Genomic DNA, 143,281 nt, shown 5'->3' with positions numbered 1-143,281 from the left:
TCACTATGGAAAGTTACATGAAAATGACCTGATTCCAGTTACAGCTTGTGAAACTCAGTTTTGCAGTTGAATTAATCCAATTAATCTTACTGTCTATATGCTTCATGTTTTTAGTGATTTTAGTGAGTTTTACGTAGCGTTTCTCCATTTCATAGCAGGCATATATATGTTGATAAACATATGACCAATTGTTACCAAACCACAACAAACCTTGAATTCTTTCTTGAATTCATTTTATATTTTGTTAGTGTTGACTTAGAGAGACCTAGTGAAAATCCATGTAGAATCAAGTAACAATATTTCTCTTCAGCCTCATCCAATGTGTAAGTACTCTGGACAAGTGACTCCTCATAATAGACAACCAAAAACGATGTGTTACCTGTTGCTCTTTGTAAGAAAGCAAACTAGTTTGTGCAAGTGGAATGGTAATGATGAGATCTTTCATGTCTCCATTGATCCCTCCCTGTTCTAGTCTCAGGCCAAGGTGATATCTGAGAGGCCGACAGCTTTGATGCTCAGGTTTGGCACTCTATCCTGCCCTCTCATTAATGGATAATGGCCGTCAGCCTTGCGTCTCAAACGGGTTCCTGCAGGACCGGCAGGACAAGGAAGGACCTGGCCTGTCTCTGCTCTTAATGCATTAGGTGCCTATGGCTGAAACAGCTGCGTTTGTTTGCCCAAATTTTTCATTAAAGCCGTGCCCTCCCAGACAGTGTGGACATGGACACTCTGGGCTAGCCTTTAGGGAGCCACATATATTTTTGGGTCCAAGTGTTGTTGAAGGATGAGTTTAGACACATTTGGAGAGTGAAATCAATAAATGCAGCTCTCGAGGTTCACATGCCTTCAGGGGTGTTTGCACCAATCACTACCTTCCACAGTTGGCCCTCCAGGGACCTCGCTAAGTGCCACCACGGTAGGCCCCACTTCAGGGCATCTTCCTCCGCCTCTACCGCACCTGGCTGGAGCGGACGCGCTCTGGTTGTGAGCTGGAGGAAGGTTTCTGGAGCAGGCGGCTTCCGGCAGCCCGTGGGACCCGTCGCACGCATCCAAATCGCCGCTGGACTCTTATTGTGCTTGGCAGCAGCAACCGCACTTCCTGCCACTCACGGTCAAGCTGCTCATCGGTCACTGAAAGAGCAGAGGGTGGTGATTCATTACATGGCAGCAGTGGAGAGTCACACAGTCAATTTGGGATATTTTGGAGGAAATTTTGATTCACTTTGGCAGTGGTAGTGGATTGTGAAGCATATATCTTGGGTTTTATTCTAAATTTTAGTTTACAACAAAATTTGAACCCTGCCATTGGAAAATGATCAAACTACTGCACTTTAATACTCTATGTATGTGTCATATCATATATTTGGACAGTTTATGTATGAATTACACATTGCACAAAACAGTGAGGAAACAGAAGGATATGCAGAGTGAGCCTTTTGCTAGCGAGCATATTTTACATAATTGTATGATTTTACAGACGCAGTGGTATTGCTAATTTGCACCAGCAGGGGGTGCTAGAGACACAGCATTCTCCTTACACCCATTCTACCGGCCTCACACGCTCCCTCCCCCTGTGGCTCCCTGAAACGGTGTTGTGCACCATCTTCCTTCTGTTTGTGCCAAGAGCAGCAACTCAGAGTTACTGGGAATATCTCGCTCACACTGCAAAGCTCAGGAGCGACGTGATTTACGGCTTTTGTCCAACACTGCTCCCAGGGCCCCCTATGACACTTACCCCACTCTCTTATATAAAGCCCTTTAATGTTAGAAGCTGTGTGGAGGACCATAAAACATTCAAGCCTTCCACATTTGATAGTGAGTCATATTATATTGTGCAAATAAATAAATAAATAAATGGCCATAGTCACGCTGCAGGTTGCTTGTTGGAAGTGTGGAAGAGAGAATCTTTGTGCGTCACAGAATCTATTTTGGTGTGCATAACAATGATTGAATTAATTTGCATTTTTTTGTATCTCCCATAACCCAGACACAACAAATTCAGGGGAAAAAAAGCACACGCCCCCGTATTTTTGTAGGACTGTAGAAGTTCCCTACCTTCATCTCCCCTCCACGACAGACACGGGAGAGCGACCATGCAGGAAGCAAAGGCTGGTGTTAAAGTGAACACCAGCACCACATGGTCCTGCTGATGCCTACACGTGCCACGCTGCTCCGCTGCACGCCAGCCCAGCGGCTTCGCCGTTTCAGGCTATAGTGGCTCATTGTTAACAAACAAACTGTCTGTCCAATTACAGTCCAGCTGGAGGCCATCGTGCCGGCCAGAGCTCTGGACTCAGTGCCAAGGTTAAACCACCAGAGTGATTATGGGTAGTACGTCTCTTCTACATTCATATGACTTTAGTCCCAGTCTTACAATGAAGCCATTGCTGGATGTCAAAGGTCAGTTAGATCACCAGGGGGTAAGACGACACTGTTTTATCAGTTATCAATTACTACTGCCTGCATATCAAAAGGCCTAAGATTATTAGGACCAATCAAACGATGTCACTCAACACTCCGCAGTTTTACGCCATGGCTGCTCTAGTTCCAGGTTTCAAACTCGCGATCCTCCTCAAGCCTCATGTGCAGTACTCAGGTTCACACACACACACACACACACACACCACACACATGCACACACACACACACACACACACACACACACACACACACACACACACACACACACACACACACACACACACACACACACACACACACACACACACACACACACACACACACAAGCAGCAAGCCTAATTGGTATGTAGGAGCGTACCCTTCAAACTCAAAGAACATGCATGAGACCGATGTGCCATGAAATGCACCGGCTGAAAGGCATTTCACTGTAATTACGTTATTTATAATGTCATCAGCACCTGAGGGTTGAAAGTACTTGGCGTGAGGGCTGAACTTCATGGGCCCCATCATTAGTTGCATTAGCATCAGTGGGTGTTGTTCCTTCCTGGTGGGGTTACGTCTACTGTATTAGCGGGTCTTGTTCCTCCGAGGTGGGGTCACGTCTACTGTATTAGTGGATGTTGCTTCTTCACGGTAGGGTTACAGCTACACCTACCCTTCATACCTGCCACTTTGTTAGTCGATAGCACCTGCCTGAGTCACCATGGAGTCCAGATATCTAAGCACAGTATTCCTGTAGTCAAGCTAATGCACCATGATGGGGGGGGGGGGGAGTTTGAGGTTTGCTATTTTTCTTTAACTTAACTTGTGCCATTTTTGGTCTGCAGCTGACTATAATTTGTATCTATTTAAATATTATTTTGTGGATTTTATATTGAATAACCTTCATCGTCGTTTTTGGATTTCAAAAGAAGTCGACTGAACTTGATAATGCCACATCTGTTAGCTCCTCCGTGCCATGCAGGGGCCAGATTCTGCCCGCTGTGCTCTTCCCCTGCACATGCCAAAGCGGATCACGGCATGAACGTCCCTAGACCTAACATAAATATGTTTTTCTCCTGTATTACTGATTTAAAATGTTCTGGTTACTGGGACGTCTGTTTTAGAAGGCCTGAGGCAACCTTTTTTCATTTAAAAATTATATTAAAGTGTTCACAAAACAGTTCAGTCAGTGTAGTCAGATTTAATTAAAGGGGGTTGATGAAAGTCTTTCAGAGCTCTCGTACTGCAATCAGACTCATTTTTATACATAAGCACAGTACATTCTTCATTCATTAGACTAGACTTTTATAAGAATTCTATTGCAGTTTAAGTTTATTCACATTTATTTGTATTACTTTACCTAATTTCTCTTTTAAGGCAGTATCAGCACTGCAGTCAACATTTACCATCAGGGTCAGCTAAACAATTCTCACCTTGATGATGCAGCTGACATTATAACTTTTATATTAGCCTATTTTTTAAAACCTTTTACTTAATTCCCATAATATTACAGGAATAGATTTCAGTTTTACTGTATTAACACCGCTGGTTAATGCTGCATATTGTTTTTCTTTTTGAAGATAGTCCACAGATGCTGTATTTCTAGCAGATGCGAGCTGCACCTAATTCTCCCCAATGACCGTCTGTACTGTCCCAATGACCGTCTGTACTGTCCCAATGACCGTCTGTACTGCCCCTATGGTCGTCTGTACTGCCCCTATGGTCGTCTGTACTGCCCCTATGGCCGTCTGTACTGCCCCTATGGTCGTCTGTACTGCCCCTATGGTCGTCTGTACTGCCCCTATGGTCGTCTGTACTGCCCCTATGGTCGTCTGTACTGCCCCTATGGTCATCGGTACTGCCCCTATGGTCGTCCGTACTGCCCCTATGGCCGTCTGTACTGCCCCTATGGTCATCTGTACTGCCCCTATGGCCGTCTGTACTGCCCCTATGGTCATCTGTACTGCCCCTATGGTCGTCTGTACTGCCCCTATGGTCGTCTGTACTGCCCCTATGGTCGTCTGTACTGCCCCTATGGTCATGACATGGAGAATTCCTGATGTGCTCAAGGCAACTGGTACAAATTGCAACAATGGTTAGAGTGAAAACACACAACACAATCAGCATCACATTAATCCAAAGGGGTGTGACAGGGAGATGAGTGGTTCTGTTAAACTGGGGGGGTTAGCATCTCCTCATGTTCTGGTGTTCAAAACATGACTGAAGATGTGCCCACCCATTATTCTATTAGTACAGAGGTAATTCCCTCCAGTGATCCACTTGCTTATCAATGGAATACTGAATGAAATGTTCCTCTCTACAGCAGCCTGAGACTTTAAGATTGAGTTAGAATAGAAGGTCATTTTTGAAAAGCACCAGTAACTCAGAAGTTAGCGCTGCGTGTTGCTAAGAGAAGCTGTAAATCCCAGTCTGACCTACAGCACGATGATGTTGCTTGTTCTAGCCAGGTGTCCTCAGCTCTGCTGAATGATCTCAGTTAATCCTGTTGCATCACACGCTTCAGCCAATGCGGGTTGCTTTCGCCCAGCTGACATGCTAATTATGTTGGCGTGAACTGGCCTGATAACGAGATTCTGTCAGAATGGCCACACAAAGAGCAGCCCGGGATATCTTTACATAGCCGCTGGCTAGGAGGACAAATTTAGCCTTTTGTGCCACTTTCTGATGCCATAACAAAACCTTGTAGAAACGATTTTCTTAAATTATGTTTCCCTCTTCCTGCAGGACATCAGCTCTGTCTCTGCGGCTGCTCATGGTAAATACTGCGGGACGTTCCCCAACCCGCTCTGAACCTCCGGCCTGGTCAACAACACAGCCCGGTGACTAGCCTCACTCCTAAGCAGAGCATGAAATTGTTGCCAGCTCCTATTAACCGACATGCCCTGTCAGCCGTCCAAATATACCAGCATGGAAGGTATAACTGTGGCCCTGGGCCCATTTGTGGCATCCTTCCAACATGACTTGACATGCAGTTGTGGGCAGCCCCAGAGATGTGGGGGGGTGTCAGGGTCAGCTGCAGAAGCCTGGGGTGGATTTGCCTTCCCTGACCTGTGCCGTATTAACCCACAGTATGAATGAATGTGCATTTTATGTAACCATCATATTTTTGGTTGATAATGTGGCATCTCTCATTCCTGTCTTTGGTGGCTCATTTGCTGCTTTTTTGACACTGTCGACACAGAGACACCTACGCTACACAAATGTGTTTCAGAGAATGCTACTAGCAACATTCTGATTGGCCACAAAACATGACAGTCAGGCAGTTGTGTTCCCGCCCTCTCGGGTCCTCCCAGACGAAAGACTCGCCGGGGGGCTTCATTCACACCAGCAAAGGCGTGTACAGGCCACTGCACTCTAGTGCAATGAATCGCCATGAGCAACACTTATTACAAGAGTATAGGATTTGGCTCAGAATAAATCTGGAACAGAACGGACAAAAATAAATTGGGGGAAAAAATCAAAGCATACAAGACCAGTTGATGTACAAGACAAGGGTCAGTGACAAGCCAGCCTTTATTGTACACATGCCAGAGGCAGTTTACACTGCAGAAACAAGATTATGCCGCTGTTAATTTTGTACATTGGCAAAATGCAATCAGCAATAAGGTTGAGTCATTGCACTGCACCAAAACTGCTGATGCTGGAATCTCTGGAGTCTGCAAGTGTTGCTCTCGTAGCCTATTTTTGAGACACCCATCAAGAACCACCTGACGTTTGGTCTCAACAAACCCAGCTCTTCCTCCGATGACTCATTAGGTTTGGAATAGTATTCATCCAGATTTTTTAACGACATGCTTCAGTAGCCTTTCTTGTGAGGAGAGCCAAGATCTCATTTCAGTGGAGGCCCACTTATGAAACCGATCTCTGATCTAGAATAAAAATATACATCAGCATTTTGAGTATGGCACTATATTCTTTTTCAGACTATTTCTTCTTTTTCCAAAGCCTCACTGCATTCAACACATTTGTCTCATGAACTTTTGTCACCATTCAGGAAAACAACCTGAAAAGAAACTCTAGTTTATGTGGGATTTGTTGCTGTATTATTTTGTTCACAGTGGGCATGGGTGACCTGTAATCCGCACACTTCTTCCTGGTAATGAATGCCGATTGTTGGCACAGGACACATGTTCACGTTGCACGCAGGGTCCCAAATTGCATCTTAAACACATCTGTTCTTGGTGCTCAAAGACATCAAGTATTTGTGCAAAGGAAATGTGTTTATACTCATTTAACAAAGTCACTGCATTCTATTGGTGCGTATCACATTAAAATGAAGTTAAATTAAGGGTTTCTGTAGTTGAAGAAACATTGTTTACCAACACCTTTAAAGGCACTTGAGTGGTATATGTAAATCTTGCGTTAAAGTGTTAGGGTCATGGCACCTTTAATGTCTCTCTAATGCTCTGTGTTAATAATCCAAGCTGATGAAGGCATGCTCAAAAGAGGAGCTGTCAAGATATTGGTGGTATATTTAACAACATTGAAATTAATGAGCCAGTCTGAGGCCAAACTGGAGAGGCTTGCTGTTTTAGATGGGACACGGGAATAAAAGGCCTTTCGGTCCACTGATGATAAATTAGACCTAACTAGACATTCTGGTTGAATCATTTTGTTTTGCCAAGCTCTCTGCAAAGTTTAGTTCTTGTTTTCTGAGCTGATTCCTCTCTTTTGTCAACAGAGTTGTTATGTCATGGGTAGTTTAGCAGGTAAGAGGCTGTTTTGTCAGATGTTACTCCTTTTAAACGTAAAACTTGCGACTAGCATTAGACTGTAGAATACACATGGAATAGAATATGCAAATACTTCAGTTTATAAATGTCAGTGTAATATTATGAAAATCAGTCTGATGTCAAAGAATGGGGGTTGGTGTGCATGAGACCATTTACAAAGGTCAATTAGAAAGGTGTTCATGCTAAGTAAACAATTGCAACACAGGTAAAATGCATTTGTGACATTCCCCATGTCCAGAGTGTTCTTTGGGTGCTTTGTTAAAACATCACAATCACACACTACCTCATTGTGTCACCCCGCCCCTCTCCCGCCTACGCAGATTTATTAGCTTGTTCTAGAAGAAAATCACGTACTGTAGGATTTCCCCTTCGCTCTGTTTTATTCTTTATTTCCGTGACCCGCAGTATCTGGGACAAGCAGTAAGCAGAAGCCAAAGTAGAGATGCTGGCCTAATAGTCTAGCACTGAGAGGGCTGGCTCACGTACACACACACACACACACACACACACACATACACACACACACGAGGACGCGGGCTGTAATCACGGGGCACCCTGAGTGCAGGCTGTCCACACAGTGCCATAAGAGGGAGGCGAGCACTTCCGATCATTCGGCAGCAGACGATCAGTGAGAGGACATTTTTGTGAATGTCGGGAAAGGACGGGGGTGTGTTGTGAGAAGGGGCAACGCGAGACGTTCGCTCAACAACAGCACGGTGATTGGCGCAAGCGCGAGGATATCTTTCGTGCAGCGGCGCGTGGCTGATGATGTAAGAGCCAGTACACGCCATTAGCCCAACCGTAATTACACTGCAGCCGGAGACAATAGGGACAGAGGATGCCTTTTTGACAAAGATAATTACATGCATTTGAAATGGATTCAGTTTGAAATTACTGACAAAATCACACCGCTGCCGTTCAGTGTGTAATAGACACACATTTACCACATAGGAAATGTATAAAAACTTACGAGTTCTGGAGAGGAGTTGATCTAGAGGCACAGGGTTTGTTTGATTAGATTTGACCAGATGGTGGTGGTTTAGCAATTTGTGGAACCGCATGGTAGGTTCAACTAACGCTTTTATTCCCAAAGCAAGACAACGACGGGGAAGGAACCGTTAACCTTATACTGCAGATTCGCACACCCGGTGGCCATTTTTAACATTTTTGACATAGTTCACATTAAAACTAGATATCTCAAGTTGTACATATAGGAAAATTATCATTCATGGCTCAAACTGAAGTAGGCAGTTGGGGGAACATATTAATACACTTCAGTATCATATTCACATAATTTGGTTTATTTTAGAGCCTCTATTGCAGATGCTAATATGCCAGGAATGTCACAAATGCTGACTTGAACTTGAACATGACTGGAATGTATATTCACATAGTTATTCAAATTAGGTATCAGAAATTACAATAAATTTCGCTAGGGTCTTTTCTAACAACACAGAAAAAATGGAGCAAATCCATGCAAGCATTGAAAAGTTATTCAGCTTTATCCAAGGTATGTCAAGTGCACCACACCCATGTCTAAATATGCCACACCCAACACACACCATTAGCCAACTAAGCTAACATGCCAACAAATTCCTTACACGAAACCGAGGAGCTACGACAAACAACAATGCTGCACATATTACAGCAAGACCAGGAAATTCCAATGACTAAATTTCATGTCCAAATATGAACGTTATGATATCATATTTATGTCCAATATAGTCCGACAGCATAAGCTAGGTTACCGTAGCCAACTCCGGTAGCATCCGACACGATACAGAGTGCTGCAGCACTCAAACGCTCTAAAACTGTTTATAATCTAACGCTTAGTTAATGTTTAGTATTAGAATATATATTTTGTACAATATCGCTTATGAAAAATTATCCATTGTTACTCACAGTACGTAGAATCGCGTCGTAGCCGGTGTACCGTCTTACTTCCGGGTTGGCGAAAATTCCGAAAATTGCTCATATATTCCACACAAAGTAATCCGTTTATGTTCAAAAGTATCCACAATCCGCATAAAAACGAACAAAATAATCCATGGCTGCTTCAGTTTCGCCGAACAGTGTGTTCTGGGGAGCTTAGCTTAGGTTAGCAAAGGGTTAGCTTATGTTGCTATGCTAGCGGCCGAAATTGGAAATGAAGCGCCAGTTTCCGAGGGCTCAATTTAAAAATATACTTGACCAATCATGTCATATGAGGGCTGGCTAGCTTCGGAAGGATGTACACTATTGGTTAGAACAGCTTTCAATCACTTCTGAGGCGCCAGCTTGTCTCTGTGGGCTTATTGGTTCACCCTCCCCCCTCCCCTTCGCACCTCGCCGTGGGAGAGGTTGTAAAACCTGTCACTCAAAGTCACTACCCCACTTTAGACCAATAAAAACCACTCAAATCAAAGCAGAACCGCTGCAGCTTTGTAATGAGGGGTCAAATCAGCGTTAAGAATGCTTCTGTGACGCTTAGGGGGCAGATTTGTCGGAGTGTCTCATTCAGGAAGCGGATTTTGGAAAATTTTGCAGTGAGGTGAGCAAGCTTTTTAAGGTACTTAACCACAACGGATCTACGCTGTTAAGGTCTTAAATTAAAGCCTTATTAGTAAACGATTTTTAGGTGACAAAACATTAAGACATTTCACAACATAAATATGTTTTGTAAACGGATATGTCGGGAGACCCCCTCGCGGGGTGCACTTTTGTGGTCAACTTCAAAGCCGGATATCTCGCGATCGGCTGCACGTAGACGGCTGAAACTCGGTAGGCATGTAGATGGGATAGGAAATTTTGATTTAAGCGCTTTTGTTCGGAGATTCATTAATGTTTAATATGTTTTATATCGCCGTAAAGGAGCTGGGCCCGCCGGCGGGCCCACTAGGGGGCGCTTCTGCAGAGGCTTGTTAACTTGTATGACTTTCAGTGGGGTGCAAGGGCACGTCCATTATCTCCAGCCCGGAGTATGTGTGCATGCTTCAAGCACATTACTGCTCGAGTCTCCGTCTTGGTGTGACTCCGAGGACGTGGAGAGGCATCGTGTTTGAGAGGGACAGAAACTGACTGTCACTATGGTCCATAGTCCTCAGTCCGTCCATGAAAGTTGAACAAAAATAAAATTGAAACGCAATATTTAACAAAAAATATCTTAAATAAATAACAATTATTTCAATGAAACATTAATAGTGAATTCGTTTTTTTTTATCTACATACTAGCTATTTTTTATGTTATATTTTATTGTGCCAATGAATAATTCATTTGATTAATTGAAGGCCTTCTACCCAAACTGTGAAGCTTTCGTTTGCTTTAATCGGATTCTGTATTTTTCACTTTTTTGCAACCATGCAGACTGCGCAAGCGTGTTCTGCGCGTCCTCTCAATAGTGTTGTACATGGAAGATTTGTGCATAGACATTTATTCTCAGATCAGCCTCAGGGGAAGCTCGCCCCCTAACTTCTGTTACGCTATCTCCTTACGCTTTCGACGTATCTGTAATCAGCGACGATGGCCTACACCTGTTCTCTCCGTATTTAAGGAGAACAGATGCAGCATATCACCGCTGAGTTGTTCGAGGTTTTCTCTGCCTCGTTATCGCGCTAAGTTCAGCGTTTTCTTCGTCGCTGTATCTTTTCCTATCCATTTGTTGTGTTGGGAAAGTATTTTTGTTCTAGTTTCTCGCCTCTGCCAGTTATATCTCCAGATATATTTAGTTCTCTTTTGTGGTTCTTACGCATTCTTTTCATTCCGCGTATTTTTGTTTCTCGTTTGATTGACGCGTTGAGTTATTTCCGCGTGTTTTTTGTTTTTTGTTCGAATGACGCGTTGAGTTATTTCCGCGTATTTTCTGTTTCTCATTTTCTCGTGTTTTTTTTTTTTTTGCTTCGTTTCTCACGTGCCAAGGTTTCTTTTGTAATCAAAATTTGTAGATCAAAACCATCAGGATTATACATTTGTACAGCCCTCAATGTTTCGTAGCTGGTACCAGGAGAACAGATTCACACGGGTGTCAGGAAAGAGTTCCAAAGTATAATAATACATGTAGTTAAATACAAAGAACAGACACATAAAGATGTGTCAACACAATTGGGTTAGAATAATAAAACTGTAGGCTATGTATGATTGGTGTTCTCCTTATCAGGAGAGGAGGTACAGTAGACTGGATCTAGGGGTAGTGGGAAAAATACAGGGAGAGAAAGACAGACAGAGATAAGGGAGTGAACTGAATGTCATAGTGTTCTGACTGAGGGTCACAGACAGTAAATCACAAATTCCCTTACAGTCCCCCCTTTGATCATATTGATGACATGGAAATATGATAATAATCACTAAGCTTGTGAAAGAGCCCACAGATCTCCCCACAATGTGGAGAATGTTCTCGGAGCTGGTACAAAGCAGTTTTACATATGTCCAAGTACAAATCCCAGTCCCCAGTGAGCAAGCCATAGACGACAGTGGCAAGGTAAAACTCCCTAGAACATGAGGAAGAAACCTTGAGAGGAACCAAAACTCCAAGGGGAGACCCATCCTCTTCTGGTCGACAACAGACATGACAAAAGCAACGATATAACTGTTATTCAGCAAACAGTAAAAAAAGAATGTGCATTCTAGTTTTCTAGAAATCAGTCATGGTTTGCTGGGTGAATGTATATCTGAAACACATTGGCACAGGAGTTTACCTCAGCAAAAGTAGAGACAAGATTATCGTTATTAGACATGTCAGTACAGAGAAGTATAAATTAATGGACTTGTGATGGAGTGAATACTGTCACTAGCAGAGGTAATACACCTGTTGTGGATTATGTAATGTTGCCTCCCCCTTTGTCTGTACAGAATGGACCAGCCCAGGTGATTGGGGGGGAGTAGTTGGCTGAGTTATAAGTCAGGAGAGGTCTTTGGTGAGGGGGATGGAGAACACCGGTGGTTGTTGACTGGAGGGAGGCTAGCAAATGGACTTCGGGTTTCCCTAAATTACGGGAGTGATGCCATATGCAAAAGAGACGTGATGCCCGGACAGTATGGAAGAGTCTTAAACTCGGGATCCTTAAGAAATTGACTGTTTTAATCTGTGAGAGCATGTTTGCACTTTTAGGCTATGAGTCGTGGAAACTTCAGATAATAAAATATAAAATACCAGCTGGCAACTTTGTCCCGCGTCTGTTTGGCAAGGCCTCTACACTCGACCCGACCACACTATGCATACACCACAACGGGACTATAGTGGGCTACAGCACATTTAGCTATTGCAGCACAGCCAGAAGGGTGGAGCTAGAACATAGCACAGGCATGAAGGATCCCTGAGACATCAGGAATATGTTTATCTGCAGGCAGAGACAAAGAACAAGACATGTTAATATGATAACCATTATGTTTATATGAAGAGAGATGTGTATTCGCCGACTTACACGTCCAGGTCAGCTGAAAAAGAAACACCAGGAGTGACCTTAACTTGAAAGATGAAACACCAGGAGAGCTCTCAACCTATGGGGTGTAAATACTTGCCCAAAACATGCTCAGGTATGAGTTTGTTTGTTTGTTTGTTTGTTTACCAGTTTCTAAAAAGAAATTTAATCACCAATCATATTAACGACCCCCATGGTAGACAAGACTTGGGAAGTGCTACCTACCGTCTGAGGATTGGATCAGACTCAAGTCATCTGGAGTGCATGACTCAGGTGATCAGTGTGACCAATCAGGTGTGGATGTTAACAACCTGATGCAGTGTGTGTGGCATTAGTGGATGAGATAGAACCAGTTTCTCAGCTTCATTCACCAGTAGAGCAGAGGCAGCAATGGGCCTCAAGCAGGCAGGCATGCCCTGTAAAACACAATCAATAGATTTTAAAAGATATGTAACAGACCTATATTTACCACTATGCTCTTGGGCCAGGACCCACACAGCAGTGACCCCTTTATCAGAAACATACAGATGAAATGGCAGTTCATAGTTTGGTGTAGGGCCAGAGGTGAGGTAAAGGCCCCTTTGAGGGATCTGAAAGCATGCATCAGTGTAGGAGATCTGCTCAGGATGATCTTTAGAGCAGCATTGTCTCACACTTTTGTCATAATCTGAACAAAGAAGGGTAAAAAAAGGGTAAAAGAAGGTACAGGGAGACAGAGAGTGAAGCCCCTCCTACAGCTCCTCCACTTCCTGCTTCATTCCAGTCTGCGCTGGAGGGTTAGAGGAGTTGGCATGGCAATTTACTGTATCTGCATCATACAACAGGAAGAAGAGTCTTTGACGCAGAGTACCCTTTGCAGCTACTGCTGTATGGTAAAAAAATTTCAAAAGCGAAACTTTTGCTTCATTCAAAACACTGAATGATATGCACATATAATAAACAAGCTCTATTGTCTATTGACGTTCCGGGCAAGAAATTTGAATAAGAATTTCTAATCAGGGATTAGTACTGACAGTGCACAAAAAAATCACTCACTCGATCAGAGGAGTACATTCACTCTCAATTACAATGAAAATCATTTACATGCCATTTTTGAGGGTCAATCACCCACTTGCCACTACAAGAAAATTTACTCACTTGCAGTTTTTGAGGAGACGAAATCAGCCTGTTCAGAAGGTCAAAAATGCTAAACGATCCTTCATAGAAAAACTAAAAGCTTACCTAGAAAGATCCTGGGCGAGCCCCCAAATTGTTGTGTTTTTTTTTAGTAATCGTCATTAGATGAAGATTGAAACCATCAGGGTTCATAATCAATGCTGTTTTGATTTTGATGGAGGTTTCAGTTTGTTGGTTTACTTTAGAGGGTTTTCCATCCATCGAGTTTTTGCGCATTTTGAAAATGCACATGAAAAAAGCTGGATGGAAAAAGTCCAAAATTCGAAAAAAGCCCCAAATATCGCAAAAAGATTTTTACGCTAGGAGGAGGTGGAAAAGTTAGACTATCGCATCGCCAAAATTCGGAAAAACTGGATGGAAAAGGGTTTTTCGCATAAACGATGACGTATCATGCCTCAAGTCATGTGGTTCTGTATATGATCGCAATGTAAAGATGGCAAATGCATACAAAAACAGTTCTGGAGAGAGCAAAAATTTAATTTAACTTCTCCATGTATAGAAAAGAAAAAGAAAAAAATGTTTCAAAACCTCAACGTGCAAAAATGCGTAACTGCCAGATGGACATAAAACCACTATTGTTTGGCATCCTCTCACGTGATCTAAAGTTTATTCGCATAACTGTAATGAATGGAAACAAGGCTTAATTTGCATTTTTTTCTGCCGAAACTTGGAAATTGCTCATTATTTTTTCGAAAGGTTTGAATGGAAACCCGGCTTGTGTTGCTTTTGCGCTTGGGTCCGTTCTTATCTCAAAACCTTGCGATTCGTCCCTTTATTGGGCGGATCCCGTTACATGTTGTGCAAGTTTATGCATAGGCATCTGGTCTCAGTTCAGCCTCGGGGAGTTTGTCCATATGTCAGAAGTGTTGTGCATGGAAGATTTATGCATAGGGATCTGGTCTCAGACCAGCCTAGGGGATTTAGTCCATATCTCAGAAGTGTTGTGCATGGAAAATTTGTGCATAGGGATCTGTTCTCAGATCAGCCTCAGGGAGTTTGTCCGAGACTGTTTGTCATCTAGAAATTCACACCGGCTGCAGTGAGATGGGCTCTGGTATTTTTGGAGCACATATCATCAGCTCTGGCTTCTCACCTCTAGTTGGCAAAGTATTTCCTCTGTGATATAAGTTTCATTAATCATATGAGTCATATGTTTGCTGGATTTTGTGTATTACAAAAAAAAAACATCAGAGTTTAGTATCATTATAAGAATGATTATAAAGGATAAATGTACAAAGTTATAACCAGTTGGTGGGAAGCTACATCTTAGCTATTGCTAACCTTTGCTTTCATCTGGATCTGTTTAATAGCATGTGATGAATGACAAGAATTACATTAAACAGAATTCCATTACATTAGACAATGAGCAACAATAATGCGTGAATTCAAAGGATATCTTTAAGCTAAAACTTCACAGGAAAAATTTTTACCTCATTACCAGTGCTGTGAATAACACCGTAAAAAATAATGGTGTTAGGTAACGGCGTCATTTTGTCAGTAACGGGATAATATAAGTAATTACTTTTCCTGTCGTTACAACGCCGTTGACGTTACTGGTCATTAAAAGCGGTGCGTTACTATATATTGAAATACTAACAGTAATCCGAGCGGACTCCTGCCCAGGCTAGTGAGGAGTAACAGATCTCGATAGGTCACAGTTCTCAGTGTAACACCTGTTTAACTTAACAAGTCCGTAAGCGATTGGCTAAGGCAGCGTTATGGTAGCCAATCAGAGTCAGTGTTTTTACACATGTGCCGAAGCACACCAGTGACACACAACACAAACGGAGAAGAGGCAGAAATGGCGAGTCAGGAGCAAACCGAAGAAAAAAATTGCATTTTCAAGGTGGCAATATAAATATTATTTAAGAAAATACTTGAAGTTCCTGAATGTCTACCAGACTGGGTATTTGATTTATTTAATTAAGGATAAATAGAGGTTTTATTGTTAAGTTTACTTCTGTTGTGAACAAACCAGTTGTCTCAGGTTGAGAGAATTTAATTAAATTTGATTATATGTAAATGCACTTTATATAGTGTAACTGTTTACTTGTGCTTTTTTTTTTTTTTTTACAAAGATTTGGGATTTTAAAGGATTTTATCCTGCACTGGTCTGTTGATGTGCAATAAATATCAAAAACACCTTTCTGATCTACTCATTTCAACTGACTGTGAAATTTGTTTTTTCAAAAAATCCTTATTCATTGGCATATAACATTTTTTAACTGTAATGCAAATAGTTACTTTTATTATAGAGTAATTCAGTTACTAACTCAGTTACTTTTTTGAACAAGTAGTGAGTAACTATAACTAATTACTTTTTTAAAGTAACGTTCCCAACACTGCTCATTACAAAGAAAGTGGTTTTTCAGAATCAAATGTTAATTTTTAACATCTCTCATGTTTTATGCTGGCTGTCAAGCAGGGCTGGAGTGGGACACTTTTTCAGCCCGGGAGTTTCATGCCCAAATCCGGCCCAAAATTGTTTTACCCTCCCAATCTGCCCAAACTAGAGACTGACATGAGCCGGCCCATTGGGAATCCTCCCGAATCTCCCGATTAGCCACTCCGGCTCTGCTGTCAAGGTGTCTTTAGTGTAATTTCTCCCCGTTGACCACAAACGTTGGTTTTACTTGAGCGTCAAGCGTCTTTGTCTGTCATATAATCAACAGGAGCTGATGGCTCCAGTGGTCAGTCACAGTGGAGATATGGCCATCTGTCTCCTGCAAGGGATAATCTACGCCAGGGATGCACAACTTGAAGGAGGAGCTGGGCCACAAATAAAGGTAAAGCTTCTTGAAGGGCCACCATGGCAAGCATGACAGTGCTTAATTAAGTTAATTAATTAAGTATTATATCGCGATCGATTCTTAGTGTTGACTTGTAACTCCTGCGGTAGCCCAACTAAAAAGTAGCCCAAAAAACAACACTGTTGGTTCGTCGTTCAAATTCAGGCACGAAGCCAGAAGGCGGGCCGAATTATTTATCAACCAGCATCAGACAAGGCGGGCCGCAACAGAGGCGCCTGCGGGCCGCTTGCGGGCCATATGTTGTGCACCCCTGATCTACGGTATTGGTAGGCATAATGATGTCACCTGCATTGCCAGTATGGAAATATAATGACTGCAATACTGGTGATAATTTTGGTCATGGACTATGGCCTAATGAACATGTGGGCCCAGTAGGATATTTCATCATCTCACCACCCCTTTTTCTCCCCACCATTGCCATGAATGATGTCTTCTGGGACTTTGACTCAGCCGAGCTTCTCACTGCCACATAACACATATCTGTCACTCTGTGATTTCACAAATGTCAAACTCGGTGAAGAACACAGCATGCAAGACCATTCTCTCTAGAGAGGAACGTCAGATCCTGATTAATTACAGTGTGTTCTTTAAAAAAATGTGAATAACATCAGAATATATATATTACATTTATTTATATATATATATATATATATATATATATATATATATATATATATATATATATATATATATATATATATATATATATATGGTATCCTCACATGGCTTTTATTTCATTATCCTGCAAAGCTTTAGATACCCACAGGTTCTGGCCCATTAAAAACCACATCGCAAACAGGCATTAGTTTGATGGCAAATATTGATTATACAATGCTACCTCAATTATAATATAAAGCACCTTTACTTTACTGTGGCCCTAGCATAAAGGGTCTCTTCATTAAGGCTGCAGAGACAATATTTTGTGCTATGATGCATTAGTGTGTCCCATATTTCGTGACTCAGTCTAAACTCATTTTTCTGCTAAAGAAGCCCTGGTTGTTAGTGTCATCACACTAAACTTGGTATGAAAGGTTTATACATCATAACCTCAGACCCTTTTTGGATATACCAACCATAGGAATATTCAGAAAAGAGTGTGTTGATCAAAGCTCCCCACTGTGTTTAATAGGCTGATGAGGACTTGGTGGGAGGAAACAGATGGATTGGCCACTGGGCTAACTGAAGACTGATGGTCAGTCTGAAAGGCAGCAGTGTCTGTGTGTGTGTGTGTGTGTTTGTGTGTGTGTGTGTGTGTGTGTGTGTATGTGTGTGTGTCCGTAAGTGTGTGAGCAAGAGAGAGAATGATGACATTATGTTGTGTTCTGGCATGGATCTGGTGATGGACTTTCAATTAGCTACTAGAAGCCTTGGATAGAGTACTGACAGCAAATGACTGCCACAGGAGACACACACACACACTCACACACACACACACAAGCTCTCAGCCTTCTTCTCCTCAGTCTCTATGTCTGCAATTGATGAGAGAATAATCCAATCATGTAGTAATGGTGTCTTGCTCTGCTCCCCATATGAGGATAATTTTTCTGGTTCTGCTAAACCAAAGAAAAACAAAAGTGTATTGGCCAACAAAGCCCAAACGTCTGATTTACTAGGATATCACCTTTGTAAGCTGGAGATTTCCGCAAATATTCAGCTGTTGATCTGTTGCCTGTGTGCTTCATTTTTTTTTACAAATTTCCTTAAGAGCTGAAAAGGTATGTACAAGTGGTTTGAAATTTTTGAAATGTTTACAGCATTTGTCTGAACAATCAGGTTCTTGCTTTCATCTGGACAACACATTCACATGCTGCTGTTAGAAGTGTTGGCTGTTGGTCAGAAACTGTGTGTGCAGTCTGGTTTCAATGGTGATTGGTGGTTCTCATGGCCACACTGCGAACCGAGTTCAATCTCAGTCCAAACGCAACACACCAGACATGCGAGGCATGTGCTGCCCACTTTCTGCTCTGTCCCATTTAGTTCCCTCACGCTGTCGTGGGAAAAACTCCCCAGATCTCTCCAGAGCAGAAAAATAACAACAGTGTTCCCCCCCCCCTCATGTACAACCGGGACGAAGATGAATATCAGCAGGCAGGAGGCGCCCCTGAGCTCCCCCACAAAACATGGTGTGCTGGGTGGAGATGGGCAGATATATATAAACGCTAGAGGGGCTGGTTGGGTTACAATGGCGGCTTCTGCCCTAGCAAGGGCAACAGCTGCCCCTCACAAATATTTTATTGCCTGACACAATGACCTTTCACATGAGATAAGGGCCCCAGGGACAACGGCTCTGGCACTGTGTATTATATATGAAAAGGGCATCATCACAGATGCAGTAAAACTGAAAACCATTAAGGTGAAATGTGTGAAAGTTTTTGCGAACTGGACCACCATATGGAGGAAATGAGTTCTTGTGAAATGTTTTCTGCAGTCTGTAATGTGTAGTGTGGGCCAATGCCTTCCCCCAAAACAAACAAAAAAACAACAAGCTCAAGGGAGAGAGGGAGAAACACAGAGAGAGAGAGAAAACAAACAAGGAATGAACTACTGATTCATGCGATCATGATGGCTGCCAAATAAGGTTCCTCATCATCATGCATGAATGAGGAACAGCGTGCAGCTGGGAACGATATCGATTCTCCGATACAGCTCCGTCTCCAGGTATGACCCAGACCGGACCGGCTTGTCTATGGTTTCCCCCATACGTCGCCCTTTCTCAGGGAACAGATGCTGCCATGCTGGATGGCTACCTGTACTTCCTGGGCGACGTGAACGCCCGAGCCCACACGACCCAGCACCGACACACACAGACAGACAGTTAACCGACACTCAGCCAAGCACCATTTTCAGGGAGTTGTTGTTTAGCTACGCTTGGGTACTTGATTTGTAGATGTGTTGAGTGATGGTTTTACATTGTTTGTGTATATTGAAATAAACTATCATGTATCAGTCAGTAAAGGGTTGAGGAAGTTCAACATACTCTACATGCACTATTAGTTCATAATGTGACACAACATCTTAAGCTCTTCCAAAAAAAGCTGCAAAAATGATTCCGCTGCCTCTCGTGCTCTGTGAGAAGGTCATCTAGTGGAACGTCCCATGACCCCTCGCCCATGTTTGCAGGGTTCAGGCAAGGTTTCTGATAAAAGCGCTAATGCACAGTAAACACAGCATGGCAGAGATTCACAGATCTCCAGCAAAACATCCTGCCCTGCTGCTGCTGTGGGTGATTGAGCACTTTGACCTGCAGGAGGATGCATGACACCTGTGTGCACCTGTGTGCACCTGTGTGTACCTGTGTGCACCTGTGCACGGCCCCAGAGAGAAGCCTGTGTATGTGCACCTGCTGGAGTGCCCTAACCCACATCCACCCAGGTGAACCACGCTCTTAACTAGAATAGACTCTTGGGGTTAGAATAGAGTTTTAGAGTGACAAAATTCACTCTAGCAAGAACAGTATTTTACTTTCCGAGCTTTGCCCATTAAAGCACTCTAACATTGTACTCATGTGGTTATGGCGGTTTCTAATTGTTAGAACACACTCATGTCGTTTGAAAATACTTTAAATCACCAAAGAGGTTGGACAGTTTGAAAACGCAAGCGTATCACAGCGTGTGAATGCCAGGATGAAGAGACGTGGGCTGTCAACTCGAACACAGACGTTAGCTGAAGGTGGAGGCCGCGTCTCACGCAGTGTTTTGTCTCGCACCCTGTCATTCTGACAATGGTTGGGTGTCAGCGATGCCGTTCGGTGGGAGGCTGCTGGCCGCGAGAGGCCCGAGATGCCGTAGCCGATCTGCACACCATCGAGTCCTTTAGTCCTGATACGGACGCTTGGAAGTGAGAGGGGAAGATGTCACCTTTACCTGCATCCAGCCAATAAATCTCTCATTCATCCCAGAGCTGTGCATTTATCCAAACAGGCCTCTACGTGCCTGGATATTGATGGTGAGAGGGAATAAGGGAATTATGTGGAACTTGAAATTTGGTCCCGTACAAATTAGAAATGGGACACTTTTAAGAAAAGATTGAAATAAGATTGTAAATGGTGGTTGAACATACCACAGTGTGCCTTGAGAGAGCCGGAGAGAACAAGAGGTAGACGGACAGAAAGACAGACAGAGACGTCGAGAAAGACCGAGAGGTCTTAGGTGCCCACGTATGAAAATGAGTCATCAGAAACAGTCCTTTATAAAAGAAAAAGCAAAACACTTTCTGAAACACAATGGGAAAAAAAACAATTTCTCCGAGCCGAGTTTGTGGGGGATGGGAAGCAGGTGGCTTTTGAAAAAGTTAACTGGCATGGGAAAAGACACTGCTGGGTTCCCACAGCTCCCTCAAGGTCATGCTGAAAATGGAAAGCTGTGTTGAGCTCAACTTGGAGGATTTTGCGCTGTTTTTGCGCGAGCGAGATTATTATTTTTTGTTCACTACACGCTGGTATAACGCCCTGACCGCTTTTTCCCGCAGTCGTTCTGACTGACTGGCGCTACCCAGCCCACAGACCACGCGCAGGTTTGTTTCCCCGCAGTCATGTCTCGTCAGTGCACGAACCCTAGCTTTGATTTACCGCTCGTGACCATCGTTTTTTTCTCAGGAAAATAAATGTTTGATGCATATTGACATGGTGTGACACTGTTCTGTCTGTCTTATCTGAATGGGTGTATCTGAGAGGTGGACGCTACAAACATGGATGATTTCCAAGACTGAGCCATCTGCCATCGTTTCATGTATTTGCCAGTCATGCAGCTAACAAGAATATTAAAAGGCATATTACAGAGTGGAGTTTGAGAGTGAACAGGCCCCTGAACTGTTTGAGAGTCAGCCCCTGTGTACAAGGAGAGAGGATTATGTTAGTTTCGAATGGTACTAATGCCTCTTGAATGACTCAAAGAGGAAATGAAAATAATGTTCCCTGTGCGTCACGGAGGTGAAATTGAAATGAAATCTTTTTTTTAATGTTCAAGATGAATGCACCTTTGGAAATTATTGAAAATAATATATCAGAGTAATGGTAGACAACGAGTTATGGCTGAATAAAAAAATGGTCTAACCTTTTAGTATTACTGACTGACAGGATTCCTGGTGCATCATCGATACTGGACTTTCTGTAAGGTCACGTAGGTACCGAGCGTCTTCAGGTGGTCCAGGAGATGGCGCTCTAGGGTTTGAGTGTGAGCTCTAGGTTTGGAGGACGAGGACTCGGCTCTACCTCACTCATACAGAGGTGACAGCGTCTTTTACCGCGCAGAGAGGACGCCAAAAGACCATCTTGGGTTGCGCTGTAACAATCATTTTACGTTACGTTGCATTTTACGAGGTTTTTCTTTTTTCTAACGAGTGACAGGTCTTCGACAGCATCTGAGGTATTAGATGCTTGCGCAAATTTCAGAATGCGAACTTCTTCAAGATTTTATAAAAGGAAGAAAAACATAGCTTTAAAATCGTTTATATACATCGCCGTATAATCGTAATCTGAATGCACAGCCCACTCGTTGCTTGAAGAAGAAAACAGGAGAAGATGCTGAAGACATTATGCCAAGCGGTTGGCTTCCCTAGGGTCTCCAATCTGGACCACGCAGCCCTTTAATGCAACTGTCTATGGAATACGGAGCTACGGAGAGGACCTCACCATCAAAGTCCTCGGACAGCTTGCCGCGAGCTTTCGTGGAAAATGAGCGCTTGGTTCGCCAGCAGGACGCACTTTTACAATGATGGGACCGCGCGCTCAGTCACAACCAGGTAAAACATTAAATACTTACACATCAGTAGGGCAGTAGGATCAGCTACAGTAATTCTTTCCGTGTAAGCAGGACAAAGTGTGTCTTCAAAAACAATGTTATAAATATTAAACAGTGAAGTGAACAGTGTGAAATAACCCTCGTTTTTTGTCAAGTATATCTTCTTAATGTTCTTTCACTAGACTGTAAAACGGTAAAAAAAAATCTTCTTAGAATTGTCTAAAGTCTAAACTATGAGATTTTCGTTCTCTTGCCGAATCTAACCACAGATGTAGATTTATATTGCGAAACCGTCCATGAATGGCCAATCAACTCATTGTGAATATTGGATCACATTTGTTTAACAACGGGGGGATTAGGGACTTCCAGAAAGCGATTACGAGATCAGAATTAAATTTTGTTTATATGATTTTGGGCACTCCCTTTTTATTTCGTTCTAACGACGTCCCAGTCGGGTTCCTAATTCTTTTTTATTTACTTAGTGTCTTTGCAAAATAATTTCTGGTTTAAAGTTCAGAAACATGTTTGTTTTGTTGACACACCGACGTCATGCTGTAATATATGTGATATTGCAGACTTTCTACGTTCATGGCACATGTTCAAAATTTCATCATCATGTAGGTGTTGTTCAAACATTTCATATATGCATGGATTTTACTTTCATTCTTTCATTTTCATTTTTCATTCTTGCTATTTTCCATGTCTAGCTTCAGAGCAAATACACAGTGTTTTTCAATACACCTTTTTTACTCCTTTGCCATTAAAGTTACCCTACACAACCCCTCCCTGATTTACAGAGTAATAGCTCTGTGCAGTTCATGCACGGTCACACACACCTGAGGGGATGTATGGGAAAACATGAAGAGAACATTCTAGATGATCCAGCTGCTGCGTCACAGTGTCACAGTTGTGGCAACATAACACTATAAATTGGCTGATAGATTTAAACCTTTAGGCTTGGGGTGTGGTTTAGGTCAATTACTTGTAAACGGCTTATTAAAGATGCTCTAAAAAAAGACATTTGCTTATCAGAGAGACAGGTGGTCCTTAAAAGTCTCTCTAAAGAAACATTGAGAAAGAACCAGACATCCTGCGTGGATGCACTTACAGGAGATACCCACCCCTCTTCTTGAATAAACAGTTATGGAAATTAGGGCACGTCACTCGCTGCTCTATCAACACAGTTCCACTTGAGGGAGGAAAATGGATTTGCAACTCTGCGACCTGACACCTCAACCGGCTGCGTGAGAAGCCAGGAACTCGACGAGTCTCTGCTCCAATCTCACACCATAACCCCATATTATTCCTTCTCCAATGTAGCAGTTAGTCGGCACGACCTGTGTTTTCATGGACAGGCACTGTGTTGCTAATTCTAACCGTTGTGTTTTCCTCCTCCTGCCGTGGCACAGAGGCGAGTATGATTACAACACGTCTCTCCCCCAGCCCTGCTGACAGGTACTTTCATCAGGCTCTTAATGGGCCTCACGTCGACGTCTGTGTTGTGGTTAATGCATGATTGAGTGTACGCTTCTCCAACACCTTCCTTGATGAGGCCGTCACGCAACACAATGGCAGTGATCATGGATCAGTAGTAAGGTTGGTGTGAATGCCACGCCCAGTATGTCACTGTCAACCATTACCCATTGTTGAGCTGGAACACACACACACACACACCCCACATGCTGTTTTCGTGCACAATCTCTGATCGGTTTCTCCCGGCCCGTGAATGCCTCCCGAACACTGCGGCTCCAGAATCGTACTGTGCGCTCATGTGTAATCGTCCCACTGTCGTCCCCCCACGGTTTGACCCCCAGGCTATCTGCGGAGACGGCACAGAAGAACAGCGCGGGCAGCAGCGGGGTTATACTGGACAGCTCAGCACTGAGGATGACCGAAGTGGACTCCGAGGTGCCACCCTTACCCCCACGGTACCGCTTCCGAGACCTGCTGCTGGGAGATCAGTCCTTCCAGAACGACGACAGGTAAAGGGCGTGAAGCGTTCTGGTTCTGCTCGGGGGAGGTTTTGTTAAAGTTAGTGCTTCATGGGTCAAGGGTGCTTAGAAAGCTTAATGCTGGGTGGGAGTTATGCACCTAGCTGCTTTTACGCATATCCTGCTGTTATGCTTTAGGTGGATTCCACGTGTGACATACATTGTAAGCTTTTGTAGCATTTTTGTTAACATGTCAACAAAACGTGTGCGTGCAAAGAATCGCAACATTTACAAATCTCTTCATAGGACAAAAAGGTAATCAAAATTGATGGCGTGCATAAGCCACTGTGTTGAACCACAGCCGAGCTCTCGGAAGACCTGGACTGTGTTGTCTTGTGGATCTGGTTACTAATGAAATAAAGGAACATCTCCGAACAGGAAGTAGTTTGTGAAAATGGTAGCGTCCTTACATAAGGATATTGGTTTTGTTACCAGTATCCAGTGCCCTCGTAAAAGAGCTGGGGGTCTTGTGCAGTTAAATTGACTGTCTTTTAATGCAGTTTTAGTGTGTGCATTCTTAATAGCTACAGTACAATGGTGCTCAAAATGTTCAATATGACCATTGTGCAAGGAGTGCAGACTGAGGGAGCTGTCTACCGCCCTGGTGCTGAAATGTGTGTTTCTGTTAGAGAGGAAGGGAGCAGGAAAGAGGTTGAAAGGCGGTAAAGCTGAATAGAACAGCATTCGTATGTACCTAGAGTGACTTTGGTAAATGACTCAATCCTTTGTGAAGGATTCAAGGCCATAGAATTGAAAAGAGGCACTGAAGCATTTCTGTCTTATTTAAATGGCTCAAAGCTGTTGCATATGATTATGGTTTAAAAACAATGAGAAAAGTTTGAATTCAAACCAGCATTTGGGATTTGCGATGTTTTGCTGTGTCATCTCCCAACTTTCATTTGGATTGGTCTTCTTTGATGTATGTTTAGGTGGTTGATGTCACATAGCTTTGAAACGTAAGCTGTGAAAAGTTTGTCCGTTATACATAAAGATTCTCAGTATCACTGTTATGGCTGAGCAGTGGTCTGCTATAAATCCTTACAATACAAAATTCATTTTTTTATAACATATAAATCATCAACATCAAAATCTGAATATTCCTGAACCATCCAGACCCAGTTCCACTCACTTTATTAGCTAGGTATTTGCCTGGACTACGTTAACTACCTGAACTGAAAAAAAAATTACTTAAGTACTCGAGATTTCATGTTGATAAGGACAAAACTGTCCAACACAAACTTATGTCTGTGCCCCCATAAACAGCCGCTGACACAGTTATATTACTTCAATACATGGCTTACACAGAACATGTGCTGTTTATGATATTTATGAGCTCTTTCTCTGACCACCAATCAGTGTGGTTGACGGTAGGTACTAATAGGGTGAAACATCCACTGCTGTGTGTCTCACATGGCCGCAGTCACATGTACGATGCTGCTGTCAGTGGAGTTTAGAAGAAGCCCACAGATATCACTGCTCTGCTGCATAAATAACACGCTTTGTCTTACTTAGTCTTGCCGACGTGACCTAGAAAGGGAACTCCAGGAGACAGAGGGGTTAGGTATTCTCTCCAGAGAAATGGGCCATTTTAAATCTGTGCACAGGCAGGACGGTGTCTGAGAGAGGTGAAGGGAGACCTGGAATGATGTGTGATACTTCCGTGCTTTAGATTAGTGCAGCGTGACGTGCACGGACACATTTAGAGCGATCCCCTTGATGAATGTGAAGTCGAGTGAATGACAATATGTTTGTATAATGATGTGTCGGCTATGTGTGTGCGTGCTTGTTTGTGTTTGTGTTTGTGTGTGTGTGAGCGTGTGTGTGTGTGTGTGTGTGTATGTGTGTGTGTGTGTGTGTGTGTGTGTGTGTGTGTGTGTGTGTGTGTGTGTGTGTGTGTGTGTGTGTGTGTGTGTGTGTGTCTTTTGCATTGCAATGGAAGCAAGAAGAAGCTGGACGTAAGGATGAAAGGACATTTATAAGAATCAGGGTCAAAACAAATAGGTTAGACAAACACAAAGTTGTTTTATGCAAATATATATACCAAAACAGAAAGTTAGCTAGCAAGGTCTCATAAGGAAAATCCGGAACACTGAATGGAGGAAATGAAGGAACCATGTATTTCTAATAAAGCACAAGCAAGAGAGGGAAAGACATAAACCATATACAGGTTGTCAAGACGTAGTTAACAACACACAGGTGTGGGTGATATTGAGGGGGAGGTTCTGCATCAGAGCCCAAGCAGGGGATGACCAGTCGGGAGGGTGGGGGTTGGGTTTATGCAGTTATCAATAGTTCAGCAGTAGTGTGACTCCGATTGGTTATTGTGACTATTTTATCAGTTTATGAAAAGATATTGGAAGAGTAATATTTAACAGATTTTTTCTTACAATATTGAACCATTTTTTGCAGTATTTAACAACTTTTCACTGAAGTAAGTTTCATGTGTGTACAGTTTAGATGCTTCATCCTTCACTGGGTGGAGTTGGAATCTCCAAATGCTACTGCCATGATGCCAAGGGGCGTGTGTGTGTTTGTGTGTGTGAGAGAGAGAGAGAGAGAGAGAGAGAGAGAGAGTTAAAGAGGTGGGGGATGCCTGACTTGGAGTGTGTATTTATATGGCAGGGAGGGTGTGAGTGCAGTTTGTGCACTGTGATTATCTCCAAGGCCATGTTCCAAGGACATGAAGTTCGAGGTCTTTCCATCTCTCTTGCGATCTTTTGCTCTCTCTTGTTCTCACTCCATTTATATAAGGTCTGTGTACCATTGTGATGCGTGTGAATGTGTGTGTAGGTGTGTGTGCGAGAGTATGTGCGTGGACGTGTATGTGCATGTATGTGTGTGTGTGTGTGTGTGTGTGTGTGTGTGTGTGTGTGTGTGTGTGTGTGTGTGTGTGTGTGTGTGTGTCAGTGTTTATATGCATGGTAGTTGGAGAGCCACACAGCTGATAAGCAGAAAGAGAAAATTGCTCATGAAACATGGTCCATTATATGAGCAGCTTTGAGATGTTTATACATTATTAAAAATGTCAGTGTGACATTATTCCATCAAATTGTAGAAATCTCTATTTACATAAAAGTGTCCATATTTATCTTGTGCACAATATTTGAAACACACCAAATGCATAACAGAAACTCCATAGGAAAGATCTAACATGAAAGGTTTTTTTTTGTTCAGGGCATTCTATGCTCTTATTAAGGTTGAAGTTAACAGCTAAGAGTTACAGTTCACATTAAGATTACAGTTAACAGATGTATAGGAAATTGTAAAAAAATGTGCATGCAACTTTCAGAATAAAATAGCGCAAATGCCATATATTCAAATGTTATATTGTGGAGAAACTGAAAAGTTTCTCCAAAAAAACAAACATCTAGAAAGTAAATCTATAAGATGCAAAACTTTGTGAACTGGGAGGAGTTTTCGCAATGGCTGATGTTGGATGCTGTGAATGTATGGAGATGTTAGACTGCTGCGTCCAGCAGCCGTGCCCATCAGAAGGAGCATGAACCTACAGGATGTGTTCTGGGTGTTTGAACCATCACAAAGCCTCAGAGCAGCAGACAAATCAACTGGATAATCATGTTGCTGTTTTTAAGATCTGCTGTTGTGTTTATTTTCATTATCCATATGATTGTATTTATCAGGAGTTGCTTATCCCTGAAAATCAGTGAACCTTGTTCTTATGACTGGTTAAAATCACAGTCACATAAAGGTCACATGACTGTATGGATTTGGCAGTATTTGTCATGTGACCTAAAACATCAGCATTGCTCTGTTGGTGTTTGTTCACTCTTGTTATACTAATGTATGCGTGTGTGTTTGTTTTTGCCCATCTTCCTTGAGTCTGGAGGTGTTTGGTTATGTTTAGCTAGGTGGAGATGAGAGGTGTCTGGTCCTTGAGCTCAAGCTGTATTTGTTGAGAGGTTTTCAGATCTCAGGTCCTGTCTGTGTGAGCTGGGAGGTGTTTTGATCTTATCTGCTGCATGCATGAGTCAGGAGGTGTTTCAATGTAATCTCCACAACAGTAAGTTGTGTTCTAGATCTCATCTCCTGCATGTGTGAGTTGAGATGTATTTTAGATCTAATCTCCTGCCTCAGTGAGTTGAGACGTGTTCTCAATCTCATCTCCTGCATGTGTGAGTTGAGAGGTGTTCTTGATCTTATCTCCTGCATGTGTGAGTTGAGAGGTGTTCTAGATCTCATCTCCTGCATGTGTGAGTTGAGAGGTGTTCTAGATCTCATCTCCTGCATGTGTGACTTGAGAGGTGTTCTCGATCTTATCTCCTGCATGTGTGAGTTGAGAGGTGTTCTAGATCTCATCTCCTGCATGTGTGACTTGAGAGGTGTTCTCGATCTTATCTCCTGCATGTGTGAGTTGAGAGGTATTCTAGATCTCATCTCCTGCATGTGTGAGTTGAGAGGTGTTCTAGATCTCATCTTCTGCATGTGTGACTTGAGAGGTGTTCTCGATCTTATCTCCTGCATGTGTGAGTTGAGAGGTGTTCTAGATCTCATCTCCTGCATGTGTGAGTTGAGAGGTGTTCTAGATCTCATCTCCTGCATGTGTTAGTTGAAAGGTGTTCTAGATCTGTGTGAACCAGGAGGTGTTTACATGTCCTCTCCTGCCTGTGTGAGCCGGGAGGTGTTTAATGCGCCTGCCTGAAAGCGTGTGATTGCTGACGGGGGCTGAGTGGTCTGTTAGCCGCGCTGGGCCACTTTCGGGTGCTCGTCATCCACTGCAGTCTAGACTAAAGGCCAGATTAGTCACTGATGTACTGTACAGTGAGTGGGTGAGTGGAGATGCCTGCTGTCAGGAAAAAAAGAGAAAATGAAAGAAAATCCATCTGCTGCAGAGCCACTGGCTGTGGCAAGATTGTGTAACATGGATTTAAATGAATCTATCGATGCTTAGCATCACGCTGCTAGTCCCATCTCTTCAAAAACAGATCCGTCTTACGCTGCCTTCCTGCAAATCGGTCTTAATTGTCTTTGGGCACTATTGGAAGATTGAAAAACTGACTATGTCTTGGATATGCCTGCCATTATCACCATAGGTGGCTGATAACTATCGTTTTAACTCACTGTAACTCAATGACGGTATGTAAGAACTATAATCTCACCTCGTTTAAAGCCTTCAGGAGCAGGTTTAGGATTTTTGTACCACTGGGGCAACTTTGAATGGTGCCTTTTAATGTTGTGCTCTTTGTTACTCGTATGACTTGACGACTCTCTCCACATGAAATTTCTTTGCAAATCAGCCTTCAAGCATTTCAAATCAAGCCCTGCCTTGACAATTAAATTAGCTGACATTGTTGAAGTCTCGGCTGCCGAGTGTAATAAGCTGCTTAATGAAGGCAGAGAGAAAGATATTGTGTGTGTGTGTGTGTGTGTGTGTGTGTGTGTGTGTGTGTGTGTGTGTGTGTGTGTGTGTGTGCGCGTCACAGAGCTCGGCACAGTGTGAAGAAATGGTGTCCTGGGGTTAGATGGGAGAGAGCAGAATAGTGCAGGTGGAGATTCAGCCCTCTAATTAGACTGAACAGTATCAAAGCAAGTCTCCATGGAAATCTTATGAATACTATCCCCCTTTGCCCTTAAATGGTATTTGTAATACTGTAAGTGTTTGTGGCTGAATACACCAGGGTCTATTAGAAGTAATTGGCTGATGTTTTTGGTCCAAAGGCATTTACATATAATTTACATTTGCTTAGATTCCTTGTGGAACCGCATTTCAATGATTTTCTGCCGAACACCCCCATTTAAGACCATATTGGTCTGGATATAAGCAGTTTATTTCAGCTCTAATTCTTAAAGGGCTACATGTTAATCAGAAGGTGCAAAACGTATTAGCACCCCCGAAGTTAAGAACTAGAATGAGAGCGTGTGTGCTGTATGTCGTGATGGGAAGGATAAAAACAGAGAATTATCATTCCTTCTTACATGATCAAATTTCAAATCCATTTATACTCAAGGGGTAGACGGGTATTCAGCATGCATGCCCAGTCTCTCGCGCTCATAAACGTGGAAAACGGCGGCATCTTGGCGGAGACATCACGCGGGTATTTTAGGGTCGCGTGATCATTTCTCTAATTGCTAAGCAATTCCACGCAAAATACTTAGTTGCAATCACGCGCGTGTTCGTTCTCCTCTTCGCCATGTGCACCAGAGCTTCTTTAAAAAAACGGTTTCTTGGATTTGGGGTTCTGATCAAATCTTTGCTGTGAGTTATTGAGTAAATTTAGCGTTGATCCGCACTCAATGTTGAAATAAATATTCATTTTGGCCTGTCTTCTTGCTGTGTGGACACAGTGCATAATACCCTAACGGTTTTTTTGTAACCGTTCACTTTAATCAAGTTTCCAGTGTCTGCAATGACTCTTACCACGCGTGGGTAGTTGGGCCATAGACCCACAGTGACAGTACTGTCCCCTGCTGTTTGATGTTTTGCAAGGACTTTGGTGGTGCTAGGTACGCTGGAAAGAGTGACATTTATTTAGGCTTTACATATAAAGCTTGAAAGGTTCTGACAAGGATTCTGACATCGGTATGTTCAATATGTAAATCACTTTTGAGAGTCAAGTTCTGCGTGTATTACATGGCTTTCCGTGTAGTCCCAATAAAAGAATACACGGCTTCCTTGACTTCTCATTTGCATATTAATCATGCATAATAACGCGTGATGATTATGTTGCCATTTTAAGGTTTGATCTCAAGGGTGAGTTTAAATTATTATGGGCGCCAGTTTTAACGGCTGCTTAGACACTCCTAGATTAGTAAGTCATATCAGTAAAGATTAGCGATGGGTTTTCCAGAAGCTTGGACAAAGATAACCTTTAAGAGCAAGTAATATACCCTTTATTTAAAATAAAGTAATATACAATTTATCTTAACACTACGATGATTTTGGTAAACGAACCCAGATCTGTTTGGCCACATAACCAGCGACGCTCCTATATTGAAGGTTAGAGCGCAGCCTAGACGGCCACGACAGAATGGCGCACCCTTGACAGAGGAACCGCCGTGTCTGCCCGGAGCCTCTGCCGACGTCCTTACCCGCGCGTCTAAAGCCGGTGTCTGCCGGCGACGCGGCTGGCTGCGCTCGGTGCCGTGAGACTGCTAAGCTAAGCCGAAGTTATAATACGGAGCGACAGCAGAGTCCCACCGCGACTCTCCACTTCCATCTGCCGTTTCCAGCGGAGAAGTGAAGCGTGACCGCGCTTTCCTCGTGACCGCCCACAGCTGATGTGAGATGCGGAGTTTTGGGTGTTTCGGCTGTTTGGTGTGGTGCTGATGTGGATTTCATTAGCATATGCAGGGAGTGGTTAGCGTTAAGTTTATTCAATTCATGTAGCTTTAAAAACCACTTGGATTAATTAGGTATACTTAGATAAATAGATGAATGACATTTGAGTGGTTGAAAATGTGTTATCATTGTATGCACACTCCAAATTGTTCCTAAATTGTACTTTTTTGCCAGTTAATGTCATTAATTAATTAAAATTAATTAGTCTAAGTAAAATTAATTCATATGCATATTAATTCATATTTGCAGACGTCATCTTCAAACTCTACTGATACGGACTAAAAGGAGCACACACGTACACATTATTTTCTATTCACAGTGTAAACTACAGCAGTTCTTTCCGACTGACAGCAGAAGGAGCTTTGCAAGGGGGTTTTAGCCTGAGGCGTAATTGTCGTGTTTGCCACAAGGGGGCACTGTTGTAGTCTTCCGACTGAATCCGAGGTCTTCTTAGTTCACTTCATCAGTTACGTAACAGCTACGGTCACACGTCTTGAGAAATGCAGATATTGACTGATTATTGACGCTGTTTACCACCATGCGTACTCTTATGAATGAGTTTCAAGAGTAGCGTAACTGCACAACACAATACATCTTGTTTATTTTACTTACATTCTTTTTATGGTTTTGTTGGTGTAAGTATTTGTTACATAATAATAAATAAAGACCATAATTGATGGGAGCATGCTTCTGTATTGTTAGCTAGGCGCTCACATAAATCACATACACTTAGTTTAAATCTTCATCTTAGACTGAAAGAAAATCCCCACTGATTATATAATGTTTAAAGCTTGAATGATGAATTGCTAGGATGTGGGCTCTCCGTGTTGCTCGTGTGGTGTGGGGCTGTGGTCTGCCTGCTCTGCACTAATCAAGAACTCACTACATAACCATAAGTTTTCTTTTATCTTTGGGGAAAACAAGCCTCACTGCTGCTTCTCAGCCTGTCAGATGATTACAGTCTTACACGATTTAATTTCCTAAAATTTTGACACACACGAGGCCCTCGGCTTCTCTGAGCCCGATCGTGGGGCCACAGTCTGAGATAATGTATCCATATATAATGGGAAAAATATTACTTAACTGTCCCTGACGCGTTTATCATGTATGAAATATACTTGTATCGGGCATTTACACCTGCAAATAAAGTACACATTAAAATACTTGAAGTGTATATTTTTGTGTACTTTTTTTCTGCAAATGCAGTGTCAAAACTCTGAGCCAGGTGTCTGCTTTATGAAATCAGAAGCCAGACCCTTCAGCCCTTTGCCCAAACATGCAGGTTATTAGAGCATGAGACAAAAAACCTTTATGCAGCTCATTGAAAAAACAATTTTTAATACAGACTTTACTGCGTTTATTGGTGATGATATAATATTCTAATATCATACTGGACAATATAAGAGCACAAGACACCTTTTTAAAAAATCAATTAATGAAATATTTAGAGCAAATGGTCTTGAGGCTTCCCTCGGGAACGGGTCTTGCGCAGTAAGCGCCTTGCACAGAGCAAATTGAGCTAACACAACAAGCGCTTCAGTATCAACCCATGGGTCTGTTCACCTCCCCCAGTCGCGCTGGGCTTCCTGGCTGAATAAAGCAACGAGAAATAAGCATTGCTCTTTCCGCAAATGTGTTCACTCCTCATGTGTTGCTCATGGTAGCAAGTGCATCATGCGTGCGCGTTGACAGGTGGGACTGCAGCCCTGTTAATTCTCAGCTGGCGACAACTTGGACACCGGGGGAATGGCAGGTGCCAAGCGGACAGAGTCACCGTCCGAGATCGACCCGGACGTGAAGACCGAGACGAGGAAATCCACAGACCAGACTTGGCTCAGTTCGGCGATGCCAGTCCAAACGATGGGTTCTGTTGGGAGCGATGCTGGCCAAAGGTACCGCAGTCCCGTCTCCACCAGCGTGTGTTGGAGCTGCAGTGTCCTCCAGTGCGCGCCAGGCTCACTGCGCTCACCACACGCACCTGCTTGTATCGCCATGAGTCCGTACGAGGGTCTCGGTAGATCGATTTAAAATCACTACAAAAATATCAACCTACGCCGTTCGTTATTAAGATTGGATCGGATATACAAAGTGCATGCCCAGGCTCTCAGTAAATCGATTAATCGATTGTATTAAAGACATGTTGCCGTGAATAGAGCGACTTTATTATGATCTTACCGATGCGTTTGTGGTGTGACTATTTTTGGCTATTTTCTACAAGCTAATATAAAGGCGAAAGCAAATGTGTATCGGAGGATCATGAGTGAAATATTTCGTCAACAGTGGTAACATTCTGTGTTCCAGTTCACGCCAAATCACAGACGAGCGCTGATCAACGTATTATTCCTAAAAAGGTGCTGCGGCTTTTCAACAGACGTGCAGTGCACCGCTTTCAAATTTAAACGGAAAGGTCTATATTTGTTTTTTACAAGGATGCCCCGTTTGCGTTACAGTTGCAGACCGAATGAATAATGTAGCTTTAAAGTTATGACGTATATGTAAAAAAAAGACGCACGAATGCTTCAGTTCTGATGTTTTTATTTGCCAGTCAAATAAGATACTTGGAGACAATTACACAGTTTCTCTAAAGGACACTTTAGCCTTTTGCCTGTCAAAGAATTCTCCATCAACAATCACTTTGTCATTCATAAATAATGTATTAATATATTTTATTAACTTGATTTCCCATTACACATTTCATTTTCAGATATTGTTCTATGTGGTCATGGTTTTGTAATCACTAAATGCAACTCATCGACCCCAGAGGGCAGTCACGTGTCCTGTTTTTCAAACAATGCTATCAGAAAAGTAATTTTCTATGTCATTTTACATGCTGTGCAGAATGTATTCATTTAATACGCTACGTAATGCACGGCGAGCTTGACTGGCGTTACTGCCACAGTTCACGTTCCCTGCTTCTCGCTCTCGCTGTGCTGGGTTCAGCAGTACTTTCACTGCGGTGTGCTTCTCTAGCGTGTCCTGCTAGACAACCAGCTGTTTGAAGACACTTTTAAGTTGTGATGTGTTATGTAATCATAGCTGAAAACGCATTTAGATTTTTTTAGAGAAGTTTTTCTAAAAAACTGAACTGAAAAAAGTATATGATATATATAAGCAATCCTCACAGCAAAGTACTGCACAAACCTACCAGCACCCAGACCCGTCCAGCAGCACCGTAGGGTGATGGTTCACTGGGTTTTATTGGCATTCATTTCCAGTGTGGGAGAAATATTATAATCCCATAGTGCTTAGGAGGCATGAGATAGTTGATTCAGTTACCTTCTGCCATTGACCTCATATAGGCTGCATGTTAAGTCAGTTGAGTCAGAGTTTGGCACAGAGGATGGACGTGTAATAAGCTAATCACCATGGCACACTTCAGTGAAGAACCCAGTTGTGAGTGCATTATCCTGCAGGTAATCCCTGACAGATAGTAGGGAAAATGTTCTTATGACTAGATTCATCTGGTTTTCCCAGCTTCCAATCTGATTTCCTGCATGTTTTAGTATGTACACTGAGTATGTATGCACTCTTCTCAGTGCGTAGAGCCCAGTTTATCTGAGTTGCCACACTACCTTCCTTTGCTCTGTCAGGGACCGACGTGCTCGCACATTGGTGACAGCTACCGTGCTGCATTTTTGTAATATAACATTAGCTGTCAGGGGATTCACCTGCCAGGACAACTAATTACAGATTTAATGTCGAAGGTTTGTTTAACTGTCAGCATTCAGCAGCATTTGGCTTTGCCATATCCAAGACGGTCATGGAGTGAGTTCATTGCAGTGTGGCATTGTAAGTATGTGAGTTCTCTCAAGTATTGGTCTGAAGTTAATTGTGTGCAGGAACTCTAACAGGGCTTCATCTCGCAGGCTGCGCTAATGCCCAGACCACCTCAGTGCAGGCTTTCAGATCTCCACATCACTGACCACAACAAAGAAGAACAGAAAGCCATACTACAGACGAAGCTGGTGAAATCACCAGGCAGGAGGCCTCTAAGAACTATTGACCTGTTGATCAGTTTGATCAGTATCAGTCTGCTCATTTTGGGGGGTGAGAGTGGAGGGGTAAGGGGTAAAAGAACATTTAAACAATTAATAAGTTGCACTTATTTGCAAGAGCCATAAAAATGGCCTTCAGAGGTTGTACAAGCAGGGTTTCTTTTTTTTCTCCGTTCAGCTGTTCCTTACAAATAAAATAATTTTTTTAAGTGTATAAAGTAAAAAATAAAACTTGTTCTATTCAGAACATAAAAAACATATTTTATATGTGATGAACACACTTCATCGATCAAACTGTTTTAGATATAAAAATGCCATTTTAACAAGGCAAACGTGCAATCCACATGTGTGAATCTGGTGTAACACAACCTTTGTCCAGTCCACATCAATAATTCCCTCAGACTTTTAATGTCAGCTCTGTGTTTGGGCTTTTTTAGGTCTTGGTGAGGCTGCATATCAAAGATCATAAGGAATCCTTGTTTTGTGATAGTGGGAAGCAGGTTCACACACACGCTGTGAAGCAGTATGACCAGTGGTTTTGTAGGGGATGCAGCCGACCAATCAGGCGAGAATATAGGAACTATAGGGAATGGTCAAAGCAATGCAAAACCATCTGCACAGTGTATGGAGGAGGGTGAGTGAGTGTGAGTGAGGGGGTGAGTGAGGGGGTGAGGAGGGTGAGTGAGGGGGTGAGGAGGGTGAGGAGGATGAGTGAGGGGGTGAAGAGGGTGAGAAGGGTGAGGAGGGTGAGTGAGGGGTGAGGAAGGTGAGTGAGGGGTGAGGAAGGTGAGTGAGGGGTGAGGAGGGTGAGTGAGGAGGTGAGGAGGGTGAGTGAGGAGGTGAGGAGGGTGAGTGAGGAGGTGAGGAGGGTGAGTGAGGAGGTGAGGGGGTGAGGAGGGTGAGTGATGAGGTGAGGAGGGTGAGTGATGAGGTGAGGAGGGTGAGTGAGGAGGTGAGGAGGGTGAGTGATGAGGTGAGGAGGGTGAGTGATGAGGTGAGGAGGGTGAGTGAGGAGGTGAGGAGGGTGAGTGAGGAGGTGAGGAGGGTGAGTGAGGAGGTGAGGGGGTGAGGAGGGTGAGTGATGAGGTGAGGAGGGTGAGTGAGGAGGTGAGGAGGGTGAGTGAGGAGGTGAGGAGGGTGAGGAGGGTGAGTGAGGAGGTGAGGAGGGTGAGGAGGGTGAGTGATGAGGTGAGGAGGGTGAGTGAGGAGGTGAGGAGGGTGAGTGATGAGGTGAGGAGGGTGAGTGATGAGGTGAGGAGGGTGAGTGAGGAGGTGAGGGGGTGAGGAGGGTGAGTGATGAGGTGAGGAGGGTGAGTGATGAGGTGAGGAGGGTGAGTGAGGAGGTGAGGAGGGTGAGTGATGAGGTGAGGAGGGTGAGTGATGAGGTGAGGAGGGTGAGTGAGGAGGTGAGGGGGTGAGTGAGGAGGGTGAGGAAGGAGGTGAGGAGGGTGAGTGAGGAGGTGAGGAGGGTGAGTGAGGAGGGTGAGGAGGGTGAGTGATGAGGTGAGGAGGGTGAGTGAGGAGGGTGAGGAGGGTGAGTGAGGAGGGTGAGTAAGGAGGTAAGGAGGGTGAGTGATGGTCAGTGAGGAGGGTGAGGAGGGTGAGTGAGGGGTGAGGAGGGTGAGTGAGGAGGTGAGGAGGGTGAGTGAGGAGGTGAGGAGGGTTTGTGAGGGGGGGTCAGTGAATGAGACACACAGGGCTGATAGATTGTAGAGGGCAACAAAACAATATAATGCTGATTTCTGTTGTCATTTTTGTCAGGTCTGATTCGGTGAATCGTTGTTTATTGCAGTAACCATAGTAACGAACAATCCAGCACCTACTAAGACACCATCGATTCACTACGGAGCAGATAGGCCCTACCAAAAAAGAGGAGAACTGAATGTTGCTCTGAACTCCCATTTAACATTGTGCACTATTTTCACGTGTGGTTGGAGACTGTTGCCATGCCTTAAGCCTACCATTACAGCATATTGATGTTTTCATGAAGGTGTGAAAGGCCTTTTGGCACGTTCATGGGCACTTTGCATTATGGGCACGGATCTGAGTCGCGTCTCCCTGAAAGCTCCCTGAAACTCTCTCATGGGCTCGTATGGCTTCACAGGGCAGTGACCACAGATGTGGGACAGAGTGCCTTGGTTCCTGAAAACAGGACACGTTCTTTCATAAGTGTTATTTAAAGAAATCCTGACCTTTTGTGTGTAGTTGCTGAGCACCAGGATTTTTCCTTCAATACAGAGCGAAAAGGCAATGTGGCCAATATTGTTTCCCTTGCCCTTCAGTACTCTTTCTATACTCTGTTTAAGATTTCTGCCTTAACTTGGCTGGACTCCAGTGCCTGGTCAAATAAGACCGTACAAACGAATCACCCTTGAGACTGAACTGTGCTTGGTTGACTGTAACTTTCAGTTATAAGTTCATGATTCCATTCCTTCACACCGGATATTTTTATAATTTGAAGGTGCATTACTGGAAATACAGTACATTGTTTTTAAAAAGGCAGTCAGGTTTCCTGAAGTGTAACAGGAAGGCAATGCGACAAGAGTGGACCTCAAAAATAATCTTCTTAGGAAATGTGTTTGATTCCCATCTGTCACACACAGTGTCACATGCAGTCCAGGGGTGCACATCCCCAACGAGCGCTACAGGTCACAGGGGTCACATCAGGGGGGTCAAGAGGGATGTGCAGTGGTCGCTGTTATGTCGTGCTCTTATGGGACGTGTAAGAGAGTTGAGCACCTGCATGGTCACATAGTAGACCAGAGGGCATCACTGGTGTGCTTAACACTAACTTGGGTGAAAACATTATAAAAGTAAATTGTGCTTCCAAATGCAGGTCTCAGTTCCAATTAATTAGTTTAATTCAGAAAAGTCTGTGTGAAAGCGAAAGAGAGCGTAGTGAGGGCGAGGAGGAAGTTCTTTGTGACATCACAATAGGGTTCTGTGAGATTCTGATTTATTTTCCCCAGATGTGCTCAGCCCTGCAAGCATTGTTGTGACTTCCTGTCCCCAACACAACACACTTTCACGTGCTCGCGCACAGACACGCAGGCAAACTGCATCTGTACCCAGACGTCGGGCACGCTATTGCACGGATCCGTCTTGATTGGCTGATTGTGGTCTTGGCCAAAGTCAAGTCATATAGACTTAAGAGCTTGTTTCATAACTTGACTCCTTCTTGGCCGTAAGTGGCTTTTAGTCTAATCAGAGGAGGTCCCGGGAGCACCTGGAGCTGTTATGAAAATATATGCGGTCGCAATATACTGTATGGGTTCCTGCAGCACTTTGTTGCTGTGACATGTGTTCCTCAGTAATCTCATGAACAACACACTGGTCAAACATCACAGGTGTGTACACTCTTAAGGAGTCATTTATGGTTTTGTGAAGGTGTTGTACATAGGATCATTCTAATAATTCACAATTCTGCCTCCTGAATCATTTAGCATGATTCAATGAAAACTTTTTTTAAGACCCATCGGTTCCACTGCGATTTTTTATTGTGTAAGCATGAGTGTTTATTGCATCTTTTAACTGTGTATATTATACATAACCACTGAGTCCCGGTTCCAAATCACTGCACGGTAAAGAGGAGAAGTCGGATGATATGTCGCAGTTCTGCACTGGTGCTCTCGAAGCATCTCGAGGTCGCTGGTGTAGGAGTTGCTCTGCGTCCGAGTCCTGGAGGAGCCCTGTGCTGTGGAGATTCGTGTTTTGCCGAACACACCTGATTCAACACACTGGATAATCAGCGTGCCCTTTGTGTGTTGAATCAGATGTGTTAGAGCAGGGAAAACAAACACAAAAAAGCTACATGGGTGTCACTCCAGTCTGGGAGTGGGGACCACTGACCTAGGATCTGTTTTCGGAACGTAGATAAGTATAAACAGGGTCTGCCAGTCTGGGGTGCTATAGGACTTCACGTTTTGCAAGCTGTTATGTTTTCCTGCAAAGCTGAACTCTGAACTCTGCCATTGTAGTAGAATAAAATCTAAAAGACAGACCCTTACTGGGGTGTACATGCTGCCTTCTAACATTTACAGTTGGGGAAGTTTGGAAAATGGTGGATTTGAGATACCCAAGTTGAAGTTTCAGCAAATATGTTTTTAAGTGAACGTTAGGTATCAAGTCTCTACGATGGAAAATGAGCCAATGATATTAGAGACAATACAAAAAAACTGAGAATAAATACCAATAAACAATAAACATAAAATATATATTGGTTGACTGTGAGAGCTTTGCATGGAATGGTTGACTGCAGCCGTAAAGCTGCATAGCTTTGAAGCACAGCTGAAAGTGAGCAGAAGTGTTTCAGGTCGTCCGCTGGTCAGGGGGTGAGACTTTTTCACCTCTGGCACCACAGCCTGCCGGGAAATGGATTGGGGGTGAAAGTGTGGCTTTTGTCATTTTACTGTTGCGGACTGCCCAGAATAATGACATAAGGAATGATGACAAACATTATTAGTAAATCACTTCGGTTCTTCATAACAATTACAGGATGCATATTAAATCATTTCCTCAGATTGCTTTCCACAGAACTTATTGCTTTCCATTGAGGTTCCCACACGGTAATTAAAACCAACATGAAAATGGTACCAATTCTTTATTATCATGACTCTCCAGAAGTGCTGTAATAACAGATGTTTCATCGTTCAGAGAGGTGACAGTGATCCACCTCCATCCACCACTGCTGGGTGGATTCTCCCCGCATACGGTGTCCTTAGAGGCATTCATTAGATAGAGACTGTCAGTTTAAGCTTTGTTTATATATCTGAAATTAATGTATGTAGGCTGTACTTTTAAGTTGAAGGAGGATCTATATTTGAACTTATTCAATGAGGCCAGGTGCCACAGATCCTGTTAAACAATCTTGGCAGGCACAGTTTGGTAACAATCATGAAACCACTTTGATTCACCGTGTTGTGGTTTCAGCATTATTAACCCCTCGCATGCCTGGAACAGATGGGTGGAAATATTTACTGTATCGACAGTAGTGAACTAGTCTCAGCACATTTACAGGTAATATTCCGTTTGAGAGCTCAAATGAACCAGTTCACATCACGGATGGCAGAGGCCATATTCATGCAGCCCCGTCCAGGGAGTCGTTAATAGCGTCGGGTTTATTAGAAGCTGCTGTTTATGCGGCCGCAGTTCACACACCAGGGGCGTTTGCACCTGCAGGGAGTGAGAGAGGGAAGGAACCGCAGCATACGGCGGCCGCTTGAAGCCTGCCAGGCCAGATCTCCACGGCCGAGCTTTGCTTCTGGCTTTCTTTGCCTCTTGGCTGAGTCCTGCCATCTCGTGTCAGATGAATCATGCCATCTTCACCCATCATGACTTCCATTTTGACCTCATCTTCACCTTGTCCATCCAGCATCGCGTCTCCCCGTGCTGAACAGCCGTCCTCCGCCGTCCTCCGTGCGTCTCATTTGTACACGTCCATGCGCGTCCATTCTCGAGGCTCAAAGTGTCCTGCTCAAAGCTGCTACAAACGCAAACGGCGTCTGCATTCCAGGTTGCTGCGGTTCATAACCCAAGGCCTGCATGTCTCTTACCGGGAACAGGATGGTGAAATGTCACAAAGCAATCAAATGCTTGAATAGTGACGTGTTGTAGAACAGCGGGTGGCCAGATATCAGAGGTGTCAATTCCAGGTTCAGAAAGTAAAAGTCCTCACCAGGATTTTGCTCAAGCTTGCTAGATTTTCTAATTAGTGCAATCCAGGTAAATTAGTGCAATCAACACAATCCAGGAAGCCTGAGCAAAATCCTGGTGAGGACTTTTATTTCTGAACTTGGAATTGACACCTCTGGCCAGATTAGATCCCCCACACCCGGTCCTGCTCTCTGCCAGTCTCTCCACAGATTCGGAACTATAACCTTTGTCAACCGTTTGCTGTGTGTGTATGCGTGTTTGTTTGTGTATGCTTGTGTGTATGTGTGTGTATGCGTGTGTGTTTGTGTATGCTTGTGTGTGTGTGTGTGTGTGTGTGTGTGTGTGTGTGTTCTTCTCAGGTATTCAGAAGAGTACAGCATGGATTCCACTAACGCACAGTAAGTTCAGCAAGCATGATGCTACGCCATGTCCAGGGCAGTGGTCTTGAGTGTAATGGCTCTGTAATAATGAGGCTGTTTCCCAGTCTTCAAAAAATAAATCCCTCTGGAATCAACTGGCCCTGAGTGTTTTTATACCAATTGATATATAATTGTTTGATATTTGCTGCTTCTGAGTTGCACTGGAGTGCTTTGTTTGTGCCTTGGGTACGTAAATGTGCACTTCAAATCATGCCTAATCAGACGGACTGAACTGGAACACGCGCGCGCATGTGTGTGTGTGTGTGTGTGTGTGTGTGTGTGTGTGTGTGTGTGTGTGTGTGTGTGTGTGTGCATGGAAAATAAAGGCTTGTTTTCCAGGCTTTAGCCTCTATATGTTCGTATATAGATGTGTGTGTGTGGTGTATCCTGAATAGCTGTTTATGTTATGTTATGGTACGTCTTATTGTGTGGCTGCATATCTGAGGGACTCTGTGCCCGTTACAGGTTGTGGCTTCAGTGAGCTCCATGGCTTTTTGCTGTCACTGATACAATCTGAGAGCTGTCACCCAGAACAGTGTTACTCTAGATTGCTACATGCTTTGAATTCTGTGCAATGTGGGATGTATTTATCTCCAGAGTGGAAAAGATAACTGGACCATGGCAATTTTGTTTTCCGCAGTTTTGGTTCTGTATTTCAACTCTTTGGATTTGAGATAAAACATTAATTATAAACATGACTGAGAGGCCCTGCACAGTTGTTGTTGTTTTTAATCTGTAAAAAGTAAATACTTACACCAAGAATGTTATATATATATTCCAGTTACTTTACAGTTTATTTAGTTTTTTATTTGTGGCCTTTTACCATTCTGCTGTGTGGGCGTGGACCCCAGTGGTTTGATTGACAGCATCAGTGTCAAGTGGTGCCCCAAGTTGGTCAATCCTTAAAGAGGCTGTTAGGGATCTTGGTCAACAGTGTTTAAATAGAAGCTAATTACTGTGGTTAAATTAGAATGTTTTAACATTTTAATATTGTAAGAATGTATTTAGAGCAGTATAATCTGTGCATTTCATTACATATTGATTATGTTTACATATAAGCTATGAGGCTAGCTAATATTAGCTAGCTATCTTATTTTCATCTAGTTAACTAGGTCTAGCTAACAGGCATTGACTACTGTAATGAAGGGTTGAGGTTCACAACAAATACGTTTGTTCAGACAGCGCATATAGCTGCTAACAACATGTAAAAGAGCTAGACTTTGACAGACACACAGGGACAGGGACAGAACAAAATCAAACTTTAAATACTCTAACATAAACGAGGAACAAAGTGCAACACATAACAATAATGAGACAAGCAACAGGTGCGACAAATGAACACACACACACACACACACACACACACACACACACACACACACACACACACACACACAGAGCCCCGAGGGAGGAGTCAGGGGCAGACAGTGACAACTCTACACAGTGGGAGCCTCAATGAATATGCAATATATGGTCAATTAGTGTCAACTATGACATCAAAGTGAGGGGCAGTATACAAAAAAGTACAAATCTAGAGGTTATTTCATGCACTCTACACTGTTCTATGAATGTTGGCCTGTAGCAGGAGCATGAAGATATCTTGGTAATACCACATTTTGAGTAATAAGGACAAATTCCATGTCGGGCTTTAAAAAGTGGCGAATATTTACTGATGTGGAATGTGGTTGCATCGACACTGACGCAGAAATCACAGACTACAACAGAGAAAAACAACACCCCAGCGTGGCCTCAGAACCGATCCACTGGGTCAGGTTACAGTTTGCTGAAATGGACCCAAGAGTGACTGTGTGGTGAGTGACAGAAAGAGTAAGGCGGGAAGATCAATGGCCCGGCTTGTTATAGAGAGCCTGATTGGCTGCTTGGCTTGACTGGTGATGCGACAGTGGCAGGATGAATGGTGATTGGTCCAGAAGCCCCCTCACCTGCTCCGCTCCTATCAGACACTTCACCTTGCTGCAGGGCCAAACCCGTAGAACATTCTCGATCGGCCCATTAAATCACCTCACCTGAGCACCAATGAGCATATACTTCCTAACAAAACTGATGGATCAAAGCTCTTGAATCCATGATTCAGCATCTAGGACACCCTGCCACCCCCATCACCATGGCACTGCTATAAAGCTACAGATTCTTTGCCCACAGGATCAATAACGTTATATCTATCAATCTATCTAAATGGATCCATTCACAAGCCAGCACAGCATGAGCAGGGCAGGTACCCAGTGTGGGTGGGTGTGGGTTACAGTCTTCATACAATCTCTGACTGCAAAAGATTCAGAAAAAAACATTAAGCATGACCAAAGATAAGCAATTTTATTTAAGGTTATATTACTTGTTAATTTATCTATGGGGCCTGTGTCAAAGCAACTTTGTTTCCAGTGCGGTTCGCCCAGTGTACATGTAAATATCTGTGAATAAAACAGATATTCTGTTGTGTTTTAAATTCAACGTGATGGAGTACAGAGCCAAATTCAGATCGTGTCTGCGTAATTGGTCATGAGCTGTACGATATATCGTCCTCGTCTTTCGTCAACGTCTATATTAGCATAAGACGTTATGTTGATCTCTTTGTACCTCAGAATAATGAGACTGATTTGCAAGTTATGATACATATTTCTTCTGTTTCTGCTCGTTAAGCAAAGCCACTTCTCATGCCTCCTCTCATTTCAAAGACATTTTGTATTGGAATGAATGCTGTGAATCTTTGTCATTTACACATGCACAGTAGAGTCAACAGCTTGCGTGGGGGGGGGGGGGGGGGGGGGTATTATAGCCTTACAATTATAATAATATGTATGCCTTGTATATGCACCATATTATTCAGATTCACAGATTATGAGTCAGCACGATAAATTAGTACATGAGAGAAAATGTTCATTAAGTTGCTGTATACATAAATGTGTAAAGGATACAGGCATAAAGGAAGAATGGCACATTGATATGATATTGACACACAGATGTCCCAGTACTGACTGAGCAGTCAGAGCCATGAGAGTTTTTTGCAGCTAGGAGTGGCATTACATTGGCCACACCAGCGGAGGGGCTTCTCCCTGGGTGGGGTTGGGGTGGAGGCTGAAGAAGACACCACGTGTGGCTGGAGGTACAACAGATCTTCCTCCTCCACCACTAGAAGGCAGCCTCGTGGTGCTCGATCCATCAGTGGAGGTGCGGCCCCTGCTGTGGTAATCCTGCTGTGCGCGGGGCTCTGTCACACGAGAGCGTTTCACATCTCCCAGAATCCCTTGCCTATGAATATCCCCGGCGGAGTGTGTCTAGCTGAGGCCTGGCAGGCAGACGTGGGTGGCGTGAAGGCGTACACGGAGCTGTCGTCTTTGAGACCGTGCAGCTTTTTAGGGAGAGCCAGCTAAACGCAGCATGTGTTCCTCTGGCCTAATGGCGGGAGACTAAACGGTTTTTCCGGCCTGCGGAGGCAAAGCCGGGTGTGTTTCTGATGGGATCTCTCCTCCAGTCACGTTGACAGCTGGACGCTCCAGCCGCTGTCGCTACGAAGTGTCTCGCTGTTCACGATGCTGTGACAGCTGGAGCACAAAGTTCTGCGTGTTGACATGTTTGGGGTGGTTCTGCAATAGCAGGGTGACAGCTTGTGTGATCGTGTGCGTTCTTGAAGTGATGGTTGGTGATGGATATTTTGGATCTATCTGTCCGCTTAGGAATGTCTACATGTCCTACCAGTGGCTGCCTTTAAAGCCATCACCATAGCGACAAAAGTAAGGAAGTGGAAAATAAAAGCCCTGGGATTTCTCTCTCTCCCAATGTCTGTCTGTCTCTCTCTCTCCCAGTGTCTCTCTCTCTCTCCCAATCTCTCTCTCTTTCCCAATCTTTCTCTCTCTCCCAATCTCTCTCTCTCTCTTTCCCAATCTTTCTCTCTCTCCCAATGTCTGTCTGTCTGTCTCTCTCGCCCAATGTCCCTCTTTCTCTCTCTCTCTCTCTCTCTCTCTCTCTCTCCCTTTTCCCATTCCTTCCTCCTCTCTCCCCACCTCTTCTCTCACTCTTTACTGTCTACAGTTCTTGTAATTATACCCTTTCACCTTGTGTTCATCAAGTCTTACACTCGTGAGTCTTGAAGTAGTCTGATCCACAGTAATGCATGCACACCCACATATAGCACACACAGTCTGGTAATGAGAGCACTTCAAAACAATCTGAGTGCACTAATGACAATCACACCCGATACTCATTTTCGTGTATTGTGCACATTCCCTTCATTCTTTTCATTTTGTGATCATGGGTGTATAAAACTGAACTGATTTTATATTCTCACATTTTATTCCAGCGAACATTTATTGTATACTTAATGCACTGTAGATATGCCTTAGTTGATTAACACTGATGCATCACGTCTGTTTTATAAAACCACAGAATATATTACTGCACTGAATTTTATAGATTACATTCTACTACAGAACTGGTAGACCAACCCTTATCTCTGGCTAACACCTTGTTCATTTTACGTATGTTAGCAATGTTTTTCTCTTACTAGAATGATATAGCACTTATAAATAAAACACTGAAAAGCAGAGGGCTAGTTGTAGAGCATAGATCAAAGGCAAAATTTTACTTGAAATATTTATACACTGTAGCAAGAGGCAGTCACCCTGTGAGGGGTTTGTTGTCTGCTCTTAAGAAACACTTCATGCTGATACACCCTGAGGGAGGTCTAAATCTCAGTGATAATCCACCTCATCTTGGACAGTGTCAAGGCTCTGTGTGGCCATATACTTCAAACCACTTCCCAGTTTTTTTTATCCGTAAAAGGGTCTGTAATCATGTGATGTCATGGCAAAGTCTAGGTTGGTTGTAATTAAAGGACAGCAGTGTTAGTTCAGGCATATCCACCATGTAGAGTCCACATCTCATTCTGGGCTTTAGCAGATTTACATGATAAAGTGCTTTGGGTTTTGTTCCCAAAGCACTTTATCATGTAAGTCTGCTAAAGTCTGCTAAAGTTCCTCTCATGGAGGCGTTTGTTTGCTGCTAAATGTCAATTCCAATTCACAAATAGAATTATGCTAATATATGCATATTGTATTGATATTAAAACAAAGTGCTCTGTGTCAACTTCAACCTTTGAGGTTGTGCAAAGCAGTAAGGGTCAGATGGATAAAACACGCTGTTTTATTATCCATTTATTTTCTCATTCTTGACGATTGTTGTGATTCCCTGCTTATTTGGCCTGCAGTATTGTCTGATTTTGGCTCACACTGAAATTTGACATGGTTTCATATCATACTTTTTATGGGGTGTCATATTTATTATCTCAAAATAATAAAACATGTCAATATGGGAAAGTATGAGAAAAGGTTTCATCCCTGTTTGGTTTGCTTGTAGGGTGCAGGTGGAGTTCTACGTGAACGAGAACACGTTTAAAGAGAGACTAAAGCTCTTCTTCATCAAAAACCAAAGGTCAAGTAAGTAAAACTTATTCCACCATTTTTACTGAAATCTGAAAGGACCAGAAAGGAAATCCAGCCTCCCAGTACAGCTGTAGGCAGTAGATAAACGTCCGTCACTAAGGCTGCCAACGTTATCCCGATAAAACTTATGTACAGCAATGGAGAGCTGCATATCTATTCAGTGGGGTTTTTTGGCATCTTAAATCACTGAAATGGGAGTGCAGGCATTTCTCCAGCAATAATAATTGCCCAGTAGGGTTGCTCTTCCCTCCTGATTAATACTGAAGTCAGTTCATTATATATTGTTGTTATTTGCAGTTTATTCACTAGTATTCTCAGCTCCTGGTGGCTGAACTATACACTGCGGACACTGCGTGTATAGTTATGTGGTGACTCTTACACCTGCATGTGTTCAATAGTTACTGCGTGTGTGTGGCACCTTCCAGAAATTTCCCTGTGTTGAACAGCACAGGATATTCAGTTGAATGTAGTGTTGTTTTAAAAAAGCTGTGCAGCCAACTACCACTGTGAAAGTTTCCCTGTGAGTGTCAACTTCAGTTTCTTATAAATTTCAGAATCATAATATAGGAAAGTGGGTTCCTGCTCTGATTTGATGGACGGGGCTACAGTAGCACTGCCCATAAGAGCATTAGAGAGATTAAGAGATTTGGAGCTACTGAGGGCAGATTAAATTGCCTCCTCTGTATCTTTGCTTCCTAAAGGTTTCCCTGCCTGTATTCTTGCAACACACTGTCAGAAATGGAAAGTGTCCATGCTGTTCAGCAACACTGAAAAGTGCTGTGTCAACTCAAACTTTAGCGCAAAGCCAAACGTGGCTAGCAATGTGCTTGGCGGAAGGAATAATCTGTTTTTGCACTAAACTGTTTAGTACAAAATAGGGATGCAAATTATCGATTAATTCATTAATCGTTAGTTGACTGATCTTATCGATCGACTTTCGATTAATCGATAAGCGGGGTTTTTCACCTGAATTTCAGTGTTTCAATAGGGCTTTTAAAAATATCAGCTAAATATACTGCTCAAAAAAATTAAGGGAACATTAAAATAACACATCCTAGATCTCAATTAATAAAAATCTTTGAAATCAGTTGAAAATCTCTCATTTCTACCTGTTGTCTGTTCCATTTGCACAAGAGCAGTTGAAATTGATTAACAATCAGTGTTGCTTCCTATCTGAACACGAAGTGTGGATGACTTGGAGTTACATTGTGTTATTTAAGTGTTCCCTTTATTTTTTTGAGCAGTGTAGTTAAAACACTTTGTTCAAAAAGTATATATTATGTTATGATAATTATATTGTATTATATTATATATTGCTCAAGTAATTATGCATGAGGAAATTTTTATGGTATAACAAAATACATTCTTTCATTTAAAAAAAAGGAATAAATTAAGGACTGGCTCAGTTCAATTTGAAACATTAGACATTAAAAAAAATGTTTAAAAAAAAGAAGAAATTAAATAGAGAGCCTAAACAGAATATTATTGAGCCCATGTTTGGACAATGTTTCTAGCTTTGTAGTGAACACATGCTGTAACGCGACCGGAGAGTGCCTAAGTTTCCACAACATCATTGAGCTTGTCAGTTAAACTGTCAGCGGTGTGTCTATCCGACATGTTCGTCGTAATCAGCACTGCAGATTTTAGCTGCCAGTTCTCGTCAGTGTAGTGGCACGTCACAGTAATGTAACTTTCTGTTGTTAGAGCTGTCCAACAATCTGTTGTAAGGGCTACAGTAGTAGCAGTAGATAGCTTTGTTTTTAGCTCACTCGTATTTTTTTGTAGCGAGCTTCGAAAACGCTCGCCTTCCCAGTGTAACTGTGATTTTAGGTTGACCAGGTGCACTGGTGATATGCAGGACAGCTGCATGCATGGTGTTCAAATGATAATTGAGTGAGCTAGTGGAACTGTTGTACTTCAATACCGCATTACACACAGAACATTTGACTTCTTTGCCTAAATTAACAATGTTGAAATTGTAGCGACTACTACTCCTCGCAGCGAATTCCCTAACAGACAGGCACTTGGCCCTTTAAGTGACACTGGGAGAGCGGCGCCTGCGCGCGCCAGGGGAGGGGAAGAGAACAGTGCTATTGTTTGAGTTGCGTGGAAAATAAAGTTTCCCTCCTTGGGATTTTCTGGATTACGAAGTTTCTGCCTCGTTTCCCGAACACGCTTCAAAATGCTCCCACACCGCACGTCTTTTCGCCCGCTTCATTTTGTTTTCCACTCTGGTCTTTCGCGACACGTGTTCACCTCTCGTTCTTACGCTCTGTTCAAGTTAATACAGGAGCGCTCTCTAATGATTAATACATTTTGTAACGTCTTAATCGACAATTAATCGAAAGTCGATTAATCATTTGCATCCCTAGTACAAAACCATTACTGCACAGAAATCATATCAAATTGTGTGTATAATCTGAATGTGCAAATATATTCTCTCGATATGGCGCAGAGACGTCTGTGAGCTTTTTTCTGGATGTCGTGCTTTTCTGCGTGATCTCTGTAAGGCTGGTTGGCATCAGGTGTTACAGCATGTATAATGTCTTGCAGGTCTCAGAATACGCCTGTTCAACCTCTCTCTGAAGCTGCTGACGTGTCTACTGTACATCCTCCGAGTGTCACTGGATGACCCCACCACCCAGGTGACGTGCGCACGGTAAGGGAGCGTGGTGCACACGCCACCGGACAGGTCACGCTAAACCAGGGGTCGGCAACCCGCGGCTCTAGAGCCGCATGCGGCTCTTTGGCGCTGCCCTAGCGGCTCCCTCGAGCTTTTTCAAAAATGTTTGAAAATGTAAAAAGATGAGGGAGAGAAATATATTTTTTGTTTTAATATAGTTTTTGTAGGAGACAAACATGACACCAACATTCCTAACGTTTTCCAATGCTGTAAGAATGTGTAGAATAAATGAAACTAAATTTCAACGAAGATTTGTGTCGTAGCCTGCGACGCACGTTTCTATTAGCAGGGCGAGATGAGGCAGGTGGCTGTTGTAAACACACCGGCGGCGAGCTTGAAGACGTCACTCGCCAGAAAGCTCAACTTGGCCAAAGCCACAAATGGAGCGAAATTGAAAGCCTCCCAACACCCGAGAAACTTGTCACATGAATGCTCTTCCTGACAATTATAGGAACATGAAGACATGCATTTGGGGTATTATCCATCTTTGGATCAACATATCTGTGCGAACAGATATTTTCAAACATGAACTACATCAAATCAAAATATCGCACCCGCCTCACAGATGAGAGTTTGCAGTCCTGCGTCAAGATTAAAGTTACATCTTACATGCCCGATGTTGAGAAGCTGACCAGTGATGTCCGAAAACAGAAGTCACATTAAACGGGTTGTTTAGTGCCCAAATAGCCTAAGGGGCATGTTATGCACGTTCCATTTTGTTGTTTTGTCGAATCGTAAAAATAAAAATGACATCAAAAATCAGATTTATTTATCAGGGTTGCCAACTCTCACTATTGAGCGTGAGACACACGCATTTGACCGTCTTCACACGCTCACACGCCACACAACCGATTTCTCGTTAGTTTATTTACCTATGTAGTTTATTTACCTCTGATCCACATCTACGATTCATTGAGTTACTAGTTCGCTCTGGCGCCAACCACTGGATATCGATCGATCGCGATATAATACTTAATTTGTGTCCATTATACACCCCGCTCGGTAACAATTTATGTTCGCCACCCCCTCCAGGTTCAAATCTCACTCCAAGTGATCTTGAAAAGTTGGCAACCCTGATTTATTGAATTTGTTTAATTTCATCAAATCAATGAAACATAATTCATTAATATTGCAATGAAGTTAAACTTGAGGCGGCATCCTACAACAGAGCAGTCACGTGGTGCGTCGTTCTCTACAGAACACACTGCAGGGAGAATAAACATTTAATCATGAATGCTCATTATGTATTTGTAGCTAACTTATTCATTTTGATGGTAGGCTAATATAGATACATACAGCATGTGTTGCCTTCATTATAAGGCTTATATAAGGCTTTTAAATTTTGCGGCTCCAGACACATTTGTTTTTTGGTTTTTTTGGTCCAATATGGCTCTTTCAACATTTTGGGTTGCCGACCCCTGCGCTAAACTAACCACCGTGTGCATGGAGCCAATAGGCTCATGTTAAGCCTGAGCAGAGCATGAACCCTCCTGAGATAAAGCAGCTCATTTCTCTCCTATGTCTTTTAATAGCAGACACTACATTTTGCAGGACAGGTGCAGCACTCTGTGTGCCTTTAAGCCTGTGTGTGTGTGTGTGTGTGTGTGTGTGTGTGTGTGTGTGTGTGTGTGTGTGTATAAGAGATATAGAGTGAGAGAATGGGTGGGTGTGAAGGATTGTAGCAATGTGGAGAAATGCACACACTGCTGGCAAAATCTCATGGAGGCACCGTCATGTTGCCATAGAAACCAGAAATCTGTTGCACGACCAGTTTGTTGTGCTGTAAGCGTGCACATCCGCGGACGAACTAAAGTTTCCGTTCCCACTGTCGTGCAGGAAACGCTGCGTGAACGTCACCGATGCTCTCTGCAGTAAAATATGTGCCAACCAAACGGCGGACCCCGCTCAGATCAACTGGTGAGCAGATAATGGACCTCCATCCAGACCTGAACTCATTTAAACTGAATCAATAAATCAATCAAATGATTCAGACTTTTTCTGATTCAGAAGTGGATATCTGCCTCTGGTTTGCAAAACCGTGTTGTGCGTCTTTTTCTGTTTTAAAGGGAGTTGATATTCTGGGTGAACAGAAGGACTCCTGTATGGGCAATACAGGTATACGCATCTCTAAATATACTATAAATCCTAACATACCCCAACTCTTGTTTCCTGTCCAAAGCCCAAAATCCATAATTCTACAGTGTCTGACATTTAAAATACAACTGTGTCGCCTGTATTTCTGTTTCCCTATGGCCTAGGTGACTGTGGCCTTAATAAGCTTCCTGGAAGCCATGCTCTTGTCATATCTCAGCTATAAGGTAAGACCTCGGTCTCTCCAGGGATGGTTCAGTATTGATCCAGCTGAACTCTGTATCTGCTAGAGCTCTGGAGCTTCTATAACACGTCCCTGCTTCCATCTCATACTCCTCAAATATATTTCCCTATTAGTTGGTCTTGCCATTATTTAAGATTCAATTAAACACCAGCGCACCTCCATACACATGTGATCGTGCCTCTAATCAACCAGACATTAAGACCTTAGAATAACAATCTAATGTAATTGTTATTGCATTTGTTAATGATGGGGTGGTTTGTACTAATGGAAAGTGGAGATTTTCTAATTAGCTCAGAACAGACCATCCTGGTCCAGATTAATTTAATATTTGAGTAATTGTTATTGTAATCTGGGTTTCAGGGGAACATTTGGGAGCAGATTTTCCAAATATCCTTCATCCTGGAGATGATCAATACAGTGCCATTCATTATTACAGTAAGTGTTCGGACGTTACATGAGGGATTACTGCTGTTGTTACAGTGTCACTCATAATGAGATCTATGCGATTTGTCAGATCACTTCCTGATGCCTCAGAGCCAGTCATAAATATGAATTATGTGAGACAACTATGTAAATGATGCAATCAAATAAGTTGAACTAAAGCCTGTTAGGCTGCCAGCTTTAAGTCTAACGGCATAGTCACAAATTATTTTTGAGTGGACTGCAAATTTATGATTACTAACTCATTGGCAGTGATTGTGATAAGCAAACTTGAACAGGTCATCATTTTCCTTGTTTATTGTCTCGCTGTATTGTTGGAAAAGTTTCTCAGTCTAAATAAAAGTTCCAGGTAGAGCCATTTTGAGATTCTTCAGTTTGTCCCTACAAAGTTTTCAAGAAATGGAAACTCCACTAAATCTCAACAGGGATCTGTCAAGCTTTACAGTTACAATGTGGGGATTAAATCCAAGGGTGCAGTAGAGTCTAGAGTGAAAACATTTATTATCTTCTATACTGCACCCAGAAGACACACAACCTGGTCTGCTGGTCACTGAGCAACTAGAGATAAAATTCACAATCCTTCAGGAACGTTTATGTCCACTGGTTTCTTTCTTAAATGTTCTTCTTCATCTGCCACCTCTTTCAGATCTTTTGCCCCCCATGGAGGAACATTTTTGTTCCAGTGTTCCTTAACTGCTGGCTTGCCAAGTCAGCACTGGAGAATATGATTGTGAGTAACTGACAGCCTCTGGATTTAATTTACTAATGGCAGAATATTCAGGAGAGACTGTCTGGAGCACAAACAATCCTGTAATTATTCCATCTCCGGAGTGAATTGTCGAAGAAGCATAAATGGCATTTAGCATCTTTTTCTCAAGAGAAAAATAAGAGTTACCGGTGAGCGTAATTTGAGAAGTGTACGCCCTGTCACGTGACAGATGGTTGTGTCAAATGTCCAAGAAGACCACAGCAAGGAGCTTCTCCCATCTTGAGTTCCAAAGTTATTATTATTGTTGATTATTATTATTGTTTACATTTGTATAGCACCTTTCTCAAACTCAAGGACACTTTGCAGACAGAACTTTACACACACTCACACACACGCACATCGAGTTGTGGAGAACGGTGAACTGCAAGACTAGATTTAAAGCAGACAAATTAATTTTAATAGCATTTTAGTTTGGTGAGTGGTGTCCAGTAAATCTCCTTGTTATCACTGGCATATTCATTGTACTTTAAAATGAAAAACAAGATAAGGAGAGCAGACTCTTGGGACACACTGGCTTGGATAGTTGGTGTTTGGAAAGGACCAATGACAGAAGTCTTCATCCTTTCAGTTTGGCTTAGTTTTCTCTTGTTGCACAGTAAAGATGATTTATTGTTTTAACTTGAGTAAGTATGTGTTCAGGCTGCCCAAATGTTTTTTAGTTAAATGAACTTCAAATGGTACATATAAACATGCATTTCAACTTGTTCAAACTTCAATAAACTCAAAATTGGTGGTCAAACACTTATTTAAATCAATAAAAAATTCTACAGAAGGTAGAAAAAAAGCTTCAAAAAGGATAGAATAATCTTGCTTAAGTTAAGATCCAAGTTGAATGTCTTCAGAAGAATCACCTGACCCATATGCAGAAGTCCACTGTACAGATGACTGTGTCATTCCATGTTTATGTCCTTGGGAAGATTGTGTCACAGCAGATGTATAGAACAACATAGAGGAACAAAGATGAACATAGATTATAATTGTGACCAGACCTTTCCTCTCCACGCAGAATGATCTTCACCGTGCCATCCAGCGTACGAACTCTGCCATGTTCAACCAGGTGCTCATCCTCATCTGTACCCTGCTCTGCCTGGTCTTCACCGGGTGAGATCTTTCATCTTCACCTTCTTGTGCCCACCCAGAATCCCACACCTTGTTGTCCATTAGTGAGAACTCGAGCCAAATAAAGACGTACAAGAGAGCAGAGAATATCGATATGTTATTCTGGTGGAGTTCAATAGGGGACAGCACAATATTGTTCGTGACAAAGCCATGACAGCTTAGTCAGCAGTCTAATGTTGTTTTTTATTGAGAAGATTCACTTTGTGACCCTTTGTGGTGTAGTCCACTTTCTACCTTTATTACATACAAGTGAAATCAGAGTTGTCGTCCTGTCAAACGACACCTCAAGAATGGCAAAGGCTCGGACGAAACCTTCATTTAAAGTAGTCACATTTTTTTGTCTCTTTTCACAAAAAAAAAAAAAAAAACGAATCTAGAGCTTGTGGGATTCAACATCTTGAGCGGGCAGGGAAAAACCTCTCCCTGTTTGACGCGCTCTATTTCTGCATCGTCACGTTCTCCACTGTGGGTTACGGAGACGTCACCCCGAGAATCTGGCCCTCTCAGCTACTGGTGGTCATCATGATCTGTGTGGCACTTGTGGTACTGCCATTACAGGTATCTATCACTCTCACACAGATTTGAAGCAAAGACCATTTTTTTAACGTCTCATAACGTCAGTTTCTGTATTGCGCTGTGGAAAGTGGTAGAGCTAGAAGAGTCTCTTGAGTATGGCGTGGATTTTCCCTGTGTGGTGGTGTAACAGTTTGAGGAGCTGGCGTATCTGTGGATGGAGAGGCAGAAGTCTGGTGGGAACTACAGCAGACACCGTGCTCAGACCGAGAAACACGTGGTGCTCTGCGTCAGCTCTCTGAAGATCGACCTGCTCATGGACTTCCTCAATGAGTTTTACGCGCATCCCAGGCTACAGGTAGACTCATCGGATCAGATCATCATCTGATTGTGATGCTTTATGCAACAGCAGCAGAATTAATGTTAGCAATGACGGCAGCTTATGTTTTCTCCGCTGATTTGTTTTCGTAGGGTTTAGACAACTTGCGTTTAACAGCATAAACCTTTTGGGGAAGCTACGATATTTCTAGCAGCCAATATTCCAGACAAGTGATTTGTTGTTTTGCTCTAGACATCAACCAGCCGTCTCACTGCAATGCTTGTTGACTCAATTCCCAGTGGCGTGTGTGTGTGTCTTTTGGGCAGGATTACTACGTGGTCATCCTCTGTCCCACAGAGATGGATATTCAGGTACGGCGAGTGCTACAGATCCCCCTCTGGTCTCAGAGGGTCATCTACCTGCAAGGCTCGGCGCTGAAGGACCAGGACCTCATGAGGGCAAAGTGGGTGCCTCTGCTTCTCGGGCCTTCACTGGACATATTCACTCCACTGTCCTCAAAATGGAGGCGTGATGTTTGTCACAAACTACTTCCATGTTTGTAGTTGTGCTCCTCAGTTACATATTCCTTACGTATTCAACTAAGGATTTTCATAGTCGAATCTGATTCGTCAGCTTTTCCCTTTAGTCGACTAATAGTCGAATCGGGTTTATTATTATTATTTTATTTAGAGCACCTTAAACGGGATCCCGTTCTCATTCAGGACATTTTACCTCTTCAAAGTAAAAACCTAAAACAGTCAGATAAATGAATAGGCTAAACATGGTAGGTTGGCTTTATTCAGCTTTTATTTATTTACTTATTTATTTTTTAATGAAACGTTAGAGAACATTAACCGTTAGTGCGCATTGCGCATATCGAACTGTCAGACAGGCACTGTGCAAAATGTCAAAAATATTTTAAATAAAATATGCCTGCCTGAAAATATTAAACAATTGCCACACAACAGCAAAAAAATACAAGGAAAGGTTCAAGTAACGGGGTTTAAAAGCAAACAACAACAAAAAATGTTTATAGGCCTACTTACCGAGACGCACCGCGACGAGACGACACGACTGAAACTACAAACGTTTTTTTTCGCCTTACGTGTTTTAAATGGTACGCCATGTTGGTTGTTGTCGTGCGAAATGAAAGACGTTGATGACATAACTTGCACTTTACTTTGTTTGATTCATCTTTGTTTTTCAAAATACTTTAAGTTTTTTAGTAGCCATTATAATCTCGGCAGATGCTGCGCGTATTCTGTAGCGTGTTCAGCCCCGCTCGTTTGGATTGTGCAACAGCAGGGTGTGATTTATTAATGTGTAGTAAGGAAGATGCCTATTGTTAATGCGCAAACATCATTTTTAAATATTTATTAACAGAAATTAGGATTATTTTATTTGACAAAAGGTTATATATAATGAAAACAAAGACATTTCATGCAACAACTAATGCTTAGCTGCATCCTTGGGCACCCCCATGCAGTTAGAATGGTACATTCGACTATGACGTTCATAGTCGACTAGGGGGTATAGTCGAATATAGTCGAATCAACGACTATTGCAGGCCACCCCTAGTAATTAGAATACACACGACAGCATATTCCAGCTTCCAGGACTGTGTTGTTTGAGTAAACATAGAGTTAGCACGCATTCACCGTAAGACTAATATCGACGTGATTTCTGGAGAAGACGATGCTTTTCAAAACCTTCGTCACTATATTATAATTTATAGACAGCATTCTCATATTCTCATTTCCGTTCTGGTGCTTGAGCTGAAGTCGGGTCACTTAATATTCTGCTCAGTTCTTTTCTTCAGATTTTGCCTGTAGGTTTTGACACGCGGACTGTGAATTGCCTGTCAAGAGCAGAACCCCTACAGCTACAGTTTGATGAGCTGATCTAGCCAGTGAATCACTTTACATAAAGGCCATTAAATGTAGCTCGATGTGATGTTCTGTATTGTGCCGAAACGCTTGCCAAATGTACTTCGATATTAACCTCACACGGAGGTCTGAGACCTAATCATTTGGTCTGTTTGTTAAGTTAAATAGGGGAACAAAACATTCGTTATCTGTGACAGGACATGAAGTGGTCAAATTGCTTGAGTGAGATGGCACTGCTAACTCAATTATGCCGCTACACATCTCTACCTTTTAAATATAAATGTTCCTGTTAACTTCATGGTTGTGTATGCTTTATTATGCTGAAAAAAAAACAAGCTGTTTATAAAGTCTGCGTTTTCACTGAAGGTGCTTATGTAAGCTCCTTAGGTGTGACCTGCATCAAAATGGTATTTTTACCCTCTGTAAAATGAGAAGTGTCTCGTTGGCTGACAGGTAGCTGTAAATGGAGGCTCTGGGCTGCATCCAGAAACAATCTGCAGAGGCTAACATATCAGCTACGAGGAGGTCAGAGCAGTGGCCTCAGTAGTCATGACCCCTGTCCTTCTGTTTTGCATTAATAGGCCAGCAGCTTTCCAGAAGGTAATTCTTAAATACTGTGACTCGCCAGACGGCAGGATGAGACAAACAGCTCTGTCTCTATTGTAAAGCACATGGTGCATCTGGCCTGATGTTTTCCTCATAAGCGATTTTATTTTGGTTTGTTTGTGTATTCCTCATGAAACCCAGTCACCCCAGTCATTCTGTGCTGAATGCATAATTGGGGAGTCTCAGAAGGACTGGAGGCTTAAGTTCATGTGAAGGCGGGAGGCATTTGCAATTCTGTCTGTTCACGGGAATCTCAGTAAAAAAAAAGACAGTTCTTTAAAGTTATTCAATGTTCCTAAAAGTTATAAATGGTCCGATATTCCATGTGCAGTTTTGCCTTTGCCTTTGGCAAGAGTTTTTGCACGATTCAGGAAGTCAGAACACAGTCAGTTAAAGCAACATATCTTTACATCCTGAGTTCAGAGGAGAAGTGAGAAATATGTCTCCTACAGTTTTGCTAATACAATCACCACCATTCTTGGGGTTCATCCCTTTGTTATGGTCGATGTGATGCCATAGACGTGTGGTGTTGGGAGGGATGATTGATGAGTGTCTATTGATGGGTGTCTTACAAATACACCAGGTTCACTGGGTAATGTAGTTTACAACATTATGGTGACAATAATTTCTCTGAGTAGTCATAGGACTGTAAGTGACAATGGGGGATGATAAGACTGTGGTTGATGCTGATGTTGATATTGATGTTAATGTTGACATTGATGTTGAATGAAGCTGATCAAATTGAAAGCTGTTGGACAACCTGTTATCACGTTAATATTGAATAAGGTCTAATGGAGACGAAGCAAGGCAAGATTGTGTAGTGCATTTCAAGATAATTCAAAGTTCTTTACATACATAAGAATAGCAAAAAGGATCACAGGCATAAATAAGTAAAAGGATAATCTGTGATGTATTAAGAAATGTGCACATTAAGAAATGTGCACAAAAACACAGAAATGATCGCAGTGCGGAAGTAATAAAGACAAAAAAAGAACAGAAAGTTTAATCTTGTCTGATACTGAATCAGCCTGACAGGTATTGAGTAAAGTCAAATCAGACAGATGGATAGTTGAGTAAGGTCTGATCAGGCCTGATGGATCGTACGGTCTGATCAGGCTGATGGATAGTGAATAAGGACTACTCAGGGTGATGAATCCTGATGTCTGATCAAGTCTGATCTATGTGTCTATGTGTGCAGGATGGACGACGCAGAGGCCTGCTTCATCCTGAGCAGCAGAAACGAAGTGGACCGCACTGCAGCTGTAATCATACTTACTTACGTATTACCACATACACACACTATAAAAACCCAAGTTTTTACGCTATAGTACCGCATCAGTAGTAACAGCCACATAACCACCACTATCGTCATGATAAACCAATTATTCTCGTACTCAAGAAGTGATCAACATGAATCCTGTTTCTTAGATCTGAGTGACCGATTACATACACTGTTTCTAAGTTCTGTCTCAGTCTTTTCTGTCATGGAGATCTTAAGACAGAGGTGTCCTTTACTGTCATGGAGATCATGAGACAGAAGTGTCCTTTCCTCGTCTTTCAGGACCACCAGACCATCCTGCGAGCCTGGGCAGTGAAGGACTTTGCACCAAACTGTCCTCTTTATGTCCAGATCCTCAAACCAGAGAACAAATTCCATGTGAAGTTCGCTGGTGAGTCCTTCTGCTCTTTAAGGTCGTAATTTATAACTTTATTAGCAGGTTTCTTCATCCCTTGCATAATTTGTCACAAAAGTATTTAGTAGCAACAATTAGTCTTGGTAAAGGGTGCCAGGGTCTAGTCACACTAACATTATAGGTCTTCATTGGGAGCGTGGGGAGGGTCTGAGTGTTGTGTGTGCTGTTTCCTTGTTAGACCATGTGGTGTGTGAAGAGGAGTTCAAGTACGCCATGCTGGCTCTGAGCTGTGTGTGCTGTTTCCTTGTTAGACCATGTGGTGTGTGAAGAAGAGTTCAAGTACGCCATGCTGGCTCTGAACTGTGTGTGCCCCGCCACGTCCACGCTGGTGACTCTGCTGGTGCACACGTCCCGCGGACAGTGAGTACATCTGCCATCATTTCATTTCTTTCCTTTCTCTCTGGGACTGAGAGCAGCAGTTCCTTCTTTCACTCTCATTTTGATCCCTTGCTTTTTCAATAAAAGAGAAGATAAAAGTTAATGAAAAGTGTAATTAAAAGTTCTTGCATTTGACTATTGCACGACCGAGATTCAAACGTTTTTTTTCCCGTGCAATACTGTGTGAGAACATTTGCTTCACTCGCCATTCGATCAAACTACTGTGGTCCACTACGTCTTTAACACCACACAGCAAGATGATAGCTGTCATCCTCTATTACTTATGCATGAGGTACAATTCTTAAAGCGATGATTAGATCTAGACTCCTGCCACCTCCACTGTCACGACTGGTGGAAAAGTAAGTCATATCCTACGAAGTGGTTAGGCAGATGAAAAGCTCTGATTAGGAGTAACGATCCTTTGAGCCTAGTCTCGGGAAGCTCATAGCCCTCTAGGTCTCCAGCAAGACAGCAATTATGGCGTGAAGACCTGCAGGGTGAAGACAAGCGCCTTCAGCGAAGCTTCTGACACTTGTTTGTCACTCCAACGCGGACTTGTCGCTCACCAGAAGCATCAGAGCGAGCCGTTCAGATGGGGAAATGTCATTTTGGCAAACCTCAGTCGAGGATGGTAAAAGTTGATAATGCTCATGAGCACAAAAGAAAATGAGTGCCAGCTGTTTTCCAAACAACTATCAATCAACATCAGGAAAATCTCCTACTTCTAATAAAAAGGGACAAAGTAATTATCGTATGCAACTACAGGCAGTGTTACCCAATCAGCTCCTGTGTCTGAAGCCTTGCGGGTCTTGGCTATTGCAGGGAGGGCCAGATGTCTCCGGAACAGTGGCAGAGGACGTACGGCCGCTGCTCGGGTAATGAAGTCTACCACATCCGTCTGGTGGACAGCAAGTTCTTCGGGGAGTATGATGGGAAGAGCTTCACCTTCGCCTCCTTCCATGCACATAAGAAGTGAGTGAGCTTTTGTGGAGTTTCGGGTCCCTTTACATGGGTTGGTCAATATGGTGGCAATGCATTGTGAACACATTTCATCAGAATGTAATGATGCATTACACGGCCATATGCAGCGGCTGCTAAGATTAATTAGGTTCCAAATTTGAATTTAATGAAAACACGTTATTTATAATGTTATTTACTGCTCAAAGCACAACTTTATCATAGCTGAATGCTTCAGCCTGTATTTTGCCACAAATGCAGTGCTGTGATGCGTCTGTGTGCCTCCACCTGTCTTAGATATGGGGTGTGCCTCATCGGCATAAAGAGAGAGGATAACAAGAGTATACTGCTCAATCCCGGCCCCCGCCACATCATGGCCGCCACGGACACCTGCTACTACATCAACATCACCAAGGAGGAGAACTCCGCCTTCATCTTTAAACAGGAAGAGAAACACAGCAAGGGCCTGCCAGTCACGGGTCTATATGACGCCCCCTCTCGTCTCCCTGTGCAGAGTATCATAGCCAGCATGGGTGAGTGGTTGAGCTCGTGGCATGCAAATAGCTGCGCCCAGTCAAATGACGTCTCCTTAAATGGAGCGTACCATGATCGGGAGGCAGGGGGAGGAAAGGGCGACGCGTTTAACGACTTCAAGACCAGGTGCAACCACGCGCCTTAAAGGGACACTGCTAACTGCAGCGTGTGGGGTCCACCAGATGATTGTTGGTGTTGACACCTCTTCCATAAAAGTGGTGGGAATCAGTTTGCTTGCTGCTGCCTCTGTGTTGACTCTAAAAGCGATAATTTGCTAACAGACACGCCAAGTTTGTGCAGAGCCATAGAGCCAGGTTAGCCATCTATGGCGCGCCATATTTTGGTCCTGACACTGAAATATTGGCTAACTAGGATCATTACACAGATGTGTTTAAACCAGCGAGAAGAGTGGAGACGGAATTTATCATGCATGCACATTGATTTCTAAGCCATGTTTAAGCCCAGAGATATAACGAATCCAGCGGCACCTGCACACACGTAGGAGCAGAACAAACCCCGCTTAGCTGAACTGCTTAGTGGCGTAATTACTGAAAAAGACTGGTGGAACATCTGTGTGTAAAAAAATACTTTATCTTGGTTCTTTTTTTAATTTGTTTGTTTTGGATTTGCACGCATTGGTCTGATACGTGGGCCTGTGTTGCGTTTTGACTGATGCTGTGTTGTGTTTTGTTTTGTTTTTCCTCATTGTTTATTTTCACTTTGACTCGTTAAAGTCGATCAGTCTACTTCTTATGGTAAGTCTGTGCATGCGGCTTTCCCCGCCCTTAGAGACGAGGCAAAACCATCAGACATTGGTCCATCACAGCGGTTCCCAGATGCACAGTTACTCCGTTTCCCCTGCTGTGATATACCTCATCCGACTCAGGGCTCGGTGATTAACTGGTGATCTGTGCTAGGTTAGAGGAAGCACCAAGAGACCATCGAGGTGGGGGAGGGGTGTTTCCAGAACAAGCACTGAGAGCCACTGGTCTCCGATGTCAGTGTAAATGTTTACATTTACACAAATCCGTCCGCTTTTGTTTGGAGTAGCACATTTAAAAGACGCTTGCTATGCTGACAGGTCGTTATGCTGACAGCATACAGCTTCCAGCTCGAAAGTACATAGGCCGCTGGGAGCCGATTTTAATCAACAAAAAAAAAAAAACTGGGTTTTTAAATGTGTACCCAGTTGATTTTATATACATGGTAGAGATTATGGTAATAGCTTTTCGACTTGCATGTTTAAAATGTAAACCATGTAATTTCATGCATCTGCTTATCTGCTTTTGTACGATGTATTTCATTTTCGTCGACACTGACATTCTCGCTTCTCCACGTGCAGCTTTTATTCCCCAAAGCCCCTGAAAACGAGTGACCCACACGGTATTTAGCGGTGAAACACGACCTCCCCGAATCGCAGAAGAAAACCTCAGCTGTTTGTCCCCAGCTTCGCCCCGTAGCCCACCCCATCACCTCTTCGTATGCCCTGTTGGAGTTGGCCTGCCGGCTCTCACCCGTTCCTGGGTCATGTCCCACCACAGGCACCGTGGCCATCGACCTGCAGAACGCGGAGCCGGCGGCGGACAGCGGCAAGCTGGCCCCGCCCACGGAGAACGGAGCAGGCAGCCGGCGGCCGAGCATCGCCCCTGTGCTGGAGCTGGCCGACTCGTCCTCCATCCTGCCCTGCGACCTCCTCGCTGACCCCTCCGAGGACGAGACCAACCAATCAGATGAAGAGGGTGTGCCAGCACCGGAGTGAGTGCAGGGGGGATGGGGGGGGGGGGGGGTTGGTCCTTCAGTGTTCTGCCTGCCTGCTGATTGGACTGTGTATGTGTGTGTGTGTGTGTGTGTGTGTGTGTGTGTGTGAGTGTGTATGTGTGTGTATGTGTGTGTGTGTGTGTGTGTGTGTGTGTGTTGCTTTTTTTGCATATCTGAGAAGATGACAGTGTGGTTGAGCTAAATGGTGTAGCTAGATCTGCTTGTGCTTGCGTAGCGAAAATGAGCACATACCGTAGATATTATATATTAAACCAGTTCTTCACTTTACAGTGACATATAAAACTATATAAAACATTAGTTATACATGCAATTAAGTGCTAGATTATACATTAAATAAAGAGGGCACATTTACTCCTAACTACCATAACATCGTAGTAATTTAAAAGTATATTGCAGTTATGTTAACAGTGTACAGTCATTTGAGTTACGTGGACATTGTGTGTGCAGAGACTGTGGCTTACAGGGGATTTGAGTGAGAGGTTAGTGAGGTTGTGCTTAGCTTACGTGCTGAGTGTCCACTGTGGTTAATGAGTGCTGCAGCTTGAGGCCTTGACGGCCCTGAAGCGTCCACTGGATGGAAGTGACTGGTAGGGGTGGTTTTCCGGCGGGGAGCGAGAGAAGGATCTGGCCAGCCCGTGTCGGGGTCCGGCGTGATAACGTGACGTCTGTAGTCAGACGAGCCGAGTTCTGCAGCATAACGGTGTCATAACAGAAACCATTACTGTTGCAGTCACGCCGCACAGTACTGTCAGTGTGGGCTTAGCTCCAGTACACACACACACACACACACACACACACATTACGTTGTTGATAAGACTGTTCCATGCAAGGCTCTTGCGGGACCCCAGCGAGTTCACCTCGCCGTGGGCAACCATTAGACTCTGTAATCAGCTGTCTCATTATTGCCCTGCTCCCTGATATAAGGGCTGGATTCTACAGCTCTCGCTCTACTGGGCTGGAGAATCTCTGTAATGTACCAGTAGTGCCCTCTGGTGGCCAGGAGCAGAACGTGGTTCAAATCAAGTAGGCCAGTCCTGCACCTCGACATATATCCTGCTGGAGAATTTAGTGTAGCAAAGCACACTTGTCATTAACCTCTCCAGGACAGAGTTGAGCTGCTTAATGTTGGATGTGCACAAATAATAATACATTGTAATAATACAGTGTTAACATTGCGTGAGTACGCAGTTTTTGTTCAGCGCTTGCGTTTTTTTCCCTTCCTCAGCTACGTGAAAGGATATCCCCCGAACTCCCCGTACATCGGGAGCTCTCCCACTCTCTGCCACCTCCTGCAGGAGAAAGCTCCCTTCTGCTGCCTGCGGCTGGACAAGGTGAGCCCGGCGAGTCCGGTTACAGGTGTCCGTGTGGTTCTGCCGAGCAGGGTCCGACCTCCCGCTGCTTCTCCACGCAGGGCTGCCGCCACAACAGCTTCGAGGACGCCAAGGCGTACGGCTTCAAGAACAAACTGATCATCGTGTCGGCAGAGATGGCCGGCAACGGCCTGTACAACTTCATCGTCCCCCTCCGCGCCTACTACCGGCCCCGCAAGGAGCTCAACCCCATCGTGCTGCTGCTGGATAATCCGTAAGTGAGCCCCGCTCTACAGCTGCCGGGTATCCGGCGCATCCGGGTATTCGCACATCAGGACACGGCAGGACCGACCTGTCCGCTGGTCGACGGAAGGTGGCACCGGGAGCTCTGATAAGGCCAGAGGTCACGCTCGCGGCCACAGGGCACGGGCGGATTACGCTGGTCAAGCTGCTCTTTCTCTCCTCCCGCAGGCCGGATAATCATTTCCTAGAGGCCATCTGCTGTTTCCCGATGGTGTACTACATGGCCGGCACCATAGACAAGTACGTGTTCCTGGTCTGCCACTGATTCCAGTCTGCCCCTTGGTGATAACACACTCATAGCCACACAAGTGCCCAAACACACCAATACTGATCATCTCTACTTCACTTTTTTTGTAGTTTGGATAATTTGCTGCAGTGTGGGATTATCTATGCCGATAATCTGGTGGTAGTGGACAAGGAGAGCACAATGAGCGCAGAAGAAGACTACATGGCCGACGCTAAAACAATAGTTAACGTTCAGACCATGTTTAGGTAAGAAACCTTCAACACTTAACATCAGTCCAAAAGACAAGAACGTGTTTTTGACTCGCAAAGATTAAGACAGAATACGTGGGAAGTAACTGGTCACTTTTGCTTCGGGCACGTCTGTGTGTTGTGATGGCTGACGCTGCAAAGCGCCCCGGTCTCTCCCGTGGTCCTGATGCTGTGTCTCTCTGCAGGCTCTTCCCCAGTCTCAGCATCATCACCGAGCTGACGCACCCCTCCAACATGAGGTTCATGCAGTTTCGAGCCAAAGACTGCTACTCCCTGGCTCTCTCCAAACTAGAGAAGGTGAACCATCTCCACCAACAAACAATACGTTTTACTGTAACAGTAACAACCTTCTTGGTAAAACTCAGAAGTAGCTATCGCAATTTCTGTCACCCTCCTGCAGGAAAGCAGAGGACAGTGCAGCATGCAGGTACAATAGCCCTCAGTTCTCACTGTCTCGAAGGATGCAATGTGTGTCAGAGCTCCTGGACCTTGCCGATACATAGTGCTGTGTCTTCTGATTTTATTTGCCATGTCCGCAGTTATACAGAGAACACCAGCACACAGTAAAAAAATAAAAAATAAAGAGAAGGGGATGTGAGAATGGCCGGGGGGGGGGGGGGGGGGGGGGGTGTGATGGGTGGAGGGAGAGGATCACCCTGCCGTGTGCAGGTGCTACATGTCCATGTGTGAGACCGGACGGTCCTGTGAAATGTGAAAAGTGTCCTCTTGTGTCTTTTTACCGCTTTCTTTTTCAGATCGAGAGAGATAAGGGCTCCAATCTGGCCTTCATGTTCCGCCTCCCGTTCGCGGCCGGCAGGGTCTTCAGCATCAGCATGCTGGACACGCTTCTGTACCAGGTGAGCCCTCCTCCCTACTCCCTCCTCCCTCCTCCCTACTCCCTCCTCCCTCCTCCCTCCTCCCAGCAGACCGAGCGACGTGGGAGAGCACCGGTCTGGAGGACATTGGCCGGACGCCGGCGACATCTGCTTAGTCGCCTTAAATCCCAGTTTGTGTCAAGTACGTTTATGTGGTCAGAGCAGGAAGGGACATTTTATAACCCTATTCTTTTATCATATTGATTTATGCAAATTATTCCAGACTTATGTCACTAAAATCGGATGGCGCCCTTCAGTAGGTCTTGAGCATTCATTCAGTGGAACAGTATTGATTTCGTGTGGTCTCAGTATAGATTCCCGGTCCTTTCTGTGCTGGTTCTTAGAGTCCACTGTGTCTGTTTCCTTTAGTCTTTTGTGAAGGACTACATGATTCTTATTGCAAGACTCCTGCTTGGTCTAGACACCACCCCAGGGTCTGGTTATCTCTGTGTAGTAAGTTCAGACACGTACACACACACACACACACACACACACACACACACACACACACACACTTCACCACTTCACTTATTGACTGTAACAGAAGCCCCAGGTTATTACATAAAATGTGGCTGTTTTTCTCTCCAACCAGTCATAATTTGTAATTAAGAAGGTTGTGGAGGGGTTGAAATTACACATTGAGATTGAACTTGTAGACATGTGTACCATCAGTAAAGTGCTTAGGCAATGGAAAAGGAAAAGCAGGTGTTCCTTGGGGTTTCCTCACTTGCACATACACATCAACCCATCTGGTTTGGCACAGATAAAGGTGACGGAGGAGGACCTGTGGATCCGGACATATGGAAGACTTTTTCAGAAGCTCTGTTCCTCCAGCGCGGAGATCCCGATCGGCTTGTACCGCACAGAATCCCACATGTTCTCATCATCGGAGGTAGAGCTCAAATGAGCAGTACCTTGATCTTCTTCATGTCCATAATCATATAATCTCAGTTTAGGGCAGACCAGGCAGAAACCGCCTGGCCGTTTCTGAGTACATTTCTCATTTGACTGCTACCCAGAATGCTTTGTGCATGCGATTTCATGTCTGACTCTCTCCTTCCAGCCATTTTAGTCACTCATGCTATCCAATGTTTTGTCCATTTTGTCCATCTCAGTTAAAGGAGATTTGCAAACAGGTAAGAAAATATCACATTCACCCGTGAAAAATGTGTCATAACCCGTCTCATTGTCATATTTGTGCCACTAGTTGTGCAAGTGCATTTCACATTGCCACCCTGGTGAGGGCCCTGCACAGCTGACAGACCTGTGAGGGATCCTGTGACCACACAGTCAGACAGCAGAGAGTATCAACAGCATAACAAGGCCAGCTACAATAATATCAGCATCATACCAAAAACAATACCTCCCACAAAACAGCGGTTTTCCCAGGCTCTCGTTTAAAATACGCTCAGACATTCTTCCTTTTGGGGAGGTCTTGACTCGGCCTTATTAACTTAACATTTTCGTATTGCAAACTGTTTACGCGCAGTTCCATATCTGCACCCAGAACAAAGTTATCTAACGTTCGCCACTGCTCCCCACAATCAGACAACACCGTGCTGATTCCCTGCATAAGTAATCAGCCACGCACGTCTCCGCCCCCACCCGCCCAGTCTCAGGTGTCCGTGGAAGTGGAGGAGTGCGAGGAGGCGCGGGACCGGCGGGAGTCCTGGAAGGAGAAGACGGCCCACCGCAACTCCACGGGCAGCGACCAATCGGAGCACCCGCTCCTGCGCAAGAAGAGCATGCAGTGGGCCCGCCGTCTGAGCCGCAGGACCGCCAGAGCCCCCAGCCGGGCCGAGCGCATCAGCCAGCAGCGTCTCAACCTCTACCGCCGCTCCGAGCGCCAGGAGCTCTCCGAGCTGGTCAAGAACCGCATGAAGCACCTGGGTCTGCCCACCGTCGGCTACGGTGAGTCCACCGCCCGTCCCGGGACGGCGGTCGCGGGCCGTGCGCTCGGTGCCCCCCCCCCTTCCCCCCCGTGTGGTGTTAACGCTCCGTGGCTGTAACTACAAGGGACCGTGCCGTACCTTATAAGCTCACAGTTACATATATTATGTATATTGTATATTTGTACAAGTATTATGATATTGTATGTCATCACCATTTCACTTCTTCATGTGCCCTCCGTGCCATCCATTATGCTACAGCCGCATGCAGAAACAATGGGACATAATGTCCTAGTCTTGCCCATGGAGATTTAATGATACCCTACTTCCTTCATCGGTGACCTCTGGTGGACAGCGGTGGCATTGCACATGTTTGTTTTGCTTTGTGGCCCCGCCTCCCTTAGTTTGGGGGTTGTCGTGCCACATTCCACCTTATCGTGGGGATTATGTTGTTCCTGTTTTTTTGTTTTGTTTCCATGACAGTTGTTGATCGTTATCGTTGTGCTGTCTTTCTGTTGTTCCAGTTAGTGCTGTTTTATGTTTCGTTTCATTAAACCCTTCATTTGTAAACTTGCATTTGCAAGTGCCGTTCTGTGCCCATGACGAGACCGTGGACGTCTATGGACGTCTGACAAGCAGCGGCCACCCAGTCTCGTATCTGATAGTTCATGTACATGGTGTTATTTGTCCCTTCACTCTCACCGTCCTGCCCTTCACTGTCTATCATTTTTTTCTTCCCTCGCTCCACCCTACACTTTTCATTCCTTATTTTTTGTCCAGCTTCTAACAACCATATCCATAAATTTCAGATGCCTTGAAAAGTTCATTCCAGAAAGCCAGGAAGTGCATTATGGTTTAATCTCTAGTTTAAGCTCTAGTTTAAGCTCTTGGTTTCTTGTGCATGACTTTCTACTGCTTGTCTGACCTTGCTTGACCCCTGCTTTCTTTTTTCTCATCCAACTTTGCCTCCATGACCCCTGTTTCGTAGAGGACGTAGCTAATTTAACCGCAAGTGATGTGATGAACCGGGTAAATCTAGGATATTTGCAAGGTAATATTGCATCTGTTGATTGGTTACTTTATTCTACCACTGTAAATCAATAAATCAGTTTAGGTGATTGGTTAAGTAAAATGTATATTAGTTTAACTTTGAAGCAGCCTGTTGTACACAAGGGGTCTGTCTTAAAGTCACACTCCACCATGTTTCAATATACAGTTTAATATTTTCAGTGTTCTGTTGAGTAGAAGAGGCTGTTCACATGGGGTAATTTTCAGATCTACAGTATACATCTCAATTTTTTTTTACTGGTCCTGGTGACAGCATGATGAGTCATCAGGACCATCTTTATATTGGGAACCGTGCGCTCCAGGAAAATTCTACACTCAGTGTGATGCTAGGCATCATAAACGTAATATTGAAAAATGGTGGAATAAATGCCCGTTCAAATATTCATGACCCATACAGACAGCATATCAAAACAAACAAAAGCAAATATTCAGTGTGACGGGTAGTGTGAGAGCGTTTCAGGGCCTTTACTTCTTCCAAGTGGTTGTCTAAGTTATGACATCATCTCAGGCCGAGGAGCTTAGCGTTAGTTTCCATCTGCGAGAGCGGTTTGTTCACATATGCTGCTGTATGGTAGTTTGTGAGCACCTCCCTGAGATCTTAAACAAGTTGGCGTCTTTCCTTGCGCACAGCGATAGCCGTGTGTGCTGTTGGCTGACTAGAAGAGTCTGGTCTGTTGCACTGTGTTGTAAATGTTTCTTACAACATATGAGTGCACATATTCCATAACCAGACATTGTTTTTTAAACCAGCAAAACTAACAAATTGGCTGGTCAGCCAGTTGACTGCTCACAGTAATGATAACGACGACGCCCGTCTTGCCAGAAGAGCTTGAAATATCTCTTTGCTATGCCCTCAAATTCCCTCTGAAATCTAGTGATGTAGTTGTTTTTTTTTTTCCTCTGTTTGGTAACACCTGAAGAGGGTACCTACATGACAGAGGGTACGGCAGGTACACAACAAAGTTATAGGCACCTTATGATGAGGATGATGACGGTGATGATGACATGACATGTTGAAGGGCTTTGATTCCAGGATGTTTAGGTCAGAGTGGAGTAGAAGGCATTCTGCGTGTGTTGGGAGGGTCATGACCGATTCAGTTTCCATTTACTTACACAAAGGCACTTGTCACGCACTAATTTCTTTAACCTGCTTTAGAAGATCCTCTAGAAGGCCTCCTGGGAGACTTACACAGCACTTTTTTTTTCCATGTAAGATTTTGAGGTTTGTTCTTGTCCAATCCCACACTACCAATGTATTTTGCTTCACTCTGATTGGTCGAGTCTGGCCTTGGTGGGTCTGACAGATGCTGTGAGCATGCCTCTGTCTGTGTGTCGGTCTTCCTGTATGTTGACTTGGAGGCTGCGTGTTGGCATGGCAACCTGGCGACATGCGTGAGGTGGTCTCTGGGAATGCCGGTGATGCGGACGGACGGGTTTGGGTGGAGTAGGTGGATGGGTGACCGCGGAAAACCGTCTGCATGCGTGGGGCGCATGGGAAGCTCTGGCAGCTGCATGGGCGTCCGTTAAAACCGCAACCGTGCCCCGGTCAATAACGGTCAGCCCTTTTCTCTCTTTCACCCGGCCCCGCCTTGTAAGTGGCTCAGACAGGTGGGTTCGGACGAGCAGAGGCACTTTGGTCCCCAACATTGAGTTCCCCCTCCCTTCCCCAGCACAGAATCACACTGCTCAGTCACTCACACACAGGTAAAGGCACTCGGCGCCAGCCCTGAAATCCAGCTGACCAAGTGGGTGTGAGTCTCAGGTCTGGTTTCACAAACACAGAACCACCCCAGTAATGGACTAAGATAATTGAAATCCAGGTTTTTAATCCATCGCTAGACTTAATCTGTCTACAAAACCAATCCTGACAGACTCAAAGGAAATGCCACCCATTTTATTCAGGGCTTTTGTTTAGATATTAGTGTCTTTTCAGCGTCAAATGACTTTGTTTATCACTTATTGAAGCTTGACTGATAATAACCTGTGGCAAAGGTTAATGATATAGTCAATTGCATAGAGCTTTTATAGGTCATTAATAACTGTATGCCTGAAATGTGCCGGCATGCCTGAGTCTTTAATGGAGTTGCTCTCTCTCCTCTGCAGATGAAATGAATGACCATCAGAACACACTTTCCTATGTGCTGATCAACCCTCCTCCAGACACGATCCTCGAGCTCAACGATATTGTGTAAGCCTCAGCCTAGATCTGTGTTTTTGAAAGCAGGGAAAATCAAACAATTCGTCTTTCCCATGCTCTAACATACCCATTCGTGATCCATGAGGCCCTAATTGTTTAGCTGGGCTGCATGTCTTGCGAATTAGGAAGAACATATAAAAAAATACCTAATCCTAACTGTGGTTATTAAAACACTTCAAGATGGCTGCTACTGTCACTTTACCTTAAATGGCATGCTATATAAAGCACCTTGTGCTGTAGAATGACGTCCAGCACCCATTAGATTCATGTTGTATCTGATATTCTCTTCTCCAGGTACATCATCCGCTCTGACCCTCTGGCCCACATGCCCGAGGAGATCCCGGGGGGGCAGTCCCGGGCCCGGCTGAGGCAGGACTTTGGCACGGAGACGCGAGGAGAAACTCACCTCTGAGAGCCCAGGCTACCACTTACCTGTCACAGGCTGCTCCGGCCCCCGGTGCCTCCTGATATTGACCCACGTGACCCCAACCACATGACCCCTGACCACGTGACCCCACCCCACCCACCGAGACCACATGCCAGCCAATCATGTTGCCTCTACACCGTGGGGCATATGGCAGTCGTGCCATCGATAACCAACTTCCCACACTTTATTTTGAATTAACCAACCCAAACCCTTTTTTAGGACGTGGATGTGGGCTCTGTCGGTCTGTCATCTCTGGATGTGGTTGCACTTTTTGTAGTCCGTGGGATTACAGGAAGAGGGCGGATACACGTGGAACGTTCTGGACCAAATGCACTGTTCACACCCTGTTCTTTTACCGCTCAGTGTAAGATGAAGAAAATCAGAGCGTGGTGTTTGGCTGACGAGGTAAAGAGGAGAGAGGAAGGAATCAGGAAACAGGAGATCTCAAGAAAACATTAAACAATGATCATGTATATCAATGATCCATTTTGTAAATACACGTCGGTACATATCCTTTATACTTTCACATGCTCATTGGCTCTGTAGTATTCCACAGTATTGTTTTGTACTTGAAGCACAAACATTTTACTTTAGAACTGTCCAATTTCAAGTAAACTCCAACTATTTTATTATTAGCAGCAAATCTAAGATTCTTTCTGAAGTGAACTGATATCAAGTTTTAACTTTTGGTATGAAAAGTCACCTATTGAAGATTATTTCTCCCGTTTGAGTTCTATATTAACACGTTGCTAACTCATGGTAAAAAGTTTCATGCTTTACTTTAGTCCAATATTCATGTTTGTACACAGTCCCGATCACCTTAAGATGATTGATTGAGAGTCGTCACAGTAACTGGGGCTATAGACAGAACAGGAACAGTGTTTCTCTCTATGGAAACATGCACATGTGCATATGAACGCCCCATTGGGTCCCTGCTTGGTACATGGATTCGATAAAGAAGATCTGTAAACAATTCCAGACTATAAGCCACTGATAGTTTTCAAAGTCTTCTTCCCTGGGGGCAATTGGGGCAGTTTTGCTTCTCTTTACATTATGTAGTTCCAGTTGCATAAACTAAATGCCGTTTATCGTTTTAATGGCATGTGTATTTGCTTTCTGCTTGGCCATTATTTTAGGTTACAATCTTGGTTTTCATTCCAAAAATATGACAAGGATATGCCAGATTTTTTGCACTATACTCTGTTGGATTCAGAGTAACCTAGTATTGCATGACCCTTTAACATTAAACTACCCAGAGAGGAGGCAGTACTGGAAGTGTTTAAGGAATTTTAAACAACTTCTAAAGAAAATTAATTGAACACATTCCTGTTTTTGCAAGAACTACGTTTTTTAAATTTAGTTATTACACCAGTGAAATCTCAACAGTGAAACATTCTTGGGCTTGTTCCAACCACATGACCTTCTGTTTTAAAGCTGAAGTGAATTCCAATGAGTTAAGCATAGTTTCGTGACTTTTCAGGGGAATTTTTTATAACCAATATCAGAATTGTTTTTTGTTGTTTTTAATAGACACTTCATGAAAGGGTATATTTATAATTCATATATTTATCTAATTTATCAGACACTTAGCAGTTTATTGATGAACATGGAGGCTTGTCACGACTGTTGGCCCTTTGATACTCTCCCCTCTGGGTACTGTAGTTTTTTTGCATTAAACGCACAGTGAAGGCAACTGGCGAAATACGAACGGATATCTGTCGAGTCATATTTGCCTGCCCATCCATCTCAGGTCACCAAGACGATGAAGGCGGTCCTGGAGGAAAGGAGCTGAGGAGCTGACCGTTCACAATGAACGGATTACAAATCAGCCATAATTCTATATCCTGTTTCTATATCCTGACCACTCAGTGTCACTCTTTAGGGTGCAGAGGAGGCTGGCCAAGCTCACTTCTCTGACCCCGTGTTTACACACTCCCTCGCCGAGCTCAAGTCGACGCAGCCAGTGGACGGTTAACACTTCTAGCTCACCGGTTACCTCAGTCGTCTTGCTCATGCTGACTACCTTAAACAGAGTCAAAGAAAAATGATCTACATTGTTTATTTGATACAGTATCTTTTTGTTCTACTCTCATTTGTAAAGGAAATGCATATTGTGCATGTTAACCTAGCCTACTGATTCCTAACTCGGAAAACTCCATCTGTTTCATCGCCAAACCTCTGACAGCAGCCAACAAAGTGGTACTTTCTAAGTGACGTAGTACACAAGAACTTCAGTAGAGGTAGGAGATAAGTGGACTGTGCATGTCCTTCCTTACATCCCCAAACCTACGAGAGACCTGTTTACATTTGCTGGCTCCTGTTTATGTGCAGAATACATTGTAAAACAAAACAACAAAAAAAAGAACTGACCCATTTTTTTGTACAATTTCTTATATGAAGTCTGTGTACTTCTGATATGTATGAATGATTCAATAAATGCTGCATGCAGCCAGAAACAATGATTTCTACTTTAATCTGTTTTATTCATATTTATGGATTGGTTTAAAGCACACAATGTGCAAAGGTGAATTGTACAGTATGCTTCATTCAGCTTTCTAATATGTGCTCACGCTAAAAGTTCCTAAAGTTTAATAGAGATTTTTTTTTCAATCTCAGTGTCTAAAGAAACCCAGTGTTCTTTCAGTTCCTTTTCTATTTTCGGTTGCGAGGTGTAAGGTTCGTGGGAACACGTTTAATGACTCCAAATTGCTTCCATTTCTGCTTGTTTCTGTGGGTTTGCCTCCACCTCTCGCGCGTCCAGCGCCCACGGTTCTCCACCACCTCGTGCAGAAGATCTATGAAAGCGTATTCATTATCCACCAGCAAGTTGTCGTCACTTGGAGAACCTCCAGCAGGGGGCACTGCTGAGTCACAGCTGGAATGGACCTGATCGTTCTGTCCTTTTGTCAGCGGATTCCTTCTTTCCCCATCTGTTCTTCCGAGTTGCCGCTTTGATTTGGATCCGCTCGGTTCGTTCTTTGGAGTAATTTTCCCCATAGTCTCGTTTCCAGAATCCTCAGTTGGATTTACAAATTTCTCACTTTCAGCTTTTGAGAGCATCTCTTTGTACAGTGGATTGCTGATGACCAAGTCAGAATGTGCCTCATTTTTGAGTGCAGGATGACTACTGACATCAAGCCATGATTCATTTATTCCAATTTTATCTTCAGATGAAACGAATACATTTTGAGCACAAGACTGAACGACAGACTCACAAACGCCCATGGGGGATTTCACCGTTTCCACTGTGTCTTCCTCGCTTTGTGATTTGTGCACTGGCAAGTGTCCTGCACCGCTGCCTTGTGGGATATTTTCTGGGTCGTCTGAAAAGACGTGGGGCGTGAACCAGTCTTGATGTGTGCGTTCTGTGATGGCGGTGAGCTTCGAGAACATGTTTAGGATTTGTTGATTTTGGGCCCAGTGTTTCTTCCACTGTGTTGCAGTAGGAGGCCAGGTTAAGACTCGCCTGAAGGGCCTGGAGGTTCTGAAGGTTCTGGAGGGCATCTGCTCGGGAGCAGCCTCTGAAGACATCTGCTCTTGATTTGGGCTTTGTGTTTCTGGGTCAGTTCCAATGGTGAGATAAGGCATGTTTTCAGCATCTTCTAAAGGCCGGAGAAAATCATCACTGCCCTCCTGATGAGGTTGGTGTCTAGCCGAACTCGAGGTCAGGACTTCCAGAACACCTTGCTCATTGGGCAAATTGCTTTCATCATCACTGTGCAGATACTCCTGTTTGGTTTTTTCCATCAAGGAATTTCCCCTCGTCTTTCCGTCCTCTATCATCAGGTTCACGTTATATTTTACTTCTGCTTCCAAAGCATTAAGCTCCTCACTGTCATTGTCACAATCTACTCCGTCAAGCTGCGGATACTTATTTTCCAATTCACTTGGACTCGCCCGTTCTTCTTCGTCCTTTTCCCACTCCCCTCTCTCTTTTTTCGACGCCGCCATCTCACGACGTCGGTCCTCACGGTCATCTCCTCCATTCTCTCTCTGGTGCTTCTCCGTTTCCTCACGCTGCATCTGCCTCGCTCCTGCGTCAGCCTGCCCTCCCAGTTCAGCCTCTGGCCACCTACCAAAGACATCCGGGCCCGTTCTGGACAGCACGGGGCCCGTTGTGGACAGCACGGGGCCCGTTGTGGAGAGCACGGGGCCCGTTGTGGAGAGCACGGGGCCCGTTGTGGAGAGCACGGGGCCCGTTGTGGAGAGCACAGGGCCCGCCGATTTGGCTCGTTTAGCGGTCTCCCTCATTTGGCACATCCCCGTGCCGTAAATCTGGTAGATTTGTGACACCTTCTCAGGCTCAGGTACTCTCTGGCTGAGTAAAGCTACAGTTCTGCTACAGTTTGGCTGGTTCTTTTTCAGTTTGGCTACGACTGACTCTACGTTTGTTGAGTTTTCCAGGCCTTCTCTGCAGTCTGTTTGTGGTTGTTTCGCCCTTTCTAGGGTCCCTGACGAGGGTTGGATGGCCAGTAGATGTTTCCGCACTCGTTTTCTATGGTACAAAACTGACAGAACACAGATGACAAGAACCAGGGCACAAAGTACCACTGGCACAAGATACTCATTAGCATAAATCTAAATCTATTTGGACGTATACACCATCTGTTCTCAGCAGAAATGTACAGCTTATTCATGTTGTCGGAGATCACCCATGTGATCACTAACTGATCAGTAGTATCATGCATCTGCTTCCTGTGTGTGTTATGCTTTGTTTAGTTTCCGTCATGTTCCTGACAAGTATTGATGAACTAAAGTGATTCCAAATCTAATATGCATTAGTTCATACATGTACTAATAATTTGTGTATGAATCACTTCGAAACTTACCAATTAAGCTGATGAGTGTGGCACGACTAACAGCTCCTTCATCTGATGGTGGTTGTAGGGTGTTTGTAACTGTGTGGTCTAAACCTGTGGTGGTGGTCTCACATTGGGACACGTTCCAAACAGGTACTCCCCTCTGACTTTCTGGGCTGTCACAGAGCACCTCCATCTGATTCTCCAGCAGAGAGGCGTTTTGCAAATCTGCAAACAATGTACAAACATCAGCACTTATAGACAACAGAGCAAACATAATTAGCTTGACTATATGGGCCATTGTAAGTATATTATACCTTTCACTGATCGGTTACTGACACTATCAGATAGGAAGTTTTATTGCAGTGTTTTAGTGAGTTTTAGACAGTTTGCATGAAAATAATCTGATTATGATTATCAGTTTTACACAGTACAATTCCACAGTTCACCACATCCGTTTTACTTCAAACCCCTTGTGCTATAGTTGTAATTGCAGAACAGATTTGTGTGGATTATTTTTGATCTCTCCCACACTGGTCAGAAAGAGCACAATACATTTGCCATTCTGATTACATCTCTTAAAGCAATTAATAACTCTAAATAAAATACTCTAAATGTGGAGTATTATTATTATTTTTTACCTCTTAGATAGATGGCAAATTCCTGCACTGCACAGGAGCAGTCCCAGGGGTTTCCATCCAAACGGACCTTGGTGGTGTTTACTGGAAGAAGGGTTTCTACACTCAGATGTGTTAGTCTGTTGTTGGATAGGTCCAGATGTCTCAGCTTACCCATGGAGCGAAAGCTCCCTGTTGTAATGGTGCTTATCTGGTTCTGTGACAGGTTCAGTCTTAAAAGTCCCAGGAGATGACGAAAGGAATCGTCGTTCAAAGCCTCAATGCTGTTATTGGACAGTGCAAGGTTTTCAAGTACTTCTTTGTGAGTGAACCAGGTAGAGGTGACTTGGGAAAGATCATTGTCGTGCAAATTGAGGGTCCTGAGATGGTGAAATTTGTCAAAAGCCCCTGGTGCAATAGCTGTAATTCCAGTTCTGGTCATCGTCAGACTGGTGACAGAGGCCAGATTAGTATCATTGAATACAGTTGTGTTGATCTCCCCCACGTTGTTCACAAACAGCACAACAGAGCTCAGGCCAGCGGGGTAGCCTAGCAGGGTGACATACAGCACAACGCGAGTCATTAGGTGGCTAAATCAAAGCTGGCGTTTCCATACAAAGACATTAGGCTCCCATGCATGCAAAACGATTTTAAATCATATATAACTTGACCCACTCCCAGCCCTCCCCCATGTTCTGAATTCTCTCTCATAAGCAAACAAAATACACGACTCTGTATAGCACTTCTCCTGGAGAACCCTGGCAAGATGACCAACACATTATTGACAAATTTAAAATGTTCTTGCATGAGTCCCATTTCTGAAGAAAAAAATCTTTATTATGTTTACTATATTATCTATTTTTTGCCAGAACAGAAACAATGTTTGGTCAAAATAGCATCGACTATTAGTCCAGAACTGTCAGCTACATGTTTCCAAAATATGTTGTTCAAGGAGTAAAACTTACGTGTTGGTATTTCCTTACAAACATAGTCTTGTGCCTGCACACAGCTGTTACACCACGCAAAGTCCAGACTTTGCAAAATTCCCCAAACCAGGAGAGAAGCTACGCACGGAGCAAAAACAACTGATTCAGGTTATTTCTTTTAACATAAAACTGGGGTATAATATAGAAACTGGTTGAACTTACCTTGCATGTTGTAAAGGTTTCCTACGTCTCTCAAACTACTGACCACCCATCCAACAAATGCAGATGTTATTAGCCACCTGCTGAGAATAAACTGCCAGTTGTCATGGTACGTGTGTCTTCAGTAGATTGTCAAGGATACAGCAGAGCCTTCTGAAGCAGTCTGAGGTGTTCCAGTCGGGTAAAGCTGGTACACACCACAGCACATGTCTATGGGTCAGTGATGAATGCATGAAAAACAAACTGAACCACCGCCACTTCTGTGGGAGGTATATGCTCGATTGATAGTGCTCATAAAGTGGTTTTCTAGTAAAATAATGGAATATAAAATTATTATGGGATGACATCAAATAAAACCATGGCAAACCAAAATGATGACAATGAGTTTATTGAAATATTTATTAAATTTTCAGTGCCTTTGTTTAAAATAAATAATGGTGTGGTATAGAAAGTAAAATGACCAAGCATGACAAGTACAGTGTTTTAAAAGTATGGTGACCAACATCAGTACAATCTTTAGTTTATGTGTAAACAACCATAATACAAACCTGCACTTTAAAAGTAAAGAAATGCGGTCACTTATTAGAGACATGTGTAATATCTACCTTTTGGAAAACAGTAGCTTAAGTGCCTTCAAGGGGCTATTAGTTTGCTTATCAGTGTTAAAACGTAGTGTTGTTTAAAGATGCTTGTGTGTGTAATAAGCTGATTAACCTTTAAACCACAAACCTTTAGAGTCATTGCCTAGGAGCTCAACAGTCCAAACTTATTTGAAAATTCTAGCTAATCACCTGTATTAGAAGAGGTAAAGTGCATGTGCATCACTATTTTGATCTGGACACCAAACTCGAGCCTTCAGTGAGTTCTCAAACATTTAAAATTAGGAGGTGGCAGTGCTGACACTTCTTTCCCCATTTCCCTGTATCAAAGGAATGTTTTAAATACGGGTAAATAATTAGACAGCAACTGCAAGAAAGTAACCAATTATGAATATATTAAATACTGTCATTCAAACGGTACAGCGACACTCTTCATAACAGAGCATGCTGCTCTTCTGCATGAGAAACGAAGCTCAGGGGGCCGACATCACTCATGGTTACATCGCATGATAAAAGCACTAAAACATGATCATGAGTGCACCGTTTAACAGGATGCCGATGTCCAGTGGAGAAAATCACTACCTCTAACATTGGGATAGTAGCAAAACGAAAGAGCATCGGAGACATGTACCAAAGCCTAGTTCATTCCCTATTTAAAAGGTCCATCATAGTTCTATACAGCAGTGCTACAGCCGGTTTGCTTCCAAAGCGTTGAATAAATAGACGACAGTACCACAATGTGTGAAGGCCAATACGTATGACTGGAACTGCCCCAGTGACACACAGTTTAGAGCAGCACGGTTTTTGTGGAAGGAGGGGAAAAAAATTAGGCAAATCGGTATTTTGTTTTCTACATGAATTTTGATTAGAGTCTTCTTCAGATGCAGCAGACGCTGTTTAGCAGTAGTGTCTCCAGCTGGGTTTTAAAGAGACGGAACCTTCAATCATCAGAGAGGAAAGCTCTGCTGCATGTGAGCTCGCCAAACTGAAAAATATTTCAAGTAACAAGAACTTGATCCAACAAAAACAAGAAGGGCTGCAGATACAGGACAAACCACAACCCCGAACCGCTCAAATAAAGAACACGCCGCCTGTCTGTCCAGACATTCAGCCAAACACACAGCCACTCTCGTCCCATCACCACACAAGCGGATAACTTGGTTGTGAACATCTTGACGGTCTTTGCGCAGGTACTGTGAGCACGTGAGCACCGCTGGACGACAGTTCCACCAGACCTGCTCGTCTTCACTTCCCGACCTTCTTTGGCACCACGGGCCTCTTGGCCTGCCAGAGGTGATTGTGGATGGTCAGGGCATCCACGCTGACGGACACGGTCTTGGCAGGTATGACGGTGAACTGCTTGCGGTCCGAGCTGTACTTATAGAGTTTGTCGATCATCTTCTTGGTGATGCTTTTGGGCCCCGTGCCAGTGAGCTTGTGGATCTCCTCTGTGTCGGGGAAGTACGAGTAAAGTGCCCGGAACTGGCAACCACCATCACGGAAGAGGATCATCAAGTGGTTCGACTCGCTTTTCTCAAGCTCCTGCAGACAAATACACAAACCATTTACAATCAAGTCATTCTATTAAAAGCTTTTTGTCATCAGATGAATTACAGGACAGAGGGAAACTACCTGGTGGAAAAAAACACTCTTCTTTGTTATTCATAACCATTCTGATTTAGCTCAGAATGCCACATCCATTAATCAAACATTTTAGGTAATGGCTTTTGAGTTACACACCTCAAGAATGGAGTTCTTCTGTGGTTCATTTACTTTCCCAGCCAAACAGCAGTGGGAAATGGCGTTGTGGATTATTGGCTTATTAGACTTTGCACTTGGCTCCTTGAAAAGTTTAGGCCCTGCAAAACAAGTTAGTAAAGCATCAGAAATAAAGAGGACGTACTCTCTTGGGTCCTGGGACCGTAAAGAACACACAGCTGATCGTGGAACAACATGCTCACTTAACGGTTCTTCAGAAAGTAAGTAAGTGTGATGGAACTCACCAGTATATTCTGCCATGGATGTTGATGTGATGGAAGAGGCTGTGGATCCGTTGTCCCAGTCCCGCTCTGTAGCCCGACTGAGGCCTGAGAAGGACTCCACCGAATCCCCCCTGTTCAGAGAAAGAGCACGCCAATAAGAGCAATGGTGTTCAGTTCCATTAGAAAGAGCACGCCAATAAGAGCAATGGTGTTCAGTTCCATTAGAAAGAGCACGCCAATAAGAGCAATGGTGTTCAGTTAATTTAGAAAGTCATCATCTAAAATAAGAAACTGATTTGGTCATTTAGTCTTTCTAATTAAAATCCACCTACTAGTCCTGACAAATAAATTATAGTTTAATCACCACCACAACATGGACATGTGCAATAAACACACAGCCAAACACACGATTCATGCAGAGCTAACATGCACACTTAAATGTTTGCTCATTTATTCCAAGTGATATAGTAATCAGGGTCGAACATTTTACCACACATTTTCTTGCATATCATACAGGCCTAACACACACGCACACAGCTTACCGCTGGGATCCTGCACCTCCTGAGTTGATGCTGTCTGCTTCGGTAGTGGCCACAGAGGCCAGTGAGAGATTAGAGCCAGACTGAGCACTAACAAGATTCTCATCTGGGAAAGACATTTTGAACCATTTTAGTAATAAAAAATTATTACTCGTGGATTGAAGATTTTACCCATAAAAAAGCCTCTACAACAGAGCTGCATCCATTTGGAACTTGTCAACTTTCCATTTACAGAAACAAACCCGTAACACTGGTGCAGCAAGGATCTTGTTCTACGTGATCTACGTGATCTTTTTAGCCATTTGGTAACAATAAACATAGCTGAGAGTTCTTACTGGCAGTGGGACATTTTGGAAGTGTGTCAATGGAAGGTTCTTCCTTCAGCACAGACTTTGGCTTATGCTTCTTGGTCTTGGGTTTGGGTTTAGGTTTGGGCTGCTCCTGCTCCTCAAATATCTCTTGCTGTTTTCTTCGCAGGTATTCCTGCTTTATCAACTCCCGCCTGGCCTTCTCGTCCTCTTTTCTCACCCTGTCCTCTTCCGCTTTCCGCCTGAAAGCAACAACTTTTTAATTCCCTTCTACATTTTACATGGCTAATCAAGTTTTCCACATTTTCATGTTTCAGACACATTTTTAAATGGATTCATTTTTGGACACACTATGTGCATAGTGATCCTATGGGGATATATTTCTGCAAAAGGGACTGGAAGACTAGTCAGGATAAAAATGGATGCAGAAAAGAATAGAGTATTCCTGGGAGAGAACCTTTTTCAGAGTGCTGAAGGTCTTAGGCTGGAGCAAAGGTTGCCATTTTAACAAGACAATAACCTGAAGCATTCCACCAAGAAAACAAAGGAGTGTCTTCAAGTCAAAAAACTTGCGCAGTCTTCCTGAATACTTGTTATCCGACATTTGCAAAATCTAAATAAAAGTCAGGACAAGTCAGCATGATGCCTGTCCCCCAATGGCTGTCATTCAGTGATAACTACATTAGTTTCTTTGAGTGAAATATTCATAAATGCATCAGCTGCCCAAATCACTATGGGGGGATGAAGGTACCTAGCTTCATCTCTCTTAAGCTCGCTCTCGGCCTCGAGCTGCTGCTTGCGAAGCCGTGCCTCCTCTGCCTTCTTCTGTTGCTTCAGGAGAAACGCCGCCCGTTTCTTGGCCATTTCATCTTCTGCTTTCTGCTCATCCTGCAGTGCAAAACATTCAAAAGAGACGTTAAGCACCGTTGGCGACGCGGCACATTATCTAGAGTGATACCCAACAAACCCAGTACCTTGAAAAAGAAGCCCATGCCACTTTTCTTTTCTTCATCAACAACATCTGTGGTGACGTCCAACGCACCAGAACTGCCATCGTCTGACTGGGCCGCCAAGTCTGATAAGTCCACTTCGATTAGATTGGCCTTGTTCTTTGAATTGTCTTCAGATAAGGCCATTTCACAACCAGGCCCATTATCAAATGTTGTTTCAGAGTCCCTTAGAGTGCTAGGCCCGACTTCATGAGTGGTCACTTCTAGGCTTACAGAGCTTGGTTCTCTTGAGACTGTACGCAAGTTGGCCTTATCGTGAAGATGGAATGTGGTGTTCTTCAGCTGCACCTCAGTTTGGTTGATTGACACTGGCTCTATTTTCGGGGTCCTGCCCCCTGGGCTGGCTCTAGAAGTAGGACTGTCAATGGGAGTGGGAGTAGATATTTTCTGCCCTTTGCCGTGTTCCTTGGGAAGCTTCAGCTCAGAAGGTTTAGAGCGAGACCGTGCCGAGCTCAGTTTAGGGGGCTTCCTGACTACAGGGCTGCCACTTGGCTCCATGAAATGGACAGCTGCTCGTACCTTTGCTTCAGATAAATTCCCTCTTTCGCTATTAGGCTGTGGGGCAGCAGCTGGTGGGGACTGAAGGTTTTGCTTCATCAGTAGGTCCTGCTGGAGAGACAGCTGCATCATCTGCTGTTGTATGCTGCTGATGGCCTCATTAAGCATGTCTATCGAGTGGTTACACTCATTGAGGTCAACTTCCTCATCTGCGTCTAAGGCACTAGGGGGCAAGGCGGTGGCACTATCCCATTCAAGGAATGCTTTCTCTGCGTCTTGGATGCCTTTCTCTCCATCCCTCGTGGTGTCGAGACACGAGTCGTCTTTTGTCGTATTTTCCTTACCCCCGTTTATCTTTTGGCCTTTCGGGTGGTCCGATTTCAGCGGCTGAGGAAGAGTGTCGCTCTTTCCTTTCTTCACTATGTGCAGGAAGGCAGCTTTTCCGAGCTTGAGCCTTTGTCTGGCGCTCAGCACCTCCATTTTCTTCTTCTGGGTCTCGATGGCACGTCGTTTCTCCTCGAGCTGCATGTGCAGCTGCACGAGCTCTGAAGCGAGGATGTTGGCATTGTCCTTGCCCTGTTGACTAGGGCTTTGGTCCCTCTTCATCTTCCAAGAGGTGAGAGGAAACGAGCCGCTCTCCGAGCCGTCAGGCGTGGTCCTCTGCGAGCTGCTGGCGCTGGAGCGGATGTCCTGGTTGCTGCCAAACTTCTGCATCTTCCGCTCCGCAAAGCTGGTCATCCGTACGCTGCCGCTGGCCACGCTGCTGACCTGCGACTGAACGCTGAGTCCAGGGCTGGAGCACCTGCTTCCTTCATCCTTGTCCGCATGCTCCTTCACATTCATGTCTTCTTGAAGCTTCGCAGACTCCTCATCCTCCTTGTAGAAATGTCGCATTTGTGGATGCAGCTCCTTAGTAAGTTCAGCATCCTGTTCTTCAATGGTCTCCATAGTCTCTGTATCTGCATCAGGCAGTACGCCCCAAGCCTGGATGGGCCTCTTGTCCTCAGGTGCAGAGGAATGCAGGTAGAACCCAGGAGACAATTCGGCCGGTGGCTCGACGCTGCTTGTGACTAGGGGTCTGAAAGCTTCGGGCTGCTCGGGAAGCAGATGCACGGACTCGCTGGATTTGGGCTCGGGGGTTACCTCAAGCTCAGAACTCGAACTGGCATTGAAGGTTCGGTTAAGGTTGTGTGGAGGTCTTCGTTTAGCTGAAGTGCTGGGTCCATCTCCGGCACCAATCCTCCGCGCCGGCCCTCGCTGCCGTGTCTCCCCTGACTCTTCCTCCTTATTCAAGCACACAGACTTTTCTTTTGCTGGTTTAAGGACAGCAGGCATCAGAGGTTCCAAGTAGAAACTGGCAGTTCTAGAATCTGTAGCAGCGTCTTCCTGCTTTCCACAAGAGTTTGTTTTAGCACCAGGGGGAGTGCACGGACGCTCTCCGTCCCCATTGTTTGACAGTGTAACGTCGTTTTTAGATGACTCTGCCCTGATAACAGTTACCATATTTTCTTCGTCATCCATGTTAACATTTCCCAGCAATCCATGGCCGTTTAGCCGCCGAGGTGCCCCCTGGCTTTGATTGCCCTGGTGCTTGGGTGTGACGGTAGAGGCCAGGCTATCCTCACTGATGGAGCATGTCAAACTAGCACTGTCGCCCGAGGCAAAGTCTGCATCACTGTCCGTGGCACAATGGAGAACATAGCGATTCAGCTGGGAGAGTGGCCTGGTTACCATGAAAAGAGAAGGATGCCAAATTTAGGTGAACCAATTACCAATAAGCAGTCATGAAAGTAACATCTTTTATTTTAAAGCAATTGTTAGTATAGAAAACAATTATTTCCCCCCCCTTTACCTCTGTCTTTTGTCTGACCAAGCCATAGACCCTCGAGCACGGCTTTCTTGTGTTAGAGAATTAGAACGGTTCCTAAAGGCTGTTAAGAAAACCCAAAACAGAAAAAGAGTAAACCAACTTCTCTTTATTAATATCAATTATTTGAACAGTCACTGGTAAGAAAATGCCTAATATGCCTAATCTTCCTGACCCCACAAACCAGTTTTATATATTCACGCATGAACATTTCTGTGTAGTCAGTGGATGCTCCTCTCCCCTAGATGGCAGTACAGGTTTGGCGTGTCCTACCTGACGGGTCCTCTCCCTGTGGAGTTCTCTGTTGCCTCTGTCTCAGTGGTAGGAGTGGGTGGGAGGGACTAAAGCTGGAACTCCCCTTACTGCTCAAACAGAAAGCAGAGAACATTGCTGGCAGAGATCCAAAGCACAAAATTAGGGCATACTAATTTTCAGTCCAAGATCTAATCTTAATTTGAAACTTGGCCGTTTAGATAAATAGAGATGTAATGTAAGGATTTCTAATTAACAACAGATTGATCAATAGACGTCTCAACCTGAAATTCTATTAAAATATCCCAATTTATCTTGGTTGTTTAAATTTGCTTAATGCTAGCTTTTTTCCTTCATGGTAGCCTTTGTCTTGATAGTAAAGTCTAGTTCTGGATAATACTGGACAAATAAAACAGACTATGCATAAATATGCAAGAACATTAAAGATCCTTGTAAAGTCATGTGGTTGTTTAGACATGTTGCATAATATCATTTTGAAAATCTTGCAAAGCGGTTAATATAAAAATACATTCTAGAAAAGGATATGAAGGCAAATCTGGATGGCCACAAATATCAGTTCAAAATAACATATCTAAACCTGCACAAAAGCTTCTCAGGTGAAAGGTTTATGCATGAAGGAGAGGAAGGCTATGAAGACTTACAGAGCATCAGGTTCCTCGGGGTGCAGGAAGTACCTGTTACACACTTCTGGGTTGTTGGTGCCAGGATGAGTAGAGTCAGCAAGGCCCGGTGTGACCAGGAAGCTTCTCTTGGTAGCATTAGAGATGGGCACACAGGGGCGGGAACTCTTGGAGTGAGTCACAGCTCTTGCTGTGAAGGAGCAGTATCAGATTAGTAGATATTAAAGCAGACATGTATTACACACCGTTGCTAAAGGGCACTAAATGATCTCCATACAAGTCTTTTGTACATTTCAAAAGCATTTAAAAACCAGTAGAAAATCTCTCACCATCCTTGAATTCCTGGAAATCCTTTGGCTGGACAAACTCAGGTTTTACAACCTCAAACCACCAAAATAGTTCAGCAATGAACACCATGACATTGTGCTGAAGGTAGAATTAAAAAAGAAAATGAATGAATGGAAAAGCACAACAGATTTGACTATGGTGGCAGTAACTTTGCTCAACATCATACCTTGAGCACAAGAGGTGCATACAGCATGTCTTCTAGTGTTAAGTAGAAGCTTTTATTAAGGTACTCGTTGGCAAACTCCTTCAGAAGCTGGATATTATACAGGCTGTCTGCTATTGAGGTGACCTCCTTCAAGCAAATATCTACACAGCGATAGAAAGATTAAACACACACAAGCAAGAATGTTAATCTTAATATATTGTTACACAAAATATCCAAATAGCTATAATGCTAAAAAGGCCAGGGGAAAAAAACACCAAGATAGGAATGAAGAATCAATAGCATGAAAAGGCACGAATGGATGAACCGAAGTAATTCTGTGTGCTACTCATCTACTCTCCTCACACTCACTTCAGAGTGATCACGTTAGAGGAAACATCTTAAACTAGCAGGTATCAGGGGAGAGGCATAATCCGCTGGAGGACAGATACCGCACTGCAGCTCTGCTGCGGTGAACCAGATCTGAATATCTCTGTGCGGAATGTCTACCGTCAAGTTTCATGAGGTCGGGGCAGTAGTAGTGGACCACGGTCAGCAGGGCAGCGCCGTCACACACGTCCCTCATCAGGTCCTCCAGCAGGGAGAAGTGGGGCGTCTGGCGACCCGAGGTGTGCTCCCGCCTGTAGCGCACCTGGACATGTCACACAACACAGTGGTCCAGAGCTGCCTGGCTGCTGGTTTTAAGCAACGCTAAAATTAACTAGGTGTCACATTCTAGATATGACAATGTACACAGTATACAGTTGCAAAAAAGTTAAGCAAACACTGCATCCTGAAAGTCGTTAAGAGGTTCTTTCACATATATAAATTAATTTGAAACAATTACACCATGGCCTGTGTGGAGCATACAAATGATTAATTAGATAATTAGATAATGTAAAAAAAAAAAAAAAAGAATAATAATAATAATTAGTATATACATAAATTAACTCCACACCAAAAGCAGAGCTATTTGCTGTCCGCTTCATTAGCACAATGAAACTTTTCCAAAGTTTGCATAAATGACACTCAGAACACAAACTGACAAGACTACACTGAAAGGACACACAAAATACAGACACAATAGCTGGTTTAACAAAAAACGTATCCAAGGCTGTCCGTTCCATGGCAAGCAGGTAACTTGAGTTCGATTTCAGAAATTTGAAAGACACACCAATTGCGTCACAGATGCAGGACCAGGACTGACCAAGCACTGAGCAGGACCAGGAACGGTCATCCCAGAGCTAGCTAAAAACACACATTTTCTACACATACGTACTCACGCGCGCTACGTACAACCAGTGAGAGCTACAACACAACCGGAGGTGAATGAAGAGTTAATACAGAATGGAGGAAATGGAGGAGCACCATACCAAAAGTGGACGGTCCACAGGCTCCAACATGCAATGGTCCAGCACAAGCATGAAGTCAGGCTAGAGGGCCAGACACAGCAGAGAAACAGAGTGATGAAAGACAGGTACAGGCTGAAAAGGGGGATGAACACAGAACAGACCGCTGCCATGTATGTTTCAGCATGAAAAGAAAGGAGCAAAGGCTAAAGCTTGGAAGACACGCCTTTCTTTTCCTTCCACACACACACACACACACACACACACACACACACACACACACACACACACAGGAATGTATTGGCTCTGCAGGCTCTGGGAGGTGAAAGGCAGGTACTATTCTTCAATTGCTGGATGACGGGGGCAAACGGGCATTAGAGTAACTGCAGTGAACTGGAACTTGTTGCGAAGCCAAAGGAAGCGTGGCCTGGATGGTCAGGGGTGTGTATGTGCACACATCTACACATACTAATGCGTGCAGTGGTGGAGATGATTTGCACTGGCAGCCAACTTACAGGTACTAGCTTCCAATACCACTTTGAGGGAGACTATCCAAGGAGCGAGGGAGGTGGTTAGAGGGGAAGAGACGGGAGGGAAGGCAGACAGGAATGTGTGGTCAGCGCAGAGAAGAAACAGAACTGACACTTTGGACTTTGAAGAGAGAGAGAGAGAGAGTCAGGGAAGGATAGTGGTAGTACTGGAGAATGGCTATAGGGAATTAAGGAGTTTTTTTTTTAAAGATTCAGTGAAGAGAATTTAAGTTGTATGCCAACACATCCCAACAGACGAGAGAATCAAAACAGTTCACACTGCAGTTCACATGTATTCATTATACTTTCTTGGAAGTTACAGTTAGCTCAACACAGAAACCAAATGAGAGTGATACCTTCTGGTGGCCAGGGGAGTCTAGAAGATGCTGCTTTACTTTGTGTTCCTTCTCTGTGATTTCTCTCATTTTCAGGTTCACCTAGAGACCATAGAAATATTCAGATGATCACTAAACGCCTCTCCAAGACTCTCACTATTCTGTTTATAAAAGCACTTTCTCTGAACCCAGGACCAGATCCAATAGGAGAGAAAATCCCAGCAACTGTGTAATTTGACACGTTACTCATCTTCCAATCCCACATTAGCTCTCCCATAAATTGTTTTTTTTCCTACATATTCATCACAGCATGCCTCTACCTCTTACCCAATAAAGAACATGCACAAACCCCCTTGCCCACAGTAATAACCTTTCATTGCCTTCCAAACCCCTGCTAGATGGTTACTATGTCTTCAGTCTCAGTAAATCACTAACTCTCATTCAAAACAACCGCTGCTTTGTTGCATTGCAATACATAGATATTGAGTGTACTAAACCACTCGACTACAATGAAGTCTGCAGTAGACGGACAAATGTTTGACAGAGCTCAGACTGTGTGCGAGTGTGAATGAGTTTTCTGAGATCAGACACACACCTTGTTAATCCAGAAGATCATGGCATCCTCCAAGTCGAAAGGAAGCTCCTTGGATGCACTGAAGGTGGAGAAGTGCTTCACACAGGTCACTACCTTCTCAATGCTGATCATCTCCACAGTGTAGGCCATCATCAGTGCATCGATCATGGGCATGTGGGAGCTCTACCAGACAGTTCACGGTCCACAGTCAGCATGGTGAGAGAGGTGAAAATAATGACCAGAACTTAATAATAGTAACATATAAAGAAAAGAGACCATTCTGGAAGGCGTAATCAGTGCGAGTAGAAAGGCAGGGACACACTGAATTCCCTGCATGAATGGAATAGTGCACCATTCACTCTGATACAGAGTGCTTGGCCTCATGTACACTGAGCACGTTGTCTCACTACACTAAAGCAGACGATGCTACTCTGCTGAGTGTAACGTCAAGAACACATGAAGAACCTTTGACTTCGCTCCCTAATATTCAGACACGAGACCACAACCAATCATGTTACTTCAGTTACATACACATGGACATAAACAATAAAAAAACAAAGCAAGAACAAACAACAACAAAACATCTAAACAGTGAACTGCTCAACACAGAACACTTATGTCAAGTGGAAGGCCAATAACAGGGTCTCAAATGGGTCAGATTTATATAGTAAATATTTCATATTACTATGGCAACTGAGGACAAATTCTCAACCACGAAAAATTAAACTAACTAATAGCTAAGAAGCTAGAAGTGAACCTGACCTCATGCTCCCAGCCCCTAACTGCATTTCATATATAGAGATATATATAAACTGTCTAGCATATCCAAATCGAAAATATGAAAGACTAATGGTCGTTAAAGATCTAGGATTTAGTATATGGATGGCCATTAGCTTTTGTTTTTCAAGCCAGCCCCCGGAGACTCATCCCTTAAATCCTTTATTCAGGGTTCTTGTAGGAGTCTTAGCTGACCGCTGCTTCACACTCAGAGCCAGACTGTCTGCAGGACTTAGTTTCACTGCTAAGCCCCTCAGGTTACCACAGCAACTCCTCACCCAGTCGTACATCGGCTTCTTTCTTTCTTGGCTAAGGGGCCGGTCAGTATGAGCTGGACGGGCCCTCTGCTCCAGGTGACAGTATTGGCTAGCTGGCTTACACATGGTGTTTCTAAATAATATAATATTTGTACAGGGGGACACTGCTTTGCTGTAATGTTTTAGTGGTACAGTTGCATATGCAATACATTTAAACACACTGGTCAACCCTTGATGGAACATAGATAAAGACAATACTTTGACAATGACATCAGCTTACCCAGTACTTCATCTTGAGAATATTGGAGACATTTCTAACTAACACGGTGTAGATAGAAAACGTAACGGAAGACTGCCTACCCAGAATCCCTCAGGGCACTTACTGAATAATGAAACAAATGCTGATTATGAATAAAAATTGTGGCAAATAAGAACATGAGAAGATGCAAGGTAAGGAAACACTGTCCAGTAAATGAGAACTGCAACCATGAATGATCTCTGCGACTCTGGTTTCTTTTTCAGCCTCACTGCTGATTTGTCGTATTGTCATAACAAAGTCAAAAGAAATTAATGGTGCGTATTGACAGGTCATGTTATGTTGTGCACCAGATGTCTGATGTCAACCATTCCAAAAAAAAAAAAGCAAATAACTATTCAGAGACGCCTTTTATTTGACCTGATAGTTACCACACCTCTAGCAGCACCGTGTGTGTGTGTGTACAGAAGCCATTACTGACATGCCTGTCTAAAGCCAATCCCCATTTCAAAAGCATACAAGAGGCTGCACAATATTTCCTTGGAATCACACAAGGAAAGGTGAGCAAAGTACAAGTTCACAGATTGGGCCTAACTTTGCTGGTGCTTTGCCAGTCAGGACCTGTGTCGCTTATGTTCAGACCAAGCAAACAAAACGTTAACACACACTTGCGCCTTTGAACAATTAGGTTTTGTAAAACAGGTTCATGTGGATTACTCTCAACAAAGACTTGGACAGGGCGGTGGCTCTGTGAGAAACATTTGCATCTACAACGTAAAACCACAAGTGGGTGGACAGTGCTGAGTCAACACCACTCCGCTCCCGTTCACAAGAACAGTCGACTAACGCTGGCTTAGGCACGGTGATGGAAATCAATGTAATCCACTCCTATTCTAGCCACGCATTAATATTTGCACAAAGGAAGATGCAACATGGCACTTGCACCATTTGCAGGCACGGGGGCAAAAGCCATTTGCAAATATACACATGAAAACAAAGCAAGTTTTCTTCTCTGCCCTGTCAGTGTGTTGATAAGACATCTACAGCAGGAAGAGCTCCGCACACTAGTGCGTAAACGCATGTGCCCGGCAGCAAACGGCACATTTCCTTTTCAGGGCATTAGCGCAGTCACTTGGGCTCAAGTATTCGAACTCATTATTCAACCTATTCTACATCTCTATAAAAAGGTCCAGTCATTTTTCACCAAAGCAAACGTTGAACTTCCCTGCAAAGGTGAATCCGCACACCAAGCATCCGATCTCAGCACTGTGGCTACTGGAGCTCCATCATGAAGCAATGGCACATCTGTACTCAATAGCCCAGCTGGACTCAGCCCGGTCAACGCTCACCATTTTGATGGGCTGGCACGTGAGGTCGGCCTCGGCGACGGGCGTGTCGTCACCCTCCGTGACGTAGATGCCCTTGCGCGACAGGGCCTGGATGACGGACTGGTGGGACTGGAGGGAGGCCGCCTGGTCCCCCTTGAGGATGAGGCTGCACACGCGACAGTAGAGCTCGCAGGAGAGCAGCAGGCGGATTACAGGTGGCTTGATGTGCTCCTGTTCGTACTGGTCTGTGTAGAAAGGGTCCCGCAGGTCGTCTGGGACGTGATCTGAGGGGGGAAGAGCTGGGACAGTTAAAAGGGTTGTCAGAGATAAGCCAGCAAGTTCTAAAAAAGCTAAATGCTATCATGTTTTCTAAGTCGCGCAGCATTTAGGCTACAAGTTAATTCAATAAAGATCTCGTACGATGGAAGTGTGGACCCATAAATAAGAGGAAGACACGTATATAAGAGCGCTGTACAGGTGTGGATGCACTGAAAGTCAAAAGGAGCAGCATAATGCAATTTTAAAAAGCACAATGACTAAGTCATGTATTTGCTGACTGGGGGAATGCTGATCCATAAGCATTAATGCGGTGAGTGCAAACAAAACTACCCCACCGTGCATCATGGTTTTAAAGCTGCTATGTTGACACTCGAGCTGTGGCAGTCAGAGCCCTGCTGAAAACACAGGACTGTAGAAGTGAACAGAAGAGAAATACTAGAGCTGCCCTTTACCTGAAAGATAGACACAATCTCCCTCTTTACCATAAACACAGCATCACTAAACTAGGTGACATGTACCATTCATGCTGAATGTCAGATGGCGCCAAGTGTAATAATTGCTTATATAAAATGCTTAGCAGTGACTCTTATGGTCTTCTAAGAAAACTTACCTTGTTTCCCTGACTTACTTTTTTCCCCCCCATGTGCCTCATACATGGGATTATATAAATGGCAGAAATATAAGAATGGATCTAAATAAGCCAATGGTGACAAAGGTTTTCATTGCTTTTAAACTGACACAGCAAAGGAGGTGGTTGCTGGTCAACAAAAGAGAATCAGGTGCTGTTAATAGACTCAAAACCCAAACAAAGTCTGAATCCAGAAGCATCATAGTAAGCTAAGCTATTTCTTCCCAAGTCTAGACTAACACTGCACATTTAGAAAAGGAACGGGCCTGCAATGTTGCAAACATCCTAGATGCTCAGGCAACATACCCAAACACAACAACAACTCAGCAGCTAATGCAACTTTCTAACTACATCATTCCGAATGAACTATTATTAAGCAATGCAACCAGATTGAGTGGATTGAGTGGAATTAAGGGCGTACTCACACTAGGCACGGTTTGCTGGTTCCGTGCTGGGGCCCGGTTATCCCCCCTCCCCACTCCCCCTCTGGCCTGCACTCACACTGGCTTCATCAACCCGGCCCGAGCACGCTTACGTCACCACAACATGACTTTATTTGGAAAAAAAGCGCGCTCGCACAACACTATGGAGTTCACGATTCTCTTTTTATTGTATTTTTGGAGTCGTTGACGTCATGTTTGAGTTCCAGCGAAATGAACCAATCAGATGAGGCACCAAGCGGGCCCGGGCACGGATAGCGCTCACACTAGAAGGGAACCGTGCCCGAGTCCACATGAATCGTGCCCTGGCCCACCTCTTCAAGCGGGCCCGAGCACGGTTAACTGATCCGGGCCCGGTCGGAGCGCTCACACTAGCCAAACGAACCGTGCTTCGGCAGGGAACCGTGCCCGGGCCCGGATCACAGAGTCTAGTGTGAGTACGCCCTAAGTCAGGTAGCTTACCAATCAGTGATAACTGACCGGTCCCCTGTACAGCAAAACATCCTAAACTTGAGCACACCGGCCAATTAGATCACCTTTCTACTAAACACACTTTAATATGCAACAGTGTAGTGTGTTCAAGACAACTACAAGAAATATTTGTTAAACATGTCAAAGTGAATAATACAAAACTGACATTTGGCATTAACACCGATATGAACCCCTTCCCCCAACCCTCATCCCTCGTGTTGCACGGCCTATGTGAAATAGACCTGTGGTGTCCAGTGCCAGGAAAAAAAACCTAAAAATATATTGTGTACAACAGTCCTCCTGGTTAGTGCTTTTCCATGGTGTAGCCCACCGTTAGTGCAGAGTAGCCACATCTTGTTTTGTTAGTATAGAGTGACTACAGAAAGGTCAAACTGGAATCAAATTTTAGGAAATATCAAAATATTTGAAAAATCTAAAACAATCACGTTGGGTTAACATAACACCAATGAGTTTTATACGAGATAAACTACTGAGTAATAACACATATCTCTAAATAGAACAAGAACATTGGGGTTTTCAAGGTTTAAGACAGCCGCTATACCCAGTCACTTGCTGTTAGGATGGTATATGGAAGGAGGAAGAACAGTTTGGAAAGGCATCCATCCTGAAATTAAATCTGTGTTGCACCAAGTCAAGTACCAAGACTGAAAAAAAGATCCCACCCGCAAAGCATTCATGTACTTCACTGCCCAAGACCAATAATTTATGCTAGTTACCACTTAATAGAAGCACTTAAAGCTTTAAAAATCACAAAATTTGCTAGAATCATGGGTACTAATCCTTAGTAAATGTGAATTTACATCAAGTAGATAACTTTCTTGTGGACAAAGACTTATGGCACCTCCAATTTTGATACTAGTTACTAGTCAGCATGCCACATTTTCTAATAGTAAGACTTGTTAACCCCTACATTGCATAACCCAGTCTACTGTGTTACTGTTATTCTGAACCTTGCCTGCAGTTCCAAATGAAACATTAACCCAGTGATAGACTATTTACCCGATATCATGCTTTTTTTAACAATACTTCCACAATGTTCACGTCTGCAACGTTTTAGATGACCTGGTTGGTCTCTGGAGTAAGCATGCATTGTTCTGCGATGAAGGAATAGGAGGAAAATACTATACTGCTGTTGCTCAGTTCATCTTAAGAGAACGTTTAAATGCAATGCAAACCTCGAAATTTACCAGTATCCCAACAACCGTATGCAGTCAATATTAATTGGCAATCGATTACTTGTATATCGGCTTTGTTTTCGCTACACATCTAACTCAGCTTTGCAGCTTATATCACGAGTTCCCATTGAAAATAATTGACATTACGTTACCGATTCCGTAAGCTTTAGCAAATAGCCATCTTAGGTTGGCCGCGATTTTAGCCCTGGCTGAATCATACATCTCCAGCGGTGTAATCTCCATCGGGTCGAGCGTGGCTTCCATCTTCCTTAGGGTGCCGTCCCCCCCTGCACCCAGGTCCACGTCCATCCCGAGAGCCCTGCCTGCAACACAAACACCAGAACATTGACCCACCTCTGGTCCCGAAACAGCTCCACCGGACACCTTTTGGTTCATTATAACGTACCTAGCGACGCTACCTAGCCATGCAGGTATCGTTAGGCCATGGAGAGTAGCCGTCAGCTAGCTCGAGATTTACAGCACTAAACAGCTCGAACGGGCAGTTGGCTAGCCCTTCATCTCGTCTGATATTCTGAGATTACCAAACGTTAGTCACGAAACGTCACGACTCCCATTACATTTAGCTACAATATGAAAGAGCACAACGAACACACAACTAGCTCGCTGCACAATTAACGTTAACAGCGCTGTCCTACGGCAGGCTGGCTAGTGAACTACTTTGTTAGCTCCCCGGCTAACTACCCAGCTAGCCCACTGTGTTAACCAACAAGACTGTTACTTTATAAACACCGTTAACTAGTTAACCAGCGACTAAATTACGACCTTCGGTAATCGGGCGGCTGGCTAGACGCTGCTAGCTAGCCGAGACGTACCCAGTCAGAAGGTAAGCTCGTTATTGTGTTAACCTAGCTAGCGTGCCCCTGTGGTATAATAATAATAAACAACGATTGACTACACCTACTACAACTACATTTTTCTTCATAACTCAGATATAATCTAAATATAAGCTAAAATATAAATATCTAGATATAAGCTAAAACAGACAATAACATTACACCCAACCGACCCCATCACGTCCACGTACCGTTCGAGCTAGGCCGTATCAGTAACCCAAGCAGGCGGATCCGCAGGTAGGAGATAACACCGGGGGAATCACACCAGTGGGACTCACGGGGGCCCGCGGGTCCGAACGCCGAGACCTCGCGACGCGGCGGGGTGAACGTCTCCTCCTCCCAGCGGCTCTATGGCAGCTCGCGGCGACTAACCTGCGTCCTAACGGCCGCGGCGCGAGACGCTCTCACATTCAAAATGTAACTGACGACCACTAACTGAAACTAACCGAAACGAAAACGATATATTAAAAAACATTTTTAAAATATTCGAATTATTTAAAAAATGTTTTTTATAACGACCAGGCCGCTATAGGTTCATCGGTAAAATGTTAAGCTAATAGGAAACTATAGTTTAAGCTAGGGTTAGGGTTTATTATCTCTCAATTTTTTTATTTTTTAAATAATATTTATTATCTCTATTATCTTTAAATCGTATCTATTATCTCTCAATGTCTTTATTATGTGACGTAAATGCAGTTTACAGTGGATTATAATGGAGATGAATATTAAGTTTGGCCTACCCTGTAGTTGGTTTAATTTATGACTGACGTTTGAAAGCTGAAGTTTGATTAATCGCTAATATATGTGGCTAGTTAACTAGATCTCGCAGTTCTGTGTATTACTGTTTATTGTATTTTCCTTTATTTTTGACTCCTACTTAATGGCACACTGGTTTCCTATTGTCTGATATCCTTGCATTTACATAGCTACTATTTGATTAAATGTGCAATTTTGTTGTTTGCCACTTTTGGTTTAACGGGTTTTCTTTGAGCTATTCACGCTGTTGGGTTACGTTACTGCATCTTTCCATGTGTATGGAGTCAAATTAGGGTCTTTAATGGTGACAAAAAAAAAAAATATCGCAAATATAAGATTAGCATTTTGCATTTTACGTTCCTAATTTGTTTCTGCAATACTTTCCCTCTTTTGCGTTTCTTTCTTTTCTTTGCGTTTCACATTTTATGTTGCTGCTTTTTTTTGCAATACTTTCTCCCTTTTGCGTTTCTTTCTTTTGTTTGCGCGTCACTGCTTTTCTTTGCGTCTCGCATTTTACGTTCATAATTTTTTTTGCGCTTCTCTCTTTTCTTTGCTCCGGTTTTACCCTCTGTGTGGGGGCCGGGAAAGAGGCGTGGCCAAGAGCGAAAGGCGTGCTGTGAACGTTCAGCATCATCAGTTGAACCGTCACACAGCGCGGCAATTTGGTTACTGGTATCATGGCAGACGGTCGCTCAGCTGGACCACAGGTATATGCGTGCAGACATAGACATCAGGTGCTAAAGCACCACCAACTCTGAAAGTGCCCTTTTAAAACTTCGTTTAAAAAATATATATTATTATTATTAACATTTTACTGAGGTTGGTTTGAAATGATCTTTTGAAAACCTGAGCGAATAAAAACAATGCCCTGAAATGCGCCACCACCTCGCACACACCCGACCTCTCTCTTCCTTTAACACCAGATACGCTGCAGCAGCAGTTCAGTTCAGCGAGTGGAAGGAAGCTGAACTGACGCTGAACGTTCACAGCACGCCTTTCGCTCTTGGCCACGCCTCTTTCCCGGCCCCCACACAGAGGGTAAAACCGGAGCAAAGAAAAGAGAGAAGCGTAAAAAAAAATTATGAACGTAAAATGCGAGACGCAAAGAAAAGCAGTGACGCGCAAACAAAAGAAAGAAACGCAAAAGGGAGAAAGTATTGCAAAAAAAAGAAGCAACATAAAATGTGAAACGCAAAGAAAAGAAAGAAACGCAAAAGAGGGAAAGTATTGCAGAAACAAATTAGGAACGTAAAATGCAAAATGCTAATCTTATATTTGCGATATTATTATTTTTTTTCGTCACCATTAAAGACCCTAATTTGACTCCATACATGTGCAGCTGGGAATACACCATGGCTAAAACCACGGTGTAGTCCTTCCAGAAGATGGCGCTTTGTGAATGTATTATGTTGGCAAATTCTGCTACACTTGTTTAATTTAAATTACGTAATTTTATGCCCATGTTGAAAAGAGGAAACTTACGGCTGTATTTGACCAGGATGACACAGATTCCAGTCCCATTCAATGTTTTCACCTCAGCATCATTACATCGGATTTAATGGATACAAATATCGCCTTGCTACAGTGAATCATCCGGATCATCACATTTTCATAGTCTGCGGTCTCAGGGGCCAAGTAAGGTCTTCTGTAGGGCAGAAATCTTCTGCATTTGATCCCAGGTAAACATCAACCTTATAAAATACTATAGCAACTCAAGTGACATCACCATACTGTTTTTCTAAAATCTCCACAGTAATCTGTAGTGATACTCGATCACTCTCCCAATGGCATTTCTGAGATCTGTTGCACTACCTCCAGATTTGGGGTCACAGTTTCATGTACCCTTTTCACCACTGGAAAACTTGTGTTCTAAATCCTCTATATTCCCCCCTTCAGTCCATGGTGTTTCGTCAGTGTTGCTTGTGTGATGTAGGCGTGCCACATCCAATTCCACTCCTGCAACTTATTTATGATGACTATGGTTGGTCCACCATTATTTGATTGTCTGTTCAGATCTTGATGTTCAACAAGATATTAGCTGTGTTGTTTTCTACTACTCTCTGTGACTCCTAGGTGCTGGATTCTCTCAAGAGTTCCTTTCTATTCCTTTTGACACTGAACAATACAATTTTAATATATCTACAGAAGACATTCCAGACAGCGGTCCTTCATAAGCTGTGCCCATATATTTGTGTGTGTGTGTGTTTGTGTGCAGAAATATTTAGAGCCATTCTCCTGAACTCAGATTAAATCCAGTCATAGAATTAGCCCAGAGTCTCCAGTGTTTCACACATGTCCAGTGGGGAGTTGTCACTGACAGTGTAATTTAAGATTAAGGATTAACCTATGTCTAAACTTTCTGTCCCAGACATAAAATATTATTTATATGTTAAATATTAAAATAATAGTAACATGAGGAAATGAGTTGAGATCAGAATATGAAATCAAGGTGTATTTTTGGCAAAATGGTGCAAATCGGTGCATTCTTAAGGACTACATCAAAGACTCTTATATGTGATATTTGAATCTTTTATTATTTCAAGAACATTTACAGATTGACAGTAAAACAGACAGAAAATATACTTTTTGTAAACTACAAGTTTGCTGATTGGTAACCTTTACAGATTTTGCATACTCAATGCAGAAGACCTTTTTTGAGGGATGAAAAATCATATATAGTAGAACACCAAGATAACCCTTTTTCAACATAACCAATTATTTAAACCAAGTTAATATCAAACTAGTTGTCAATAAATAAATTTTACAGCATCTAATTATGTTAATCTATATGGGATGTAAAGTGGCCTCTAAATATTTGTATACATCTTATATCACCTCTAACTCAGTGATCCTGAGCAAAATACATGTTCTCTGTCTGTGACAGAAAAAGAGCTAGTGATTGACAAAATCTCAAATTTCGATGACACACTTAAGACTTAAGATTTCTGAAACAAAATCCTGTTTGCATAAACAAGTAAATTCAATTTATTTACAATAGCCATAGGCTCCAACAAAATATATATTACAAGAAAGAGAGGTTCAGTGGGAAGTCCCTCCACATGATCCCACAAATTTTGGCCACTTGACCATTTTAATAAAATGGAAAGGGAGAGATTGGGACTGCTTTAAACTGGATGCTGTTTTAGGGTGTTTTCACACCAACAGTTTTTAGTCCAGTTAAATCAGAATCAGGTTCTGCCAAGTGAATATAGATGTGAAAACACCCTTTAAAATGGCAACACAAAATAAAGGACTCCACATCCTTGCTTTCATCCCACCATCACAGTGGATGTTTTGGAGGCCTGATTTTCACAGGTAGTTCATAACCAAGCATAGAACATAAATCTCTTAAAGGAACTGTACAAATGCTCACATGTTAATGGACATCAGACCTTACAACTACTCAAAAAGTTACCGCTACTTTCAACACAACTGAAGCACTGTAAGATGGCTAGGCGAAGAGCAGGAAAAGAACAAATGACTGGTTTCAGATACACGGACTAGGTCCTGTCTTACACTCGAAAGATTTCAGTGGTCAGTCCCCATCGATAGTTTAATTTAGCCCAAGACAAGCTGTCTTGGAAAAAACAAAATTTTCTATTATTCTTGATCTGGTATCAATGAATAAACAGCCCCTTTGGTTGTTGAAATAAATCACCATCTACTTAATAACTGTAATACTGAAAACATCATTATAAAATGTGCTCTATAAAATGCCCTTATGCAAAATGATACAATAGCGTAAAAAAATGGAGTGACTAATATACGGCTAATTTCAAGACCAATAAATACCCAGTGTGTATGCCAGAAACCACAGAATATTTAAATGAAAATATAAAATCCTACAAAAATGGTTCTTTTACTTTTGACACTCTTCTTATAGCCCAGTGATTTAATATGATGTATTCAAAAATCATCAAGCCGTTGAAAAAGTATAAATAATAAGACATTAATAAATAAAAAAACAAACAAACAAACAAAAAAAAACTAATTTGTGGTTAGTATAAAAGACAAAGAAAAGACCTTTCAAACAGGTTTACATTTTTCTTTTTCAAAGAGTGCTTTTAGTATATGTACAAAAAAAAAAAAGACGAGTCCTCTCTCAACCAGACTCCACAGTTACTTAAACTGCTCGGGAATGTGTCCGATTTGGGACTGCATGCTGGTGGGTGGACTGGAGATGCCTTCTGACCAGTCGGACACATTGGAGTGAGGCGAGGAGCTGGACCACTGGTCTGGCGAGCCGGGGGAGGGCGTTAGGAAAGGGTGGTCAGGCCCCTGGAGCTGGTGGCTGGGCGTGTTGTTGTCCATGCCTGCAGAGTAGCTGTGCTGGGAGGGGGGCGTGAGGAACTGCGTGCTGGCCATGCTGGAGGCCAGCGCCTGGGCGCTCAGCAGCTGCGTCTCCTGGGGGAGGATGGTGTGGATGGGCACGCCGCCCCCAGTCCCCTGCTGCAGCTCCCCCGCGCCCCCGCCCAGCTCGGTGGCGACGAAAGCCTGGCCGGCGCCCGCCGTGCCGGAGTTCTGGTGCTGCAGCTGCATTCCGGGCTGCGACTGCTGCCTCTGCTGTAGGCCCGGCTGCATTGGCTGCGGCTGCAGGGCATGCGTCTGCGTGCCGAGGTGCGTGCCGGACAGACCCTGGTAGCTCATCATCAGGGGGAGGGCACCGCCGTGCAGCATCATTCCGTGGTGGGCGGACTGGCCCGTCCTCATGGCCCCAAACTGGCCCTGCTGGCTCATGCCACCGTGCATCCTGCTCAGCCAGTCGCACTGGCCGTTCATGCCTCCCGAGCCGGCCGGGCCGGCCACGGGCAGGTGGGTGAGGCGCGGGGGCAGGGAGTCGAACTGCAGACAGGCCAGATCCTGCTGCTTGGCGGCCATGCTCAGGTGGCCGACGCCCATGTGGGCTTCCGGCATGGCCTGCAGGTGGGTGAGGGGCATGGACGGGGACTGCTGGAAGGGCGATGCCATTAGGGGCGGCGAGGCCACGTCTGAGATGTACCCATGGGGCGACTCCAGGGAGTCGACGGGCGACAGCACGGCCGAGCTGTCCAGCAAGTTCCCCTTCCCGTCTTGGGGTTTCTTTTTCTTAGCCTTTAAGTCCTTGCCATCCTTGCAGACGATGGCCTTGGCGCTGGGCTTGCGGGCCTTCTTGCTCTGGGCGGAGGGCTTCATGCCACCCAGGTAGGCGTTGGGGGAGCAGAGAGGTGGAGAGAGGGTGGTGCTGAGCGGGGCACTGTGCATGGGGGGACTGCGCACCAGGTTGTACTCGTCCATGAGGCGCACGATGTCGTGGTGCATGCGTTCCTGAGCGATATCCCGCGGCAGCCGGTCCATGTGGTCCGTGATCTCCCGGTTGGCGAAGTGGTCCAGCAGGACTTTGGCCGTCTCGTAGCTGCCTTCCCTGGCTGCCAGAAACAGAGGCGTCTCCTCCTGCGGTACAAGGTAAACCCACTATAAGAGAAGTTTCCATTTACCCCGAGAACACTTTTCACCTGTATGTGTTTTTATATCATCTGCCGCCAATAGTTTCTTATCTTGAGCAATTTCGGTTTGTAAATGTTGAGGTTTATGCAGGTCTTCAGTGATGGAGAATAACATTGTAATGTTAGGATAAATTTTTTAGCATTTGTACTTGATTAATTTCCCATTTTGGAGACATAACTTATACTAAATGTATATGTGAGAGCCTACTGTGACTCCACTATATTTGACATATTTCTCCCAAGGCACAATGGGGCACAGGTATATAATGGGTATAATTATATGGGTTAAAAGATATCCTGATTGTTGGTAATCGAATTTTGCATGGCATCGTTTCAGCCCTAGCTTTAAAACGTCAAACCAAAGTTGCATGTGCCTCATGTAACTACTTTGAGTTCCTGTCTTTTGGGTGGAGGCTCTGGGTGGAGATTCTGCGTGGGGTACCTTGTTGTTCTGCATGTCCTTGTTGGCTCCGTTCTTCAGCAGCACCACGGCCGCCTCCACGTTGTTGACCGCTGCGGCCCAGTGCAGAGCAGACTTGCCTGCCACACGAACACAAGCATTCCAGTCACCGCCGCACAAACACACGCTAAGCTTGGGCAGCCTGACGTAGCCGCGAGCAGCCATCTGTCCTCGAGTGCGACTCACCAAAGTCGTCGATGGCGTTGACGTCTGCATGGCAGTTGATGAGCTCCTCCACCATGCCCTCCACAGCCAGACGGGCCGCCAGGATCAACGGGGTGGTGCCATCGTGCATGCGCGCATCCAAGTCCGTGGCCCGGTTTCGGATCAAAATCTGGAGCAAGGGTTTAATTGAAGAGATGAGATTCGAAAGGTCTGAGATAGGTGACCTTAGAGAAGCAAAGTTGTACTTAAAAAAAACATTTTGAGGTTAACCTGTCTTATCTTTCTGTGTTTCCAGACAAGATTATTCATATACCCCTGTATTATACAATATATTTCATCCTGACCTTTGGAATATGGGTTTATAGTATAAGAAACTGACCTGCAAAGAACTATTGCATTAAGAAACCGTCACTTTTCAGTTTGATGTGGTTGACTCTGGTCTGACCCTGAAATGACCCGCGGCGTGTTGGTGTAGACCACCCCACCTGGAAGACTCCCTGTGCGTCGGCCGCTACCGAGGCGTGCAGGGGTGTCCTGCCCATGTTGTCCTGGATGTTGGCATCAGCGCTGGCCTCCAAAAGTCGCTTGGCAGCATCGGAGCGGGCGTAGCGGGCGGCCAGGTGCAGGGCGGTCTCACCCGTGCGGTCTGTCTGGTTGTGCAGGTTGGCACCCTGATAGATAAAGTCATTGATGACGTTGGCCGAGGCGTCCTCCTCTTCCTCACTGTTGCCGGTTTCCAGTCCACCGCCGCTACATGACGCGATCATCAATGGGGTGAAACCATCTGTTGAGAAGGGAGAGTAGGTGGGGAGAGTGATAAATAGATAACATCAGTGTCACGAAACTCCAACAAAGATAAGACACCAAAGCTGAGCCAGTGTCCAAAGGTTGTTTTAATACTCATGGGATATTCACCATACACTTTTACCTAACCTTTGAACTATACTCGGCTAGAGCACCATTCCCAAAGCTCTCCTCCGTTTCCCAAAGTGCTGAGCCCCTACGACCAGCCTGTGGGGGGAGGCTCAGGCCAAGAGAAGCCCAACTTGCTTCCATCATCCTTCAAAGAGTCGGAAAGATTTCACCAAAGTAACAAACAAATCGAAAACGGATTGGATGTGTTTGCCTCCGTGAATCACCCCCAGATCTCTTCGATAACGGATTCTGATCAAGCGCTGTTTTTTTTTTCTCCTTTTTTCCCCCACGTCTTCGCCGGGCAGCTTAGGGAGGTGGGCCAAGCTTTTGAAAACCACGGCGGCGGGTAAAAGTGAGCATTATTATCCCTAAGAAGCGGCTTGCCACGGCGCCTTCGACAGGGGCTTCTCTTCTTCAAAAGAACAGCTATTCTCAGATCCAGCCTGATTTGGTCGATTCCAGCGCATCGATCCAAGAAGTAGGGAAATAAAGAGAAAGAAGGCAAAACGCTTGCAAAAGTGCAACGCCTTTGATTTTTCTTCAGCATTCTGCAGGGGCTTTGATGGCTATTGAGAGAAAACTCATATGTTTGATATTAATTATATCGCATGTAAATAGAACTTAGTTATCACAGGACAGATCGTTAAGCTTGGAGAAAATGGGCATATTCCCCCGGGGTCGTTGCTTTCAGTAGGAGTCTTTGAAGTGGATCCCACTTTCCCACTGGGACATGTGTATTAACTCCTAACCAGAGCTCAATTCAGTCCCTTACTGATACACACACACACACGCGTGCTCATATACACACACACCGCAAGTGCTACAGAATTTACAGAATTGTGAGTGAAAATATGTAGTTTAAGGTTATAGTCTCATCATATTTAGATTGTGAATATTATTTGTTATAATGTTATATCTAATGGAAGTACTGATGTGGAAATTACTGCATTTGACTGAACTCAAAGGCTGAAACAGTATTCCAATGTTTTCCAGTTTTATATTTTAACTGACAAAAAAACCAAAAGCAGATAAACAAACCCCTATTTGATCGATGCTCTAAAGGCCCTTTGCCATTAAAGTGATTTTTGTACTCAACGTCAAACAGACTGCGGTTCCCTAGAGAGCAGCGTCACCCCACCTGGTCCACGGACATTGACGTCCATGCAGTCGTTCTCGATCTCGCCCTGAGGGGGCGTAGGGGCCACGGATGGGATTCGCAGGTCAGCTGCGTCCAGGTGCTGCTGAGTCCACTGCCGATGGTCCTGCTGGTCATCAAGACTTAACATTGCTTGCTCCTGACACACACACACACACACACACACACACACACACACACATAAGCATCTATTACCGGAAACTAAACAAGCGGTTATTTCTAACATTATCAAGTCATTATTATTTCTGTCTAAAATATATGCTGCCTCAGTAATTTTCAATTGCTCAAATTAAGCCTCATATTTAAATTTTTAAAAATTGAGTCCAATACTTCCATATTGAGTCCAAAACAACATATACTCGACTGCATCGGTTGACCATTTTTTTTCTCTTTTAAGAATAAAGGTCATTACAGCAGAAGCGCACTTCGGCTTACCCTGAAACGCTTGGGGTCTGCCTGCTCGTCTCCTCCCCATTCGTTCTGATTGTCGTCCATCAGTGAAATATCAGAGTTCTTCAATGGTCTGTAATTACAGAAACATTCCTTCAGAACAGCAGATGGGACCTCCTTCTTCCAGCGCCAAAGGCTCCACCATCACCAAGAACCTTCCGCTGGTTAAACAACCCCCCTCTCTTCACACAAGCCAAGCAATTCAACTACCTGCCTTGTCATTACAGTCATTTGTCTAAGTATCCTCTCTTCTCAACTCCGACACACCCTGAGTTGCCCGTAAGCTTTAGAGTCCGTTTTCGTTTGGTACACCTGTGTCTGTAGGTGCCGGGTAGTGGCACGGAGAAAAGCGAGAGGAATACAAAACCCTCCTCCCAAAAAAAACCCCTCAAAACCCAAACTCACTTCAAGCCGACCGAGTCCTCGCCGACGGGCTCCCTTCTCTTCTTCTTGCTGGGCTCACTGGTTTTGAAGCCCTCGGGGAACCAGAGCTGGCCGTGCTCACGACGGCGCTTGCGTGAGGCCACCATGCCCACCACCACGAAGGCCAGCAGCACCAGGCCGGCCAGCACCACGTACAGCAGGTAGAGCGGTGTGGGCGCTCGTGGTTGAATCTCGCCTGGAAGGGGGAGCGACATGTCAGGACCGACGGCCCCCGAGCCCGCGCAGCGGACGGAGGCACGCGCCCCACCTCGCGCGGGGAAAAAACCGCTCCTGGCGAAGGCGGTCGGTGGGAGCTCGCCCCTGCGGTCTGGCGCAGAGAGGCGAGCGGCGTCTGAAGCGCCCGACTGTGAACCGCACGCGTGCCATTCGGTAATCATCGGAATTGCTAAGTACTAATTCATCAAAAAAAAAAAAGTGCTGGCAAATAGGAAGGCGAGAGAGTAAAAAAAAAAAAGCAGAAGGGATGAACACCTCCTCTCCCAGCTCCTCAGCCCAAGGTACCAGGAGACAACTTTACCACTTCTTCTTTAAGGGGAAAAAAAGGAGGGATTAATGAACTTCAAATTACTGCGCACGCTTTAAGCTGTAAAGACGAAGGATTTATTAGGATTTTCAAGATAACAAAGACTCCCAACTTCTAGCACACTCCCGATCAATTCTCCTCGTTTCTCTCTTCTCTCCCCTCCCTGCCCCTCTCCCTGTCTCTGCTAACGATTTTGAAATGATAAACTCTCCTCACCTAAACCCTTGGAGATGCGCTAAGTCCTGGTGTTACATTCAGAGAGGTGAAGGTTGCAACAGTCCTCTCCAAGGCAACACCAAGGCCATGATGAGGTGTGTGTGTGTGTGTGTGTGTGTGTGTGTGTGTGTGTGTGTGTGTGTGAGTGAGAGAGAGAGATTTTTGGGGAGCTGCATTGGTGGTGGAGAAGTGTTGGGATGTGATTTATAGCAATTAACCATTTTGGTGCCTGAAGTCAGTATATTTGCCTACGGACTGAGGAATTGATTGTTTAGTTCATCTGATGAGTAATTACATTTGCTTTACTGTTTGAGTAGGAAAAAAAAAATTGAAACTTCAAAGTTATCCACATAATCCCTGCAAGGAAGGTGTGCGGTGTGTTTCAGTGTGTGTGCAAACGTGTGTGCATGTGTGTTAACGGGGTGAGGTGTGTGTGTGTGTGTGTGTTTGTGTGTGTGTGTTAATGGTTGGGCCGGGGTGAGTACTGTTGGAAGATGCGTGGAGCGGAGAGCCAAGTGTTAATTACCAGGGCGTTACTTATGAACACCAGGCACACGACTGCGTGTGCCACATGCGTGCGTGTGTGTTCGTTACTCACCGGTGACGGCCTCGATGACGTACGGCATGTTGAGGTTGCCGCTGGAGGCGAGGGCGCCCAGGAAGGCCGCCACGTCCGTCGCGCTCTGGAAACACTCGGCTGTCTGCTGGTAGCACTGGCGGTTGTCGATCTCCAGGTGAACCACCGAACTGGCCAGAGGTGAAAAAAAAAGCATAGAGTGAAACAAACGATCCCGGTCAGACCCCGCCTCCCATCCCTGTGCCACACCCCCGGCCCCACCCCCATTCCTCCGCTTGCTCACCCTTTGACCTGCGCGTGGTCCTGGTCGTGACCCGAGGCGTCGGGCCAGGTGTCGAGCGAGCGCTTGACGTTGTGCTTGCTGAGCTCGTGCGGGCTGCCGTAGTAGGGGTAGATCATGGGCTCGCCCCGCGCGTCCTGCCGGAACACCACGTGGGTGCGGAGCACGCGGCTCAGCTCACGCAGGAACGTGGAGGAGTTGCTACGCAGCTGCTCGGGTGGCAGGTGCACCACCAGCACCAGGAAACCCGCGGCTCGGCGCTCCGGGACGTTCTCGGCGCAGTCCAGACCGTCCCACTCGCACTCTGCGTTGTTGCAGCCCTGGTCGCAGTGGCCGTCCGCGTAGTGGTCTTTGCAGTACTGGTCGTACAGAGGGCTGGTGGGGGATGGGGCAGCGTGTCAGGAAATGGAGGGAAAAGGCCCAGAGGAAGAACAGACTGTGGTGGAAACACTTTGCTGTTTGATGGGGGTCTAGAAAATCATTCTGTATTTATACTGCCCCTAATTTTTGAACAAGAAGTAGGACTAGATTCCAAAAACAAGTTTAGATTAATCTGGGTCTGTGAAACTGGCCCTTCAAGATTGTGTAACAGGTAATTTTACTGTATTTTACTGTACATCCACTGTACTGCCACATCCGGCCCGTTGTGCGTCCCTGTCCGGCCCGCGAGAGGCCAATCATAAATTTAACAAATATCTATGTCGTGCGTGCAATACAACTGTGATGCTTTTATTTTGAAAGCGCTACGTTTTTGTTAATTCCGTGTGGATGTACGTGCTTGTGTGTTAGCTGTGCAAGAAACACTGTAGGTGATCAGCGACAAGTTAAGGCAAAATTTATACTTTCGCGAGTCAGGGGTGCAATTACTTACTTTCTGAGGTGTATGCAAACATACTATCGGCGCCCCCCGAACTAAAGTTGTTGACAGGGCGGGGGGGGGGGGGGGGGGTGGCGAACGTAAGATGGACACAAATTAAGTATTATATCTCATCGATTTGGCGCCCCCTCTAGTGCAGTGCCCCTATGCGTCGCATACGCTGCATGCCCCCTTTTTGCGCCACTGTCGCGAGTGAACGTAGCGCGCGACTCCGCACCCGTCACACAAACCTCCGTGAACGGCGGAACATTTACGTGACAAATTATAATTGTGAATTGTTTTCCAGGTTTGAAAAGTGCTGGAATGTTGGCTAAAGTACTTGAAAATGCTTGAAATTGTAACTGTATTTCGATTCACAACAAATAGCTGACTGAACAGGGGGTATTCCAGAAAGCGGATTCAGTGAAGAAACCGGGCTTGGAGAGAACCTGGGTCAGCTGGGAAATATTGAAATGGACCTTGTAAGTGCCGTAGAAGGTTTAAGCCTGGTTTATACTTGACGCGGCGCAAGCAGCACGGGGGTCCGCGCGGCGAAAATGACAAAATCGCGGTGGCTCTGCCCGTGCGCGAGGGCCTCGCGCGCTGTTGATTCGCGAGGTCGTGCACCTCTCGAATTTTGTAACTTCGCGCGCACGCCGCGCCTCAGCGCGATGGACAAAGTCATGTTTGCAGAGTTCATACACCTTTATAAGGTGGAATTAAAGCATTTGTACGTCACTTTCAAGGTCCATTTCAATATTTCCCAGCACGTTAAACTTAATTAAGTTAAATATTTATACATATACTCGAAATGATTCAAAATAATTCGCTTTTTTATCACATTATTTAATGGTTGTTTAAAGTCTTCACGTTCTCTTATGTTTCGTCCTGGAATTACAAGAGGCTCGTATTTGTTAATGTAATACAAGAAATTCAGATGGCTATTTGTTGTGAAACGAAGTAGTTACAATTTCAAACATTTTCAAGTATTTAGCCTAAATTCCAGAACTTTTCAAATCTGAAACAAAAAGCAACATTAAAATTGGTCAGGTAAATGTTCCTTCCATTGTTTTTGAGGGGTGTTTCTTTATACTAACACACATCGTTTCGGAGAACACTACACAGAATGTGATGCGGCAAGTATAAACACCTCCACCATTTGCGGAAGTTCGTGTGAGGTGGGCGGGGCCACCGTAATGATGTCATTTTCGTTTGTGTGGCCCTCTGACACAATTCAGGTTTCTCATGTGGCCCCTTGTAAAAATTAATTGCCCACCCCTGTATTAGGCCTTAGTCTAAGCATCACACACACACACACCCCGAAATACTCACTTGCACTCGCCTCCGCCCCCCTGGCAGTCAAAGCCGTCGTAGAGGCAGCCGGCGCTGTGACACTGCTGGTCGCACTTCCCGTCGTTGAAGTACCTCCAGCACTGCAGGGCGGCGCTACAGTTCTGCCAGGGGTCGCTGAAGTTGAGGGAGCAGTCGCCGCCGTCCCAGTCGCACGCGTGGGTGTTGCACGCGCTGTCGCACACGCGGTCACCTTTCCTGGCCTCGCACTCGGCCGCCTCGCAGTGCGACACCACCTCCGGCGCCGGCGTGACGTCGCGGCCCGGCCCGCCGGAGAAGCCGTAGTCCAGCACGTGACACAGCAGGCCGTTGAAATCGGCCGGGCAGGAGCAGCGGAAGAAGGGCGCCTCGCCGCTGGGCTCGCACGTGCCGCCATTGTAGCAGGGCGCGGCGGAGCACGCCCCCGCCCGCGGCTCCTGGCACTCGGACCCGCCGAAGCCCGGCACGCACAGGCACCGCGGGCTCCTGGGCCCGGAGACGCAGGTGCCACCGTTCCGACAGAGGAGGGCGCCACAAGCCTGGACGTCATACTCGCAGGTGGAGCCGCCGAAGCCCTGGGGGGGATATGGGGAGAATAACGCACCAAGCCGTTCGTCTCACGTGAGCTTCCGTGAAGGGCACGAGAGAATGCAGCGATCCTGAGCGTGACTATTAGACATCCATACAACCAAACCGCAAGACTATAGCTTAAAGCAAAAATAAAAGCTTAGATTTTAAGTAAAGCTTAATTTTGGTCTCCGTTCAGGTAGAATGACGGTAACGGGCGACGGGGCGCTTACAGGGGGGCATTTACAAATGAATCCGTGAGGAGTGTTACTGGCCACTGCACACGTCCCTCCGTTCCGACACGGCTTCCCTTTACAGCCGTCGAACACGGTGTCACAGCGCTGGCCTGCCCACACACACACACACACACACACACAGCTCAATGCCTCAAACACTAATTGCACTTTCAGAAAAAAAACTCTCCTACAAACCGTCGTCAAACTCGCTTCGAAACAGCGGGGGAGTGACGTCTGCGGTCGCGATGTGCATGACGCACCTGTGTAGCCAGCGCGGCACTCGCAGCGGTAGTTGTTGGTGAGCTGCACGCAGCTCTGCGTGCCCCGCGGGTCGCACGGGTTGGACAGGCACTCGTTCACGTCGCCCTCGCAACGCTCGCCCACATAGCCCAGCGGGCACACGCAGTGGTAGCCGCCCACGCGGTCCACGCAGCGGCCCTGGTTGAAGCACTTGGGCTCTTGGGTCACGGGGTCGGTGAAGGGCATGCAGTCATCGATGTTGATCTCACAATGGACGCCTGGAATGGAGCGACGTGAGAGGGCGTTATGACAGAGAACCTGCCACCATGCCGACAGGAGCCAATAAGAGAGCCTATAGATCATTTTCCATTTTTTTCAAAATTTATTTCAATTAATATAATTATATGATAATATTATGTAAATTATGCATTTTATTTATCTTTCTATATATGCAAATGTGATTAAACACGCCTGTTAACGTGCCAGGGATGATCAATCAGAAAAGAAAGTCTAAGAAAGCTGGCGACCATCAAAGTCCTAATTAAAGAGGCATGACATGGACAGACAGGACGAGAAGAGGGAGGCGGAGACGGAGGGGACAGCTGACCCTGTGTCCCCCGGGGACAGGAGCATTTGTAGGTATTGACGAGGTCGATGCAGGTGCCCCCGTTCTGGCAGGGCTGAGAGAGGCACTCATTGATCTCACTGGAGCAGTTCACTCCATGATAACCTGTCACGCACTAAGAGAGGGAGATTGAGAGAGAGAGACAGCAAGAGAGATAAAGGCAGAGAGAGAGAGAAACATGAAAGAACAGAATAGTTGTTTTCCTGGCTTTGTTCCACGCTCCTGCCAGACAAGCGCTCCTTTATGGTGGGATGGAGACTGACGTTAATAGTCAGCTTTAGGTCAACAAGGACCTTGTCTAATCGTCCCTCTTTCATATTGTAGGAAATGAATGAAGCCAACTGGAAGCTATCCAGCATGCTGACAGAGATACTGGGCATATCGGACCAGAATTTAGGCCCATATGCCAAGTCCACTGATACAGGATCAACCCTCCCTGTTTGTATGTCATCAAATGTATTCGGGTTTAGCCGTCACAAACTGATCCTAGGTCAGCGGGCCGTGTGCGGACTCACCTCGCAGGAGTAGCCTCCCAAGTAGTCTGTGCAGGTGGCGCCATTCTGGCAGGGGTTGGGGACGCACTCGTCCACCTGCTCCTCGCAGTAGCTGCCGGTGTATCCCGCCTGGCACTGGCAGTAGTGCGTGTTGCCCGCGTCCAGGCACTGGCCGGAGTTGCGGCACAGGCCGGCAACATCCACCCCTGCGGGTGGGAGAGAGGCGGGTTAAATCGGGACATGGCCCCGCCCCCCCACGTGGGAGCGGTAGGACAGTGGGCATGTCTCCGGGGTGGCGTGTCTCCCTACCTCGCTGCTTGGCGGCCACCTCGCACGAGACGCTGGGCACGTCGCAGTAGAGACCCGTCCAGCCCGGAAGACACTGACACGTGTAGGTAGTGCCGCTCTGCCGGCACGTGCCGGCGTTCTTGCACGGGGACGGCGTGCACCAGTTCACCAGGTCCTGGACAAACACGTCCCCAGCGTTCAGTTCATTCATCTGTTCATTCATCCTTTTTGTTCTTTCATTCATTACTTATTCATCAAGGAGCGCCACAGACAGCCATTCTATCAGAAACCCGAAACATTTTACGCCCCGTCGTCACCCCCACTGACATAACGATTACTCGAGCGTTTATTTACGTCTGTGACAGCAGAGTAGGAAATGTGTTTGATTGTTCATGATCCCGTGTGAAGATGTCAAGAGTGGCACCTGGCAGTTGACCCCGCGGTAGCTGTGAGGGCAGGTGCACTTGTAGGTGCCGTAGCTGTCGTGGCACGTGCCCCCGTGCATGCAGGGCTTGGAGTCGCACTCGTTGATGTCGTACTGGCAGTACATGCCCGTGAAGCCCACCAGACACAGGCAGCTGAACGTGTTGATGCCATCCACACAGGTGCCGCCGTTAAAGCAAGAGCTAATTGGAAAAAATGAAAAGATTCACATCAAACAAACAAGCAAAAAATGAGCACAGGGCGGGCTTTGTAATATCAGGCATGTGCTAATGTTGTTTGGGTTTATTACCATTATTGGGGAAAGGCAGAACTTTTCTGTTCATTTGTTTGCTGCTAGTCCTTTGTCCACCACAGGGGGCGCCAATGGACAATACAAACGCAGGGTTGTACAGTTTCTATTACAGTTTACTGTTATGTTCTGGCAGTTCTCTTGTGTCCCTCTAAATGGGGTGTGTTACCTGAACCAACCTTGAATCAGATTTGGTTGTATTTTTGTGACAAACGTAAGAAAGCCTGATCTTAAAATGTCAAAAACAATTAAGCATTGTGGTGCAAAACAGTGAAGACCTGTGAGCGCGTAAAGGTTGCAATTTACACACGGGGAAACCGAGCCGAGCCGTCCCCAAACGGCCCGAAGTGGGACGGGTGAGCGGAGGGCGGCGCTCACCTCTCGGTGCAGTCGGGCGTGTTGTTCTCGCAGTGGATGCCGCTGAACCCGGGCGGGCACGTGCACGTGTAGCTGTTCACGCAGTCGGTGCAGTTGGCGCCGTTCCTGCACGGGTTGCTCTCGCACTCGTTGACGTCCTCCTTGCACTTGGACCCGCGGAAGCCCGGCGGGCACGCGCACGAGAAGCCGTCCACGCCGTCTCTGCAGACGCCGCCGTTGCTGCAGGGGTCTGGGCGGAGGAAACGGAGCCCCGGGGGGGTTTACGTGGTGATGGAGGAGGCGGTGGGGGGGATTTTGTGTGTGTGTGTGTGTGTGTGTGTGTGTGTGTGTGTGTGTGTGTGTGTGTGTGTGTGTGTGTGTGTGTGTGTGAGTGAGTGGGGGAGGGGGGTATTCTTACTGGGCTCGCAGTCATCGACGTCCGTCTCGCAGTCGCGACCCGTGTAGCCAGCCCTACAGGCGCACCTGTAGCTGCCCACGGAGTTGTGGCAGGTGGCGCCATTTTGACAGGGGTTCTTCACGCACTCGTTGATGTCGATCTCGCACGTCTGGCCTGCAGGCGAGAGAAGAGCGTTCAGATGCCAAACATGGGGTCTGAGCACACAGCACTCAACGTTCCTAGCAGTGAAGCACCATGCTGTGAATGGTAATATTTCTGTACTGGGTAAGGCAGGATATTTTGTTTGTGTGTGTGTGTGTGTGTGTGTGTGTGTGTGTGTGTACTGTCTGACCTTGCCATCCTTCACGGCACACGCAGGAGAAGCTCTCGTAGTCCGCCGATTCTTTACACACCCCACTGTTCTTACACGGCTTGGAACTGCAAGGGTCTAACAGGGTTTCGCAGTTCTCACCTGTAAAACACAACGCCCAGTTTAATTCCTGTCTTAATTCCTGTGTTAATTCCTGTTGATCACTAGCATTTATATTTGCACTCTGACAGTCTCTGGGGTTATCATTGTCAGACCTTATGCTAAATGGAACACCCAAAGAACGGAATGAACTCAGAGGAAGAGACTGTCGTGTTCTTAACGGCACTATAATTAGCCAGTGACACTGGATTCACAACTGGCTTCCTTAAAGATCTGCCCCTTCTCCGAGAGATTAGCGCTAGCGAGCGGAGCTCTCTCGCCGCGCGGCCCTTCTCCCTGTTTCCACAACACCAGGCCCCTACAGGAAGCCGGCAGGGCTTCCGGCCATTGTGTGGCCATTTGCTTTTCTGTGAGAGAGGAAGCAGGCAAACAGGAAACCTGTCTACTACTGTTCCCACCCAACCTGCGACAGACCTCCCCCTGTTATTCCACCTCCATCTTGTGTGGATTTTTCCGCAAGAAAAAAAAACCGGGGGTGGATAAATACGACTTCTTGCGTAGATGGCCGAGAGTCTCTCTGTTTTGTCAAATAACATGTGAAAGGAAAGAACGTGAATCTTCTGCACATGTGTCTTCCTGTTTTGTTATCAGCAGCTCTGGTGAAGTTTGTTCATCGGGCCAGTGTCAGGGACCCGGGTGGAAGGGAGTGGACACAGGAAGCGGTTCAGCTGAACCTAAGACCCAGGCACGGCCTCTGGAGCACGCTCTCCCGGGTTCCGATGTCTCAGAGGCGGAAACTCGGAGCACACACTAGGAAAATGTCAAAGACTCTGCGCAAATGAAAGCTCAGTCCAATAGAGTGAAGGTGTGGTATGACACTGTTGAAAAACCAATTGGTGGGTGGAGGCAGATGGGGTGGGTGTGGGCGGGTGGTGTGGGTGTGTTGGAGGCGGGTGTGGTGGGTGTGTTGGAGGCGGGTGGGGTGGGTGTGTTGGAGGCGGGTGGGGTGGGTGTGGGCGGGTGCTGTGGGTGTGGGTGGGTGCTGTAGGTGTGTTGGAGGCGGGTGGTGTGGGTGTGTTGGAGGCGGGTGGTGTGGGTGTGTTGGAGGCGGGTGGGGTGGGTGTGGGTGGGTGCTGTAGGTGTGTTGGAGGCGGGTGGGGTGGGTGTGGGCGGGTGGTGTGGGTGTGGGCGGGTCCTGTAGGTGTGTTGGAGGCGGGTGGGGTGGGTGTGGGCAGGTGGTGTGGGTGTGGGCGGGTGGTGTGGGTGTGGGCGGGTGCTGTAGGTGTGTTGGAGGCGGGTGGGGTGGGTGTGGGCAGGTGGTGTGGGTGTGGGCGGGTGGTGTGGGTGTGGGCGGGTGCTGTAGGTGTGTTGGAGGCGGGTGGGGTGGGTGTGGGCAGGTGGTGTGGGTGTTGGTGGGTGGGGTGGGTGTGGGCGGGTGGTGTGGGTGTGTTGGAGGCGGGTGGTGTAGGTGTGTTGGAGGCGGGTGGTGTGGGTGTGTTGGAGGCGGGTGGTGTGGGTGTGGGCGGGTGGTGTGGGTGTCGTGGGCGGGTGTTGTGGGTGGAGGCGGGTGGTGTGGGTCCTCGTACCCGTGTAAGGCAGCACGCAGATGCACGTGTATCCAGCCACGTCGTCGATGCAGGTGCCCTGGTTCAAACAGGGGTTGGAGGAGCACTCATTGATGTTCATCTGGCAGTTGGGGCCTGTGATTCGAATGGATGAGAGAGGGTGAGAGAGTCAGTGAGGGTGAGAGAGTGAGAGATGGTGACAGAGTGAAGGTGAGAGAGGGTGGGTGAGAGTGGGTGAGAGTGGGTGAGAGGGTGAGTGAGGGTAAGAAAGTGAAGGTGAGAGAGTGGGTGAGAGGGTGAGAGTGTGAAGGTGAGAGTGTGAAGGTGAGAGTGTGAAGGTGAGAGAGTGAAGGTGAGAGAGGTTGAGAGAGTGAGAAGGGGTGAGAGGGGGTGAGAGGGTAAGAGAGTGAAAGGGGAGAGAGGGTGAGAGGGGGTGAGAGAGGGTGCTTGCGGAGACACCACAGGTTTGCAGGCTAGCAGCCAGAGCACTCACCACTGAAGCCAGCCCGGCAGGTACACACGTAGCCACTGGTCATGTCCTTACAGGTGCCTCCGTTCATACACGGGTTGGACTCACACTCGTTGTTGTTGATGTCACAGTTGATTCCACTCCAGCCAGAGTCACAGACACAGTTATAACTTTTGGCAAAAGAAGACACCTCCAGATTAGTTATTGATTATGTATGACCTTAACATATACGTTAATATATGTTAACGTATACGGTCATATTTTTATGACCTTTATAACATACTGTATATGTAAAACTATCAGCTCTGAGGCCCTTTCATTGCGCAAATCAGAAGGCTGGACTTTCAGCGGTTTTACTTCTCAAGGCTTTGCTTGCTTTACAGGCCGTAGTGTGTGGAGAGCAGGAAGGTTGCTCCGTACCCGTTCACCCTGTCTTCACAGTGTCCGTGGATACAGGGGTTGCTGAGGCACTCGTTGAGCTGCGACTGACAGGTGGGGTCGTGGTAGCCCTCCTGACACTGGCACGTGAAGCCGTTGACGCCGTCGATGCACGTTCCGCCGTTATGACAAGGGTTGATGGCGCACTCGTCGATGTTGACGTTACACATTTTTCCTGAGTCAAATAATAAAGACGAGGTGTGAATGAGGACCAAGGATCAAAGACTCGAATCCAAGGATCACAGATCCAGAGTCCTATCCACACAAATCAGAGAGTTAATGTAACATTGCACAATACATGCAATAGACTGTTTTATTCAGACGGGCCTGGAGCTACTACAGATAGGCAGCTGAATAGGGTGATTCACTGATTGCTTGTCTTGGTCCAGTGGGCCGTAGCTTAGGGTCAGCCATTAGACTCCACCCCGAAACAGCGCCACCGTGCAGCTGACGCAAGGCACAGCATCAAAAGAATGGCTTCATTTGTCCCTCGTCTTTAAAGCACCCGCCAACTTCCCACTTTTAAGAGATCGACTTACACAAATCTTTTCTCCTTTTAACCACCACCCCCTTCCACCCGTCCCCGGGAGATCTTTAGTCTGAAAGGGGGAGTGGGGCAGCTTGCGTGTCGGGGCACCAGGCGGGGGACTGGGAGGGACTGTAAGGCAACACCGCAGCCAGAGTAAAGTGTGTGCTCGCTGGCCAGCTGTCTCTCCACGCCCTGCTTTATGGCTCCCTCACCTGGGGGATCCTTTATTGATTCCCTTCACACACTCTAATGGAGACCTGCCCTCGGTACCAACTAGCCAACCACTAATTTTTGCAGTCAGTTATAACACCACAGATCAATCTCACCTCTAACATTCAATTGTTTTTTTTCCAACTTCTAGTTTTTGCTACAGAGTGACCATTTCAGTGTAATTGTTTAAACACACACACACACACACACACACACACTCCAGAGTCTGTTGAGCCATAAAACGTGTGTGCACCTAAGCCCACACACCTGTGTATCCAGGTTTGCAGGTGCACTCATAGCCATTAATTTTGTCGATGCACTTTCCATAGTCGCACGGATTGCTTTTACAGTCATCCAGATTTATCTCACAGTTGACACCTGTGAACCCAAATCTCATTTCAGTCAGCCTGTACAGCAAGAATGATTTCAAGACACATTTAGACACAATGAAGCTGCCAAAGGTGACTAAGTCAATCAAGCCATCAACCAATCAATCAATTTAAAAAAATTATTGCCTACAGATACAACACAGAAACAATGGCCACATTGAAAGATTGTTTTATTGTGTTTTCCCACCTGAAGTGCCGTGAGGGCAGACGCAGAGGTACGTGTTCTCACGGTCCTGACAGGTGCCTCCGTTCTGGCATGGCTGACTCAAGCATTCGTTGACGTTTGCCTCACACAGCCGCCCAGTGTAGCCCGCCTGACACTGGCAGGTGAAGCCGGCCAAGCCGTCCTTGCAGGTGCCATAGTGGCAGGGGTTGGACCGGCACTCGTCCACGTCTGTCTCACAGTGCTGTCCCGCGTAACCTGGAAGGCGGATTTAGGAATAACAACTCCGTTCGTTTTGCTCGTGTTCGATCGCACAACGTCTAAAACAATCGTTATCGCAGATGCTCTCAAGTGTTGGCTGAGTGTTAGTTTCAGACAAATTTGCTGGCTATGCAACATGTGGGGTGCTTGAAGTGGTGGTGGAAAGGTATGGTCCTTAGTCACTCATCTCTGTGAAAGTGTCTTCACCAACAGGTGTGCTCTTACCCTCGGTGCACTGGCAGGTGTACCCATTCGGTCCATCAAAGCATTTCGCCCCATTTTTGCAGGGCGTGCTGGCACACTCGTCAATGTCGAACTGGCACTGGTTACCAGAGAAACCTGGGAGGAGATACAGAGGGAAGGGTTACGGAGGTGAGCGGGTGGAGGGATGGGTGGAGGAAGAGGTTGAGGGAGAGATGGAGGGAGGGGTGGAAGGAGAGATGGAGGGTGGGGTGGAGGGAGAGGTGGAGGGAGAGGTACAGGGAGAGATGGAGGGAGAGGTGGATGGAGAGATGGAGGGAGGGGTGGAGGGTTTATTGGGATGATCTCTCTGGACCACACTCGCTTCATTCCACCACACTCATCCGCACAATCCTCAGTGGGCCTTCATTAACACTTCGCCTCAGTGCCCAGAGTTCTCCCCATCTCTCTCTCTCCCTCTCCCTCTATTACCCCCTCTTTTTAAGCCTCTTTTCAACAAATCCTCATAGGGAGGAGAGAGGGGTTGTAAAAAAAATGTAAAAGTGGGGTAGCGAGCCTTCCAAGGCCTCCTGACCAGGGGCACCAGACAAAGGGGAACTGTCTATTCAATGAAACGCAAAGCCGCGCCGGTTGCCGCTTTGTCGCAGAGAACTTTTCCATCACAATGTGCATTCTCCCGTCCTGCTCTGCCCCCCCCCCCCCCCCCCCCCCCCCCCCTCCGGCCCTGCCTCTCCAAAACAGCTCGCCGTGACCTGCGACCTCTCCCTATTCAACTGTCTCATCATTCAGGATCACCCAGCAGGCGCGCTTTTTCTCCCAGTTATTCTAATCTTGCACTAACAACGTCTCCCGCTCATATGTACAGTCTGATCACATTAGGACCCACAGCTCTATCGGCAATGATTTTTGAAGGTTTTTTTAAAGAATTGAGTTGCATTTAAATCACATGGAAGGTGAAGCTCTCTAATCTAGAAGAAGTGGTCTGCAGTTGGGATAACTAACCCCTCAGCATTCCAGCACTTATCCCAGTGAGAAATTCCTTTGCTCTGAAATTTGGTGTTCCCGCTCTGCTCCGCGCAAAACCAACAGGGATTTCATTCAAGCTTCTGAAATGGCACATTTCAAAAAGCTCTATTGTGGTTGCCATGGACCCGGTGTGCACGCCATTCAAAAGGAGCCCGGCCCCACATGCCTGACGGAGGTCTGATTTGCATCTGAAGACAGAATGGTGAGGCCTGGTCTCCACTCCTGCACACCCTACACCATCCCAGCTCCCAAACACTCAGGGGGTTTAGAGGCCCTGTAGGACTCCCCTCACCTCCTTACACAACTTCACTTGGCCTAGCATTGTAACCCCCCCACCCCAGCCCTCCACCCCATCTACCCAACCCACCCCACTCCGCACTCATGCATGAATCCCGCTGCATTCCAAATCCACTGTTCCCTACAAGACGTGGTGGTCTTTCTCTAAAATTAAACCTTTGATCTGCTTTTATTGGATGCTTGCTACCTTTTCACTGAAATCACTTCCACTTCATCTGGTACAAGTGGGAGAATGATGGGGAAAACACTTTTGGAGGGAAAGTACATGATTCTGGGTTTTCATGAAAGAATCCCTATGGCGTTTCTCTCCAATATACACACAGACATTCTCACACTACTTCGTTAGGCCTTTCCCTCATGTTAAGCACAGTCCACTGACAATTACCATCTAGGTAAATATGGAACGCAATCTGCTCCACACAGGGAAAATTTTTCTCTTCATAGTATGACTGTAAACCTAGCTATAGTTCTAACTTTCCAGAAGCTCACGTATGGATTTTCCTTAGCATTTTGTCTGGGCCTGGCGAAGCCTGCCTGCAGGCAGGGATTATTTCCCCCGTTTGCAGCGCTGCCCAGGAGGGCGGTAATCGACCCCCTCGTGCTCACCTGTGGGGCACTCGCACTGGTAGTTGTTGATCTTGTCAATGCACTTCCCATTGTTGAGGCAGGGCATGCTGGCGCACTCATCGGTATTGATCTGGCAGAAGACTCCTTCGTACCCTACCAATTAGCATGGACAGATAAGCTTCAGTGCTAGCAAGAGAATTCAGCAGGGCTTAGTGTTTGCTGTTTCTTTTGTGCAATAAACAAAAGGCATATGAGCTCTCTTTGATCAGAACCGAGCGTTTTTAGACTTTATACTTTACCTAGACAAAGCAAAGATTGACTGCAATCTATCGCCGTCATTATTACGTACATTATAAGCTCCACCAAGTTACTGCATGCATGTCAACGTTTGTCCTAACACATGTAGCTGGAAAACCAGCAAAGGTTTGTGTTTGTTTACCTGCCATGCAGATGCAATGGAAGCCTCCGATTTGGTCCAGACATGTAGCATCGTTCTGGCAAGGACTAGACATGCACTCATTGACGTCTAGTTCACAGCGGGCCCCGATGTAGCCCTGCTGACACTTGCACTGGAAGGACCCTTTGGTGTTCAAACACCTGCCTGCGTGCTCACAGGGGTTCGCACCTAATGGGAAACCGAGCAACAACAAACGTTTCAAATCACATTCCACAGCAGCGAGTTAATGCTCCATCTGACATATGAAGGTCAGCGAAACTGAAGTTTTTTGGGAGGTTTTATCTCTCTCTCTGAAAGAAGTCAAGGCTGCTCGGTTCTCACCCAGGGAGCATTCATCAATATCCTGGTCACAGGCAGAGCCGAAGTACCCCAGGGGGCAGGTGCAGATAGCTTTGCCGCTGACCGGGTTGGTGTCACAGTTGGAGCCTCTCTGACATGGGTTACTGATACAAGCATCGTCCAAGTGACACAGCAAACCTGCATATAATGAGAATCACAAAATCAGTATGAGCAACACCTTCTTACATGCAGAAACAGACTTCTAAGTGGGGCAATCGATATCCTTGGTGGAAAAAAAGACTTTCCTAAAACACGTACTACAGAGACCACAGAGTAACAGACCTCAGTTACAGAGAATGGAGCAGATGAAGTACAAACTAACGGGCGTTTCTAATCAAGGTTTACGGATATAAAACAGACGACGTGCGTCAGCAGATCCTAACCTGTGCGACCGGGAGGGCATTCGCAGTAGAAGGAGGCCACCCGATCGTGACAAGTGGCCCCCTTGTGGCACGCGGCGCTGGCACAGTCGTCGATGTTCTTGCTGCAGTCATCGCCCGACCAGCCGTTCACGCACACACAGTTGTATCCGCCCTGGGTGTTGAGGCACGTGCCTCCGTTTTGACAGGAGTTGGGCATCAGGTCACACTCGTTGACGTCTTCGGTGCAGAACTGACCTGTCAGAGTGGAGAACGGTGCCGTAAGTGTTAGACAAGCATCAAAAATCAAAAGCCTGAGCTGACACAGATGGAAAATTTTATATTACTGTATAACATTATGCATACTGAAGCATTTTTGGATTGTGAGTGACATTAATCCAATTTTGTCTATAATTACTTTGGCTAATTAGATTTGCAATATAGCGAATTTCAGCATTATCGATTTTTATGTTTGTTGTAGAATGTGAATATCGAATTGTATCCATACAAAAAAAAAAAGAAAGAAATTGGTGAAAGTCATACCTGTCCACTCTGGTTTGCACTGGCAATTATAAGTGTTCACTCCATCTACACAGGTTCCCCCATTGAGGCAGCGATGGTCTTGACAGTCATCAATGTTCTCTTCACAGTTTTGACCAATGAAACCTAGGGAGAAGAATGTATATGTTGCTTAACCATTCAACACCCTCTAAAACAATATTTAATTTAGTAATTGAATGAAACAAACATTTAATTTACAAGTCCTTAGATATGCCGATATTTGACAACGTAAGGAATGTAAATATTTTATTAAATTTTATCCAAAGTTTCTAAAGTTTATATTACCATTTTAAAATACTACACAAACAATTATTAAAATATCACATACAATCTATTATTTCATAATCTTAACAAAGGGATGCAGTGCTTGTGAAACCCACAGTTATGTACTATAACAGTCATTTCTGTTCTTGTGGTGAGCTTTCTTCCTTTTCTGGGGAGAACAGCAGCACCAGGTCTCATAACAGAGGCATTGATAACAACGAATCCAACTGACACTGACCACAGTTTCCTTTGATTTTCTACAAAACCTAGCAGGCATGAAATGATTCCTACTGTCTTTTACCATGAACGATTAATAGACACATATTCATTGCCATACTCCAAAGACATAAGAAATATCTAACCTGGGGACTGTCACCGAAATTTTAAAGAGGCTCAAGGCTCAAGCACTACTCAAACCATCTTGGGTCTGAGTGAGTTCTCCATGGTTCAATACTAGGTCTGCCATATATGTGTTGACATGAGGGAAAGCATGTGTGTCTGTGTGTGTTTAAGCTCTGTGCTGTACTTCTAACCCAAAGACAGCACCGTGAGGATGTTGTCGTTCAGACACTTCCTCTCGATAAGCACTAATGCTTTCCTGCTGGCCAGTTCACACACATAGGCAGGGTTACAATGGGAGTGAACTGCAAAGACTGGACCAAGGCTGGGCTTTCATCCTGCTGACATAGTGGTGAGAAACACTGACACTACAATGTTATTGTAAAACTCAGCTCTTATAAACTTAGCTCTAGATTCAGTGTTTGACAGTGACACCAAGCTACTATGTTTTGTCTTTACCCACTAACAAAAGATACATACTCTAGCAGATATATAATGATACTGGAAGATGATTTTACCCAGTTGCGTTACTGACTAGTTCAACAATGAAAAATTTAAAAAATAAATAACCAACACTGCCTCATCAAGTTTGCTACTGCCTAACCAGATTATTCCTGCCTAACCATATAATTCCTGACTAACCAGATTATTGCAATCCTGGTCTTTTCAGTGCTGCTACTGCAGAAGGCTGGAATATAAAGATAAGCCCTCTAACAAATCATAGTATTTTTTCCACTGTGTGCTGTGATCTCGGACGTTCCACAGAACATTTTCTGTGGTGTTTTGATCAATCACAGCATCCACATGATCCCAATATTTTGATAAAAAATAATGCCAGTCTTTGACCATAGCACATCCAGAGATGCCAGCATGTTTTGACATGTATGAGTATATTGCATATTGCTATTTTAATGTGTAGCTCTGTCATCTCTAAATACTATTTTTGGTTATACCAAGCAGTCTTCAATAAATGCATCCACAGTGTTTTTTCTTCCAAATAATGCAATTTCTTTATAACAAAAACATAAAAATGTGAGATTTCCCCAATATTGATCAGCTGTAATACCAATGATGTAAATTTAACTGAACCCATTGACAAATCAGGTGCTTCCTACCTGGCAGACAGGAGCATTCGTAGCTGGTGTCTCCTTTCTGGACGCAGGTCCCTGCGTGGAGGCACGGGGACGGGTTGCAGGGCTGGTAGAGTGTCTCGCAGTGCTTGCCAGTGTAGTCGGCCGGGCAGTTACAGCGGTAGGCGCCTACCTCGTTCACACACACGCCACCGTTCTTGCAGGGAGATGGCGTCTGGGCACACTCGTTAACGTCCTGTTTGCAGGTCTCGCCCGAGAAGGTTGGCAAGCAGGTGCAGATGTAGTGAGAATCAAACGGCCTGCACTGACCTCCATTGGCACACGGGCTTGAGGCACAAGGATCAGCCTGTTGGCAGTTCTTACCTGGAAACGCAAAAGAATGTTTCAGAATCAACAGATTTTCTGCTCCCTCGGTCCGTTATGGAGATCAGGGGACCGATCCTGGTAGGGGGGTGGGAGCAGGGGCATATGGCAGGGCGGATGAGTTCTTACCCGTCCAGCCAGGCGGGCATTTGCACTTGAATGTGCGGACGCTTGTGAGCTCGCACGTCCCTCCGTTTCCACACGGTGAGCTGCGGCATGGGTTGTCGGTGGGAGTGAGGCATCGTGGGTCCATGAAGCCCAACTGGCATCGGCAGACATAGTCTGCTCTGCCGTCGCGAATCACTGTCTGGCACATGCCACCGTTCCAGCACGGATTCGAGAGGCAAGGGTTGGAGAACTGGCACACCGGACCCGCAAAGTCCACAGGGCACCTAAAAAACAGCAGGCATGAGATAAGCTGTACTTCGCAGACAACTGCAAAAGACACAAACCAGAGCAGAGGGACTCTGAGATCTGTCTTTCCCACAGGATGTTTGCCCTGTACAATACTAAACATGACTGGCACTTTGCTTGAAGTTTAACTGAAGTAGACAGTGAAGAGAATTGATAAACAACATATTTTTATAAATATATTTCAAACAACTTTTAAGATTTGTCTTTGATTTTCATTTATCTATGTCCTCTTTTGTGCACCACCTGTAATCTGTCTAAAAATAAACTGCCTATCCAGCTACTGGTGCCTTGAGATTGTGTGAACAATACAGAGAGTTAGCTCAGTGTATCACTGACAGTAACTATAAACTGTCCCAAAGTCTAGACTCTAGAGAACACAGAGAAGGACCTAACACATCAAAACCATCACAGCCACAAAAAAGAGAAGAGAAAGTCATTACTTGGTCACTCAGGTTATGTCACAAGTACTACATGGTCACTGAGGTTGAAACCCAATTCCAGCATACACCCGACACATAGACAGATAAACACATATACACATACACACTCATAAAAAGTGAGACAACCAGCTATCTAATGTGTGTGTAAATGATATCTACAGAAAAAAAATTCTGCTTATACAAAAGACTAAAATATAATAGCAACTGTATTCCAGTGTGAACCTTTCAGTTCCAGTTTTGATCACATTCATATCACTTTCATTTCAGCAAATAATCGCACATCCCTAATGAACCTTGTAGTTGAACCTAAAACATGTGAATTGAGCTGAATGCTAAAAACGCCATTCGCACTGAAACTAATAAGACCGTTTTTCTTTTTTTCCTTTCTCCTTATGTTATTTTGGCGGGTAACGTCCTGGGATTCCCGCAAGGCTCATTGTAGATTCCGACTCGCTGTCCTAATCCTGTTTCAAATAGTTGCATGAAAAGCAGCCACCCATCATCAGCTCTTAGGGGGAAATTTCTACACGTCTCGGCCTCTTTCCACCGCTCATTCACTCCAAGCACAAGGCCGTGCCTATGCCAGAGTCTTTGAACCCAGGGCTAACATCACCAGGACTTCAAAGCTCCATTCCTTCACCTCAATGGCTTGTATTCTTCTACAGTAGAGGCTCATCCCAACATCAATCAGGACCTGGCGGGATAAAGGGACTACACAGGGAAAAAAACTGCAAAAGGATCTATACAGACTTCAGAACAGGGCTGGGGAGATACTGACCAATACAAAGAGGATGTGTCGTCCCAGTCATACACATAAACCCCCACCAACCCCACCCCCCGGGATTATGACAATGTTGGGATGACCATTCGCTGATGCCACAGAGACTGCAGAATACCTAAACAGTGTCTTTAGGCCTGGAGGCCAGACCGGATGTCCCCTACACATACCCAGGAGTTTACTGTCTGATCACTACAGGGACCCTCGGGGGGTGTGGGGTGGTGTGTGTTTTTACTCTCTCTCCCTGGGTAAGGATAGCTAATAACCTAAACCAGGAAGAGAAAACACAGAGGAGAAAGAAGCCAGGCACGGTAATACCATTAAGAGCATGGTGGGAATTGCACCCATGTTTGCTATGTTACCTTTCCTCTCATTGTCCCATTGGACAACACCCCCCCCCCCCCCCCCCCAACCACTTATCTGAAAACATGTATAGAACAGTGTTAGAATGCCCTCCAACCATGCTATGCAGTTCCTGTTACAACACTCCTTCACTGGGTGCAAAATACCCCATATCTTGGAACTTCAAAGTTCCTCTCAGTCACTACAGTTTTCTGGCAGTCGGCAAGGAGTCCGAGAAAAGCCAGAGGGAGCCAGTCACCCAGACTTTAACATGATTTAAGCTACGGTGGAAAAACCGAGCTTGCTCGCAGCCTCCCTGAAGGGCCAGTGGCGGTTTGTGGCGGGGGGAGTGTGCACAGGCCTCCCGAAGCGGCCTTGGGGAGCAGGTGCGCATGTTAATGAGGCACAGGCAGCTGCTTCTCCTGGTGCACCACCCCTCCCACCGCCACACCACCACCCCTACAGGAACCCCTCCGCTCTGGAGGACACGGCGTCTGAGGCAGCAGGCCCCTGAATGGTGGCCCTGCTGTAGAGCGGAGCAGGAAGGCTCCATGAGAAGGTCCATTGTTCCCGCCGCCATTCAAAAGCCAGGCCAACCGCGGGCTGGGCGCCTCTGTCCCAGCCGAGTGAGCATTCCACCACCTCCTCCTCCTCCTCCTCCTCTCAGTTCCCTCCCCTGCCTGTCTTTTCCTGCTCTAGTTCTACCTCTCTCTCTCTCTCTCTCTCTCTCTCTCTCTCTCTCTCTCTCTCTCTCTCTCTCTCTCTGTCATTGGAACCTTGGCCTTCCTTTCTAGACTCGTTCACTTCCTTCCATCTCAGCTCGTGCGAAGTCCCCACCGCTCGTTCATGACCTCCCTCCCTTTGCTTCCCTACATTCTCATCATCTTACAGCCAATTGACTTGACTTCAATAGTCAATAAGCAATATGAGGTCAGGCTTGAATGATTCATCAAAGGCACTGGCCTTTGCCTAATCCTTACTCATTTTCCTGTTCAACATTCCACTATGATGGTAAAATCGAGGCCGAAGCAAGAAATTTCACTGATTGCCTGTATAACAACCTGGCCAACCTCCTCAGGTCTGAAGAGATAGTAAGTAGCAAATAATCCTAGATACTCTTCATGTGTAGAATCACCACAATGTCTGTATGACAGTAGCACATGTCTTTATTTCACAGTCTATGTCAGTGTCACATTCAGATATTTAAAATATATATAATTTACGTTTTTATGAAGGGAGTTTTAGGACAGAGGCCTCTACATTCATCAAGACGAGCGCTTAGAAGTTTGCCTGGAATGAAGATTAAGGATTAAGGGTTAAGGATTTTGTGGATAGTCCGGACAGGAGGAGCTCCTGGTCTGTGAGGAATGTAGCCGTTTACACCGAAAACTCAGCTCGGCCTGTGTCCTCATCCTTGACAGCACTTCACCGTGGAGTCCGCTGGCAGACGCACTTCACGGCGGCCGGCGAAAAATCGCACTGGCTTTGAAAGCTCCACTCTAACTGGGCGCCCAGCCCGACAAACAGCTCAGCTTCTCGTAGAGATACAAAAAGCAAATACATAGAGCACACAGTCAGCCCCTCGTGGCTTCAGTTAGTAGAGCACACATACGGGTGAAGTGATGGGGGTAGGGGCATGTAGAGGAGTCCAGCTGAGAACATTGACGGTTTGCTCTTTAACTTGGCAAAAGCTTGAGAAATAATCTGTCAGCACAAAACGTATCTTTCTGAGACAGTGAAATACGCTCGGAGGGAATATATATTGGGTTAAAGACCAAAGGCATTCAAACTGTATTCTAATGGATTATTTGACTTCCAGCGTAACGGAAAATAGCTGTGGTTAAGTACAAGCCAACTCTCAAACCATAGTGGTGTGCAAGCTTTTCATTATTTACAAAACACATCTCATGAATTCAGACAAAACAAATCTGTACAATCAGACATTGTGTAAACAGGCATAATTTCTTTTTTGCCCAGACAGTGACCCCTTTTGTTAAAGTGAAACTGTTATTACACCTTTATTATGCATTAAATAGGACACTCCCATTGTCCTGTGGGTAGTGATGGGATTCCTTTTCTCTGTGGCCACCAGTAGCCCGTGACAACAGGTTTCTGCCAGTGCCCCAGTGCCCACCCAGGCCAGAGCAGATGTTTTGCTGACACCTGACCCTTAGCCAGATGAAACATAGGGGGGTTTCCTCCCCCAGCACGGGCCAATCTGCCATCTGCCATCGAGAGGTCAAACAGTAGAGGAGGCTGTCTCACACACGCAAAGTTAAACTCTAACTTAGATATCTTTTCATGGCTCCTCCTTTCGTGGTGGGGGGGGCAAATACCTAATGGCACCTCTCTGAGCTTGGATCATTGTCCCAGATACTTACTGTACATATTTGATAGAGGATACATATTTGTCATTAGAAACTGTGCTGTTAAAAAAAAAGAATAATAACATCAGCTGACACTTTGAATGCCAAAACTCCAACTGCTCATTCCTGGCAGTTCTGGAATGCTAACCTTTCGTAGCGGTGGTTTCTTTAACACTTACTTGGAAGTTTCTTCTTCCAAACAGTGGTAGAACAAGACTTTGGTAATTGACCAGCTTTCAAAGCCTCATTTCCTGCAGTCTGGTGTCAACGCCAAGTGCTGACTGATCTTTACGAGAAGACAGCTCGGGGCTCTCATGCTTGCCTCAGTAATCGCTAGAGGAGACCTGATCTTCCACTGTGACATCTGTTAGTGTCCATAATAAACATGTTTATTTGTCCCCATTACTGAAGGACCCCATGAAAAAGGTCAGCAGGCTAACTCCATGGAAAGAGCAATGGCAGGCCTTAAGATCTCAGTACTGTAACGACGAATTATTTACAAGTCCTCGCTATCGTGCAAGTCAGCTTAAAAGTCTGTGTTTACTAGCGTCTTCCAGAATGAGTTCTGGACATAGCAGCCTGAGACACCCGGCGCGAAAGGGTTATTTCCAGAACGGTTCATTTTCACACCGCCTCACAGCATTCGGAAGCTGCGTGTGGTATTCCTTAAGGCAACTGCCACTGCTGGGCCTGAATGGCCTAAACCGCAGGCGCTAGGTGTTCATTGTGTGCTAACTAGCAGCCATTGTACCGCAAGAATACTTCACCTTGATAGCGATCATTCGATCGTAATGCAGCGTTCCACACACACAGATGGCCCAGGTCAAAAGCATCAAATAAAAACAACAAGGATGACTTTTTTTTTATATATTTTGCTTGCCCAGCTGTGCACACAGAACACAACCCACCAGAATGTTCCAGACTGTTCCAGAATGTGTGATCAAAAGTTCTGCCGAATTCCTAAAAGTACGAGTGCAAGCAGTAGGATCAGGTTTCTGCATCAGGAGACTAGCCAACACGAGTCAATCATGACACAGCGTAGCTCTGCCACATCAGGTCTGTGCCATGAGATCCTGATACCAACGTCTCTTTCAAAACACCAGCCATCTCCAGTGATATGATAATAGACTCAGCACTCTCTTTCACTGGCTACAGAAGTGCTCTACCCATCTTTCGGTACAGAGCGAAGCACAGAGTAACTCATCCTTGACCCTGTAAACAAAGCTTGTATTCAAGCGTCTGTTCAAAGACAAGAGGTTGCTTTCATATAGTGTTCGTCACACATGCCCAGGGACCAAAATACAGACCACTTTTGATAGCTTACCCACCCAGGCTGAACCTGGTAGGAAGCAATCGCATAGCTGGGTTTCTAGAAGTGCTGTTAGTTGACACTGGATTGTGTTTGAGGGTAAAATCATCCAAACCAATAGTTAGAACTTTTTTTTTCCAGTACCTACAGATCATTTTGTGTAGGCGCCTCCAGGACCTACATAAAATGACTCTCCATACCCACAGGCATCATGTGGTCAGAGCGCCATTGCTATTTCCAGTAAAAGAACAGAGCTCTACAATAGTCATTTATAAAATGGATCGTCCCAGTCCAAAAATCTGATCGACTGAGCCATCGTAAAATCCTCAGTATGCGCACACACCACTGAGTAGATGTATCATTGCCATTTTGATGTTTGCCTGGTAGAATAAGTGTATATTCCAGTGAATACCAGTGAATACTGGTAATAATAAATGAAAATTATACTGGTGTAGTTTATGTTGTTTTTGTCATTGTTTTTTTAAGAGCAATAATCCATACAATAATCGCGCATTATGATTTTATCACAGGTGAAATTGCTATAGCCACTCTGCCTATACGTAGTTATACAGCAGCCTGACCAGGTTTAGGGAATGATGGTGCTGGCCAGTTTGCACGCTTTGCTCCATCCATCTCTGTCTTGCCTGCTGCAATCTGGCTATGGTACCTGCTCTCCAGTACTGGTGAACAGGCCTCTGAGTTAAACACTGTGAGATAACCACCCTGAGATAACCACTGTGAGATAACCACCCTGATATAACCACTGTAAGATAACTGTGTGTGCCTCTGAGTGCAAGATATAAAGTTTTGGCATTCCTGGTATGCTGTGTGAAGGACCATACCATCTGTAGTGCTGCACAGGATGGCCTGAAAGACACCTGACTGAAAAACACTTTCCAACCTCAAAGAATGCTGCATTTCATCAAGAACAAACATACATCTCGATACACTAGTTGTTTCTCTGTTACAAACATATGGTGCTGACAAAACATGCATCATCTATGGCCATAGCTTTACAATGATACGGTTAGTAACTTAAAATTTCATAGGCTTGTTTTCCCTGAAGAAGCAGCAGTTAAGAGCTCTTCAGGGACAAAATATTTTTTATGACTTAAGATCATGAGACAACCATTAGTAAAACCTTGTCTTTGTGCTTTTTTCAAGTCTATTCATGAAAGTGCAAATAACTATAGAGACCCCCCCAAGGAAGTGTCAAAACAATTTGTCACACATATCACATCAGTACTCATGGGAAAATAAACAAAGTCACATGATTATAATAAACTTAAACAAACATACCCAAAATCTGACAAATCGTAATGCCCTCATTTGTATTTTGCCAAGTACAAAACACAAGCTTTCAAACATCCCAAACCTAAAAATTCCTCCCAAAATTCACATCTTCAAAGTCAAACATTCAGTGGGGATAAATGCAGGATGTGGGGGTAGCCTTAATGTCAACAAACATCCATTTATCTGTGCACCCAAAAAAACAGGGCCCTTCCAAACCCCGGTGCCTAAGAACACACGGCCATCCCAAAATCACTTTCAGGGCACGCACAATGGATCCATTTGACAGCTATGTGGGGTGGTCATCACTGTCCACTCGCCACGTCCCAGTACCACATAAAAGGGAGCAGGCGCGGCGGCCGACTGTCCCCGGGTGGGGCGAGCGGCTCCCGCCGTATCTCCATGTTTAATTAGAGGAGTCTGAGGGCAGCAGGACACAATGGCAGCTCTGTGGGACGACTGTGGCAGGGAGGCTGCCAGACAGAATTAAGACGTGGCCCCGGGCCAGCGTGGCCCCATGCGCCAGTGGCCCTCTAAGGGAGGCCACGTACAGCGCCGCCAACTCTCGTCTCCCTGCGGCCCCCGCCACAGTCCACCGCCCATAACAAGAGAGAAGACACAGCAGTCCCAGTCAGGCTCCTGAAACTCAATCCTGCCGCTGTGTCGCCACGGAGCGCAGGTAGGAAAAAGCTCACCGAACAATTAGAAGTTAGAACACAGAGCGAGCAATGTAGTATCAGCTAGTGGAATTTTCAGTGGACTGTGTATTTATTTATTTATCAATCTAGTCTCATTTATGTCAGGGGAGTGAAGCTATGCGCCCTGACTTTTTATATTCCTCTAATGCACTGTTGGCAATTATGAAAACATCCAGTCCAATTACACTCTACTGCCATCTGTCCTTCTAATGTAAATCACACAGAGAGAATGGTCATTCAAAACAGGACAAAACAGCAGAGTGGGGCAGGGGGCATGGGGGGGGTGGTCACAGGCATTCTGGGAAGCCTCACACAGATTAGTCACACAGAATTAATCTAGACCGGAGAACAATGGCCTCCGAGCTTCTGGCAAACCCCAGCTGTCGCTTCATAGAAGAAAAGAGAAACAAGATTTAGGGCTTGAAGCATCTTTGAGAACTCTGCTGAAGAAATGGCCCATGTTCACAAACAGTGGGGAGAGAGACATGCACAGAGATAGAGGGCCACATGCCCCTCCCCAACACACTCATCAAGGTCCAGTGATTGGCCAGTCTGGGTCATGTTTTCACTTCAAGAATGCACATTTGCATCAAGCAGTACACCAAACACAAGCAGAGACCCGCGTTAAAATGAACTCAAGTTTGCGACAGGCACACTTTTGTGACTATGAAATTCTGTCATTATGTATTAGAGAGCAACGAAGAGGAAAGCAATCACAAATAGATCAAATTTGAACATTCGATCACACTAAATTTTAAAACACCAACTGTCAAACACTCGTTTTGAATCATACTCACTTGCATTCTGTTCTTCCATCAGGAGTCTGCACACACGTACCTCCGTTTTGGCATTTCTCAGTACATCTCTGACCTGCAAGAACAGGAATGTCAACAAGGTCCCCTATTTGAACTGTGCAATATTTCGAGCATGATAAAAGTTTTGAAACTGATCAACATAGAAGTTTGCAAATGACCCAGAAGAAAATTTGCTTTTTGTGTCTCCTGTTTACAAATTGTTGATTTATTAATTTTTTTCTTTTTTATTTTTTGCTGGATGGAAACCAAAAGTGCATACTTTTATGGGGCCTGCAGCAGTGAGCACACGAGGCAGAAGTGTGACTACTCGTGTCTTAGAGAGATGTCTGTGGCCAGCAGGACCCCAGACCACAGTCATTTGTGCTTTCCTTTTGCAGCTGTTCGAAAAATGTCCTATATTTGGTTGTTAACACGGACCTGTAAACCTATTCCTCTCAAACTTTACCTAGCTGCGATGAAGGCTTTATAGCGCTCGTAAACCTATTTATCACTCTATATATGAATGAATATGAAGGAAGAAATCAGAAACACTATTGCATTATCACAGAAATGTAACTGCGCCTAACAGTTAAAATATTTTGAATGAAATTTTAACACTATAATAACTTTGTAACATCCAATGTTACAAACTGCCGTTAAATTGTACTGTACTAATTACTCAATCGCTGTACGATGTGGAAAACTGACGAGGCACATCAAAAACTGTCAACTTTGTAAGCGCAACTGGTTCAAGAGCACAGGGACCGCTAGCGTACGAGAAACACTAACATGTGTTTAGCACCTCACTTTCTGTTCATAAAAATGTCTATAAAACAATTTTCATTTCAATATAATCACAGCCAGAGTCGAACATGTGGGTGGACCAACTAATAAATTCAATGTTTTTTGCTCCAGCGGAACTTCCAGTCAGAGCGCAACAAGTGTGTGTTTCCCTTCACAGACGTTGGCGCACACCGTTCGTAATCCTGAGACCTCCGTCCGATCCTGAAAGTTTGTATTCTGATGTGTCGTTATATATGTAAATATGCCCGGTTAGCCTGTTGCTGTAATGTTGCTTACCTTTCGCCAGAGCAATCAGCAGTATCAGAGGAATTAGTTTCACGAAGAAAAGATGCATTCCTTCTTATGGACCTAAATTAATTTGTCGATTCCACACAGCGTTAACATAGATCCAACATTTGTTTCGTTCAAAAAAAAAATCCCGGAATCGACAGCAAGGTTAAGAATCCAGATATGGCACTTTGACTCTCCCCAAAACTCTCCTGACGTCCGAGCTTGCCTGCACACTCTCAGCGGCGTGAATGAGATGATGTATTCATGCCTCCATTCTCCCGTCCGCATCTAGGGGCGTGATTCCTCCCTCAGGCCTTTACCACCACTATTCATCTACCTCACACACTTTTCTGAAGCACCAGTGGGAAAATAACGCCCTCTTGAAACGCATCTAAAGAGTTCAAAACATGTTAGCGGGAAAACTGTCACGGTCCGTTTTTTTTCAAAGTGGCGTTAGAACAGATTATTGGTTAATTGACCTAAATTGAAAAACTAAAACTAAAAAAATAATAATTTATTATTATATGCACAGTGCATATGTGACTAAAGATAAATAATGATAAATCTGACACATTTACCTTTATAGTTTGTACGTTTACATTACATTGTTAACATTATCTAACTTGTATGCAGATGTATTTTAATTTCCATGTGTAAGGCTGTGGCAATAAACTCATCATTATTGAAATTAACTGTTGAATCAATGGCCCTTAAAATGTAATAGCTTACATAACCTGCCATGAAGTATTCTTCTGCACCAATAAAAAAAATAAAAAAAACCTTGCTCAATCTCTCCCTCTTACAGTGCAAGGTGTGGCAAGCAGTTTCAGGGCCTAAACGTAGCAGTATTGCTTGTTAGCCTATTCAGTATTTCTAATTGGCAGCATTCACTTGTGTGTGCCAATAGAGCTGCAGGTATCAGAAACAGAGAGTGTGGGAAATGTCTCTGGGGACGGTGTGTCCTGAAGGCTGGGGAAAAGAGCTTTGTGGTGGAGGTGGTGCGTATGATGGGGAGTTAATTAGAACTGTGTACAGACATGTAGGAACACCACGCGCCTTTCGCACCACCATCAGAAGTGTGAGAACTGTCATCCTATCTGGAGACGCAAGCCTCTCATCGCACGATCGTGTCTTTGCGGCCCCTGCTGTCTATTACGCATGAGCTTTGAGTTGTGTATTGAGTTTCATCACGTTCGTGCGTTATCTGTGTCCCCAGAAGGACATACAAGTGATCCATAAATCAACAAGGTGCAGGATGAAAAAAAATTATCAATTAGTAGCTCTAATTAATTACAGTTCTCACTAAAAATCATATTCATGGTTTTTTCTTGTTGGTTGAAGCTATATCTTTCACTGTAAAATGTGTAACCTATAATAGTTTTGCTAAGAACGTATTATCTAATGTAGTGCATATACTTCAAAGGCAGAGGATCTGGCCAAACATTCAATCAAATATCAGCGTCCACCGAGTGTATCTTTAATGGCCCAATTATTTATGTCCTCTCTGTTTTCCTGCCTTTGCCGGCAGGATCCTCATTCAGCCTCCTTAAGGACTTTTGCAGGCAGGGAAAAGGCCCTGCAAGAAAGCATCCCAAGGCTAAGGCATCACGTTTACAATAAAAATTGCAACCGAGGACGTACCGTCCAGCAGTGCATGGAAGAACACTCTGTGACCTCTAAATAAACAACCTTCCCAGCACCAAAAGGCCTAAGAACTACTTCCTTTCAAGAAAGAGAAAGAAAGGTGGTAAAAATAATCATATAATTACTCGCTTCCTCTATCCCAGCAGACAGAGGAACTGCATTTGTTGAAACTGTAGAGCTGCGTGATGTTTGAAGGGGGTCAAAAAAGTCAGTAAATTTTAAGACATTTTAGAAGCCACTGCTCTGTGAGCCATAGTCATTGAATTCTGTTTTAGCATCTTAGAGTTAGGTTGCGCACTGGCCTGTCTGTGGAGCGGAGCATACAGTTACTCCCTCTATTAGATTTGGGAGATGAATTAAAACCCACAAACCACAAATTTGTTTAGCTCAGCATATCATTGGCTGCTCATGAGAGTGATCATAGGAGATGGAGCCTGTACCTATCAAACCTGTGAGAGCACTGATCTGAGATCAGTGGTTTTTTTGTTTGTTTGTATATCATAACAAATGCAATTAAATGGCTATTCTCTGAAATTCTGAGATGTTTAGCCATATTTTATCCATCTATCAGTATTATAAAGGGTTATGTTACTTTGGGATGTGGCAGTGAGGCAAAAGTTTAATCACATAAGTGTAAACAAAAGTGTTATTTTATGATTGAGGACCATTGTCGTTTCTTACTAAACTAAAATATGCGCCCTGTGCCACCAAACAAGTAATCAATACTTAATATATCCTGCTACAGTCTGACTTTTATCATCCTTAAGGCCCTGTGTGAATTCTGAATGTAGCCTGCAAGCTTACTATAAAACAGATTATGTGGGCTACACTTAAATCCACAAGGTATGCACCTGGTTTGGGGAAAGGAACATCTGGGCTGGATAAAAGACAACCTCGCCTTTATTATCACTGATGCTTTGGGAGGGGTTTATAGAAGAAAGCGTCAGATGATGCTGAGAGACAAGCGGGGACTCGTCCACAACAGTCCCGAGCCATTAGCAGCACTGCTTTACTATTAACACATACATTAGCCCTGGCTTGTTGGCCACACCCCGGTGCTAGATGGACTTGCTGGAGACTGATCTTTCTCTGGGCTGCCACAAAGCATTAAAACGAGAAGATCTGAAGTGCTGGACATTTGAATGCAGTTGAGCTATGTTCTGCCTCACTGCTGGGTGGTAGTCAACACGCAGTTGCAGGCAGTTAAAATTATTTTACAGTCAGGTGTAAAAAAATAAATTAAAAATCCTCTTGTGTTGGAAAAAAAATACAACTGGAGCTCTGTAGCTGTGAATGCAAAAGGGACAAAATAAGGACACCGGTTGTTTTAATCTGAGGTTTTCAGAAAGCAAACAGTGTGATAAGACTGTAGAATAGAGAAGACACTCACACTTCACCTCACTTTGTTATTTATACATCGTTTAGACAGGTCTGTGCGAATTAGACGTTTGGCATAGCTAAGCATTCTAAAAAGGTACTTTCAATAAAACCCAAAGAAAGAAAGCACAGAAGAGGAAGGCTTCCGTTGCTTCCTAATCCCAAAGTACACACTCAGTGATCGACTCGTATGTAGGGTTAAAGATTTTTTGTGTGTCTGTGTGTATGGTTTTGCTGTGCCTTTTTGTTGTGTTTTCTGTGTATGGGTATCGGGCCACATGGAGTCTTCCTGTGCACACAATATAGTAGCAACTAATCACATCACCTCACACATAAGAGACTTTGGGTCAAAGGTGAGAAATGTTTTATAATGCATAAAGGTTTTCAGTAACATCCTGGTCATAACGTGGGAAATAAATACTTGAAAACCATGCCAAAATTGCCAGTCAATGTTTGAGATGAGATAAAATAATAATAATTAAAAAAATACATTTTGCACAGCACGATTTGCAGTGTTGAATGACCCCTTTCCTTGTGTTCTGCTGGACTTAGATGTGCTAGTGGTGTTCATTTGGCACAACAGATTGCTGTTGTAGATGTCTAAGTGAAAGGTGTGCTTTAATGATTATACGGCTGATTCAAGTGTTCTGAAATCACTTGTGCTAATCACTTTGACACAGGTGGTTGGACATGGCAAATATTTGGTACTTGTAAACCTGTAAACTCTAACAGGCTTACTGGGTGTTTCACTCTCACAATGATTATTTTTTATTCATATGTAGAATCATAGTCTGAATTGGCCATTGTGATGTCATATTTGAAAGGTGAGAAACGTATTTAAATATAATAATATTTAATAAAGTGAACTTTTTTTGTCAATCAGACCATGCAATGCTAATTACACAGAGGATGGAAATTACGTTTCCCCAAACTCCAATGTGAAGTAATACAAGACAGAATATAGACACAACATGTGTGGACAGACACTGAGTGCATTGTATGATGATGTATTCCTAGTTTTGGTAAAAACGTTCAGTTGATTTGGAGCACTGAGGTCTGTCCTGTGTCGTTCATTTGTACAAGCAGGTCTGGCTTTACAACATCGAGACCTTTCATGACCAGAATATCAAGCATGTCCCTCCTGCTGGAGATCAGCCCACCTGAAATTGGCACAATGTCCCATTGTCATTCCATTGTAACATTATAGCTTCCTCAGTGAATCAACTATTGATATATGCATCCTGCCCCCACCACCACCACCACCACCACCACTCCACTTCCCCCATTAACCCCCAACTGCCCTCCCGTTAACCCCGCCACTGCCACCCCAGTCACCTTACATGCCCAATGGATCTGCCTCTAGTAAAAATAAAGCCCAGAGAGTAAGACAGTGTGAAGGAGACTGAGAAAATCACTCCAGCCTCATGGCGAATATGATACGTTGTGTTATCATGCGAACCGCCTCCCCTTCATCATGACAGAGGACTTGTTTGTGGCCCGCCACTGATTGTATACAAAACATGTGCTTGTCTTTTTTACGGCGAGCCCAGCTGCTTCCCATCATTGTGACGCTCCACCTACGGAGGCGCAACGTGTGGAGAGACACCCGGCGGGTGTGTGCATGCCCACCGTTGCCAGAACTACGGCGGCGCACGGTATCTGGCTCCGTTTTTGGCCGCGCAGTCACAAACAGGAAGTCGCTTCCAGCCAGTCACACAGAGAAACTTCCCGCTTTTGTTTAGGGGAAGCTGTGTGAAGGTTTCGTGGCGTAGACTCTACGACGCCCGGAGTCTCCTAACGCCGGCCCTGTCTCTGAGCGTGCCCACAGGGCCTGCATGAGCTCACCGTCACCTTCCTGACCTGTTTGATACCCGCACATGGCCTCCGACACAGGTTGACACCAGAGTATTTTGGGTCAGTAAATCAGCTGCGATTGAGCAATCTAATCGGTTTATAATAAATCCTGATTATGAGTTCAGAGCTTCAGTATAGCTGGAAAATGTACACTTGCCAATTAACCACTGCTACAATTTTAGCAGAATATGGTAAATGCATTCTCATCTGTATTTATCGCAGACCATGGCAAAATTCCAACTGTAACCATGAACTCATTTTTCAGTTTGAATGGGTTTGATACAGTCTATCTGCAAAGAGCTTCTTATGACATTAGCAAAAGGCAATTTCACAGAACACATGCTGGATCAGCCTTTAATTGTTCTGAGCTGTGGAGATTTAGTGATTCACTTCAGGCCAGCAGTGGGCTTCAGATTTGCCAAAAGGAGCTGGTAGCGTCTGTCCCCAGAGTTTTCAGGGCATTACACGCAAGTATGATCAGCAAAGAAGCCTTATGCTGATGTAGGTGGTGTTTCAGCTCATAATTTTCATAGCCTAGACTGATTTGTAGTTTCGGTCAGCAACTCTAGAACTCTCCCAGGAACTTAAGTTGTGAGACTGAACACATATCATCTAAGGTGAAATCACTGATATCAAAGCAGAATGCATAGTCAAGGAAAAAGACAGTAATGCTTTTTCAGAGCTTTAGGAAATTATATTGTCATGTTCCATCCCACAAGTCCCCTGGGGTTGCAGCAGCACTACTCAGCCCTCCAGTTCATCCCTGCTTTAAGTTCCTCTAGGTCCTGATTGGAGAGGCCTGCTCATGGCTCCGCCCTCTCAGTGTTACACGCTACATCCAGTGCTCATGGGCTCTGCAAAAATGCCAAAATAAATGCATCGTAATAAGAGAGTGGAAGCTCTTTAACCTGTTCACCTGTGCAAAACCTTTACACTATGTGTGCACCAGCAAAGAGCTGTAATAGCTGTTTCGAATGATTGGAAAAGTTAATTCGTTCTGTGGAAGTGAAGCTCTGACAAAATTAGCTTCTTGTTGATACTTTAAACTAAAAACATTTCTACATTAAAATGAATGAATGAATGAATGAATGATGTTATTTCTAAAAGTGCAGATAATGCACCGTCCTTCTCGTATCCTATGGCAGCCTTCAGATTGGTGAATCAGTTAGTTATTTGCTGCTTTATTTGGTGATTCATTGATCATGCCTACAAGGTTAACCTAACTGTGCTTTCTTTTTAAATTAACTATACATCTTGTTGATGTTTTCCTGTGAGGGAGGCTAAGGATCATTGATCATGGCGGCGACAGCATGGCTCCAAGGTCCGTGGAATTCTGGGTAAATTTTTTGGAGTGCTCCACAAAAGGATGCCATCTACTCTAACCCTTTGAGCATCGTGTGCATTGTGTTATATATGTGTGCATGTGTATATTTGCATTTATTTGCGTCACACATACCAATCTTACTTTACATGGAGCATTTTATTGGTAAAAGGTAAAAATATACTGTCTCCCTATAAACAGTGGTAATCTTTTAGTCTTTTTATATAACATCAAAATACTTCTGCTTGTACAACATTGATACAGTTCCTCCTTGAAGGCCTAAGTTCCACCAGTACCTCTGAAAGTTTAGGCACCCAAACTGTAATAGACCTTATTTTCCTCCTGCATAAAGCGTTTGCATGAGCTTTTTGTGTCCAACAGGCGTACTTTGAAACTACAGGAAGCCATTGCATTTATTTCCATGACCACAGTCCTACGGCTGTTGGCGGTACGGTCTGCTCACACCACCGCCACACACGTATGCTTCTGCCAGTGCTTGCATCCTCCCTGATTTATTGCACGGGTGAAGCAAACGTACAGAGCGCGCTCATACGCTACAGAGTTCATTTAACTGTTTGATTACATGTCTGCAATGCAATTCGTGTAACTTCCCTGCAATGGCAACTTGTGCCAAAACTTGCCGTGTGCTTCTCACATGCCGTAAACACACAAAGTTCACACGCTCCTCAAATGTCTGTGGTGACACTGACCAAACAATGGTGATTTTTAGGTGTCAACCGGGCTCAAGCCCTTTCATGTTTTGCTAGGAGGTGTGATGTTTGGCCGAGGAAATCGCTGTTGGATAGGAGACCACAAAGGAAAATTCGACAATAGGGAATGTGGGTGGGAGTAAAATGGTGATAAAAAACACAAACAACTCATTTGTGTTCCCAAATGTATCGCAATTGCTTAAATTTTCACCTGTGCTTTTCACTTCAAACTATAAAAAACATCACCCAGGTGATCCAGGAATTCCTTGCAGGACAAACCAACACAGTACTCTGCAGGATAAATAAAATAAAAACACCTTCACAGTTTTACATCTCCTGGTGATACATAAACACCACAATGCCTTGGACAGGACAATGTGTGACGTCGTCACCCCCCCCACCCCACTGCCCAGCTACAGGAAGCAGCCAAACGCTCACAGCACTAAGACCTAGCATGTCCGCAAGGGACAGAGAGTCTCCACACTCCCAGCAGGATGCCAGGACGTTCTCAGACTCAACAAACAAACAAAGGCCTGATGCAAAAAGCAGTCGGACCCAGGCGAGATTATGCTGAGCTGAGCTTGGGTCCTGCTGCCCTAAGAGCCGCCCGTATTTTTGTGAGCTCTCTCCACCTTTTTCCCACCAGACATAGTGCTGACTCCATGTTCTGCGTGTGCATGGTATGAGCTCATGTGGCCATGAGCCTGAGAAGTCCTCAGGTTTCCGTTCACCTGTCACCTGCTATCATTCCATCTCAACAGACGCTCCCCCGCCCCCTTGCAGGCAGTGAACCCTGCAGTTAGCCCACCAGATCTCTCCATTACCAGCTCATTCCAGCCGTGATTCGTCAGTGTGCCTGGGAATGAAGACGTTGGGGTGGGAAAATGATAAGTTGCTGAAATGCCTGTTGACTATAAACAGACAGAGACCTTGGGACACTTTTCATTTGAATGGATGTTGTTGTTATCGTAACACAACAGACTTTTAACAGACTCATGTAAAACCCTTGTTTGTCGTATAAATGGACTGTCACTTGAAAATCTCATGCTATGCAAACGCATGCAAAACCAGGAGGTTTATGAGACAGCTGGCGTTAAACCTCTTCAGAGCTTCCCTGGTGGGGGAAGGCAGGGGCCAGTAGCTTATATAGGGGCGGTTATTTTCTACCTTACTGAACATTGCTGGTGTTATGAGGCAAAAGTCAATGTTCGATATCATTCAACATTCTATTACTGCAGTTTTCAGTTACATTTTCACTATAACCTGTTCTGCATTTTACATTTTCTCATGTTTCATACAAACAGATCTGCAAATTATCACATCTCAGTGCCTTGTCTCTGTTTGATAGAATTATTTAGTAATATTTAGTTTTTCCTATAATGTTATTTATTTTCATGTTGAATTTCTGAACTTCTGAACATGCTGTCTTGAAAATACATGAACAAATGTGGCCAGGTAGTAATAGCCAACCCCCCCACTACCCCCCAGCATTAGTGCAGAAAAACCCACACACAAAGCAGCATGAACACGAACTGAAACGGCTACTTTGCATAGTTAAAAAGTTCAAAAACCAAACATCTTTTTAAGGCTCAATGAAAGACACTAGCTCTACACTAAAGGGTCCTGGCAGTTCATGTCCAAAGTCCTCAATGTTTGACTCATTTTGGCGAGTTAAAACTGAGTCTCCTCTTCAGGAATGCATCACTTTGGGATATTTGGGTGCTATTCATTAGGTCAGTTTTTGCTGATGAACTTCCTTTTAAGCTGACTGAGCATCTGATTAAAAAAACAGGGTAGAAAAAGGCTTTAGGAAAATGCTTTTTTTAAATCTAGTTCTGAATCTGACCTTTTCTGACCCATAGTAGTAAGCACACAGCATCCAGTGAGCTGCGGGCTTAACTGTTATTGATGTATTTAAGCATCAAATCACTCAGCAGTTTTAGACTCCTCATTCCATATGTTATCAGAAAATGACTCATTCCTGTTAGTTTGAGCTAAGGCTTCAACTAAATTAGCAGCATATTTAGAGGGCGAATGATGGTGACTGTAGCATAACAGACAGAAGTTTTGTTTCTCCAAACACTTTACAGAATGTGACAAGATAAACAATGAACTGTAAATCTAGTGCTGCAATCAGACCTCATGCCTCAACAGAACTGTCACCGTCCTGTCTGATTTGTTTGAATATTCAAATTATGGGTGGAAATCGTTGCAGGCTGCCTCTAAACTCCTCCTGTCTGTTATCAGAGGCCTAGACTTCATTTTCTAAATTAGCTGTGCTGAGGGTATCATCTTGGCATTTGCTAATATCTGGAGTCAATCAACAATAAACAGTAAATAATAATTATTTACAAAATCAGTTTGAGTGACAAGTGCAAATATATCTAGCAAAGTAACAGAACTTCTAAAATCGGTCTTATACACCAAAATATTACATGTTTTGACTACTTAAAAGCATTCGTTTTCAAATCTGACTCTCGGTTTCAACCTCAGACTCGGGTTCTCTGCTTCTTCCACTTTGCCCTCGCTGTCTGAGCCAGTTTCTCCAACTGATGTGAGGTTGAATGAGAAGTATGAAGCAGAACATGTTTACTCTTCATTTTGGAAACGACTGGGAAGCATAGAAAGTGTCGTGCCACTGCGACAAGAATCTGCGCTGCAACGACGAGGCCATCGCGATGCTAACTGTAGCCTATGTAGTAGGGGCGCTAACTGTTCGAGGTAACTTCTTAATTTATATTACGCAGCTTTATCAATGTGGCCGTGAATAAACTATATAATAAAATTAATTTATGTATTTCACTGTGGGCGAAATTACGCTTGCATGTTTTGTTTTGTAAGGTTGGTAGGCTAGTAAGATGCTTATCCATGTGCTTTCAGCCATTAGTAGATCATTTAGAAGTCAGCGGTAGGCTTATGAATTAATTCCAGAAACAAATGATCTTTTTTGCTACATAAGCTGGGTGGGCTACCTAAAATAGAAAAGAAATATGCTTTAATGTGATGTGTTCACATCATTATCATTTATATATGCCCGTCATCATTTATAGTATATGTCCATCAAGGATGATGCAGCCCATTCCAGCACAGCCACACACACATCCTCACTTCACTTATTTAATTCGTCTAATGAGACACACCTGATCTCTATTCCCTCTCCTAATTTGGACTTCATATTTACTCTATCCTATTCCAGGCTCACTATGCCGCCGTCTGAAATGGCGTACTTTCATCCTATACAGTACGCCAAAGCAGTACACGATAAAGGGCAGTATGTCTGAATATGCATTAAACAGTAAGCGAAAAGTATCAGTATGGTTTA

The 143,281-nt window shown here is 44.7% G+C and overlaps 5 protein-coding genes across 31 annotated transcripts in view; 1 reads left to right on the top strand and 4 right to left on the bottom strand.

The window, feature by feature from the left end:
- LOC143509829 (uncharacterized) overlaps window positions 1–1,249 on the bottom strand; it is a 9,634-nt gene extending 8,385 nt beyond the window's left edge. The window contains exon 1 of the mRNA XM_076998635.1: window positions 873–1,249. The gene's annotated coding sequence lies outside the window, so the exon portion shown is untranslated. The remainder of the gene's footprint in view (window positions 1–872) is intronic.
- A 20,432-nt stretch (window positions 1,250–21,681) lies between these two features.
- kcnt1b (potassium sodium-activated channel subfamily T member 1b) lies at window positions 21,682–74,124 on the top strand. 18 transcript variants are annotated; one of them, XM_076997753.1, is made up of 35 exons: window positions 21,685–22,276; window positions 23,685–23,730; window positions 24,090–24,257; window positions 47,000–47,079; window positions 49,639–49,744; window positions 51,605–51,685; window positions 51,835–51,883; window positions 52,027–52,086; window positions 52,464–52,538; window positions 53,191–53,274; window positions 54,320–54,414; window positions 54,810–54,990; window positions 55,139–55,303; window positions 55,591–55,727; window positions 58,955–59,018; window positions 59,318–59,426; window positions 59,702–59,810; window positions 60,651–60,800; window positions 61,083–61,318; window positions 62,054–62,074; window positions 62,861–63,074; window positions 64,324–64,429; window positions 64,510–64,682; window positions 64,880–64,951; window positions 65,069–65,203; window positions 65,392–65,503; window positions 65,607–65,633; window positions 65,962–66,063; window positions 66,451–66,534; window positions 66,845–66,973; window positions 67,197–67,217; window positions 67,695–67,992; window positions 68,959–69,021; window positions 71,142–71,226; window positions 71,530–74,124. In XM_076997753.1, the coding sequence occupies exons 1-35, from the start codon at window positions 22,246–22,248 to the stop codon at window positions 71,645–71,647; spliced, it is 3,786 nt and encodes a 1,261-aa protein (XP_076853868.1). In that variant the 5' UTR covers window positions 21,685–22,245; the 3' UTR covers window positions 71,648–74,124. The 18 variants fall into 18 exon arrangements, 17 of the variants coding, with proteins under 17 accessions (XP_076853881.1, XP_076853883.1, XP_076853884.1 ...); XM_076997766.1 differs by lacking the exon at window positions 71,530–74,124 and having other exon boundaries at window positions 21,682–22,276; window positions 69,959–71,147; XM_076997754.1 differs by lacking the exon at window positions 23,685–23,730.
- LOC143509244 (uncharacterized) lies at window positions 74,108–78,510 on the bottom strand. Of its 2 annotated transcripts, none has more exons than XM_076997772.1 (5): window positions 78,227–78,510; window positions 78,044–78,142; window positions 77,103–77,627; window positions 76,492–76,689; window positions 74,108–76,212 (listed from the first exon to the last, which is right to left on the bottom strand). In XM_076997772.1, exons 1-5 carry the CDS (start codon window positions 78,231–78,233, stop codon window positions 74,315–74,317), a joined length of 2,727 nt encoding a protein of 908 aa, XP_076853887.1. In that variant the 5' UTR covers window positions 78,234–78,510; the 3' UTR covers window positions 74,108–74,314. The 2 variants fall into 2 exon arrangements, with proteins under 2 accessions (XP_076853887.1, XP_076853888.1); XM_076997773.1 differs by having other exon boundaries at window positions 74,108–76,170.
- An 85-nt stretch (window positions 78,511–78,595) lies between these two features.
- On the bottom strand, window positions 78,596–96,093 carry camsap1b (calmodulin regulated spectrin-associated protein 1b). Of its 9 annotated transcripts, none has more exons than XM_076997743.1 (20): window positions 95,875–96,093; window positions 94,982–95,152; window positions 91,837–92,114; window positions 89,219–89,380; window positions 88,645–88,725; window positions 88,274–88,306; window positions 87,783–87,842; window positions 86,920–87,061; window positions 86,434–86,573; window positions 86,249–86,345; window positions 85,941–86,109; window positions 85,300–85,388; window positions 85,012–85,090; window positions 82,626–84,882; window positions 82,403–82,539; window positions 81,679–81,893; window positions 81,347–81,449; window positions 80,826–80,935; window positions 80,563–80,681; window positions 78,596–80,364 (listed from the first exon to the last, which is right to left on the bottom strand). In XM_076997743.1, the coding sequence occupies exons 2-20, from the start codon at window positions 95,136–95,138 to the stop codon at window positions 80,068–80,070; spliced, it is 4,725 nt and encodes a 1,574-aa protein (XP_076853858.1). In that variant the 5' UTR covers window positions 95,139–95,152; window positions 95,875–96,093; the 3' UTR covers window positions 78,596–80,067. The 9 variants fall into 9 exon arrangements, with proteins under 9 accessions (XP_076853858.1, XP_076853860.1, XP_076853859.1 ...); XM_076997745.1 differs by having other exon boundaries at window positions 91,837–92,099; XM_076997744.1 differs by lacking the exon at window positions 95,875–96,093 and adding an exon at window positions 95,236–95,484.
- A 2,860-nt stretch (window positions 96,094–98,953) lies between these two features.
- On the bottom strand, window positions 98,954–133,353 carry notch1b (notch receptor 1b). Its single transcript, XM_076997742.1, has 34 exons — window positions 133,060–133,353; window positions 131,983–132,055; window positions 123,678–123,940; window positions 123,210–123,548; window positions 121,474–121,596; window positions 120,955–121,188; window positions 120,554–120,709; window positions 120,215–120,400; window positions 119,815–119,928; window positions 117,910–118,023; window positions 117,448–117,681; window positions 117,139–117,249; window positions 116,115–116,307; window positions 115,719–115,864; window positions 115,247–115,360; window positions 113,583–113,702; window positions 113,252–113,404; window positions 112,855–113,083; window positions 112,168–112,369; window positions 111,765–111,918; window positions 111,477–111,661; window positions 110,944–111,076; window positions 110,357–110,614; window positions 110,094–110,206; window positions 109,297–109,868; window positions 107,112–107,483; window positions 106,850–106,998; window positions 105,474–105,687; window positions 105,054–105,141; window positions 104,601–104,757; window positions 103,033–103,331; window positions 102,569–102,716; window positions 102,365–102,462; window positions 98,954–101,869 (listed from the first exon to the last, which is right to left on the bottom strand). Exons 1-34 carry the CDS (start codon window positions 133,115–133,117, stop codon window positions 100,559–100,561), a joined length of 7,413 nt encoding a protein of 2,470 aa, XP_076853857.1. The 5' UTR covers window positions 133,118–133,353; the 3' UTR covers window positions 98,954–100,558.
- Between the last annotated feature and the right edge of the window lie 9,928 nt (window positions 133,354–143,281).

The sequence above is a fragment of the Brachyhypopomus gauderio genome, chromosome 3 (genome assembly GCF_052324685.1).
Source record: "Brachyhypopomus gauderio isolate BG-103 chromosome 3, BGAUD_0.2, whole genome shotgun sequence".
Taxonomy (NCBI): Eukaryota; Metazoa; Chordata; class Actinopteri; order Gymnotiformes; family Hypopomidae; genus Brachyhypopomus; species Brachyhypopomus gauderio.
The sequence above is the reverse complement of the archived record's forward strand: the minus strand, read 5'-3'. Positions and strand labels throughout refer to the sequence as shown.

Bases quoted from the DNA above. Each gene is read 5' to 3' on its own strand.
- kcnt1b (XM_076997753.1), top strand. From the start codon at position 22,246: ATGATGGGACCGCGCGCTCAGTCACAACCAG. The intron at 59,427-59,701 runs GTGAGTCCTTCT...TTTCCTTGTTAG, and splicing joins ATTCCATGTGAAGTTCGCTG to ACCATGTGGTGTGTGAAGAA. The intron at 65,204-65,391 runs GTAAGAAACCTT...GTCTCTCTGCAG, and splicing joins AACGTTCAGACCATGTTTAG to GCTCTTCCCCAGTCTCAGCA.
- LOC143509244 (XM_076997772.1), bottom strand. The intron at 77,628-78,043 runs GTAAGTTTTACT...TCACCCTGCTAG, and splicing joins TTGTAAGGAAATACCAACAC to GCTACCCCGCTGGCCTGAGC. The intron at 76,213-76,491 runs GTAAGTTTCGAA...ATCTTGTGCCAG, and splicing joins CACACTCATCAGCTTAATTG to TGGTACTTTGTGCCCTGGTT.
- camsap1b (XM_076997743.1), bottom strand. From the start codon at position 95,138: ATGGACGTGGACCTGGGTGCAGGGGGGGACGGCACCCTAAGGAAGATG. The intron at 87,843-88,273 runs GTAAGTTGGCTG...CTGGCCCTCTAG, and splicing joins GGTATTGGAAGCTAGTACCT to CCTGACTTCATGCTTGTGCT. The intron at 86,346-86,433 runs GTATGATGTTGA...TTCTACCTTCAG, and splicing joins ATGCACCTCTTGTGCTCAAG to CACAATGTCATGGTGTTCAT.
- notch1b (XM_076997742.1), bottom strand. From the start codon at position 133,117: ATGCATCTTTTCTTCGTGAAACTAATTCCTCTGATACTGCTGATTGCT. The intron at 113,703-115,246 runs GTACGAGGACCC...TGTGTTTTACAG, and splicing joins CTGCGTGCTGCCTTACACGG to GTGAGAACTGCGAAACCCTG. The intron at 113,084-113,251 runs GTAAGAATACCC...TCCTCCGCCCAG, and splicing joins CGTCGATGACTGCGAGCCCA to ACCCCTGCAGCAACGGCGGC.